At 28.9% G+C, this 128,930-nt stretch overlaps 7 protein-coding genes across 9 annotated transcripts; 2 read left to right on the top strand and 5 right to left on the bottom strand.

The window, feature by feature from the left end:
* The first annotated feature begins 1,357 nt into the window (after positions 1-1,357).
* LOC101256181 (endonuclease 2) lies at positions 1,358-4,622 on the top strand. Of its 2 annotated transcripts, none has more exons than XM_004238886.5 (9): positions 1,358-1,683; positions 2,207-2,381; positions 2,841-2,951; positions 3,048-3,103; positions 3,440-3,523; positions 3,619-3,711; positions 3,964-4,031; positions 4,199-4,272; positions 4,356-4,622. In XM_004238886.5, exons 1-9 carry the CDS (start codon positions 1,570-1,572, stop codon positions 4,448-4,450), a joined length of 870 nt encoding a protein of 289 aa, XP_004238934.1. In that variant the 5' UTR covers positions 1,358-1,569; the 3' UTR covers positions 4,451-4,622. The 2 variants fall into 2 exon arrangements, 1 of the variants encoding a protein (XP_004238934.1); XR_741350.4 differs by having other exon boundaries at positions 1,365-1,683; positions 3,964-4,080.
* An 85-nt stretch (positions 4,623-4,707) lies between these two features.
* On the bottom strand, positions 4,708-7,040 carry LOC104647286 (heavy metal-associated isoprenylated plant protein 8). The gene is made up of 5 exons (XM_010322467.4): positions 7,008-7,040; positions 6,694-6,826; positions 6,031-6,206; positions 5,663-5,750; positions 4,708-5,245 (listed from the first exon to the last, which is right to left on the bottom strand). Exons 2-5 carry the CDS (start codon positions 6,821-6,823, stop codon positions 4,968-4,970), a joined length of 672 nt encoding a protein of 223 aa, XP_010320769.1. The 5' UTR covers positions 6,824-6,826; positions 7,008-7,040; the 3' UTR covers positions 4,708-4,967.
* Positions 7,041-14,211: 7,171 nt separating this feature from the next.
* On the bottom strand, positions 14,212-16,663 carry CRF10 (cytokinin response factor 10). Of its 2 annotated transcripts, none has more exons than XM_004238887.4 (3): positions 16,479-16,663; positions 15,935-16,152; positions 14,212-15,806 (listed from the first exon to the last, which is right to left on the bottom strand). In XM_004238887.4, the coding sequence occupies exon 3, from the start codon at positions 15,608-15,610 to the stop codon at positions 14,585-14,587; it is 1,026 nt and encodes a 341-aa protein (XP_004238935.1). In that variant the 5' UTR covers positions 15,611-15,806; positions 15,935-16,152; positions 16,479-16,663; the 3' UTR covers positions 14,212-14,584. The 2 variants fall into 2 exon arrangements, with proteins under 2 accessions (XP_004238935.1, XP_019069591.1); XM_019214046.3 differs by having other exon boundaries at positions 15,935-16,147; positions 16,479-16,651.
* A 12,491-nt stretch (positions 16,664-29,154) lies between these two features.
* LOC101256971 (alpha-xylosidase 1) lies at positions 29,155-36,897 on the bottom strand. Its single transcript, XM_004238889.4, has 3 exons — positions 36,329-36,897; positions 34,298-34,989; positions 29,155-31,339 (listed from the first exon to the last, which is right to left on the bottom strand). The coding sequence occupies exons 1-3, from the start codon at positions 36,544-36,546 to the stop codon at positions 29,463-29,465; spliced, it is 2,787 nt and encodes a 928-aa protein (XP_004238937.1). The 5' UTR covers positions 36,547-36,897; the 3' UTR covers positions 29,155-29,462.
* Positions 36,898-61,247: 24,350 nt separating this feature from the next.
* Positions 61,248-66,547, bottom strand: LOC101257261 (protein NRT1/ PTR FAMILY 3.1). Its single transcript, XM_004238890.5, has 4 exons — positions 65,668-66,547; positions 65,003-65,220; positions 63,653-64,212; positions 61,248-62,256 (listed from the first exon to the last, which is right to left on the bottom strand). Exons 1-4 carry the CDS (start codon positions 65,741-65,743, stop codon positions 61,389-61,391), a joined length of 1,722 nt encoding a protein of 573 aa, XP_004238938.1. The 5' UTR covers positions 65,744-66,547; the 3' UTR covers positions 61,248-61,388.
* A 28,828-nt stretch (positions 66,548-95,375) lies between these two features.
* LOC138348455 (uncharacterized) lies at positions 95,376-96,719 on the top strand. The gene is made up of 2 exons (XM_069297652.1): positions 95,376-95,383; positions 95,714-96,719. Exons 1-2 carry the CDS (start codon positions 95,376-95,378, stop codon positions 96,717-96,719), a joined length of 1,014 nt encoding a protein of 337 aa, XP_069153753.1.
* A 16,530-nt stretch (positions 96,720-113,249) lies between these two features.
* Positions 113,250-113,947, bottom strand: LOC101257561 (uncharacterized). The gene has a single exon (XM_004238891.5). It carries the CDS (start codon positions 113,857-113,859, stop codon positions 113,332-113,334), a length of 528 nt encoding a protein of 175 aa, XP_004238939.1. The 5' UTR covers positions 113,860-113,947; the 3' UTR covers positions 113,250-113,331.
* Positions 113,948-128,930: the final 14,983 nt, after the last annotated feature.

Consider the following 128,930-nt stretch of genomic DNA (forward strand, 5'->3'; position numbering starts at 1 on the left):
TTCAAGTTTTATCATATTTATACAATTTAAGACTTTATATTACTCAATTATACAGAAACACGCGAATATACAAACGTAGCCACAAATTATATAAATCATTGTCCTCTCTCGCTCGCCTCCCTCCTCCTCTCCTAATGTTGCTTGCCATATATACAAATGCATATGTATAATATTATACAATTATCTAACGGATTATACATATACCATTCACCTCTCTCCCACTCTCTGCCCTCTCTTTTCCAATCTCGATCGCTCCTCTCCTCCATATAACATGTAGCTACAAATTATAGTTATCAAACTATCGTTATGGAGAGTAATTAAGCTATTTTTAAGTGACTATACGTGAAAATTCCTCAATAAATAACAACCCAAATAAGTTCGTATTAGATTGGAATTTTTTACATTCAATTTTTGAATTAATCGGTTTGAATATTTTGAATTTTTGGTTTTGATAACCTACTGCTCATGGCAGGTTATGCTTTCTATATTGAACTTAATACTATAACTATTCTTTTTTTTTTTTTTAATTATTTCTTCATGTCACCATTATCCCTCTCATAGATTCTGTTTTTTCTCTTTTATGAGAATAAAATCAATTAAATAAAAAAAAAAGTACCAAAAAATGGTCATTCCCATTTGAGCCGTTACGCTTTCTCTCAATAAATTGCTTTCCTTTACAAGCACGATTACAAAAATCTTTCAACATTTTTCATTATTTTCTTTCTTTTTAAAGTCTTTCAAAAAGCATCTTTAAGAATTTAAAACAAAAAAGATACTACAATGATAACTTTACGTATCAATTTATATATCATAGTTCAAATTCAAAGAATCAAACCAAGCTGATTAAATTTGATCATAAATTTGGACATTGAATTTTTATATTTGAAAATTAAGAATTACTTACGTCATAATATATAATAATTATTAATTACTATACGTCATAACATTTAACAATTTAATTCTAATGACTAAAATTTGGCCAAAAAAGTAGCCACATGTGAATATAGTTAAAGAGTTCATTTGAATTGACTTAAAAAAGTAACTATTAAGTAAAAAAAACAGTCAAACTAAAATAACTTTTAAGTCAAAAATTGAAAAAATGGAGGAGATCTGATTTTGGTTTCCGACTTGTTTTAATTTTTTTTGACTTATTTTAAGTTATTTTTTACCTTGTCAAGCAACTCGTAACTTATTTTAAGTCATTTTTGACTTTTTTTAAGCTATTTTTTATATTCACCAAACATTCAGAAAAATCAAAAACTGATTTAAAAATAGATTTGATCAACTTTTAAGTCAATCTAAACTCGCTCTAACTTTATTATTTAAGGGAAAAAAAGTAAAAAGGGGGACTCATCATTCCTAAAATTTGAAAGTATTAATAAAAATAGGCAAATGTGAACCAAGATTCATCAAATCATTAATATTTATTATTGCCCCATAAATGTTTTCTTGATTTTTTCCCCATGTATTCATACAGTTCACACTAGTCCCCTTTTTGTCCTAGTTTATTATAAAGACCAAAAAAAATTACTTGTCAATTTGGTGGATTTTAGTTTGAGAGTAGCAAAAATGGAGTTATACAAATTTCATGTATTTTTGGCTATGGTAGCTGTCTTGATTCTTTCTCCAGTAGTTCATGGATGGGGACTTGATGGTCATTACACTGTTTGCAAGATTGCTCAGGTCCTAATTTTATTTTTATTTGTATAAATAGATCTTATATGCGCTTTTATCTGTTTGAATTATTCATGTTATGATCTTCCGCACCATGTATTTATATATTTATGTGAATAACTCATGTTATGATATTTTTATTTTGAACGAATTACTCTACCATTTAATTTAAAACTTGTGTTGTTGCACCATGATTAATTTTTTACAAAGCCCCTTTCTCGGATTTGAACCAATGACTTATGTCTCTAAATATAAATGATGTTATTTGTATAGAAAGATTTTATGTGTTTGTGTCTTTTGAATCGATCATGTTTTACTTTTCTACTTATCGTGTGTTACTCTATAACTGAGTTAAAAGCTATGTTAACAAGACTTTCCTAAACGTTATTGTGCTCATCTCAAATTCTCCAAAAAATAATTATAACATTTTTGAAGAGTCAGTGCAATATAGGTTAAAATGGTCTTTTAAAATTTTGTTTCGTTAAATTTCTTTCATTATATGTGTGACATAATTTTATTTTATTTGTGACAGTCAAGATTGAGTAAAACTGCTGCAGATGCAGTTGAAAATTTGTTACCAAAATCTGCAAATGGTGATTTGGCAAGTGTGTGTATATGGGCAGATCGTGTTAAGTTCCATTATCATTGGTCATCACCTCTTCATTACATTGATACCCCTGATAATCTTTGCAATTATCAATATAAAAGTAAGTACTAACTTCGATACGTCAATAGAAAATATAGAGAACTTCTAGTACTTCTCTTACGTATCTAATATTGGTACAAAAATGTATTTAATATGAACAGTATGAATTCGTATAGTTTTTTTCTAACTTGTTTGAGTCAGAGAAAGGGTGTAATTAAAGATAGGTTAAGGGCGTTCAATTGAATTCCCCTTTACCAGAAAATTACACGGTGCAAATAGAGCAAAAGTGGTAGTGATGAATGACTAATTATTTTGTAACATGTCAATCGTTAGTAAAAAATATATTTAGTACTTTATTTTTATATTGTACAATTTTAGTTATCAAGAGGTTACAAGTTCAAGTTACTGAAACATGATTAGTGAGGATTCGCGTAGCAGACTACCCTTGAAATATGTTTAGTGAGGATTCACGTACCAGACTTGTTTGGTACTAAGGCGTAATCGTTGTTGCTGTATACAGGGGACTGTAAAGATGAAGATGGAGTTGAAGATAGATGTGTAGCTGGAGCAATTTACAATTACACTAATCAGCTTCTAAGTTATAACAAAGGCAAAGATCATGTTTCAACATGTAATGTTTACTTCTTGCTTCATTCTTTTTTTTTTCAATAAAAAATATTGATACTAATAGAATTCTAAACTGTGGTTTTTTTTGAGTAAATATCAGATAATTTGACAGAAGCACTTCTCTTCCTTTCTCACTTTTTTGGGGACATTCATCAGGTAAATAAATGTTAAATTTTAAGAATGTCATATCTGACCTGGCCTCGGCTGATAAGTAAACACTCCTACACTTCCTTACTGTGACACTGACATGGCATAATTAAAACTTTGGAGGTGTCTAGATGATCATTTTGTAAGTTGTAGTTGTTCAACTGAGATAATAGAGACGAGTTGAGGTGTCTTAGGTATACACACTCAGAGTTGGAGTGTTTGAATGTCAGTTGAAATCAAATTTGAGTGTCTGTTTATGTGTTACCTCGGGATTTGGTCCTCGATTTTGACCCAGTTTTTTAGTAGTGTTTATGTATGTTTTTTTTTTTTGGTTCATATATGCAGCCTTTGCATGTTGGATTTACTTCAGACAGAGGAGGCAATACTATAGATGTTCATTGGTACACTAGAAAAACAGTTCTCCATCATGTAAGTGTTTTTTTTTTTAATTGACAAAATCACAAAAACAAACAATTTCCAAATCCAGATTATGTTTTGATGAAACTAATGTTGCTTGTTAATAGGTCTGGGATTCCAACATAATCGAAACTATAGAAGAACGATACGATGATTCTAACGTAGATGAACTAGTCGATGCAATTCAGAAGAACATCACGGTACAAACAATTGTTTTTAGTCCTAAACTATGTTGCTCGTATCCTCCAAAAATGCCTCCAGGTGTATGTCGAATCCTTCAAAAGTTATGAGCTTTTCGAGGATCCTACCAGCATAGCACCTACTGTTATCTTATATTGCTCAGACTTTCTAAAATTACTATTTTAACACGTATGTTGATATTTTTGAAGAGTTTTGATCGACGTTATATATATATGAATTGTCATATTCGTAATGAATTTCGCCTTATACAGACAGGATGGGCTGATCAAGTAAATTCATGGGAAAGCTGCAGTGGCAACAAAACAACCTGCCCTGATATGTATGTTCATTCAACAAAAGCGGATCCAGTATTTGAAGTTTATAAATACGTACATATTCACTAGATTTCTCAAAAATATATTTAGAACCTATAAGTTTCAAATCCTGGGTACGCCTCTGTCTCGTTTGATCATAAAGTACTAATAAAGAATTTGTTGCTTCCTATAGATATGCAAGTGAAGGTATCAAAGCTGCTTGTGACTGGGCATATAAAGGAGTTAGTGAAGACTCAACATTAGAAGGTAAATTACTAATAATTTCTTCAATAATTTTCTTCAATAGCGCGAATTTTAACTCTGTTGAAACTCGTACATATGGAGAACAGATGATTATTTCCTATCGCGATATCAAATAGTTCTATGGCGTTTAGCTCAAGGTGGAGTCCGCTTAGCTGCTACACTAAACCGTATATTCAAATGAACAACGTATTGTAAACAAAACTTTATGATCCATTTTCTAGCATTCCTTGTACAACATTGTTATTTGAACTAAAGCATTGTTGTATTTTAGTAAATCTTTCATCGTATCTAACATTTTGAAGATATTTTTATCGACTATATAAGTCAAATTACGCGATGATTTTTAGTATCAATCTTATGTTGTGCCGCGATTTAAGTCATGTTGCTCAATTTTAATCAATGCAATGTAGCAAGTGTCGTGTTTATTGATGTGAGGTTGATCCAGAAAAGGGGTGGGTGGTTCTAGTTATAATCTCGAAAATTCAAAGTAGGCGGTAAAATAACTGGAAGACAAGTAAAAAGGAACAGTAACAAACGATTATGGCGAGTATGTTATTAAGTTGTAACAATAAAAATATAAACAGACTAATTAAGAAATAATGTTGCACAAAAATAAAATTTAGAATTTGCATTTGGACATCTCTGGTACATGAAATTTGGTATTATAATATTATAAGATATGGTTAAACTTTATTGTTTCACATAATTAAGCAAGAATTAGGATTCTCATCACTAAAAATTTGAGGAGCATATACAAATTGAAGATAATCATGTTGGCAATTACTGCAACCTTTTCTAATATCAAATGAATTTTTATCACATAATGTTTTTTCATTTTTCTCTTTGTCAATTTTCTTTATAATTTCAGCATGTCTTCCTGCTTTTTTGTTGATGAATTCGACTAGTTTTTGTGGATCCATTGATCCTTTCACTTTCACTATATCGTTCTTCATTTCTGGATCAACTGTTTGCACCCCTATTTATACATCATCCACAAAAAAAAATAAAAAAAATTTACTTAGACGGATTTTAAAAAGGCATATAAATATCTGAAATTCGAATTATGAAAAAAAAAATAGAATGTAAGGGATACAAGGTAAAATTATTTACATCATCAGATCAACCATAATCACAAGTAAAATCTATATGGTGTGAGTGTTAATTGGTAACTCTACTCAATGTCGGGATAAGTTATATTGATATTATTTTTTATCGATGATTTAATTTGTGTATCAAAATAACATGCATGTATAGTTTCGAAATAGTACTGAAATAGATTGTACAAAAATTATGCATCTTTAGTATATGCAACTTCGATTCATTAACCAATTTTATTTTATTTTTGCTATTTATGGACATAGTTAATTATGAGAGAATAAAATAAAATATGTACCTGGCATTTTGTGAAGGCATTGCTTGACATCTTTAGCACATCCTTCACAATGTAAATATAGTTTCAAAATCACTTCAATAACCTTAGGCTGCATTCCCCACAAAAAAGATAGATTAGTGAATAATATTTTTTTTTAAAAAAAACTCGATTTACTAAAACTTTTTAATTTGTATTACGGTAGAAGGGCTTGATTACAATCGACAGAGGTGTACGATTATTTAATTCTGTAAGAGACTATTTCTATGATTTGAATCTATGACCTTTTGATCATATGACAATAATTTTATCAACTACGAAAAGTTATCATTTCGTATTAGTCAATGTATTTAGGGGAAAAAAACTATTTGAGTTTAATTATTTAAATATACCTCTTGTTTTTTCTCCTCCTTTTCTTCTTCTTTCTTCTTTGATGGAATTGGAGAAATTAATTCCACATGTTTGCCACTTTTTTTCCTCAGTCTCTCAGCCACATTTAGAGGATCTAATTTCTTCCCTTTCACCATCACTTTGTGATTTTTATCATCAATCTCAACTTCCCCCACCCCTAAATTTGGGAGAGAAAAATTTAAGGAAAAGAAAGAGAGAAATAATGTAAGGGAATATCATCGTCAATAAAATGAGTGAAAATCATCAGAAATTAGAATATATATTTCTACGTAAAACAGAAGATACATAAGTTATTTCTCACTATCTTAAAACTTTTGTCTAGAGTATAGTATATGAGTTCATGTGAACTTATTTCTCACTATCTTAAAACTTTTGTCTAGAGTATAGTATATGAGTTCATATGAACTCAATATCTATTAGCTCAAATTCCTTAAATGCGCAAGAAATTCAGTAAAAAAATTATAATTATTTGACTGTAAACATAATTATCATCGTATCCTTTCATTTTACATGTGATCGTGATAGAAATCTAAAAATTTCAGATGTTGAATTCAACTCCATATCTATATTGATTAGATGTAACAAATATAGATGCACACAAAAATCAATATCCAAAAATTAAATGGGATAGAAAAAAATTATACCATCAAAGCCACGAAGGGATTTAAGTACTTGTTCTTTACATCCTTGACAATGAATATAAACACCCAATATGATAATAATTCCTTTTGAATCACTCTTATTTTCTTCATTTTTACACTCCTTCTCCTTCATTTTCTGCAAAAAAAAATTAATTGCTTATCAAATTCACTAAACAAAATTAACTACAAAATTTCGTCACTAAAAATAGCTCGTAAATGACATATATTTATAGCAATCCATTGCTATTCGTTAACTATTTCTATGTCTAATTAAAAATTGCAAAGGCAATTATATTAAAAAACTTATGTGGTTATACCTTTCCTATTTTCTCTGTATTTTCATGAACAAGATTTTTCAAAAAATTATTTTTAAGTCATATGCATGTGAGTTTGGTTATTTATAATGGCAAATTCACCTCTTGATAGAAAGTTTATTATTTACAAGCCAAATAAAATAAAATAAAATTGCTCCTGATATAGACAATTAGGATTTCTTTTTAAAAAAAATAATGTAATAATACTCCATTTGGTACTTAATTACTGAAATAGAATAATGATAATCATTCGATTAATAAACAGAATTTTCTGGTAAAGGGAATTGTTGAATGCGTAAAAGATATTATTTTATTGTATACAACTTCATTTGGTTTTTGGTTAAAAAATAATATTAAGACAATCAAGGCAAGAAATAATATTACAATGGAAACTCTATGGTTAAATGACAACTTTTATTTTTTTTTTAAATTATAAATTAACCAAACAAGCGTTACAAAGCTTATTATTTCTTAAAAATAAAAACAAACCATAGTGAAACGTCATGTCTAATTAGGTGAATTGTGTTCCAAATATTGTAATGATATCTCTCCATAAACCTCAGTTGATATATTAAATGAAACCATGAAATATCGCTACAACAAAAATAATTTTTAGCGGCAATAAGTATACATATTAATAAAGAGTGCTAAAATTTTTATCGGCATTAGTTAAGTGTTATTAGATTCAAAGTCGTTAAGCATTTAGGGACATATTTAAAGAGTGTTAATTGCCGTTAAAAATATATATTTAGCGGCAATTACTAATTAATTGCTGCTAAAAATCAATTTTGATGTAGGGTATGTTGTGACATAGTTTATCATTTGAAAAGACAAACCAAATTTTTTTACATTCTCAACTAGTGAATAATCAATATGAATGTGACAATATTTTTAAAGAGTCTGAACAACATAGATCTTGACGGACTTATGTGATGACATTCAACATTATTGCTTATAGTGCAAGTTCACTATGCTAAATATTGTATTAGGCTGGACTGTTTTTACCCAAAATCAGCCCAAAAATAAATAGGCTTTATTCATATGACCCAATCATTATATGGACCATCAAACTCAATTTTATGTTTTGTTATATATACACCAAGGTTCCTCTAAACAATTTTTTTTATATATAATATAGTGTGTGTATATATATATATATATAAGTACTGAATTTAAATAGATCATAAGCCAAGGATAAAATGAAAGGATAAAAGTAGATTTGTAATTTTGTAAATAAGACAATCTAACACTATAATGATCTGATTATTAACTTAATACTGAAAATGATGAGTTGATAACATTTTATTATAAGTATTAAACGTGAAACACATTTAATAGAATTCATTTTCTTAATTTGTTTTATAAAGATTATCTCTTATTTTTTAAGCAATTTATCAATTTTAAATTTTTACATAATACATTTAATATTATAAAACTAAAGAACAATTTGATAGACTGATACATTTTATATATTTTTAGTTTATAATCTTTAAAATTGAAAGATTTTCTTTATTTTAATGCATACCAATAAATTAAGATGGAAAATTTATTTCATATTTAGAATTTTTGACGATTTTTTTTTTTTTTAAAAAATCCCATTCTCTGTTGATTCCTTGAGAAAATGTATCCAAGAAACATGACAACATTAATGTTGTTGGAATAAAGGACAATCAACAGCCCAAAATTTGGCCCTACTTAATTTTTACTTTTGCAGAAATCTTTGAAAATATTATTTGAAAAATATAATTTATTTATATTATTTCACCTAAGTTAACGGACTTGAAAATGATGTATAGCCAATAGAGATAAAGTCAGCCTAAGATTGCATTGAAATTTCATTTTTAATTAATACTAATAATTCACACTTTTTAAATTTTGTGATTCGAAATTAAAAAAAATGCATAATATATAAAATATTAATTAATTTTATGATCTAAGAATATTATATGAAAAATTAAAATTAAATAGTTATAAAAATAAATAAAAATATTTTTTTATTTTGAAATAAAAAATTAAGACAAATAAACTGAAAACAAATTACTTTCAAGTCTACGATTAAGGACGACCACATAAATACTATTTATTTATTTTTTTTTAAAAAAAGAAACATTCATTTGATTTGGACATCTTCTAAAATCATTGATGTTTAAAGTAATGTTTTTAAATCATTTTTAATTTTTGAGATGGGACATAGCTAATTAATCCATGTGTTTTTAATGTACTTGGCTCTAATTAATCCACAATCTCATTTCTTTCATTTTTTTTAAATACTAAATTCTTTTTGTATTTTTCCTTGGGTGTATATAGCAATTTTGATTCAACATTTACTAATAAATCATAACTTTATTTCTTGTAATATCTAATTAAGCACTTTAAGTCTTCGATATTAAAGTAATGCACTATTAGTTTTTATGTTTCACAAATCGATCGCATTACCAATCGAAATATGTAATATTTGAGAATGATATAATTTTAAATTTAATCTAATAATATCATGTTTTGTACATAAAAGAAACTAAAAACACATAATTTTTTTTTAATAAAGTTAAATATATTAAGTCATATATTTATGGACCAAATCAGAATTTAACAATAATTAAAGGACTAAAAATGCTATTTTCCCTTTTCTTTTGCTACAAGGCAAAAAATAGAACGGGTCAAAATCATATTTAATGGGCCCAATTTGATCTTTCCTAAAACTACTATCTTGTCTCTATGAGGCCACTTTTCAATTCCCAGCAGGCCATATTTCAAAAGGAAAAAAGAAAAATATAAAGAAAGAAAAAGAAATCCATTATTATTATTTTTTAAAAATAAAACTAAAGAATTTTGTTGATGTGTCCCTTTGACTCAAAGATGATAAGTCGATCATTCTTTATCGAAAAATATAGTGTACGTAAAAAATAAGGTTCCGTATACAAGTTAAAAAAATATTTTATAAATATATACTGAATTTTTGAACATCCTTAGCGAGACTATGCTATATTCAAGGAGGAGGTATCATAATGTAAGTTATAATTACATATGATGGTGTAATATTGAGTGACAAGATACAGGGTGGGTAAAACGTTAGGTTGTTGGTCGAGGTACAGTCTAAAGGTTCTATAACAGAGTGCTTGAAGTGTAAATTCAATGGTGCAATACATGAAACGGATGTGAAAGTGAGAGTTGACATACGAGTCATCCCCAAAAGAGGAAGCTTCAAGTATCTTAGATTGATAATTTAAGAAATTGAGAAATATACAATTATTTTATACATGAGTAAAATAGAGACTCGCATTTATTCGACTAAATTGAATTGTGGCTTTAGCTAGTGGACTAAGCATATTTTTTACTTTCCATATAATTTAATTGTAGTAAACTAAAATTAAGGTAAGAGTATATATGACTTAGTTATAATTTAATAATTAAATATGTATACAAATTAAATATTTTATATTTACTGATTTATGTGGACATAAGTTTTTTGCCCTATTCTTTAGAAATGGGAGACAAATGCATGGCTACACCAAATTTATTTAACTTCCTTTGACGATTTAAAAGGGAAAGAAAAAATAAAAGAAATAACCAAAATTCAAAAATTAGTAGAAATGGCATTAATTATAAAATAAATGACATGATTTATTGCTAAAACTACCATAATATAATGGAATCTTTGTCATGATCATCATGCATAGATACTAGTTTAATTCTTTTGACTATATCTTAATATATTACATCATAATTTATGGAGAAAAACATTAATTTTATTTCTCCTCATATTAGGGGATGAATAATGTATATTCCACTAAAATAAATCTCACAAATCTTAATTAGAGCAGATAGAATAGGATTTAAAATTTGAAAATCCATTGATTTATTCTTCCAAATTCTTAGCACTAAACTTATATAACCAATTTTAATTCATTTATTCTTTCAAATTCTTAGCATTAAACTTATATAACCAATTTTTGTTCGAATGAGTTTATCTAAATTTGTAGCTTATACGTTATAATTTTAAATTTTTAGTTGCATAAAAATAAAACAAACACTAATATGTAGGCATATGCGTCATTTCTTTCGATCCCCGAACGTAGAGTTGATTTTGTTAAAATATATATTATCTTTAACGTGAATTTGAATTAATCGAACTTCAGAATAAATATCGGACAATGAATAGAAAATCAATTTAAGTATATTTTCTAAAAGTAAAGTGAAAAATTAAAAGGAAAAATAGTCCCTAGCCAAAAATAGGTAGGTGGCACTACTAGTTATAGATTCAACTATTAAAAAAAATTATATTACGCGCAAACATTATTTGTGGCAATATTTATATTTATGTATATACAAATATGCCACACCTGGCCTAATTTTTTAAAGAAAATTACAACTTGCAAGACTAATTATGACAGTTCTCCTAGTACTACCAATTTGAGATCGTTTTATTGGAAGACAAAATGTATAGTTTAAATAATAGAGATTCTAATACTAGATTTACTAAAAATAAATCTTATAATTTACTGCATATATTTTTGGTAAATATATAATTCATCATACAAAAAGAAAATATATAGTATACACATATATAATAACAGTAATGTATTATTTCATAAAGTTTTATAAGTAGATTTTTAAGAAAATAAAATATACGTAGACCTTAATTCTTATTTCGTAAAAATGAAATGGTTTTTTGATGAAGTATCTATTCAAACTCAAGTATAATAAATCAAAATAGCAATGAAAAAAAACAATGATAAACATACGATATATAATTGTAAATTTATAATTTTAACCCTACTTTCAACTTATTATTTACCCGATATTAACATAAGTGTACGCAAACGTTGTAGCTACGTGTTCAATTGAACCAATAACTTTAGACAGGGAACATAAATTTGTGCAAAATAGAATTCATAAACTTTAAATGATGGATTCATCTTGATTCTTAAAATTCTCTTTGTGATCTGTCTCATTTTATGTGATTTTTTTTAGTTTATCTAAAAAATAGTCAAATTATCATAATTAGAAGGGGTAATGCACAAGTACCCCCTCAATCTATGCCCGAAATTTCAAAGACACACTTATACTATACTAAGGTCCTATTACCCCCCTGAACTTATTTTACAGGTAATTTTCTATCCCCTTTTAGTGTACGTGGCACTAGTTTGAAAAAAAAAGTCAATCATCGTTGGATCCACAAGATAGTGCCACGTAGGTCGAAAAGGGTTAAAAAATTATTAATAAAATAAGTTAGGGGGGTAATATGACTTTAGTATAGTATAAGTGTGTCTCTGATATTTCGGGCATAGATCGAGGGGTATTTGGGCATTATCCCTAATTAGAAATAATAATAATTAATATAACATGTTAAATTAAATTGTGTCACAACTAAATCACAAATTTATTTATTTTTAAAAAAAATATTGTATCATATCAAATGATGTCACGTCAATTAAGACGAAAGAGTGTATTAATAGTGAGTCCACTATAAATGTTGACCCACTAAGACCTTTTAAATAAAATAATGGACATACTAATTGCGTGGATGAATTATTCATAAATAAGGAATTGCGAGAAATATAAGCAATCAATAAAATTTATTATAAGTAATATGGAAAAATGTCGTCAACAGATGTAACGTTTTAAACTATATATTATGCTCCACCAAGTTCTATTATACTTTTCTTTCATCAAATAATCTTTGAGATGACTAAGCAAACCACAAAGTAGGAAATAATCTTATTTTATCGATGTCCAAATATTTATCAAATACTTAAAAAAAGTAAGATTTAAGAGTAATTTTTAATTAATTAATCGACAGTCGACAAGTTCATTATAATCTCGAGTATGATACATTCAAATTATGATGGAATCATGAATGTCGTTATGTGTTTGTGAGTAATGCAATAAAATAATATAATATGATAATATAATGAATATGTTAGAACAATACAAATATTTAGGAACTATTAGAGTTTAGGTGAACGAGAAAGGTCAAATGAAAGCACGTTATAAACCTTAAATTTTTGGTTATGAACAAATCATGGTCTATTATTTCTCAATTTGACCCGTGATATGTGTGGCCCTACTAGGATGAAGTGCCCTCACCCTTCTTCCCTACTCTAATCAAACAAAAACACTCAATAAGTCCGTGCATCGGTCTCGCGGTCTATAAAATTGATAAAAAATTTGGGAAAATTTCATGATTTAAATACTATCGAAAGCGGTGATTTCTTTTTGATTGTCTTTTTATGAGAGTGCAAAAAGGGTGATTTCTCTTTATTTGTCTTTTCATGATAGTGCAGAGTCACGCGATACTTGTGTTGAAAGCGTGTAACATATACACGAGAAATGCGTACTAAACTGACTCAGACACTACTGTCATATGTTAACAGCGTGTAGCATATACACGAGAAATGCGCACTAAGCTGACTCAGACTCTACTGTCATATGTTGACAGCAAATAGCATACACGAGAAATGCGTACTAAGCTGACTCACACACTACTGTCACATATTTAACGTCGTGTAGCATATACACGAGAAATGCGTGCTAAGCTGACTCAGACACTACTGTCATCAAACAAAAAAGTTGATACAAGTTGATGTATTACCAATCTTGATTATGTCCACTTATGGAGAAACAATCTATATGACCCAAAGGTCAACAAACACAATAATCTCACTTCCACACTTGCTACCAACCATATCACACCCAATGTGTCCAACTAAGATTAAACAAGAACAGTAGCATTTGCAGGACCAATTGACATTTGGGTTTATATAATATAGTTTTTTAGATTGGAATACAGCTGGTATTTCTCAGCTTATAACAAAGCCTAAAAAAAGTGCCCAAATAGATAACATCTCTCATCTACCTTTAGTTTTTGATATCATTTGCTTGGCAAAGCAACTAAAGAAGTACACTACACTACAGTCTATACATCCAATCAAAAAAATATTAGCGCAAACACATCCAGTGAGAGACTTATCATCAAAACATACCATCAAACACACCGTCAATTAGTGATGAAATGATTGAAATCCCTTCACCCTTGACCATCGAAGGGTCCTGCCCGAGGCACGAATCCAAAACATAGGTGAACACAAACGAGTAAATCATTATAGAATTGTTGCAACTTTCAATCCAAAACTATACATATGTATATATCAACTTAGCAATCAACAATGTCAATATCACAAATTAATACCAAATCATAATCAATAGGTAAAATGAAGAGCCAAATATCATATATAAGTTTCATAACATAGCTCATAGCTCATCACAAACAGTAAACAGTCTGAGACTACACCGAAAAATCGAGATTCAATAGGCCTTTGGACGGCTCTAGCAGCACAAGAAAAACCCAAAGGGACTATTGACTCAATCTTCTTCAAAGACATGAACACAACTCAAAGTCTCAAAACTCTCTTAAAACATAATGTAAAGACTACTCAAAACTCACTTGAAAGGACGAAGACCACGGTCTCGAGAAGCTAAGTTTAATGATTCTTGAGACATGAAAACTCTCTATGGATTACTAATAAATAAACTAATATAGTACTAATAAATAATATTGAAACTTCCTATAGCTGCAAAACTTATGGGCATAATGCAATATTGAGGGGTGTTGTTGTTGTTGTTCCATTCATCAATGGAGTAGCTGCTACATCATCCATCCAAGCACAAGCTTCATTGTATCCATCAAAATCAAAGTCGAAATCAAAATCAGGTAAACCAGCAGGCAACTGCTCATCAAGTCCACATATTGGAAGATCCTCGAAATCATTCACAGCAAAGTCATCAAGATTCTGATCAAAATTATCATTCCCAGCAAAGAACATGTCCATCTCCGTATCGAAATCCATTCGTGCACCAATGTCAGCAAGCGATAAACTATCCTCCATCAATCCCATCTTATCAACATCCACTAGCTGCACGACGAGTTTGTCGTTGTTGTTAACCTCAGACACTGCAGCAGAACCAGAAGTCAATGAATCCATTTCAAAAACTGATGCTGGAGATGTGTGTGAAGTATGTGAGACCAAACTCTGAGCAGAGTCATCCTCCTCTGATACACAACCAGCATTGTTGACCTTTCGATGATTCTTGTTGTTGCATTCGTTATTCGAGCTCTTCTCAGACACATCAGTATTCGAATTACTCTTAGCCATCGCTTCGAATTCAAGCCTTTTCATTTCATAAGCATGAGAAGCTTCTTCAGCAGTATTATAAGTACCAAGCCAGACCCTCCTAGATTTAAAAGGATCCCTAATTTCAGCAGCCCATTTACCCCATTTACGCTGACGAACACCTCGGTATTTCGAAGACGAGGGCCTAGGGCCACTCGGGGTTTTAGGGGTTTTAGCTCTCTTTTTGTCACCATTGTTGCTATCTTGACAAGAACTTTCAGTTTCAGGTACTTTTTTCAGGGTAAAAGAGCTAACAACAGGAAGATAAATCTCCCTAACAAATCGTTTGGGTTTCGATACATCAACCCCTTCATCATCAGATGAATCAGTAGCTTCCGGGTCGTCACAAACGATCCGGATTTTCCTCATGGGTCGGGCTGATTCTTCCCTAATCTTCGATTTCTGAGATTGTCTCCGAGACTCGGACATTTTCATGATTTCTTCAAATCTTCAAAACCCCTCGAAATATGCCCAGAAAATTGGTTTTTTCAACAGGAAACACAAATAAAATTGAATTTAATTTGAAAAACTCAGCAAAAATTTTCAAGTAATCGGCCGTCTCAAGAGCAAAATAGGATGTAAAAATCGGTTTATATGAAATCCACCAAAGCAAACAACACCAGAACAAGTCCTGCAAATCAAAAATCAACAAAAACCCATTACAGATCAACATCAAAATCTCCCAAAAACTAACCAAAAAACAAGTCTTTTTCTCTAAAACCACAAAAAGGGTTTAAGGGAAAAAGAAGAAAACAGTACCTTTTGGGCCTCAAACGCATCGAAACAGTTGTGAAAAACAGAGTAATACCCTGCTGCTGATGATCACAGCAGAGGATTTGTTGCATGCAAAGACCAAATATCACCGAAGAAACAGACACCCAGAGCTTCAATGGAGCTCTAATCACAGCCAAACAGAAATTTGCCGACATATATCACAACCCCTTTCTTCCTCCTTCCTCCTCCTCCTTCCTCCTGTTCTTCTCACCAAAAAAAGCAACCAAAAGAGAAACAAAAACTCGGATCAGATACTCCTATTTATCCCCAAAAAACACAACAACCCAAAAAAAATACACAGATTAGGAATCTATGGCCAAGATTTCTCCACCCCAGAATCTGACAAAAGGTAAATTTCGCAACCCTTTAGCCTTTAGCCCCCTCTGTACTCTCTCACTCTGTAAAAATTTCACGTATATAGAGAAACAAAAAACCCCCAAAATTTACCAAGTCCACCAAAAAAACCATTTTTTCACAAATCTCAACAAAAAAAAACAATATTTTATACATTAAATTAAACAAATAGTACCTGTTTTTTATGGTCCTTTTCACTCTGTTTTTTTCTTTACTCTGTTCCACTGCTGCTGTTCTCACTTCACTTTTTCCCAAGTGGTCAAAAAATGCATTAAAGGGAGATGAATGTTATATATATACTAAGTGAAAATAAAAGGACTGTGTGTTTTTAGTGTGTGAGAAAAAAAAGTTAATTTTGGTCATGTAATTAATGAATATTATATATCAAATTTATGCGGAATGTGTTATGAGCTGTCATGTATCATCATACATGTCACATGACTATGCATACATGATCATGATGATTATCTTATTCATGATATGCATGACATGTTTTTATTGTAAATAGACTTGTATTATCTCACGCGCGGGTGGATTGAGTGTTGTGCAATCTCCCGATGTTAATTATAGTTTGTTTGACCAAGTTTTTTGGTTATGCGGAATGTATGATTCGTCCTTTGAGTTTATTAATATGTTTTATTTAGATACTAGAAGAAAGTAATGTTTCAATTGAACACTTCAACTTGTTGAGGGGAGTTCTAATTAAATTCTACTTTCGATTCATATTATGGAATGAAAAAAATTATATTTGTATTTTATTCATTTATTAAAGAGAAAAATACATCAAATCCTTCTTAAACTTGGCATCAAAACTTACTTTGATACTTTAACTATAAGGATGTAAGTTTTTGACGCCCGTGTAGTATTTGATCACAAGAGGTTTTATGACTATTATGACCTTTTTATAATTAGATAGTTAAATTAATCATATAAAAAATATCATCTCCTGTAATATTCTACATCAATCTCAAGTAGACACAATTGAAATTTTAACGTTTATAAAGGCGAAGGTATATAATTAACGAAAATATTATTTTTAAAACACGTTAGTAAGAATTAAGGTGCTCAATTGAACTACAAATTAATTCAGAGTCTTGAAATAAAAAATATTGATAAGTTGCAGGGGTTAAAGATTTATTAATAAGAAATACTTTTAGTTATTCAAAATCTGGTCAAACAAATAATTAATTTGGTTAGTAACAGCGCGTGTAGTTCACGTAGAGAGATAGAGAGTGAGATTATGTAGTGGGTTAGGGAAGTAATTCTGGGAATATGAAACAAGGCGGTTTCTTCGTTAAATTAAAAGGATTACAGCTATATTTTCATTAGACGTAATTGGGTCTATTAAGGTTTGATATTTACGAGGATGCCACTGACAAGTGACAAGGTACTTGGTTCCCAAGGTATCGCCTTAAATTCAAAGTAATACAACCTTTTATTTTATTTTTTAGGATAGACACCGTTTGAATTTCGAGAGTCAAATAGTTTAAATTGATCAAAAAATTAAGTTTGAATTTTGAGAGTCAAATATTATAAGTTGACTGTAAAATTAGGTATGAAATCTTAAAATATAATTAGGATAAAGATTTATATATTTGGAAGTTATGTAAAACTATCATGTATGATAAAATTATGGTCAAAAATATATTTATTTGAGTTAAAAATAAAAAAAAATGTTTTATTTAACATAATTTGGTCATATTTTTTATGGATTTTTTATTTTATTTTTTTTCCTTTTTTCCCTTTACTTAGGACTATAATTTATTTACTTTATTATTATTGTTTTTCCCTTTTAGATTTGATTTTTTATTATTTTGTGTACTTGATTTGTTCCTCATTTGGTACATATTTTTTTCTTATTTACACTTTAAAGTTCAGACATGTCTATTCTTTTGAACAATATTTGGTCAAACGTTTAGTCATTTTCCATATTAAATATAGTCAATTTAATTTATTTTGTTTACTGAGATTTGGGATAGGAAAAAGTCTACAGTTTTTTTATATATCAAATCTAAGAAACTATTTCTTTAATTTTAATTTATGTGATATGATCTTTGCTAATAGAAATTTAATAATATGAGAAGATTTTTTGCAATAGTTTAATATTATTCTTTAAATAAATGTTTAAATAAAAATGATATATTTATGGACTTATCATGAAAATAAGTAGGGATCAAAGTTGATAATATTATTATATAATAAGAAAACACGTTATTTCTATTGACCAATCAAAAATAAAAGTAAATTATATATAAATTGTTACAAAAGAATATTATAATTATGTAGTTTAGTACTCTTCCACCATGGAGTATTACCTATTCTGTTATTCACATTTATATAAATATCCAAATTACTACCTATTTATAGAACATGAAATTAATTATTATTTTTCATATTGTATCCTTAATTTAAGTATTTTTAAAAGAATATATATTATAATGTTTCCAAATAAATCTTCAAATTATTAATGTTAATATTGATAAATCAGACATTTATTTATACATATACATAGAATTAAGTCTATTAGAAAGAGTGGAAGATTTGATAATATAATGCTCCAATTTTTTAAATTTATCATTTAATCTTTAATGAAAATTTAAATATTATGATCTATTTAATTATCGATTTCGAAACATCTTATAGCGAACACAAAATACTGTGCAATATCTGTAGTATATATAATTTTCATGAGTTAATTTTTTTTAAACATCGTATAGAGTCTTAAACGATAAAAAATAGTATCGGAGTAATTTTGTAATATATTAAATATAAGTTGGTGGTGTTTTTAACTAGTTATATTAATTCAATTTCACAAAACTAAAATAAACCATATTAAAAATATGACTCCTAAAAAATAGTCCTATAATAGATGAATTTGATTTGATTCAATCTGAATTGACCAAACTATAATACTCTTATATGAAATGACTCTTTTTGTAACTAAAGAACTTTGTTTTAATATTAAATTAAAGAAAAAATAAGAAGAATCATGTGACATTGGATGCTTACCAAAAAAAGGTTTTATGAATTATTAATAGTATTATTCATAATTATTATATAGTATTTACTAATTATATAAAGGCAAAAAATCGAATCTTGTGCATGGAGGGGTTTGACCTATAATTTAATTTTAAAAGTACTGTTCCCTCGTGCATGAGAGTAGCTATATATATATGCCATATATTCCTACAAATTCCAAAATTATTTATTTTGTGACCTAACATTTTGTAAAATAAAAAAGTCAACTTGTTAAAGAATCTAAAACCTTTCACTTTTTTTTTGTTTGAAAAGTATTCAAACTTGATATTTATGAGGTAGAATCTCCATATTTAACTCTTAACGCAATTGAAAATAGTTCAAACAAACATATATATATATATATATATATTCAGTCTGATATTTATGAAAATTTTATTTTTCGAAATACATGAACATTATGAAATAAAGAAGTTTTTTTATTCATATTCAGTTTTAAAAAATATATTTTACAAAAACATAATTGAAAAGGAAGTGGAAAATGTTGATTTTTTATGATGAATTAGTAAAAACATAGATTTGTTTCATTCTAAATTTCTCTTATAATTGATTAAGAAAAAATACAAATTAAAGTCAAAATGAAAAAACACTAGTTAAACAAACAATAAAGTATGAAAAAAAACTAAAAAGAAAAAAAGAAGTTTGAAAATTGGGCACTTGAGTTATTATTTTAGTCGAATTTTAAAAAATTGAATTTGTCTTCCTACTTATTTATTGTGTACAGAATATTTAACAAATTAAACGATTAAGTTTATTTAAGTCCATGCTACTACCCTGCCACTTTTGTCTACCATAATTTTTTTTTTCACCAGATCCACCTTTCTGCCATCAGTAAATTAAGAAAAACTCCTTATGTCACAAATTAATTAATAAGTATCATATTTTAGTTAAACTATATTAGTAAAAGTTTTTAAAGAGTATAAATGAAGTGAATATTAAAATAATTAGAGAAAATAGGAGAAAAAAATTGTAAAAAGGGTAAAAAAAGCACGTGAGAATGTTGGGAAAGAGAGTAGCAAATCCGCAGTACATGAACGGTCTTAATGCTGACACCCCACCCTATTCCGACTCTTTTTTATTCTCGAATATATTATTTTATGTAATTTATTGATCGAATACATTATCATACGTGATTAAATGAGAGATAGACAATATATTAAAATATTGAGATATGAATTTATAATCAGTGTGTGATGTATCAGAACAGTGAACAATGTATTCAAAAATCGGAATGCAATGTTTGAGACACTTTGAAATGTGCTTCCATTCTATTAAATTGATGAAATTTTTATAATTTGAAAAAGAATAGAGATATAATATAATTAACTTTTACCACTTTGAAATTTGAGTAAAACTTCAGTCTTTTGCATTCGATATTTGATATCCGCATAAGAGTTTGATTGCTTTAGATTTTATTCTACATAAAGCCCCATTGAAGAAAGACCTTTATACCAAGACTTTTTTCCATGTTCAGAATTTGAAATTCAAAATCTTTGATAAAGTAGACTAAATAGGAATATGTAACACAATTTTATTCGTGGATCTAATATTTAATAAATATTAATCGGTGAATAAGATTATGACATGTATATGTCCGTTAGTATAAACAAAATATATGCTTTAATTTTTAGATGGCAAATATAATATCCTAAAAATATTATAAAAATATGATGAAAAATTATATTTATTCTTTTTTCCTAAATTAAAATATATTATATATTGGTAGTTGACCATAATCTCATATGCGTAGTAGTTATGGACTATGACTAGGTTTCTGTTCCTTTTTTATTTCTGTTATACAATAAATATATTCTCTCTAATTAAATTAATGGATTCTTTTGGGCTTCTTTAATAATTTAAAATAAATAAGTTACTCAAAATTTTAGATAAATATATAATTTTTTTTAAATAAAAAATATTATAGGGTTAATTTAAATCTTCATAATTAATACTTATATAAAATAAAAATAAATCAATTTTCTTATAATTAATATCTACATGATAATACTTACATAAATCTAATAAACTACCTAACTACCACTTTAATCTCAAAGAAGATACTGTATTAAATTAAAATTAAGAATTTTTAATTAAAAGTACAGTGCTCTGCATTGTGCACTTTGTCTATATTTATTTTTAAAATATTTTCCCTCTTAGATATTTGTCTATCACGTGACTCCTTACTACGCACAACACATTAAATAAATAAATAAATAATATGTATTTTGAATTTAAAATTATTTTTCTTAGTTTTTTGGTGAAATACATTCTATAGCCCCTACGAGTTAACAAATATAAATACATTTTTTAACTTGATACTATCTTATAATTTTATTTTTTAGTTTTATATGAGTATTATTTTTTTTTACCGTAGATATTTTTTCCACTAAGATACTGGTCTATCACGTGATCCTTCATCTCCCACGACAGAATAAATAAATGTAATAATTATGCTCTTCAATTTTAAAATTATTTTTTATTATTTTATTATTTTTTAATTTATGTATGTATGTTATATTAATGTGCATCATATAGTATACGTAAATATCCATGCACGTGTTTCCGTACTATACCATATTGTTTTGTGGCTTTTTATCAGCCATTTGAATTTAATTCTCTTTTTATTATCTTTATTATATAAAAACCGTTGCTTTTTTATTTCCCTTCTTTTCGTTATTATCAATTAAAAACGGCTTAATTACATATACTATATTTTCTTTATTTTAATTGATGTGATCATGTTAAATTTATCCCATTCATTTTTCTAAGCCTAATTGAGGGTCGTTGGCCTATTATTTTGATAATAGATCTGCCTTTAATTATAACTAAAATAACATTCGTAATGAATAACAAAATAAATTTTCTTTCTTTTGAATCATTCTAAACCAAGCACAATTATATAAGAGAAAAAATAGAAAATAGTAACCGAGTTTTACTCTTTCAACACAAAATACCATTTTATATTTTACACAATTTTGAGTAAATTATGAATAATAGTATTTTATATTGGGAAAGTTATATATAATAGCAAATTAATAACTTAAAATAAATGGATTAGATAGAGTTTGATTTAATTGTGCTTCATATCAAACGTTTGCAAAAAATTGTCGTACGCCTTTCTCCCAAACATCTCGCTCGCCACTATCCCCCCAATTTCTCGCTCGCTTCCGCACTTTTTATACAAACACGAGTGTATAAAAATTATTTCTAATTATATAAGCAGAAAAAATTGTATAAATACATATATTTTTGTTCCCCTCTCTCCCCTCTTCCAGATTTTGCTCGCTACCCTCGCCTTTCTCACTTATACAAACAGAAGCGAAATGTATAAATTGCGTTTCTGTTTGTATAAAGCGTGAGAAATTTTATATACAGATGCAAGTATATACATTTTTGTCCTATACACTTATAATCATACAATAAAAATACTCCCCTGTCCAATTTCTTTTGCCTTTCTCTCTTTCTCGTTTCATACAACTTTCAAATTGTATCTGATTTCTCTCTTTCTCGTTTTATACAATTCGATTCAATTGTATATTCTTTGCCAAGTCTCTTTTGTCTCTCTATTTCTCATTTCATACAAATTTAAATTATATATAATTGTTCTATACACTTATAATAATGCAATTCGTATTATACACTTCATTTTTATACAGTTCTCTGCCCAAGTGTCTTTCTCTTTCTTATTTTATACATTTCGTTTTATACAATCGCTTCAACTATATATGTATAGCAAGTTATACAGTTTCTATGTTTGTTATGGAGCGCAATTATGCAAACTTTGCTATAACATACAAATATAAATTTTTTATTTGCTATATGTAAAAGTTGCCCTTTTATATAAGGGAAAATGTACGGAACCCCTTCAATCCTCTTTTTGGTTTACGTGACACTAACTTGAAAAAAAATTAATTAACATTGGGCCCATAAGATAGTGCCACGAATGCTGAAAAAAAATAAAAAAATTCTTAATAAAATAAATTCACGAGGAAGTGCTTATGCATTATCTCTTTTATTAATAATCATAAATATAAAAAAAATCATTAAATGTAATTTATTCTTTTAATTTTTTTTTTATTGTTGAGTAATAGGAGGAGAAGTGGGGTACGTAAATGTAGATAAGTGGACCGAATGGTTGCTTCGTTTTCCCGCCAAAGTGGGTCCCACATGTCACTAATTTCCCTCCATAATTTTTCCCGCCAATATAATGGGGCGGAAGGCCCAATGTGAAACTTGACACGTGGAATAAAAGCCCAGGCCCAACTTTTGACGTGCTCTATTTTCTCTGTATCTATGTGTATTTACTTTACTTTTTTTTTTTATATATTATATTTTCGTTTTGGTAAAGAGGAACTTTCCTTAACTTCTCTTTATTTTATTTTTTGGGGTTACGAAGAGAAATAAAGGTTAATTTAAGATATTACGAAGAGATAAATAAATAAGATGCGATTAGTGGTGAAGTAATAATTTTTAATACAAAAGTTTAAAATCTGAATAATTCGATACATAAATTAATCGAAGAAAGTCAACCTATATTATATAGATAAACCTTTAACAAAAGGCTGGTTTCGCTCCTAGATGTTCTCTTTTGTAATATATAAGAAAAAGTTTCACTTTATAACGTGTAAAAAAACTTACACTTTATAAAGTGTAATAAATAATCTCATTGCATATTAAAATATACACCTTATGAGACTAATTAGATAAAGTAATTTTTTTTCATTAAATCTATTTTAATTACTTTCTAAAATAATGACTTATTTTGATCACTTTTTTTTTAATTTAGATTTCAAACTCCACGTATTCTTATAAAAATTTAAATCACTTTTTATATGTCATATATCAAAAATACATAATTTATACACACTCTACTCTCAAATCATACAAAATTTCAGAAAATACATTATGTAAAAAGTGATGTGATACAAAAGATATGTGACGTGTAGTGAGTTTTATACGACCACGACTGATACGCTAGATATTGGGTCGGTCCATCATTTAAAATCAAATTAAAATTGATGATTTAAATTTAAAAAAGAAGTTATTAGTTTATTAATAATGACTATTGAGTCATTAATTTAATAATTTATATTTTTTATTATTAAATTATCGACTCTTAACAGTTTGAAATGCTTTCTTAATGCATTAACCTGATGAATTAATAGTAAATTAAATAATTATATTTATATAGTACTTCACTTAAAATTTAAATTTCCTACTTTTAATTCTGACAATCTTAAACATTTTTTTATTCTATCATTTAAAAATGTTTGTTTTTTAATCGGATGCATCTTGTGAACTTGTGTGCATGGGTTCATTTGATTGTTATTTTGTTTTAAGTGAATTTCAATGAATTCTTTTTGTGTCAAATCATAATAATTAAATAAAAAATTAAACGGTAACGATCAATAATCGATAAATCAATATTATAATATTTCAATAACAATTTAACATGTTTACAGAAATAAACTATAAAATCAAAGTGAACCGACCTAAACAAACCCTAATATGGTGTATATGTACACGTTAAATTAGGGATGAATATTATTATTATCATTATTATTATTATTTACTCCCAATTAGGAAAACGTCACCTCAAGAAATCAAAATTGTCTTTCCACTAAGATTTTTCTTTGACGATGTGATCCATGAAATGGTTTTTTTTTCCTTATTAATTCTTCCAAAACAATAGTACAAAAAGGAGGAATGCTTTCCTTGACTTATATCCAAAGTGACTCGTCTTAAAATATATATTTTATTTTAATTAATTCGTCTGATTTTAACTTAACATGAAATTAAATAACTAAATATTTTTGAGTTTTGTAGTCTAATTAAACTAAAGATATAAAAAATAATATATATTGATTTTTGAATGTCGTTTGTCACTATAATAGAATTAACACCTGTTTCAAAAAATTCAACAACTTATATATAACAAAATAAATTCATTTTGTCCTACTCCAAAGTCTGAATTTTTCGACGTAAGAAAATCAGTTGATACCATCAACATAAATTGACTATATCATTATCATGCGATTTTGAATTTCTTTTCCGAGACTTTTACCTTTTATATGTCCGGTTTCTTCGACTAGTTGAAAAAGTACTAACTGCTAATCATGAGTTCTATTAAATCAAAGCAGACAATATCACATCGTATATTAAAGTTATGATAATTATCATCTATTTATAATCTAAAAATGCTATCTTTTCTTTTTTACCAGATTTTGTTGATATTTTTTTTTTGAAGTGTTTCATTAAATACCTAGGGAGAAAATCAACTTATATACACAATTATTGTGTATGGGCAGGCCTTCTTGCACAGAGGTTGTTGTAAATATTAAAAATAAGGTGGCTACATTATTAATATGCTATCTCACTTGTATTCATTACCTTCTTGTTATATTATATAGTTTGTTAGTAATAATGTCACATTATTATATCTCTGTGTCAGCTAACAAGTAGATAAAAATCAAATCGATATAATAAAGTTTTTAGGGTTCAAATGCGTGAAAATATTAATTGTGGAGACCTATATTGATGGAGATTTATTTTTTTGAAAATAAATAAAAATAATAATATTATGCTCCCCTAAAAAGTACATGGTAAATTAAATGTTCCAAAGGGATATTGATGTGCCTAAATTCCTCCTGCATTTACTGTTTGGCTCACTATATATGTGAGTGTCACTCTCATTGAGTAAAAATTCACAATCAGTCGTTGTTATAAAGTTTTAAATTTTTATAAATAGAACGTTTACTTGACTAGAAGGAGAGGATAAATCTAATTTATAGAAACAGATTATTAATTTATTTTCAATCAATATAAGACTTTTATTTGCTTTAATACATCATTTGTATAAACTTACTTGTTTGTATATTTTTAAGCAAAATATATAAACAAGCTAATGAAATATACAAATCATAACCTACATAACTTATAATACTATAGTTACAAAGTGCAATCATCAAAATTATAAATATAAAGCTTTGTTATGTTTGTTATTTTTGTTATTTTTTCCAAAAATAAAAATAAAATGAAAGTGCATGTTGACCAAATGCACAAGTGGGCTGCTCTAGTGGACTGGAGGCGCCTACGTGGAGGCCCACTTCCACTAAAATCAAAGCTTTCAAAATGGGTTGAAAGCCCAATGCAGAAACACACGTACGAATGTTCGATATTCATATTAAATTTCAATTAATATTGAATTATTTAAACTTTAAACTCGCATGACGTTAAATTCATTTGGACGAAATGCTTCGTAACGAATAAAAGTTTTTTTATATTTAAAATATAAAATTAAGACTTCTGATTAAAGCAAAAACATTGTAAACACATTCTTTGGTGGTCAGCTCAATTATTTGACATTATTTTCATTTTCTTTTCTAGGTAAAGCAGTTGCAGTCTTCAGTATCACATTTCGATAATTGTGCTTTTATATTTTAATTTATTTTCTATAAATTTCTGCATCTTTTTTCTTGTTGTTGTGATTTAATTGGATTTTGCAAGCAGCATATTTACAACTCAGCACTTGGTGTAGTGATGAATTGGATTTTATATGTACGTGTCAATTCCATATTATTTTATTATGAAATAATCTAAAATATGTCATGGGTCATAACGAGTTTAAATTTTTATGAAATTATAAAGAAATACGATTTTGTGATTGTTATAAATATAAGTAACAAGAGATGTGTAAAATTAGGCAAAGATCACTCCAAAATGAATCTTGCTATGATATTGTGTTTGAAAAAATAATTGAAATAAAAATCACTTTGTAAATGTTGAAATTGATGAATAAATAAATTGATTTAGTTTTTTATTTATAGAGTTACGTTATTATAAGACCTCTTAAAAGTTACTTGTAAATTTTTTGTTTGAGCTACTTGCGATGTTTTAACTATTTACAATTTGAACACTTGTTTTTTCTAAATATAAATAAGTTATTGTAATTTTTTCGAAAAACAACTTAAATTACTTGCGAATTATCTGTTTAATTGCAATTTCTTTTTGTTTTTTTTTTCAAAAATAATGAAAGTTCTTAAGTGATATACACAATATAATGTCTTCTTTTTCTATTTTTTTTTAAAAATATCTTTTTTTTTTATATTGGGATTCCTCAAATATCTGCAGGTTGACTTAGATATGCACCATTATTGGGCATGGGTGTCCCTCCTTGGATCCTTACACTTAGGTTGGTGCAGCAAGATGCTAACTTCTTGAATTTAAACTTGACGAATTCAATCTTTTTTAATGGATATATATTTATGAAAATAATAATGATAATATAGAATCAAATAAAGAATTGAGCAGATAAAGTTATGATCACTTGTACCGATTCATCTCACACCAAAAAATTTTAGACATAAATATATTAACTCTAACTTATTATATTTGTAAAAATTTATCTAACCCGCTTATTCGACATCCCTGCCTTTTGATGTGTGCTATGCAACAAATCTATGTCATTAGATAGAGACCAAAATAAAGTTGGAAGGGCTCAAACGCGTGAAATTATTAATTATTGGGGCCATAGTGAACAAATAAAAGTATAGTTTGCTCCCTAGAAGGGTACATAAAATGATGTGGTTTTAAGTATGAGAAACAGTGGGAAATGGATCTGACTAAGGACGTGATAGAATGATAAGTATTCCTTCATTTTTAATCAGAATTTTTGGGCAGGGGCGGAGCTATCCTTAGTGAAGGGGTACCCCTTCGAAGGAAAACTATATTATTTATATATGGTTAAAATAAGTTTATATGTATATATAGTAGATGTCTAACCCCCTTCAGCTACCTATTTCTACAAGTTTTGAACTCCCTTATTGAAAATTCTGGCTCCGCCTCTATTCTCGGGTATGAGTTACTCATCTCTGAGCACAGACTCTTCATTCTTAATCAGAAGTCTCGGGTGTGAGCTATTCATCTCTGAATACATACTCACATTTCACAAGAAGTGTTATTACCTTGGATTTTTATCGCAAATTTAAATTTAGTCGATATTCAAAAAGAACAGGGAGAAATGGGCCTAAGATTCATTCTTGATTCATGCGTGAAATGGGCCCACAACGTGGATATCATTTATTGGGCCCATAATTCCCATAATGTATTTTTTACTTTTTTATATTATCAAAATGAACTAAAAATTTTAGAGTTGATGAATGATTAGCACCGGTTTCATTTAGCTAATTACTCCTTCTATTTCAATTTATTTATCTGATTTTAATTTGATACGAAATAAAAAAATGTAAACATAACTTTTGAATCTCATACGTTTTACCAAATATCTTTCAATCTTATGATCTTTACCATATTGAGTGAAAAGTTAGAAATATAAAATTGCTAAAAAGAGAAAAATATAATTTTTTTTTGAGACAGATAAGACAAACTCAAAGTGTTTTTAATACTCATGTTAGTAAATAAATAATATGTACTTCTCCAATATCAATAACGTTCTCACTTAGTTTTCAGCATAACTCGAAGTGTTTTCGATACTCATTTTAGTAAATAAAGTACTCAATAAATGCAAATAAACAAAATAATATGTTTTCTACGTGTTGATCCCTCTTAACATTGCATATCCTTCATTGATAGCTATTAACATGGATAAGGCCCAATAAGTAGTCCAGGCCCATTTCTAATTAATAAGACTTGATCCTATCGAAGTGGAGTCCGAATGATGTATACTTAATTTTTGAGGGACTTTTTTTCGATAGACTCTTAGCTCAAGTAAACCATATTATATAAGGTCAAAAGAAAACACAGTAAAAAGAAGTCACGTTGACAATAATGAAGAAAAGAACAATAACAAATGGTGCTTTAGAGGGAATATTGAGTTATTTATAGTGACCTAAAACATTAGATACAAGACACACCTTCAATGAAATTCCAAACACTTTTACATAAAGCACTTTGATTTCAATTTGTCAACAACAAGAATGAAGTAAAACTCATACAGAAAACATAAATCAATAATACACTTGAATCTCTTTTGTATGAAAAATAGAAAAGGAAATTAAAAGCTTAGTTTAAACTAAAGTCTCCTTTTATTTTTCATCAATAACCTTATAACTAACTTAACTAAAAACATAGGCAATTTTTATCCACACCAAATATAAAACTAAACTTAAATCCCCATTTTCCAAGACATAGCAAAGTTTTTACCAATTGGTAACTCTAATCCTTTAATATCTAGCATCATACTCTTCTTATGACCTCCATCTTCCAATTTGTCTACAAACTTATGCTCTTCTGTTTCAAACTCCAACTTTGAAGTATCTTCAACTTTACTTCCATCAACAAGAATGTCAAATGCACCTCCAATTCCATTCAATCCTAACACAGTAACCTTTTCTATGTACCAACCTTTATCCAACGCGTATTTACTTTCTTGAACTTCAGACCAAATCTTCACTGTACCATTACTAGTTGTCGCGTGGAAATCCATGTATGTTGACTTCCCATTTCCTAGTTTCATCTCAGGAAGCTCATCATCGTCGAGGAAGAGATTTCCTTTAGCTACCCCTTCTGATGCCCCGAGTGGGAAGGCTACAACGATTGTGAAAGGTGTCATCCTTGCTTCTTTGGTTAACATTCCTCCGCGTTGCATTGGTAGTATGGTGTTTTGGTACAAATGCACGTTGACTACGTGCAATGGTGCATCAAGTGATCGGTAATGTGGCTCTTTTGTGACAATGACTTGTGTCATATCGAATAAACTGTACCAAGTACCTGGAGGGAAGAGCGCGTTTACCTTAGTTTTAGCCTTTTCTAGCACTGGAGAGACCATGACATTGCTTCCTACCAAGAATTGAGTGCTTAACTCGTAAAGCTCTGGAATGTTTGGGAAAGTGAAGAAGAGTGGCCTTACAATGGGTGCTCCGGTTATGTGTGCCTCGTAGCTCAATGTGTAGAGATAGGGCAACAATTTGTATCTCATTCCTAAAGCATTACGCGAAGATTTAGTCACACTTTTCCATTGGTAAAGCTCTTGTCTTGGTGAGTAGTAGTTTGCGTGATCCCTTGAGAAGGGATAGAACGCGCCTACTTGAATCCAACGGTTGCATAGCTCCTCCAAAGGAGGAGCCGCGGGGTAAAAACCACATATGTCTGAACCAACCATAGGAACACCAAACATACCAAAGTTCAAGACAGTTGAGATTGAATACTTCAAATCCTCCCAAGTTCCTTTGTTATCCCCTGTCCAATGTGCAGCATAATGTCCTGAACCAACAAACGTGGCACGAGTCAGTATGAAGGGACGTTTCCCCTCTATCGCTTGTAGACCCTTGTGAGTTGCAATAGTCTCAGAGAAACCATAAAGACTATGAGCATCATATTCCCTAACACCATTGTAATGTGTTGCACTCGTAGCAATCGTTTTGTACCCTATTGGAGCTTGAATACCAGAAGCATTAATCTTGTAAGGCGGATCATCCCACTTTGTTTTCGTTACATTCTTGCAGTCCAAACAACATATCCAACCAGGACCTGTCCCATTAGGACATATCCTACCCTCGGGGATCGTGCACAAACCATTACAAAAGTTGGAAACTTCATTCATGTCAATCCATAGTCCATCAATAGGAGCAAGTTCATGGAATCGTCGAATCTCATCACCCCACCACTCAACTGTTTTAGGGTTGAGGAAGTCAGGGAAATGAACAGCACCAGGCCAGACTTGTGCTAGAAATGGTTTACCTTGGTATTTGATGAAAACATCATTGGCTAAACCTCTTTGGTAAGTACCATAACTTTTGTTAACTCCAATTCCAGGATCATTGATCACAATGTAATGCATTCCCTCAGCATGAATTTTCTTTAAGAAAGCTCTCAACTTTGGGCCAGGGTAGTTAACAGGATGAAGGGTGAAGTCTTTTTTCCCATCCATATGATCATCATCATTCCATATAACATCAAGAGGGATTTTTGCTTTCTTGTAATTGGCAATAACATCTTCAATCACAGACAAATTATGGTAACCCCATCTACATTGATGAAAACCTATAGCAATATAAACAAACACATAGTTACAACATTGAATCTTGAAATACAATAGTAGTTTACGTTCAAAGTTTAGTAGTTTTTTGCTATGCTGTTCAAACTCTCCAAAAAAGTTTAGTAGTCAAATACTTTTTAAGGATCTAACACGCATCCGTCAACATTTTTGAAGTCATGCAACATAGGTTATACATATGTTATGAGTCCCACGTTGATTGAGTTATGGATAAACCAGGCTTGAATAATCCTCACCCCTTGATCTATCGTTTGAATTTGAGTTAGGTGTTATAAGGTCAATAGTCTTATTATTTTACCAGATGTTGGATCCTTATCTTATATTGTTCAGTGTTTACACTCGAGATGTTTAAGGAGGTTGGAAAATTTGTATCTTTATATGGTTTTGGATGGACAATACTTATACGATCCGATTTCTTATCATATCTGCTACCTTCTACCAGCAATATCCTAGCATGTACTTTGTTATTTTCTAGACCCCTTATTATAGTTAAATGTTTGAATTCAATAGGGTCCTATTACAACTAATTATACAACTGGAGACAGTAATGCTACTAAAAGGTTTACATCAAATTGGGACCTTAATATAAAAGTGTAACTAAAGTTTAGAAATTGTAATTAAAATTTGATGTGATGGCTCAAATTTACAACTATGTAGGGAAGGTAATACCTACTATGACTACAACATCAAACAAAGATCTTTATGATGCTGTTTTCTTGTATGACACTTGTTTTTTTTTTGCCTGGACCAGCTAATGAAGGACATTGTTGGTTATGAGTAAAAAACAAAGGGATATTCTCTCCGATTTAATTTGTTTGTATTATATTAACTTAGCATGAAGTTTTTTAAAGTAAAGAAGATCTTCTACGTTTTTATGGTCTTACACTAAAGATATACTTAATGTGTCAAAATGTTCTTTACTCTTGTAGTATTAAATATAATATGTCAAAAATTGAAATTAAAGAATCACACACACAAAAAATGAGATATTCTTTTTTAAAGAGGACTTAAAAAAAGAGCAAGACAGATAAATTGAAATAAAAGAAGTAACTTACATCCATACATCGCATAAGCAAATCACTTTATATAATCAAATTACTTATAAAATAATTGGTTAAGACCTCCAGATATAAAAAGTATTCTGTATTCACGTAAGGTCTAGAGATCATTTGTAGGTAAATTGAAAATTTTGTGAGATACATTAGACCATGGTCAATGTTATTAAAACGTTAGATAATAATCAAAAGTTCAAAATCATCCCCGTCATTAAAGAAAACATTGTATTAAATCAAACTATTTTTTTTTCTTTTTGGAGACATATTAAAGGCAAAAATTTCATAGTGCCCTCAAGAAAGGCCCCCCATTAAATTTTATAATAATAAAAAAACTCTAAATGTTTTGCTTTGATGCATACTTTTTATGTGGACCTAGCTAGAAGATATTTTTTGTGTGAGAAAAATAGAGCATGAGAACTCAAAGATTTTTTTTATAGTCAAAATTCAAAAAGTAGTTTCAACTTTTTTCTAGAAATAAAAAGAAACAAAAGGAGAGAACATATAATTACTTACATGTAAAAGATCAAAGAAAAAATTCTAGTCTAATGAAACATGTAATGATGATTAGCCAAAATTAAAAAGGTCATAAAATGTTAAAAATAGTCCACATCATACAAGATTTTTTTCATCTACTCAATCATTTCAAAGTTGCAATCCTTTTCAAGTGTGATTATAAAATAATCATGTTGCTTTCTTTTCCATGAAATTCCATGAGTTGTTATTAATTGGCATCCTAGGTTTTCTTTTATATATATATATATATATATATATATATATATATAATGGTAAAAGTGTTTAATTAGGAGGAGTTCGAGTTAATGTGTCAAACTGAAAAATATCTACGATAAGAGAAAGAGATATACTATTATAGAAGTCATAAATAAATAAATACATGATATATACGTTTATTAGGCATTTTCTTTAATGATAATTATGGTCGATCTACTTACCTATAAATCAACTATCCCACCATCACAAACATCGCACAATTTTTTCAATCAAAACTAAGATAAATAAGAAAAAACTCATAGCTAATAAATTGAGAAAATTATTACTTTGTTGATTAAGCATTTATATATACCTCCAAAACAAATAAATTATACAAGGAACAGCCAAAAACTTATTGAAGGACAAGTCACGGGAATCTAAGCTACTAGCTCAAATGTAAACAAAAAAACAAAAGAGGTAGAATTCACATATGTCTATTTGTTTTATAACCCAATAAAATTAAAGGGTTGAATTAATAGTTAATCAAGAATTAGTATCTCATTAACAATGTACAATTTTCTTTAAGTTGATCTACAATACATCACAATTTATGAAATTTCAATGTATATCATGTATACATTGTATATGAGAAAAAATATATAAGGTTTTAGGTCCAGATCTGCCAAAACACATTAAGCGATTTCTTCTTTTTTATCAAAGTCTTGACGGACAAAAGTCTTTTTACTTTTATGTCTAAACTCGATATCAACACTTTCCATTCTATGATCGAAAATTTTGTCTATGGCCAAACACAACTTTCAAATCTCGAGAATAACGAACCCATCCCTCTACACTTCTTAACTTAATTATTGACCATCTAAGTTTTAGTCACTTCTATTTCAACTATATATCAATGGCAACTTTCAAAACTTGAAAATAATGGACCTGTCTATCTACCCTTCTCAACTTAAATACCGAACATCTAACTTTTTAGTTACTTCAACTTTAAATGCACCCTTTGTTTTCAACTAGTATACATGCAAGCCCCTACCAATACACAACTAAACTAAGTTGAAACCACACCAACCAAAAACTAAATACCAAAAAAGTAACACCAATTAATGCAATTGAATTGAAGAATTAAAGAGATAAGACAAATAGTTTTAAAGATAGGAAACATACCAAAGGACCAATAGGGCATAGGAGCAGGCCTTCCTATAAATTCAGTATATTGATCAACAACAGCAAGAGGTGTGGGCCCAGAGAAGAAGTAAAAGTCCAAAACACCCCCAATCACTTTGTATGTCAATGAATCCCCTCTATAGAACACATCCATACCATTACTATTCATCAACAAAACTGCATGAGCATAAGCTTCACCATTCACATTTCTCAAATCCATATACATTGGATGTGATCCATACAAATCCATATTCAAATTGATTGATGATTGATCTGTTGTGTACAAAGTGTAAGGGTCATTTGGGTAAATTTTAATACCATGAGGTTGTGTATTTTCACCAAGACCATATAATGAAGCATCTTTAGGCAATTTTGTTGATATTTCAAGATATTGATCTTTAAATACCAAATTACTATATGGATCAGAATCTTCACTACTTGAATTGAAAATGGTTTGTCCATTTGATTTTCTTTTAACAGAAAAACTAAAAGGATCACTTGTGTAACTGAACATTAACTCATTTCCTGAGTATTTTTGATTGGACAAAAGTGGAAGTTGGCCTTTTCTTGATTTGCCAATTGTTTGTTTAAGTGATGGAGGTGATTCTCTTGGTAATAAGTTATAAGGAACTTCCCATCTTTGCTTATCTGCATCTGTTATATGAATCCTCAAACGATTATCTGTCTCATGCCTAGAAGAAAAAATTAACAGAGTTTAGCATAAAGATACAGTTTTTATCAAAAATTAGCACATAAAGATTGATATTTTATCAAGAAAATGCAAGTCTAAGACATGGGGTTCTTTTTTTGGTTTAGTAGAGCATAAAGATACAATTTTTATCAAGAATTAGCACATAAAGATTGATTTTTTACCAAGAAAATGCAAGTCTAAGACATGGGGTTCTTTTTTTTTTTTGGTTCAGTAGAGCATAAAGATACAATTTTTATCAAGAATTAGCACATAAGATTGATTTTTTACCAAGAAAATGCAAGTCTAAGACATGGGGTTCTTTTTTTTTTGGTTCAGTAGAGCATAAAGATACAATTTTTATCAAGAATTAGCACATAAAGATTGATTTTTTATCAAGAAAATGCAAGTCTAAGACATGGGGTTCTTTTTTTTGGTTCAGTAGAGCATAAAGATACAATTTTTATCAAGAATTAGCACATAAAGATAGAATTTTTATCAAGAAAATGCAAGTCCAAGAAATGGGGTTCTTTTTTTTTTTTGTGCAATGGAGCATAAAGATTCATTTTTATCAAAGAATTATCATATAAGAGATTGAATTTTTTATATGAAAATGCAAGTTAAGACATGGGGTTCTTTTTCTTCTTCTTTTTTTGTGCAATGGGGCATAAAGATTCATTTTTATGAAAGAATTATCATATAAAAGATTGAACTTTTATCAAGAAAATGAAAGTCCAAGACACGGGGTTCTTTTTTTTTTTTTTTGTCCAATAGAGCATAAACATATATTTTTTTATCAAGAATTAGCTGTATAATATGAAGAATACAAGTCCAAGACACTTTTTTACTTTTTTTGTGTACTTACTTGAGAAAGAGCATCAAGTGAGCAATATCAGGGCACATAAAGGTTCCATTTTTATAAAGAATTAGCACATAAAGAATCAATTTTTATCAAGAATTAACTATATAATAAGAAGAATGCAAGTCCAAAACATGTCTTTTTTATTACTTTCTTGACATAGAGCAGCAATATAGCAATATCAGAGCACATAGAGATACCATTTTTAACAAGATTTAGCACATACAGATTCAATCTTTATCAAGAAAATGGAAGTCCAAGACATGGTTTCATTTTTTCTTCTACTTAACATAGAGCTGCAAATGAGCAACATCAAGGCACAAATAAAGAGTCCATTTTTACCAACAATTAACACATAAAGATTCAATCTTTATCTGTTTTTGTCAAAAATTAGCACAAAAAGATTCAACTTTTATCAAGAAAATGCAAGTTCTAGGACATGGGGTTCTAGTTTTTTTTGTTTTTTTTTTGTGTGTGTACTTACTTGACATAGAGCTGCAAGTTAGGAATATCAGGGCCATAAATTTTGTTTTTCTTCTTAACTTTGAGGTAACCTATGAGTCCACCATCTGGTGACTCTTCAATGGCTATCAAACTATAGCCATTGCCAATCTTAGTTGGAGCTGTGTGAACTAATTTCACACAACCTATTATGCATATTGTTAAGACTAGCAAAAAAGGGAAAGAAAAGGAAAATTTCATGGTGTTTTAGCTATTTTAATAGCTATGGAGAAAAGAATGAAGAAGAATGTAAGGCCTCACTATGGGCACTTGGCAAGAGTAACAGTTAGGGGTTTTGTGCTTTTATAATAGTAGGTGGTGGTAACACTCGAGTCGTGACCATCACCTACTGATCGAGCGAGTTAAGAATCATGAGATCTAAACTTTAAACTAAAATATTAATAAAAAATTTGAATTTTAATGGATAAAATAAGTTTAATATATCAAATTCAGATAACATTATAATCAAATCAATAAATTGTTATTATAGATAATATATAATATAATTGATGAAATATAATTATATTTATTTCTGTACTCTCATAAAAAAAAAAAAAACTTTTCCTCATAATCATACTTTTTCAATAAAATTACTTTTATCATTCAACTTTAAATGAATATTTAATTTTGAACCATCAAAATCTCTTTATTATTTTTTTATGGGACACCTATATGAATATATATTTTTCTCCCAATTTAATTTTCTAGCTTGACTCGATAAATCAAATCTCAATACTCAAACCTTGTAGTTTCTTTTTCATAATATCAATTTATTTTTACAAGACAAATTGTTATTAGAGAGGATAATTATTATAAAGATAAATTTGTATTGGTATTATAAAAGAAAAAATGGTAGTAGGCAAAAGGATTAAGCAATTCATAGAATACATGTGATGTGAATGAAGGAAAATAAATACTTTCTTATTTTTCGAGAGTCAAATAGTTAACTTTGATTGAATATTTGCGTATGAAATATTTAAATTTTTTGAAATCAAATTTATATATTTATAAATTACATAAAAAATTCTATAAGTCACAATAATTAATAATTCTAAATGTTAAAAAATCTATAAAAAATTTACGATTAAAAATAAATTTATTTGAATCTCAAAATATGAAAAATATCGTATAAAATGGGACTGCAAGATATTATCTCACAATTTTTTCTTCTATGGGCATGTGACTTTGTGATGTTCCTTTGGTCCCACTTTTATGAAAATCAATATTTTTTATAATTTTTGCTTTGGTTACACTTCCATCACTGGCGTTAATTGCTGAAAACAGGAATAGCATTGTGTCTCTCTCTTGCAACATGTTATCTGTCGATAAAAGTGTGTGATGGGACGAATATAGCTCTTCTATTTTTAAGTTAGAGATGTCAATTTATGTTTCGAGTAAGAATAAAATTTTAATAAAGCGAGGAAATTTAATTAGCTTTTGATCATAGATTTTAAATTGTAAACTAAAATTTGATAATTTGTTAAGTTTCTAAAATTGGTCCAAACAATTTTTTAGGAGAAATTTATTTTTTCATGTATTGAACAGGAGCTTAGTGAAATTTATATTAAAAATATTTACTAGTTACATGTAAATTAACTATTCAATCTCCTTGACATAAAAATTAAACTATTTCAATAATAAAAGGGGATTAAAAATTATTTTACTCACAAACGAATCAAACAGGAGCTTAATGAAATTTATATTAAAAATATTTTGCTAGATACTCTATATTAACTATTCAATCTTCTTGACATGCAAAAAAAAAAAAAAACTATTTTAATGATAAAAGGAGATTTACAAATGATTTAAGATTGCATATTTAAATTTTAATGCGATAAATAATATTCTTTAATCATTTATAGCAAATTGAAGAAAAAATCTTGCAAAAATGCTTCACCTTTTTGCATTTAGTGAATATATGTCGCATAAATCTAAATTAATTGAATTAATAAATTTCGAAAAGCATAAAACAAACGAAAAAGATGGCACCAAATAACTCTTTTTACACTAAAAAGAAGAGAGAAAAGTATGTTATTTTTCAAGTACCAATAATACTGAAAATGAATGGTCTTTCATGCTGTATAAAGTAAGAAATCTGTGAAGAAATGGGTAGTGGGCACTACTTTGTGTAAACATAGGGAGTTGCAATAGATCCACTAATTTGAGTATGATTTTTTTTGTTGTTGTACATATTTTTTTGATATTATTTTGATTTGATATGTTTTATTTTAGTTGATTGTATATTGAAAATAGTGAGTCTTTTTTTAATCTTTAGAAGAGGAGTATGATTTTTTTTTATTATTATATATTTTTTGATATTATTTGATTTGATATTTTTTATTTTAGTTGATTATATATCGAAAATAGTTAAAAAAAAATTATCTTTAGAAGACGAGTAAGAATGTATATCCACTTCAAACCGTATTTATCAATCTGCACTGAGTTAACTGACGAAAATTATTAGTTTCATCCTTAGGTTATTAGCCTTAAAAATACCTATTTATTTTACTGATGGAACTTAAGTATACTTTGATTTTGCTACATAAATGAAATGCATCTCTAAATTCTCGTCAATTTTAGAGGTGTTTTTAACACTTCTTTCGTTTTTTATTAAAAATTATATACTTTTACAAAAATTTAAGACCACTTATTATATCATGTCGTAGATCAAAAATATATTTAAATTTAATTAATTAAATAAAATATATTTTTAAAACTATCAATAATTTGAAAAGTAAAACTAACAATTCATAGTAAATTCAGAGATACTTCTAATACTTCCCTCTATTATTGTTATTATTGTAATTCAGAGTCAAAGATTCATATTAGTAAAGATGTTTTCTACACTATCTTTTGTCAAATTTTATTTATAAAATATTTCTGAGTATAGTAGTATAAAATTAGTTTAATCAATTAGAAAATTATTCCTCTGACACTGTAAAAAATTGGATTCCCTAGGAATTTTTTAAATATTTTTTTAAATTTAAAAAGGTGATTAACAACGGATTAAACACAATCTTGCATTAATACAAATCATATATACAGTGCAGACAGTAGAATAAAGTAAATAATGTGATCTACTTGATAATTTGTGTCATAACATAAATTAATCCAATCAGTCATATATTCATGCCAAATGTCAATTGACCGGTGATTTAATTAGAAATGCTAATTAATCTTTATAATAATTATGACAATACCAACAACGTCTAAATTCTTTACATTAATAAAATATATTTTTACGTTCAATTTTTTAAAAATACATAGCTTTGTGAGAAATATATATAAGTTAAATCTTTAAAAATATTATTATATTAATATTAAATTCTTCAAAAATATCGTGAAATAGACGTTAATGAACTCCAAATCAACCTCTACTATAATTAATGTTATGCTATGATCAACATCTATATGTACAGTTAAAAGCTAGTTAATACATTATAAATTAAAGTAAATATGGATAGTAACTATAAATTATTTCGTAACCAACGTTTTTTAAAGTACTTAAGTACTAATCCGTCATTAAGTGTAGTCACGTTGTTAGTTAATTTCCAATATAATCAATCGAGCTGTATTTCGTTTTTGATTTTCCATTAAACAGGCAAAATAAATAGCATTATGAAATTCAATAGAGTGCAAATTAATGAACATTAATTATCAAAATCAGTTTCTTTTACCCTAATATATACTCAACATAAGCAAATCAAATACTTGTAGATGGGATAATTCCAACTCGACCCACTAATATAATTAGTAGGATTGAAGAATCAAAATTTATGAAAATAAAAAAAAAACATAGTGAGATATTTATTTTAAAACAAAATGGAATATATAAAACACTATCGAAAATATGATTAATAGTGGCTGCTTAATTGTTGCTAAATCTTGATTTTAGTCCTTTGATGTGATATAGTCTGACTGTTACGATATTATATGTTTTGAATCTAAATTCATACAAAGTTATTCTTACAATTTTAATTCAAAAAATTTGTCGATAATTGATTTTAAATTTTTTCTCGTTTGTAATGTACACCAATTCTTTAGAGGTATGAGTAGACTTATAGCAACAAACTTTTAATTATTATTTTTGTTTGTTTTTTTCCCTTGTTTTCGAGTGAAACGTGAATTTTCCATGATATGTTAATGATTGTATACGCCAAAGTCCCCTCATTTCTTGGGATTTATTATGGCCCCCATTTTTTTTGCACTTGGTCTCATGATTATATTTGTATAAATATAAATTTGTAGCCATGAAATTTATCGATAATATTTTTTAAAATAGTAAAATACAATAAGCTAAGAAGAGGTGATTCAAAGTCTTGATGTCATGTAACATTTTTATAATAAGACTATAATTCTTTAAATTAAAAGAGATTTAAAATAGTAATTAATAATTTAATTGTCACTAAAAACAGTATATTGAGACGTATAAACAATTCAAAATTATAAAGTAAACATTACTTGATTCTCCTTTTCCCCCTCTTTTGTTGCCTCCTGTGAACGCCTCGCTTCTTATAGAATTTTTCATGTGTGATTTGTAATATATACAACCAAGTTTTATTTCTCCCTCTTCTAAACGTATTTTTTTAAAAAAATTTAGAATATTTTAATCAAGTTTTCAAGAGAAAATAAAGGATTCTGGAGAACAACAGAAACTACTTTTAGGAGGTAGAGATAAAACATGTGTGTATATTTTCTTTTCAGATCTTACTTATGAAATGTCATTGGTATGCTATTATTGATGTTACCTTAATGAAAATTGTATATTTGGTCACACCGTTTGGTTATGAACAAGACATCTCGACATTAATTATTTTGGGTAAATCATCCTCGGATATGTCATTCCATCATTTGTATGAGATAACTTATTCTATCACTAATGCATAAATGGTGGGATGAATAATCTCGAGAGTGCCTAATTGTAATACCTCTAACCAAATGCAAGATAAAATAGTCTTGAATTTTATGGTGGAATTATTATACTTTATACCTTATATCAAATGACTCGTCCTCTGAACAATCGAGCAATCCTACCAGTATGATTTCAATACTAACTCCTCAATTAGTTAATCTTCTATTTCGAAGATTTGAGCAGAAAAACTCCATAACAACTGAAAGAACTTAAAAGCCACTTCACTCAAAGAAGTAATTACCTTTCACTATCTAATCAAACTAGATTAGGGCAAACAATGGCATCTGTTCTAATTAAGGTTTTCATTCTTTAATTGTTTTACAACAATTTTCCCTTTCTTATACGTGGAAAATCAACCACACAATGTGGTCCATATTTCTGTCACCACTCAAATTAAGGTAAGCATGATTGAAATCTAACTTGGTCAAGAGAACCATTTATTTGATTAATCAATTACTATAAGATTGATTATTATTTTTCTTTCAAATTCGAGCAATTGAAATTAATGTCTTAGAAATATTTCGATTTTTAATAGAAGGTCAAGATCAGTCTCATAGTTCTTTTATATTTTCGAAGAGATATAATATCACTTTGTCGAAACGTTCTTTAATGAAGTCTTACATAGTCATGATTAAGAAGATATATATTTAGCTTAGTGAATTGAAAATGTACGATAACTGAATTTATTCGATAAACTACTAGAAGACTCATGTAAAGTAATTTCCAACAGTTGAATTTCCCAATTTACGAAAAAGAATAATGATTTTTGGAATATGAAACCAAGTGAATTTATTTGGTCCATAATTTCCCTATCATACATCTCTACATATTCATTTATTTTCATTAAAAAAAAAAAAAAAAACTAAATTTGATACGTTTGTGTAGATTAAAAATTAACTTCAATTAATTATGGGATTCTGTGTCAAACTTCATAACAAAACCAAAACCAATGGACATTGTGTTTTGATTTTGTCCCAACCTTAAATCTTATTTCGAGGCTTCCACCCTCATTAACGTTTTTGTCCCTGTCTTTCCAAACAACCTACGAGAAATATATCTGATCGAATTCAGAATTTTAATTTTAAAAATTATTATTATTAGACTTACTTTACTTTCTAAATTATGAAAGTTTTTTTTATTTAAGAAATAAGTCACTTTAAATAGGGTTATTAATTAAATTCAAGATACAATAATTTAGCATGACTTACTTTATAATTTATCGAAGACATAATATATAAATATATTTTTTGACTTTTGTTTTAATTTACATTTATACCTTCTCATTTTGGATCTACACAAGTAAACATTTAAAATTTGCATTTTATATAGTATCCAACGTGTATCATGCCACCTACAACTCTACTTGTTCAACTTTATACAAATTTAGATATTTACTTACACTGCACACCCAAAATTAGAGTTCATAAATGCGAAATAAAACCAACTTAAAAGGTACGTATTATGCTTTTACCGATATTCAGCCTACTAAGCTAAAAATTCGTAAAATTAAAAAGCATTTTCACATGATAAAAATTCGTAACGAAAATACTAGACTTTCTTTCCATGCTTAATCATAGGACTAAAGTTACACCTACCACTAAAAAAAAAATACAAGATATATATATATATATATATATATATATATATAGTGGTGTATAACATCAATAAAATAAGGACCACTTTTGTTGCTACTAGGCTAATATATTTTCTTGAATGTTTAAACTGTAAAAGAAACAGAATTCTTGAATGGCTCAATTTTGAACATACTACATGACTAATAAAGGGGACTAGTGGACAATGTACATATAGTATGACAAATGCACTATATATAGATCATGACAGCAGATTTTAAAAAGAATAATATGTATAAAGTGTACGTATAGATATTTGGACTATATATTGATAAACTAATTAACTGAATGGTGTATATTGTTAACTTTTTCGTTTTAAAAATCTAAATGCAGACAATTACTCTCAAGTTGGGTTAGTTACTTTAAATTATGACTCACTGTTTAGCTTATTTTAAATAAATTCATCTAATCTTTAGACAAAGTCAGTTTGATTCTTTTTAATCCGTTTAAATTCAACTTATATCTCGATAAATAGGAGGACCATTGTATTAAATGTTATGAATAATAATGTTGGCCCTAGCTAATGTGACTAAAAAACGTGTCTTTGCTTATTGAACATTAGGTAGTTGGACTATCTTTAGAGTAAGATACCCTACACTTCCCCATGAGAAGAACGTTTGATGAAATTATTTTTTAAAGGTTCTTTTTAACAAATCTTGATTGTATTTAGTTTCGAAAATTGAAGATTTATTAATTATTTAAACTTAGTATCATAGTATTTTTAGTCTCACATCAGTTTGTAAATGTATTAATATAGCCTGGACAATCCTTTCCTCACGACTAGTTAGCTTATGATATTGAATCATACACAAGGTCCATTTTCTTATCTCAATTGTGCCTCAAATTATAGTATCCACTCGCCTTGTCATTGGAGATTCTAAATCTAAATCTATGCTCAAAATCTTCAGATAAAAGTTAAAAAACCTCGACTCTTTCACCGAACCCTTTTTTCGTTCAACATTCACTATCGATATCTTATGCAAGATTCATAAATAATCACATTTCAAACATTGTAACTATAATGTCCTGAGGATATTTTATAATAATGTCCTAGAGTTTCACCTTTAAAATTTAGAACTTCACAATAGTAGCCATTTATCAAAGAGGATCTAAAAATGTGGCCCAATGGACTTTGTTTCTTCTTGGTGATTTTTCTTGAGCCGAGTTGGGCCAGGTGTAAAGCCCAATATTTGTATAAATAGTGGCCCAAGTTCATCAACTGGGCTAAGATTGGTTTATTCCAACAACCAAATTGCATAAGAATATTCATCATTTTTATCTTTTCATTTATTAATAATTTCTTCGTACAGAAATTAGTTAGGATTAATTAACAACTATATTTGATGTGAAATACCATCTAACATTACCTAAAAATGTATTAAATAGTTTACTTTTTGTTGTTTCCATAATTTTGTCAACCTTATATCTGAGTCGCTACATCAAGGTTTGTACCAAATTGAGCAAAGGGCTATCACTTGTGATATTATGTCGATTCAAATTTTAAACTACTCAATACTTGTTCTATAATTTTCACCGGAGTGGTAAACTTAATGCAATTTGACCTTAATAACATCGCTAATTTTGTAATAAAAGAGCTCTATTTTCAAATCGATTGATAGCGGGGATCACATGTTTTTTGGTACATTAGCATGGTATAAAATTGTAAATTATTATTGGGCCAAAAATCATATATGGGCCAATGCTAAAACAACTTTTTGGTCCACTTTTAAAAGTTTAGCGACTTTTCGAAAGTATAATTATTTTGTAGTTACAAAGACCCTTGTACCCTTCCCTTCTTTATTTAAAATAAGAACAAATCCCTTTCTTCAATACTCGTCTCACTTAATCCGAGTTAATATCTCAGCTGATCACTCAAATATGCACTCTTCTCTCAAAAAGTCACTCAATTTTTAATTTTTACTCAAAAGTCATTCAACTATGCACTTATTTCTCAGAAAGTCACTCAATTTTGAATTTTAACTAAAAGTCACTCAACTATCCACTCTTTCCTTAGAAAGTCACTCAATCTATTAAATTATTTTTTTAATTAAAATTTGTTGATACTAATAATTTATATAACAAAACCAAAATTTTTAAAAATAGATTAAACCATTTAGAGATCCACCCACCTAATTCGATCCTTTAAAAAATATGATATGACCCATTTTATTTTGTCTTAGTTCAAGGTTTAAAGAGAGAGAATAATTTAGGATTAAAGACAAAATAAAATGGGTCATATCATATTTTTTAGTGGGTCGAGTTAGGTGGGTGGATCTCTAAATGGTTTAATTTATTTTTTAAAAATTTTGGTTTGTTATATAAATAATTAATATCAACAAATTTTAACTCAAAAAATAATTTAATAGATTGAGTGACTTTCTGAGGAAACAGTTGATAGTTGAGTGACTTTTGAGTTAAAATTCAAAATTGAGTGATTTTTTAAGAAAGAAGTGCATAATTGAGTGACTTTGTGAAAATTAAAAATTGAGTGACTTTTGAGAGAAGAGTGCATAGAGTGATCATCTGAGATATTAACTCCACTTAATCATTGACTCTTATATGAATTGTTGGGATTAAACAACTTAAAAGATAAAATTTTAATACAATTTGTATTATTATTTTGGACCAAGTTGTACAATTTTTTCTAACAAATCGACTTCATCTTATAATACGCTTTACGTAACTTTTTCTTTTTCAGCTATTAATTTGGAAAAGAAAAAAATCTTGATCGGTGATTCTTACTTATTTCATGAGCCTTATTCGACACGAATTTGAATTATAAATACCCTAAAAAAATCAGACATATTGAATGAAGTCGATCCGTAAGTAGAATAAATGCTAAGGTGGGCATATTTTAAAGGGGAACAAAAGTACTATGCAAGAATTATTATTTTTCTACTTTCTGAGACTTTAATGATATTTCTGGTTATTATACTTTAATAGTTTATAGCATCATGTTCAATTTTTTTAGTATATTGTTGGTACTCCTTTAATAATTCTTTTGTACCACCATCTCTTGATATTTTTTTTAATATAATTAGAGCTATCGAGTCCGTTTGTATGAATTTGTGATCTGTCATCTTATATTTGTAGTAGTTTCATATAATTTGATTTATCAAGATGAAAATAAAGGGAAATAAATTATGTAATAATTTTTTTTATTTTTAATAAGATTTGAACGAAAATCTCGTTGAAACATGATTCTCAGCTTATTATAACGTCCACTATCGCTTACTGCGTTTGGTTACAAGAAAATGTAGCTATATATAAACTAAAAGAAAATTAGTAAGAAAAATAATTTAGTTTACATCTTTTGTAAGGGGTGAGACTTTTCATATATTAAGGGTAAAAAAATGTTACTATTTTCACAATTATAAAAGCATATTATTAAAGGTAAATGGTAATTTTATAAGTAAGAAGTTCATATTAAATAAAAATTATTTTTAGATAGACTAAGAAAATAAAGGAATAAAATGAGTACCCCAAGTTGATAATCATACTCCATCACTATTTGATTCTAATAATTTATCAATGTCACATGTTGTAGAAACATATAATCAAAATACTCATCAATAAAAACATGACCCATCTAATCTAATTAAGTTTGGACGTATTAATAATTTTTTTAATCATTTATTAAATTAATTTACATTATCCGATTAGTTAAATCTATTTAAACTTTGAATTGATATAATATAGTGTAAATATTCCTTTTATTCATGACTTATTTTAAATTATAAAATTTTTTATTTTTATAAAAAAAAATTTAGTATTAAATCAAATAACATCAGATGAATTAAGACGGAAAAAATATTTATTTGGTAGTTTGATGATTCCTTCATTTGGAACTTGCTTTTGCGTAACGCTTTGGATCGGCCCACACTAAAATAGACAGAGCGTCGGCTGATTTAATTAATTAATTGGATAACAAAAAATTAAAATCATCAAATATAAAGAGAGAAAAATAAATAAAGTAATTAATTTACCTAAAATTTTTCAAATTCCAAAATAAATGCTACATAAATATACGTCTATACTAATAAATACTAGTTCATTTATAGTTGGAATAATTGTTTCGATAACTTGTGAAATTATATAATTGTATTGGAAAAGAATAAAACGAAATATTTAAGTTATTTGAAAATTGTAACAAATAGTCTAATAGTTGTGTTGTTGAAAGGGATATGCTAACTTCGAATCTAACTTGGCCAACCTTCATGTTACTATGTTATTTTCCACCAAAACAATAATTGTTCCAACTTAATTTCAAACACGTCATATTGTTATTGCGTCAGTCAATTCAATTTTTATTAATTTTTAAATTTTTAATTATTTGATTTTCGATTAAATCAATAATTTTCTTTTTCATACAAATCTAACATGATTTCTTCAGTAATTTACGTGATTAAATAATAATGTTACATTACGGAGTGCTCATAAAATAAAAACAATAATAGCAAATATGAAAATAACTCTACAAATGCAACACAAATAAAAGGAATAGGCAAATAACATGAATTGAAGGTTAAAAGACAAACATAGTAACTAATAAGATATTGATATTAATATTTGCTACTAATATTTATATAGGTGTAAAATGTAAATTAGTAAATTACAATTGTCTTAATGAATAACCGATTTATCTAATAACTTAATACTAAAAAAAAGACTAAAATGAAACCAATAACCTAATAATTTTGCTATAAAAGCATTATAGACTCATTTATTTAATAACTCAATAGCAATAACGTAATAACATTAATTCTTTCATTTTAACCTATTGACCGATTCAATTTTTATACATCACTAATATTTGTTACTCTAAAAAAGAAAATATCATTAAACATTATGTAACAAATTGTAAACGTATTTTTCTCTTAATGAGAAGTATTTTACTTTAAATTGAACACGTAAATTTAGACAATAAAAACTATTTTATTTTAAAACATTCTATGTCATGTGAATTAGAATGATGAAAAATATTTTATTTCAAATCAAACTATATCACATGAATTATGATAATGAGAAATATTTTATTTCAAATTAAATTATATCAAGTGAATTAGAACGATAAAAATATTTTATTTTAAATCGAAACGTGTCACCTAAATTAAAACGAAAAGTAATTCAACAGCTTTCATAGTGCTGTCATGTCATCTCACTATCTTTTACCAAATCCACGTAATACGTCTCCCAAGAATAATCTTATGTCATTCAACTACGTCATAAATATACAAAGTATGACGTCACAGCTCTATAATAAAATATCTACATTACTGTAGCACTTACAAACTCAAATTTCCAATTTTTTTTTATTTGTATCCGATCTTTGATATTCATATTAAAAATTTACATAACTTGAATTTAAATTATGTAAAGTGGATTCAATTAAGATTTTTTTCATATCAACATCTCTATCAGGAAAAGAACGTCACTCCAACATATTTTCATACCAAAATCTCTATTAACAAAAGAACAGTCTCATTCACTATACCATATAACTAAATTTTCCAAATTTTATTTTTATGGACATATAAACTCCCACAGCCCCAAGAATGGTCTCATTCATTGCGACACATATCTAAATTTTCAAAAAAAAATTTGTCTATCACATATCAAAATCTCTCGTAAAAAAGGGACGATATGATGTGTATATCACAATTTCTATTAAGCAAATAACAGTCTCATTCACTGAACCACGTACCTAAATTTTTAAAGTTTTATTTGTCCTCGCATATAAATTCTCGCAGACCCAAGAATAATCTCATTCACAACACCACATGCCGAACTTCCCGAAATTTCATTGGTCTGTCACATGTAAATTCTCAAAGTTCTGTCACTTTAGCATATAATTTTATTTCTAAATCGACTTCTTTTAAGTCCCAAGTCTTCTACTACAAAATTTCGTCAATGGAAAGTGAAGGTGAAAAAAGAAAACCAAATAACAACGACGTCGTTTCGACGTCCGCTACGAAGAAGCCGAAGGAGGAAACGGAAGAGTTAACGGAGGAAGTAGCGGAAGGGGAAGTGGAAGAATTCTTCGCGATTCTACGAAGAATACAAGTTGCCGTTAAATATTTCAATAGAGTTGACGGAGCTAGCTCTAGTGGACGGAAAATGACGGAGGAGATTGATCAAAAACTCTCCGATGAAATCATCGGAGATAATGAAGACATGAAAGAGAAAGAAAAAGAAAAAAATGTTGAAGAAAATAGTAAAGGTTTTGATCTTAATATAGAGCCATATAATAATCCTCATGATGATCATGAGAGTAATTCAAGTTAGATTATATATATTTTTTAGGTTTTATCGTCGTGTAATTAATATTGTAATCATTTTTAATAATAACATGTTATTTGAAATTTACTAATTCAATTATATCTATTCTGGATTTTAACTTTGTAGTTCCAACTCAATTAAAAGGGAAGCGCCCTTCGAATTTTTCAATTATCCTTGGAGATGGTAATAAAGATAAGATTTTCATTAAGGCGATTCATCGACTATTGCCTTTATACATATAGCTCTTTTTGTGAATAAAAGTATTTCAATTTATTTGATTGTTGTAGAATTATATGGTGAAATGATGTTGTTAACTACATGTTCTAGCAGAAAAAATGTAGGTGTATAATACTATAATATGAAAACTAACATGAAGTTTTTTTACATTTGATATAATTATAATTTTAAATCTCATTGACTCAGACAACTTTTTAACAAAAGGTTATTTATCTTTCTACTGTTCAAAATTAAAAATCTCTGCTTAAGAGTGAATAACGGACCTCAACTATTTCATCATTTACTAATAATTTTATGAAAATTTCGTATTAGAATATTTTATACATTCTGTTTAACTTGTTATTTAGCAACTTCTATCGACATATTTACCCTGTACACACCCCTTATACCTTAATGGAGAAACGCCAAAACTAAAGTAAGTCTAATATGGGATTGATCAAGATCAATCTCATGTATAATAACTTAATTTTTCACTTTATTATACAAAAGCACTAAATTACTTTTGAAATGAAAAAGGTCATTATATGGATTTACCTAAATTTGGGGGAGTCACTTTTTTTTTAACAATAATTAGTTGTGACAACAAGAAATTTTGATGGTAAGTTGTTGTAGTAATAGATGAATTAATAATTAGCTATATCTTGAATTTTTAAATAATCACTACAAATCCTTTTGATTGCTGGAATATATTAGCATCTAAGTCCATCAAGTATAGGAAGTCTTGGTCATTGGCTCATTGCTAATAATTCTGGTTTACAACAACTAAAAATGAAAGCAAATGTTGGGATCGAAATAATCAAAGCGTCACATGGAAAAGCTAATAAATATAAATTATGGCGGCGATAAATCAAATAACATATAAATACATTCATATAAATTATCAAAAGAAAATCCTTATAATAAATTTTTAATACATAGCATGATTATGTAACAACTCTACTCATTACTATCCTCGTGTATATATATATATATATATATATATAAAATTAATTACCATCGTTCGTCTTCTACTACTTTGATATATAGACATATATACATACATAAATATAGAGTTACACTTAAAATACATGTTCTATTTATGAATTTTTCGCTTAGAATGAGATATTATATGCATTTATACATGTATTGTGCTAATTTTTTTTTTAAAATAAAGTAATTCTACATTTTAAGAATATAGAAAAATCTAGTTTTTTCTCTCTTTCATACTATGGGCTCCACTTTAATATAATTTAATATAAATATTAAATAATATTAACCTTTACCATTTTAGAGAAGAACAAAAATTACTATAATTGAATCGTGTCACACATTCTATTTTTGCACCACCACTAATTTTTCTATAATTGAGTGCCCAAAATCTAAATGAATCTTTTCATTTCAAAATTCAAATGATTATGTAAACTTTTTTTTTTCCATTAAATTATCATAAATGTTAAACACTAATATACACGAATCTTATAAAGTTGTAAAGAGCCAAATTAAATAAAACAATTCATTGAAAATATAACATTTTGTATACACAACTTTGGGGTTTTCTTGTCCACTTTAATCCCTAACCATCAAATATTTTTATGCAAATTGGTAATTTTATAATGCCAACATACTATGGCATATAGAAATAGAACCTTTAATAAAAGACCTTTTGGAGAGTGGAATATTTTCTTAAACAAAACAAAACAAAATGAGGAGACATTAAAACTAGAAACTATATATTAAAGAAAGACCAAACATTGATTAAGATTGGTGATTATTGTCTAATCCTAATGAAATTGTTCCACTCTAATTTATCTCTCATTTAATATTCGATATTCACTGTAAATAAATTTTTTATTAATATAAAAATACGCATAACTTGCACGTCGAATCATTATAATTGTGGTGGATCATGAATCATAAATCTATGGTGAAATTTTTTTATAACACTATTTTGCTTTGATATTTATTTAATTGTTGCATTCAATCCAAGCCTTCAAAAATTTATATACTCTTACTTTTATTTCTTATAAAAATAATGCTCAACAAAATTCAATGATGGTGTTCTTCAATCCACCCAACCTAAAATAGTCACACATAACCTCTCCTAGTTTAAAATTTATATGACCTTTTTTTATTCTTTAATCTGTCACCAAAAAACTGATGTCGTTTATAATTTAATTTTAAAATACTTATTTTATTTTTAATGAGATAATTTGTTTCAGATCACAAAAATTTAATTTTTTTTTTTATAAACTCAATATCTTTTGTTTCTTGTCAAATAACATCATATAAATTGACACCAAAGACATATATAATATAGAAAAGTTGACGTCATATAAATGACGAGAGACAGAAGAATTATTATATGACGTAAATGGAAATTGCAAAAATCACGTTGACTATTTCTATGAAGAAGAATAATAGAAGCTAATTTACTAATATGGTCCCAAAATAAATGGCATTGACTATGATAGTTTTGTTATTTGCAAATCCAATATAAAAGTTCAACAAATTAAATTTAGAATTATGATTTTCCGTAGCGGAAGCTTTATCTCTATGAAACTAATTTGCATGAATATGTTATTCTTATCGTTAATTTTAAATTAGTCAAACTTAAAATAAAACAAAATAAAAAATGTGAATTCTCATTCTATATATCTATCTAGATGAGGGAGTACGCATCATACACATTATATAAACTATCTATTTTTGTAGAATTTTTGTAACAAGAAGTGAGACTTTTCCTTTAGAAAATTTGCATCAATGGAAATATTATTGATTGACCTAATATACAAATGAAAACATATTCTAAACATTTAGTACGATTTTGTGGGAAAATGAACAAGTTAAAATGAATGAAGAGAGTAATATTTACTTTGTTAAATAATTAACAATTCTTTTTTCCCACGTTTGTGATGTGTTTGTACAAATCAGCCATCGAAATAAAGATTATTTTATCTATATATACCTAAAAAGGTAATTCAATGTACTTAACTTTCATTGGATGCAAAACTAAACAAAGGGCAAAGAATATAAGATAGACGAATATTAAAAAGGAATATCAAAAGCTAATTAATTTACTTACTCTTTTTCCCCTTTTATTTCCTTTTGAGATATTAATGATCTGTTTGTGTCACTTGTGATTGTACCTTAACTTTTTAATTTGTACAACTTTAAAATGATGATTTAGCACATCTTTAATGATGCTTAATTATGGTTAAAAAGAGAATTAATAAGAAGTTTTGGTTTAAATTTTTGTCATAGTGATAACCACTTATATAAGAGTAGGGAAAATTGAAAATTATTTACTCAAAATTTCTATATATTACATATGAAACAATTAGCTAGCGTTTGGCCATAGATTTCCAAATATTCTTGGCAAATATTATTTGAGTAAAAATTTGAGTGAAATTTCACCATGTGTCTGGCCATAAAATTTGGAAAATATATTTACCTTTTTAGAAAAATATGATTTATACACACAAGTTTTAAAAACTATCAAAACTAACTAAAAGTTTGTATTACAAGTCAATTGAATGTTCGTTACAACAATAACAAATAGTGTCCATGACACAAAAGAAATGTGATAATTTGGAGTGAGTGCAACAAGAATTATTCCATACATCGTGAAGTAGACAAAACACATGACTTTGTTACCTAGAGCCAATTTTTAATAATTTTCATCAACAATCATATCATTATTTAATATTCACTAAATATTTCATCACTATTTTGATGTTCACGTAAAAAATTATGTAATACAACGCAAACAACTACTAGAGAGAGTGTTTTTGTAAAAGATAAAAGATTGGGGTAAAACTTTAATTTTTAAAATATCTCAAATAATGAGATTTGGCCCAAATACTAGAAAAAACTAGTATTTGGAAATTTGGGATATTTGCCAAAAATATTTGTCAAATAATGGCAAATTGTATGGACAAACATTATTTGCCAAATTTTTCCCAAATATTATTTGGAAAATTTATGGCCAAACGGGTCCTTAAACTAATACATATTTTAGTTTATATTTTCCTAAACGGACTAGAGCCATAAGTCATACTTTGAAAGGTAAAATGTTTTCTATTTAAAACGATTACAATTATTGTTGATCGATTTTATTACCTATGATTAAGAACAAAAAAATATGTGTTATGCTTTATCATAATCTTTGATCTTTTTCTAAAAAAAATTCCAATATATATTTATAGCTATATTCAAATCTGATTAAATTTAGATACGTGCTATTTTTTTATTGGATGTAAAATGCTTCGTGATAGAGGCGAGGCGGCTTAAGTATTTAGATTTTAGACCTTTGGTGTTTAATCAAAAAGAATAATCTAAAATTCAAAGGTTTAATAATTTGACATTTAGTTTCTTGCTAAAGGTTTATATTTAATTATTCATTGTACTTTTGGACATTTTTTTTCCCTTGGATACCTTCTTTGTTGAAAATGACTTGTCACAAATTAAAGAGATTGGAGATATTTTTAGGCTCACTTCTCATATTTTAGGAAATTCCCTAAATTATCTGTCACAACTATTATAGTTCGATATTCGATATTTATTTTATAATATTATTTATTAAATTTTAAACATTAAAGAGTTTTAATTGAGAGTCAATTAAAGTGAATTTTGTTGAAGATAACTTTTATAAAAAAATATTGGATACTTACTATTTTTCCTAAAATAACAGCTTCGTTTTTACTTTTTTTTCTGTGTTTTTTTAAAAAGATGATTTAATAATATTTGACACCCTCTTTGAATTAATTAATTCAGATATGTGTTGTATATAATTTTTTGGAATAATTTTTTTACTATTTTAAAATTTAAATTAGACTTGATTATTAAAAATGGTGACTCCTCAAGACATACGTCATCCATAAGAATATCGGGCGTCATAACGTTAATTTATAAAAACATATTCGAGTTTCTAGTTATAATAGGATTTAGTTAAAAAAGATTGTTTTCAATGAAATTTATTTAATATATATAAATAATTTATTTAGAATTTGATATATTATTTTTTAAAAAAAAAATCAAAATTCGTAAACTTAGAAGTTAAGAATCCGTCTTTACAACTAATTAAGAACTCATTTCTCCATTGACTAACCAAGATACAAATAAGTCTACAATCCAAATGATTAACCTTATTTTATTTAATTTAATAAGTATTATTAAATAAACATTCTTTAGCCTAAACATTCTTTAAATTAATATAATTTAATTTGTGGAGAACGATATCTTCGCACGTATATTATCCTATTATATTCAGATAAAGAAATCGCTTCAGATAAATTTTTAACTTAAAAATATTATACATGTGGTAATTTAATAATAACCAGAATAAACTATATAACCTTAAAAGAAGAACAAATCAAGAAAATAACGTTTTAAAATCAAATATTAAAATATGAAGAACCTTAAAGAAAGACCAACGATAGTATTATATGATAGATTCTTCTAAACAACAAATATGGAACTAGCAAAGTCTACTATTTATATATTGACTAAATAGACTTTTAATATCATACTCAATGACTATTAATATATTTTTATAACTATGTGGAATTCTATATATGCTAATCGATTAAGTTAAAATTTACATTTTATTTTGTATATGCATGTAAATACAAAATTAAGCATATATAATTGGTGATTATCATTTAAAACGGCAATATTAATTTATACAATTTCTTGTCGCGGCCTAATATTTTTTCATAAAATTTGATATCTTACCAACTAATTTTTTGGCATATTACCAATTCAAGATTAAACTTATATAAAAAAATATTATATTAAAAGATCTCAACGTTCACACCACTTTATGGGTAGTCAAAATAATGTTTTACACCACAACATGTGTTTTATCTCATGGGCACATCGACGCTAAGTTTTAAGTTGATGAATATTAAATTCAAAAAACGAGTAATTTATTGAATAAACATGTGTTAAAGTTATCGAGTCTTGAAATTTATAATTGAAATGCTTTATTTTTGAGATAAATTTAAGATTCAAAGTTTATATATACCAATATAAATTCACTTTGCTTACTAAATAAAAAATATATCTAACTTCTTTTTATTTTTCCAAATGTCCAATATAGTTGGAATTTTAAATGTATTAGTTTATATAAGATCAATAAGTTCAACAATTAAATCACCTTGTATACACAGATTTTATGCAAAACTCAATGCAAAACTAACTTTATTATTATTATTATTATTAAGAATTAAAGTTATTAAGTTGTGTTAAATTAATAAGCTTTAACAATAAATTTGCCCTGTGTACACGTGGCACACAAGAAATGCATTTTATTTTATTTTTTTAGAGAAAGTATAAACATATACGCCACCAAATAATGACTCTTATACATGACGAAGAAAACTGATGTCATCTCTACATATTTTATTTTTTCATAAATTAATAGCTTGCCAGAGATAATTAATGAGATTGAGTATGATTTTATATTTATTTCTGAAATTATTGTCATTATTTAATACCTACACCAAATCAATAATTCTTAACATATTATTAAATACTAGTTCCTTTTAAAGAAAAAAATTTAATATTTAGAATTTATTGATTTTTAAAACGATCTCAAAATAATAAATAAGTAGAATTCAAGCAATGATCTATCGAGCTTTCTAAATTTAATTTATACGATTACACAAGATAATTCATGATTGTTTCATTCCATTATTTATAATGAAACGATAATTATTATCTTTTTCAAAAAAAAAAACACTAATCTATAGATATATTTTTACTTATCTCATCTCGTTTACCATATGATATCGTAAAATTGAAATCCCTTAGAAACTGACATTTGTTATGAGATATTTTTGCTTACGACACCTTTAATACATCATCAATACGTTTTACACAGCGTATCACTTTCCAAGAAATTTACTATAAAATTACACATAATACCACACGCCATATATTAATTCTTCAAAATCCCAATTCACAAATTACAAATTATTAACAACTCAATTCTTCTAACATTCGCCGGAAAATTCAAAATTATGGAGGTACATAAACGGAAATATATACACGATGGAGAGATCGAAGCAAAAAAGCAAATGAAAACGGAGGAAATTGATGGAACGGCGGCGGCGGTGGTGGAGGACGACGAAGTGGAGGAGTTTTATGCTATTCTGCGGAGAATACGAGTGGCGGTGAAGTATTTCGAGAAGGGAAACGCCGAGGGCAGTGGCGCCGGGAGAAATCTGACGGCGGCGAAGCCGTGGAGTCCGAATTTCCGGCAGGAGGAATTGAAACGGGCTGTTGACGGCGTTAAAGAGAGAGAAACCGTGGAAGATAATGCGGGTTTGGATCTTAACGCCGACCCGGTTACTGATCCGAGTTCTTCAGAAGCCAATTAATTTAATTTTTTTTTTTTGGCTTAACTATTAGGGGATTTCAAGATAAGTGGGAGTAAAATTATTATAATTCGATAATATGTTTTTCTTTTTCATTTTAATTGGATCGAGTTATTTTTTTTTTTTTTTAAGGTTAATTATTAGGATATTTTGACTCTTAATATGTTTTTCGCCCATTTTAATTGCCTCGGAGGGGCTGTAATTACTGATTATGACTAATTATACACTAAAACTATATTTATATCGTTCTTATTATTGTTACATTTACAAATAATTACTGTATTACTAGTCCAGAACATAATTGTGAATCTGGAACCTAAAGGGTCAAAAATGTTAATAAAAATTTTAAAACGGTATATTAAATTTATTAATCAAAACGGTAAAATCACTCATGAAGTAGCGATTTTGTCCGCTTGAAAAAGTAAAATCGCTGCAATAGAAGCGATTTGTTAAATTTGATTTTTTATTTAAAAAAATTAAACAAAATCGCTCCCAAAGGAGCGATTTCCAAACTAAAATTTTCCTTTTTTTTAATATGTCGCTGCCTCACTTAAGTTTAATTTTTTTTAGTTTAAATAATTTTTTTTTAAAAAAAATCAAATCGCAGCAGTTTTTAATTAATTTTTTTCTTTTTAAATTAAATCGCTAAAATAGATTTTAATTTAAAATCGCCTTGACATCAATTTGATTTTAAAAAACAAAATAAAAAATTTAATTAAAAATCGTTGTGATTTGATTTTTTTTAAAAAAAAATTATTTAAACTTTAAAAAAATAATAATAATAAAAAAAATTTAGAACTCAAGTCGCTGCCTCAGCAGCGACATAACCAAAACATAATAATATATATATATATATATATATATATATATATATATATATATATATACTGAAAATCGTTCCTTCGGGAGCGATTTTGTTTTAAAAAAATATTTTTAAAAAAATCAAATTTAACAATATAATTTTCTACACTACCAATTTATAATTCAAAATCATTCTGAATTTGGAATTTTGATACTTCAACTTTCTGGCTAGTTCAAAACTCATATGTTTAGAAGAAGAAAATAGCGAAAATGGAGATACTTGAATCGATGTGTGGATATATCATGAGAGCAAAAATAAAAGCGAAGATATATGAGGTACAATGAAAGTGATCTCCTTGTTGTATAAGATATGTGAAGTAAGACTTGAAATGAATGGTTTGAACATGTGAAGTCAAACATAGATGTTGCATAATGAGGAAGTGCGAGTGGTTGCAATGTTAGGTCTACGAAAGGTAGAAATAGACCAAGAAAAGTTGAAGAAACGTGATTAAACAAGATATAGCATATATTAGCTCATCGATAATATGATCCTAAATAAGAAGACACACAGGTTGAAAATTATGATAAAACATGAGTAGATAACCAAACAATTTCTCTATTTATATGGGAGAACATGTTGCTAGTTTAGAACACCTTATTTTCTTTAGTATTTTCATTATAGCCTTTTATTTTTTCTCTGTCATATTTTTTCAAACCTATTGTGAAAACACGTTAACAAAACAAAATTTATCGAAAACAACCACTTTACCTTATACAAGATAGAAGTAAAATTTACATATATTTTACTTTCTTCGTATTTCATTCATAAAATTATATTAGATATATTATTATTCTCGTTTGATAGTTCATGATTTTTCTAAAATGAAGTTGTTGTATGTTCCCTTATTGGATGAATAGATTGATTCCACTCTATATGGTTGAAATGCAATTCCTCCTAAAAATACGTTACACAATGAGCTTAAAGTCAAAATTTGGTGGTTGTCAAATTCATTACTAATAAAAGTCCAAAAATCAATGAATTCAAAGTTAGACTTGATATTATGTATATTTGTGGTTAAAAAAATAAATTACTCCCACCGTCCACGTTAATTTGTCAATTACAATAAAAATAGATTTTCATTTTTTTGTTATTCAAATTGAAAAATTAAAAGATAATCATTTACTTAACTCATAATTTATTTTTATTATTAAATCTAGTCATTAATATTTATCTCACAGATATTATTTTACATTCAAAAAATAATATAGAATTATCATTCTATTTATTACTTTTTAACGAACATGTAAATTATTATTAGACAAATAAAAATGAACCACGAGAGTAAAGTCTTTGGAAGTCAATAGTGTCATCAATACCCATATTGACTAGTAGTTACATGAGGAAATTTAAGAACCTATGTTTAAAATTTTTTAGACCTTCAATTGTATTAATATCATTTTTTTTGTTTAAATATTTCCAATTAAATTTTATTTCTTCAGACTCTGATACTATGTAAGATCTTTACTCTATATATGAATACGCGATGTATATAAGTAAATATATAACGAGCAAGTTAGATTTCTATAATTACACAAGTGAAATAACAAAGGTAACCTAACTAAGAGACAAAGAGACTAAAATTCTAGTTGGCCTATATAAACAACAAACTTCATAACGTCATTCGAGTGTGCCTAGATATTAGAGGCAAATTCAAAATTTGTAATATTATTAATTATTATGAATTATAGGATAATAATTTCATATGTTAATAATTGAATACACATTTATTTTATAAATATTATTTAATTTCTTTTAAATAGGTATAATTTGAATTTAAATTATGTACTCAAGATTGATTTGGTAATATGGTTGTAACTAAATGCTATGCGCCGGTTTGCTTATGGTTTCTAGTCATGGGTGTTGGTTTCGCTGTTCTTAGGAATATTTGGTCAGTATTGCATGTTGAAGAAAACCTTGTTGTGCTTGTGAATTTCCTAATCCTAATTATTTGTTTTAAAAATGTCAAATCTCATTTCTTTGTTTCGTGGCATGTGAAAACTCCTCGAGTCCATTTGGGACTTCATTCTTTTCCTCGCCTTTCGGAAGAGCCATAAAGGCTCGGAAGATTCCCATTGAGTCAATCCACCGAAGCGGATGTATGCGGTTCAAATACCTTGAAGATTGAAGAGCTTGAAGAAAAGGATTAAATAGTTCCGTTATTTTGTATTTTGTATTATATTTGTAATGGGCATAAGCCCCCTTGTCATTTTTATTTTCTTTTGTTTTGTATGTTTAGATTAGGACAGGTACGAAAAGAAATGGGTCAAAAACCCAAAAACAGGTGGGTCCAAAACTCGGTCAAGGCGAACAGAACCCGAGTTTGGACCCAAATCTCTCTCTCTCTCTCCCTTACTCTCTCTCTCTTTATTACTTGCCTATGTGTGTGGTCTAAATGACGTTAATCTAAGCTTAGGAACCTCTAAACCCCGCCGAGGCGCTCTTCTACTTTACTAAATTTAAAACTAAGTCCTAAAAACGGTATTTCAAATTCGTGAAGTTTGGTTTAGGTAAAACTTAAAAGAAGTTCAACTTTGAAATAGATTCGCGAAATTGTGAAATAAACAACAAAGATTACAAAACTTGTCAACTTGTTTAAATGAAATAAGCTCAAACTTCGAAATTGTAAAGGTTAAAAAATAAATAGTCAAATAAGTTAATCGCCGGTAAACCGTAAGTTAACGGAGTGTCTTAGGTGCCTTAAACCTTCCTAAGACGCTAATAGGAATCCCGAACCCTTAACAAATATTTTCAAAATGATTTTTTCTGTTAAGTTGTTTTGAGAATGAGTTTTCTTAATTTTCTCAAAATTAAGTGGCGACTCCTAAAAGTCAAAAATCTCTTAAAATAAAACAAACCCTTTTCGAAAATCATTTTTCGATAAAACATACTTTATCATGAGAGTAGATATATTGTATGTACCAAAATGAAAAGGAATGAAATAATTCAAGTAAAAAACAAATGATAAAAGATAAGATTGTGAAAAAAAACAAAAAAAGAGTATAAAAATTGAAACAAGAAATAGATTTTTGAAAATGATGTTTTTAAATCTTTATTTTCAAATTAATATATTTTAAATATATCCATGAAAAGCTAACATTAAGTTGGTTAAGGCCCACAATCTTCAAAATGGGCCTAGTCTTTCATATTGGGCTAACCCAAATTCTTTTCGTCATGGGCTGAACCCAATTTGTAAAATGGGTGTTTGAAATGTACATATACCCAATTTTGGATCATCATTTATACGTGCTATTGATAGTACATAAAATTTTAAAAATTTATCGAATTTTAAATAACATCAGATATACTCTATCTAAAATTAGACACTGTCGTTAAATATTTATTTTTAGCGACAATTAACACTCTTTGTATATGTCCCTTAAAGGCTTTAGCTACATTAGATCTAAAGACACTAAACTAATCCCAAAAAAATTAGTAAGTTTTATTAATGTATCTAATAATTGCCGCTAAAAGTTGTTTTTGTTGTAGCGAGAGAACATGTGATCGACATTATTGAAGTTTAGCCATACCAATCGTTTCTGCTTGACGTTCATACACGTATGAATAATAAACTCCAGTCATTTACCTGAAGTTCATGCACATATAACTTAAATTCGTAATACAAATAGTCAAAGTTTTACTATTCCATCTATTAATAATTATTATTACATAATACATTAAACTATTCATAACCATATTCTTTTCTTTCCTCATAACCTAAAAAAACTATTACATAATACTATAAAACTAAAGTTGCAAAATACAAACTAAACATTGTTTACAAGTTCAATCCCCTCTTTTCTAGTCTCCAACTCCTCTGTTTTGTGCATCTGAATAGGCTTAAAAGTATATAGTCTTGCACAAAACACATAGTAAATCAAATTAACCACTTGTAAAATCGTAATTAACCAGTAAAAATACTCTAATCTCCCCTCATTCAAGTTATTATCAGGCAGCCAATTGGTAAATTTATGAACTAACGAAACCAGAAATGTACTCAAATAGTTCCCAGCTGAAATCGATGTCCAAAATAACGCGGTTGCTGTACTTCTCATACTCTCTGGAGCTTGATCATAGAAAAATTCAAGATGTCCAATTGACATAAATGCCTCAGCTATACCATGTAAACAATACTGTGGCACTAGCCAAAATACTGAAATTGGAACTAGTGATTTAGGTTTATCGACTAGTCCATAAGTCGATGCAACATTTTTTCGTTTAACTTCAATAAATCCAGCTACTAATGTAGCTAGAACAGAAATGAAGAATCCAATTCCCATTCTACTTAGGAATGAGATTCCTCGTTCGAGTCCAGTGAACTTACGTGCAATAGGTACAAATACGCGGTCATAGAAGGCAATGGTGCATAGCATTGTCGTTAATGTGAAGACAGTCATCGAGGCAGCTGGGATTTCGAAGGAGTTTAGTAGGTGTCTGTTCATTGTTTTGGCTTGTTGGACTGAGAATGTGGATTGTTGAGCGTATGCTGTGATCAGGATGATCCCTGATGCCCATATTGGACCCATTCTTATGATCGATTTGAGTTCTTCTACGCGATGAACTGTGTTTAGCCTCCATAGATTCGGAGATTTAGGGTTGTCCTCCTCTGTTACTATTGCTGCTCTGTCCAACAATCTGAAAATTAAACTTTTAAATGAGATGGTCACGTAATAAACGTCTTAGTTAACTCACTCAATAGTCAAAGATATTAGTAACATGTGAGTATGATGGTTGTTTGAAGATTTTTCAAAGACATTAGCATGTTGCATGCCTTTCTTAATCAAGTCTACATGATAATGAAATACGTTTAGTCTAACATTAGGGGTTAGGATCTATCTTGTCGGATCCTCGAAAAAAACACTGTCAAGATATGACATCCAGTCTAACGTAACTCAACCCCAAAAGCTAGCTCATGAGGGGAGGTTTGTCCAAGTCTATATAAGGAGACTGAATTTTCATCCCTCGTCCAATGTGGGACTTTTTAATGAATAAGTACCTGTCGACATTATTAAAGAGTCCGAGCAGGAGAGACTAACTTAAAAGTCATCCAAATTTTGACTAGATTTTTTATACATTTGGGTATAAATTAACTCAAATTTGATAGTATAGTTCCAAAAGATACAACTTTTGGCAGTATTAATCAACTCGTTTTTTGATTTTTAATGGCTTCAGTTCTTGCAACATTATTGAAGCTATGAAAATAATAAAATCAAATTAAATTGGAAATGTGAATAAAATTCAATGAATCTTGATTTTGATGGGGTGTACAGAGACATGAAAATAAAGACAAATAACAGGACAGACAACATTTATTCACATAATGTTTTTGGCCACACAATGAATAGACATACATGTACAAATTGTTTTGAGATAAAAATTTAATAGCAAGACATTTGATTTATCATAAACAAGAGATAAAAACTTATCTCCTTAAAAAAGAAAATTTCTAAATTTAATTAAAGTTAGCATACAGAATATTCTAATATCTTGAGCTCTTAATTTTTTACTGTTATGTGTAATTATATCAATTATTCACACAAGATTCCTCTCCATTATTGTCTTCAATTTAACAAAAAAAAGTTGCAAAACTTATATGTGATGGATTTTCTAAACAAACAAAAAATAATTAACTTATGCACACCGACACTATAAAAGTAATTTATTCTATAAGTATAATTTAATATATTATAACAAGCTACTACTTCCGCTTATTATGAAAAGTTATATATGCACTATCAGTGTATATAACACACTACCAAATATTATTTTATCAATTTTATCGCCATAATCTTTAATGACCATATAAAGAGTTACCTATTGTTGTAAGCTATAGTTCTCGTACTCTTCAAAAAGGTTGATATACTCATGTCAAATTCTCCAAAATACATTCAAAGGATTCAACACGCATGTTACAACATTTTAAAAGAATATGAGCAGCATATATTGCATGCCAATCGTAATTAATAGTCTAAAAGATACACACAATCAGTCAGTGCACGAAACTTAAATTCGGAAGAAGAAAATGACTTACTTCATTTGCTTAGTGTGGACAAGCTTGCCAGCAGTAGAAATATCAGCATCAAGTTCTTGATTTTGATAAAGCAAATTAGTATCATTTACCATATCCAATTTCCTCTTTTTGTAGGCAGCAACACAAACTTGCACTAGCCTAGTAAAAGGGCTACCAGCAGGATCCAAATTTCTATACAAAGGGTATCCAAATATAAAAACAACAATTGATATAAGCATAGCAATTGTTGGGACACCAAATCCAACACCCCATCCAATATTGTCTTGAATATAAACAATTACTGTGACAGCCACAAGCATTGAAAATCCCATACAAAAATAATACCAATTAAAGAATTTCCATGTTTGTGTTTTTTGATTTGGATCATTTTCATCAAATTGGTCAGCCCCAAATGCAACAACACATGGCCTAATTCCACCTGACCCAAAGGCTGTTAAGAGTAATGACACATATAAAATGGCTATTTGACTTGAATTTGCTTCTTTGCAATATTCATCATCTTTGCATGATGGTGGCCTTAGTTGTGGTAGTATTGCTGATAATGTTAATATGATCATGCCCTGAAATTAAAATCAAAAGGGGGTTCGGGATTTTAGTCCTTTCGAGTTATTACGTTCTAAAGTCAACAATTTGAATTCCAGTATACTATACTCTAACTTCGCTCCTGAATTTTGAACTATGATATGTTTGTTGTACATGTTATATAATACTACACTGACGATAGTACTATAAAATAATATCTTTAAACTATCATATCACTCAGATGATTATTATGTGTAACTTTCCATTAAAGTAATGATTGGAAACGAAAAAAATTAAATAAAGTTGATTACTTATAAAAATAAATTATTTATGTTGTCAACATATATATGTAATATTTTATTTAGCTTGAGTTTGAAAAGACAAAGTTAACTATTCACATTTAATATATTTACTGTAAATTCTTTATGAAACCAAACTACCAAGATTTTGCCTATCCAAATTAAGTCATTCTCCATTTATATCCTATCCATTACAGGCTTATCAGAAAAAGATAAATAAGCCATTTAATAAGTATTCAAGGAACTAGTAAAAATATTACAACCCCTCACACTAATAATTTGAGTTTTACTTGATACAACTATTTTATGCATACTATGTAGTATCAAATTATATGTCATATTTATTTTAACATCTAACCTAAAAAAATTAAAAGAAGACAACTTGCATACATAATACAAATACAATGGTCTAAACAAAAGTTAGTAAATTCGTTTAAACTCGTAACTGATACTCTTCCTCTGATCCGTCTTTCATGTCAGCGTATAGAACTTAAACTCGAGAAAAAAAATGTGTGAGAGAGAGACTTACAATTTGGTAGATGATAGAAGCAACAGTTATAGTCCAAAATCTTCCAGCAAAAGTATCAGCAATAAAAGCTCCAAACAATGGTGTCAAACTTGCAGTGCCACCAAAATTTGTTAGTGTATTTGCTGCTTTTGTTAATGGAAGATGGAGTTCATTTGTCAAGTAAATGACCATATTTGTACCAAACCCAACCACTGCCAATTTCTCACATATCTCATTTGCTACACACAAAAAAAGCATATTAAGTTCAATTTCAACTTAGTATTCAAGAAAGAATAGCGTTGGAGCAACGATAAAATTATTTTTCTATGATTTATATGTTACGAGTTCGTTTTCGTGGGGTGCAACCCTTACACATTATGTTTTGTACACCAGATTTTCTTTTATTATTCAAGAAACTATACTTAAGATTCACAAAAGAATTGAGTAAAAAGTTGGAAAACTAAAGCCACGAATTTGAATTGTGAAAAAAGTTATCAATGTTTGTATTAGAATTATGTTATATATATCCCACCTCTTGAGGTGCGATCCTTTCTTGACTTTCAGAACCTGCTACTATAAAATACTTTGTACACCAAAATGTTTTTTTTATTCAACAAATTATGTGTAATTTCAAGATTCTCAAAAAAAAAAAAAAAGCGAAAAGTTGAAAAAAAAAATAAACTAACCAAATATGAAGGGCATAGTGATCATTCCACCCTTCATCCTTCTAGAGGAGTTTTCCTTCTTATTCATCACTTCCATATTTGTATGTAATTGTGTGCTCTAAATGATTCCTAAAGCTCCACTATTTATAGGATATACTAGAGCTTAAATTTTGTATATAACATGTCATGTCACCATGTCATTTTTTAAGTTCCAAAAATACCATTATGACCTAATAAACTATACATCAATATCTAGGAATTAAATTTTTTAAATACTCTTGATGACTTGTGATTGTTTTTTTCTTTTAAAATCATATTTACATGTATGTGTTTGGTTGAATATAAAATTTTACGGAAAAAAACCTTGCGCATATAAAAAAGTGAATTATATTATAATGTGACCTTTTCATGAGGTCCGAGGTTGCTTGAATCAACAATAGTATTAAAAAATAATTTTTAAACGTGTGATCTTAATCATGATATATCATATTAATAGTTATATAAACATATGCCATTAAAAATAAAATGAGAAATTTAATGGTAAAAAAATTTCAAATTAAAAAAAGAGAAAAGAAACGTTCAACCACTTGACAGTAAAAAAAAATTGAAGTTTGGGAGGGGTTAAAATTTTATAAGGAAAAAGTGTCATATATCCATCTTAGAATTAGACAAAGTGGGCATGCAAGATCAAATATAATTGGTTGATTATTAAAACATTGTAACATGAAGTTTATTTAGGGAGTATTATATGCACATATGTGTACAAGTTCATTAGTCTTTTTCTTTTACATTTCCTAGTTTGTATTATTGGGGGAGGTGATTAGGAGGGAAAGTGTTAACTGGCAGCTTCTATTATTTGTAAAAAAAATAAATAATTATTTTATATAGTTTTCATATTTCCAATTTTAGGTTTAAGAATTTTAAGTTATAGACTATGGTATTGCCATAATTAATGTGTACAACATTAATGTAATTTGAATTATTATGGTAGGTCATTTGCTTTTTACCAAACTACCCATAGAAATTTAGAGACTTATTATATGCATAGGTCTTGATATGATCCACTATCCTTCCGGTGGGGTGTATGTACATTCGTTAATTTTGAAAAAATCATATATATATATATATATATATATATATATTGAAAAATTGAAATAATTAAAATATAATTAACTGTGCAACCATAAAAAACATAAAATTATCATTGTGCTACTGCTACAAGCTAGAGGATTCACCGTGAGACATAGATTTGAATCCAGTTAAGTGTTTGTTTTCATTATTTTTATTTTAAATTTATCTTGGAGCTCATATTTATGCTAAAATAATATTGGTACACCCAAATCATTCAAATTCTGAGTTCTCCTAATATTTATCAGAAAGTGTAATAATTTATCGTTAAAAATTGTATCAACTCTAATCATGCTCAATACGTATACTAGATATCGATGAAAATGAAAAAAAATACGTATATATTATGTGTGTGGAAATAATGTAGTTCCTAGCTAGGAGAGAAGGATCATATATGATTCTAATGTGACAAACAAGGTCAAGACAGATGTATACTCTATCTGATTGTACCATTTTATCCTATGCTCATAGACTTTATACCAGAAAGTCCAGCTATTTCATTGCATAATTTGTGATGCACCCTCAGCAATTTTGTACTATACTTTTTCCTACTTTTTAATCTGATATTCGATATTTATAATTAAGTCTGATCAAATATGAATTTACATATCGTAGAGACTATATTGAAACAACATTCACAAAAGAATTTTCTCCATTTTCATTCAAAACCTCTAGTTAAAAAGATTTTTTTTTAACTATTCTTGCACATCAAAAATTGCTGGGTATAAATAAAATAAAAACAAAAATATCATCGTCGATTAACCATGCAAAAGAAGTCTGTTGTCTGAATTTTCTCTCATCATTTTGCCCTAAGTATTTTTATTTGCAGTAATACTTGGTAATTAAAGAAATTCTTTTTTAATTAACCTCAACTTACTTGGTAATTAAAGAATTCTATTTTTAATTGACTAAATACGTACTATTAGTTGTTGTTTTTAACATTTCACGGCTTATAATCTAGGGCAACTTTCACATATAGCAAAAAAAAAATAATTTATATTTGTGTGCCATAGTAAAGTTTGCATGATTGTGCTCCATAGCAAACACAGAACTGTATAATTCGCTATACATATACAGTTGAAGCAAATTGTATAAAATAAAGTGTATAAAACAAGAAAGAGAAAGACACTTGGGTAGAGAACTGTATAAAAACGAAGTGTATAAAACGAATTGTATTATTATAAGTGTATAGAGCGATTATATACAATTTGAATTTGTATAAAATGAGAAAGAGAGAAAGACAAAAGAGACTTGACAAGGAATGTACAATTGAATCAAATTGTATAGAGAAAGAGCGAAATTAGATATAATTTGAAAATTGTATGAAACGAGAAAGAGAGAAAGGCAAAAGAAACTGGGCAGGAGAGTATTTTTATTGTATAATTTCAAGTGTATAGAACAAAAATATATGTACTTGCATGTGTATATACAATTTTATCACGCTTTATACAAATAGAAACACAATTTATATATTTCGCTTCTGTTTGTATAAGTGAGAAAGGCGAGGGTGGCGAGCGAGATTTGGGAGAGTGGTGAGTGAGATCTGGAAGAGGGGAGAGAGAGGAACAAAAATATATGTATTTATACAATCTTCTCTGCTTTATACAATTAAAAACAATTTTTATACACTTGTGTTTGTACAAAAAGTGAGGAAGCGAGTGAGAGATTGGAGGAGAGTGGCGAGCGAGATATTTGGGAGAGATGCTCCTTTGCAAACGTTTGCTATGGAGCACAATTAAATCAAACCCTAACTATTCTATTTATTTTAGGTTATTAATTTGCTATCATATATAATTTCCCATATAATCTATCAATTTGTATTATTAATTATAAAATTATCCGACAAAAGTAACCTTTATCTCTCCTCCAGCATAAAAACTTAAATTAACATATAATTTAATATTTATACTCTAGAAATAATTTACTTTTGTTGATATATTGTCATGAAAACAATATCTTTTCTCGTGATCAATATTTGTTTGTTAGAGAGTGTCCGAATAACTAGATTAGAATATTATTTTTTTTTGGATTTTGAGTGAAAAAATAAAAATAGATAATTAATATAAAAAAAAAACAAGATATACATTGCATCCAAATTTCTTAATAGATAAAGACGACTCGATAATATAAAAATTTCTTTATACTAACAGTACATCATGTATATCTTAAAACTCATAATACAATAACCTTTTGATGAAGTGAAAGAAACTTAACTAATTAGTGCAACTTTTTTAAAAATCGGCGTAAAAACAATCATTATAATATTATTTCATATGAAAACACTGCATGATAAGATTAGGGCAATTATAAGACAGCATTGGCCTTTTTATTTATTTAAGTTATGTTATTTCAATCGTTATAAATTTATTTTTTTGAAAAATTCCTAAAAAAATTGATAAATAATCAAAGAAATTGTCACATAAATCTAATTAACTAAATATTATTAATTATTTTGCTCTTTTAGATGAACTGAATTAAATACCTACACCCACCTACGTAAAAAGAGAGATAAAACATGAGGTGAGATAAGATAATGCCAATCGATAGTATAGAGGTACTTTTTGATTCGAATTCTCAAAACTAGTGAGATGTCTAATTATCTCAACTCTTTATCTATTTTAAGAATTAAGTAAAAGCTTTATTCGATAACTAAATTTAGGAATCTCACTTTATTCTCAAATAGTTAAATTTGGTAATTAGCTCAGTTGATTGACACTCCACTAGTGATTAGGTTCTTGGTAATGTTCTACGACTATGATCAAACCCTAAGACTTATTCTCACCTTCTCGGTGCTTAAGAAATAATTTATGATTTGAATTTTAGAAATTTAAAATTTTAGAATGATATAACAATACCAATAATTATGTTATATGAAAATTAATACTCATATAAATTATTATATTTTTTAATAATATAAGAATTTAAATAAAAATTATTAAATTCAATAAAACTCGTATATCATGCTCTGCGAAGGAAAGGAGGACCATATATTATCAAAGCATGCAAAGAAATAGTAATTTAATTTTAGGAAGATGACAAAGACAACATGATTTGAACCTTAACTTTTTAGGCACTAAAAACTTTCAACTAAAAATATAAAATAGAAATTCAAAACCAACTAAAATAGTACCATTATTATAATATGTAAATTATTTTAAATAATTTCTTGATAATACTTGAAATCTAGATAAGATTCGAAGTGTTCAAACATGTGAATTTTCGCAAAGGATAATGAGTGGCATTATTCATATTTTTGCTTAGGGCTCATGAAATTCGAGATATGATAAAGTTTATTCAATACAATATTTTTAATATAAAATATATATATTTATATTAAATCATAATATTAAAAAATATAAAATATATATATTTATATTAAATCATCATATTGATTTAAATTTTGTACGAGTTTAAATAATTTTAGTTCATAAATTAGATGTTTATCCGTTATTGAGGCTAAAATCAACTAATAAATAGATTATAATTCATCACATTCAATTTTTACTAATTTTTATTTCTTTACTTATTTTTCATAATATTTTAATTGCGTAATAAAACTTAACTTTATTTTTTCATTATTATAACCATATATATTTTTTCATTATTATAACCATATATGTACATATCAAACAAAATTATTTTAACAAAAATCTTATGAGTTAATTTGGGCTAATCTTAACCTTTTTTTTTTTATAGATAAATTGAATTGTACGATTCAAAAGAATTGAGTTAATAATTATGTGAGGACTCTCTTTGGATCGTTGAGCGGATCTTTGCTTTAATGAACTAATCTTTTACCCCGAGTAGTTTACGTGAAAAAACCGTTAATATTTCAAAAATATTAAATTTAAAGCTATGATTATTATAGCATAACAAGTTCAATATTAAAAATTGTAGAGATTAAATTTAAATTCTAAATTTATTATTTTTTTGTTTTTTTGTTTCCTTTTTGGGGGTGGGTTTAGTATGGACAATAAGGATCCGACTCCTTTTCATTTTTCTTTTCTCCGTTTTCCCCAAATTCTAGCTTAGATTGGAGAAACATGTCATAATTGAATTAATGGTTCAGATTTAATTGATTAAAATAAAGTCCTAACCATAGTTATTTACCTTCATATATTAATATCTTTGAAATTTTTTATAATCCAACAATTCTAGATTTATATTATATTTTTAATAAATATATTTTAAAGAAGGCCAAATACATAAAGAGATCCCTAAACTTGTTGAGTTTTTTCGCTTCAGTACCTCAACTACGTCATTTTCCTATTTAATCATTAAACCAACCATAATTTGTTCCTTTAAAACACTGTTGATTGATTTTGATCGGATTTTCTATTGTAAATGCCTTCAATTGTGTTTGAATTGTAATAATTTTGATTGAAGGAATAAATATAAATCCGCATTAATCTCATTTATTTTCTAATATGTTTAAACGACTTAAGTAAAACAGCATTATTCTCAAACATTTTCACTATCAGTTGTACTAATGTGTTCTTGAACAACATAAGCATCCTCTGTCAATACCCCTCACAAATCTGGTTCCACATCAGACAATCATGTTTGTTTAAACAGAACAAATTATGAGTGGTCTAATGATTCAATATGAAAATAACATAGTTAAGGTATCTGAGGGAAAAAATCCGTTAAATTTAGGGGTCTTTTTATGTTTTTGGCCTTAAAAGAATTTCTTTTGTTAATTACTTAAAGTAATATTTTGCTATTTTTTACTTTTAATGAACTCTATAGATTATAATTTTGTATCACCAATTTCTTATATGTCACATTAATAATCATATAAATAAAGGGTTATTAATGGCCACAACTTTTAAATATAATGAAGAAAAGTTCGGTCGACTGAAATTATTTAAAAGCTCAAGAAAAAAATATATTTAACTAAGATTTTTTTTTTAGCTGTGATCACTTAAATGTTTAATATTATTTATATGATGGATTTTTTTTATCAATTCATATAATATGAACCGTTTCATTTTAGGATTTATGTTATTATATTATATTATATAAAAAATTAGCAAAAAATTACTTAAGTAATTAAGAAAAGAAATTTTTTTAAATATATTTCGAAAAAATATAATGTAAATCTAGAATGGTTGGATTGTAAAAATATTTGAGATGCAAATATATAAATATATGGAAGTAAATAATTACGATTAGAATTTTTATTTTAATCAAATAGATCTCAATCATTAAATCTCAACTATCACATGTATCTTCAATCCAAGCTAAAACTTAGAAAAAATGAAAAAAAAGAAATGTAGAGGAGTCCGATCCGAACAATAATTGCTGCCATTGTATGATGTAAAATGCACCGGCATTAATATTTTTGTGGTATATAACTAGCTAAAGACGTAAGAGATGACATAAGTATTGTTCAAGAACTTTTAGACTTATCAAAAAAAATAAATATATTTTGTGGTTTTTGATTTTGTAACAACAATCAATTATTTGTAGTAATGACACGCGTCTAGTTAGCCTAATGAAAATATACTTTCTGTTTGAAGTTTGATAGAAGTGGAGTTGTGGGGTTGGGCTATGTCGAATTTTTCTTTTAACGATAATGAAAATAATTGTAATTGAAATCATGAAGTGATTCAATTTTTAAGAAATTTTATTGTGTAAAAAGTTTTTTTTTTCTATATTATTTGTTTTGGTCCAACAAATAGACTTGTGACTAGCCAAAAATCACAATTAATCAATTATGTATACATTTTATTTTAGGTAGGATTATTTATATGAATCGATCTTATAATTTGACATAAGACTTTTATTATCTAGTTTGATTGAAGTGGGGTGGGGGTTGAATTTGAACGGAACAAAATGAAATGAGTTAGTAAATTAATAATTTATCAATTTACTTTATGAAATTTATTAATTGGATTAAAATAGGTTAGGTCAAGTTAGGCTAAATATATGTCCACAGAAGTTTGATTATGTTTTAATTCCGCTCCTTCCTTTGATATCAAGTCCGCCACCTTGTTATGTTCCCTTCGACTATGATTGATTTACATGCTCCTTATCTTTCAAAGTATTCACTGTATTCAGTTACGATATCAATATATAATTCGTGCTCTCTTATTCATAACCTTCAGAATTTTCAAAGTTTTTAGGTAATCTGAAAGGGAGGAATTAAATTTATTGAGTTAAATAACGATTGAGTGATTAACTCTTTTGATCTTTAATAAATTGAGTAAATCATATTTTCATAGATTAGTTTTGCCGACTTTTAAGTTTTAGGGACCTTTAATTAGGTTAGACTTGGTCCAAGAATGGACTCATAACAAATCACAAACCCCCACTTTAATAAAGTGTAATATATTAAGCTCTGATATAATATAAACCTACTTTAAAAATAATGTATCGATTAATGTTACCTTCATAGAAATTAAAGTTTTAATATTGTATCAAATTTGGAATTACAATTCATATCAAGTCTTTATATTTCTTATTTTTTCTTTTTTTTTTTAATATTTCGCATTGTAAGATTTATTTTTAAAAGTAACCATTCTTTCAACATATTGTTTTTTCATTTATAGACATCTTCACATTTCTTTTAGATAGAGAATAATATGTTACACTCAACATATTATATATTAACACATTCTGCTAGAATAGACATGTTTTGAACTCATGCCAAGGAATAAAGTGGATTTTAATTTATCAAATGATAACGTAACCTAGAATAAAATGTCACTAAAGTTTGTGAACATGCATGTGAGAACTTGTCACTCGTGGCTGTGGGGCAATCCCACTAAGAGATCGATCTTATTGAAAATGAAAGGGCATGTAAGAATTTTGTTATATTCAGAGTTGAATTATAAATTTGAAAATGATATAAGTATTATCAAAAATAAATACACGTTAATTACTATAGTATTATTTAAATATTATTTCATCGAAGATTTATATCAAACACATATTAAAAAACAATGTTGTTTAACAAAGTTCATTGCATGATTTGATGGTTGTGACTTGTGAGCATCACTTTGTACATTAAAATGACGAAAAAATTCATGAAAAATACACATATTTTTAGTAATGGATATCATTTAAAAGAGTGGTATGTGCCTTTACATATCTATTTATTAAAACTTTGCATATCTATTTTTTCTTAGAATAAGACAATTTAAATTATATGTTATGGTCCAGACCCAACAAAATGATTTGAGACATGCTTGCCAAAAAGTTTATTCTTTTATAATGTGAATTCTTCAACTAGAAAGGGACTTTTAAGTTTTTAACTACAATGTAATGTTACAATCAAATAAACTCCTTTTGATCTTGTCTCAGTGATATAATTTGAATTTCAAAAGTTATTTTTTTGAAATTTTGATCATGAATCAGATATCGAGTCTTTGAGCTTTTTGAAAAAAAAACTATATATTTTAAAGCTCGTAAAAATATATATGTAATATATATTACATGTATTGCAATAATAAGCTTTTTTTTGTCTCCAACAATGTATTGACGTTTAGCAATGAAACACATGATCTAATTTGCTTTATATCATAGTATATGTTGAAGAGGTGATCTTTCTTTTCACCTTCGAGGAATGCCTAACTCCATCCCTTTTTGATATTTAGTTTGACACAATAATTAAGTGGAGGAGAAGTGGGGGTGGGTCTACTAGGACCTTTAGGTAGGACTCAGTGACGGAATCAAGGTTTTTTATGAAGATATTTAAAATATAAACAAATAAATATACGAAAAACATTGAAGGAGGTTCAACATTTACTATATTATATATATATATATATATATATAGCTAAGCATAATTTTAATAAATATAATTTTCTGTCGAAAGAGGTTTGAATGAGCCCCTCAACTCACTCTGCCTCTAAGTTGGACTTGGTCCAATAAATATATATTAGCTGAATTTTTCGATCATAAAAAACTTATATCAAATACACGACAAACATAAAAGTAATTTTTTCCACTAAAATCTATTGAAATTGATAAACCTAAAATGTCACTAATGTTGGTGACTATTATGATAACTTGTCACTTGTGGGCTATCCCTATTAAGGTCTATTTATAAAATCTCCAAGAACTTTGCGGATCTTATTTTTCCATTGAGTAAGACAATTTGGTAATTCTAAAATTTTTAAATAATTAAAAGCTATTATATCATATGGTTCATAGCCAATATAATAATCAAAAGGAAGGCCTGCCAGAAAGTTGTTATCTTTTTAAAATGTGAATTATTTATTAGAAAGGGACTTTAGGTTTAATATTAACTTTATTAATATAATGTAAATTTGATATACATTATTTATATTGAAATTTGATTAGATTTAAATTTGCATCAAGAAGTTTATATTAAAGCTAATACACTCTAATAAAAATGACTTATGTTCAGAGACTTGAATTCAAGATATTTAATTAATAATAAAAAAATATTTACTATTAAACATAATGCTTTTTGATATTCTTTTTCTATAAAATTTGTGCAAACGTTATTGAATTTTCAAAACTTCACCTAATATTTTACATTCGTTGTGTTCTATGTGGAACATATTAAACCTTTTAAGGTTGTATTTTTAAATATGTCTTATGCTACGACTTTTATGTACGAATCATTACAATGTTGGAGTAATAAAGTTAAAAAAATGATTACGACTTTGATTAATTAATTAATTAATTTTCAATATTCTTAATTCCAACAAATTAAAGATTGATGTCTTTGTCTGAGCAATTATTAAGGTAAATTAGTTAAATTACAATTTATATTTTTAATAAGAAACTGATAAAAATTTTCTTTACCAAAAATTCAAATCAAGAGAGATTATCGTAATGTCTAAAATCACAAGAGATATCAATATTACGAGATTAAGAGATGCTTTGTGAAAATTCTCAAACTTTATGTCACGACCCAAAACCGAGCCGCGACTGACACCCACACTTACCCTCCTATGTGAGTGAACCAACCAATCTAAACCCCAACATTTCAATATAATATCAACAGAAAGTAACGCGGAAGACTTAAACTCATTAATAGAAACCAATTCAATAACTTCTAAAATTCAACATCTATTATTCCCCAAAATCTGGAAGTCATCATCACAAGAACATCTATCCTCAATTACTAAAACTAAGAGTATCTAAGAAAGCTAAAATAAATAAAAGCTAGTCAATGCCGGAACTTCAAGGCATCAAGACATGAAGAAGAAGATCCAGTCCAAGCTAGAAGCATTAGCTCACCCTGAAATCCGGTGTAATGAAGACTGGCTAGAGTTGCGGTTGTGTTGAAGACGACGGTACGTTTGCTGCACTCCACAAATAACAAAGAAGAAAACATAAGAGTAGGGGGTCAGTACAAACACAAGTACTGAGTAGGTATCATCGGCCAACTCAAAATAGAAAACAGTATATATCAAGTAATATCATAAATCAACTATAATACTCAACATGTAGCAACAACAAGTACTATAACCATTACTAAGTTTTGCCAAGTTCACACATGAGGACTCAAGCCTCAATACCATACTCATTTGGGAATTAGGTTCATTAGATTGAGTATATTAACATCTTTCAAGATTCATTATCTTTATTCCCCTCGTGTCGGTACGTGACACTCCGCTCCATATACTATCCTGGTGTCGGGACGTGGCACTCCGATCCTCATATACTATCCTGGTACTGGAACGTGGCACCCGATCCATATACTATCCTGGTGTCGGAACGTGACACTCCGATCCTCATTCTATCCTGGTACCGGAACGTGGCACCCGATCCATATACTATCCTGGTGTCGGAACGTGACACTCCGATCCTCATTCTATCCTGGTTCCGGAACGTGGCACCCGATCCTCTATTTCTATCCTGGTACCGGAACGTGGCACCCGATCCCCTAATCTCGCTTCTTTCGTTCATCAAGCCTTCTTTTATACCAAGGCATCATCATTAACAAAGTAGATTAGGGTTATCTTTCAAGATTTGGGATTCATAGCTTCATCATGCTTATTTATTCACAATTACATAATCATATTCATGCAAGCATACAATTAAGCATATAGAAGGATTTATAATACTACCAATACATATCATTCGCTATTAAGAGTTTACTACGAATAGCATAAAAATAAGCCATAACCTACCTCCACCGAAGATTAGTGATCAAGCAAGCAATTTCCCAAAGCTTTGTGTTTCTCCTCTTCTTTTCACCTTCTCGTTCGATTCTCCCTCTCTCTCTTTGTTCTTTTTAGTTTTCTTATTCCAACCCTCTTTCTTTTACCCTAATTAGCATATAATTAAGAATAAAAGATGGCAATAATAACCCACTAATTAACTTAAGGTTACCTCTTTTAACCCCCAAGTAATTAGATTTATTAACATTAACCCACTAACTTTATAATTAAAGCAGGAATAGTCAAAAATGTCCCTTAAAACATTTAAAGAAATCCGACCCAGCCTGGGATTATGCAGTCTGTGACGGCCCGTCGTGCCTGCGACGGTCCGTCCTGCTGCTCCGTCGCAGAGTTCAGAGACTCAATTTCCTTGAAGAGTCTGTGACGGTCCGTCGTGCCCACGACGGTCCGTCCTGCCATTCCGTTACGAAGTTTAGAGAGTCGATTTCAGTACCCAATTTTCAGAATTTCTAAGTGTTTTGAGACGAGACCCCCTCGACGGTCCGTCATGCCCATGACGGTTCGTCGTGGGGTCCGTCGTCTCAGCCAGTTTTCCAGAAATAAAATCTGCTGTTCAAAACGACTAAACAGGTCATTACAATAGATACCAATTTATCCATCGTTCATCCTCGAACGATCACAAGAAGAAAAACAAGGGCGAGAAGGGGTACCTGAATCTTTAAACAAGTATGGGTATCTTTCTCGCATATCAGCCTCTTTCTCCCAAGTGGCTTCTTCAACTGGTCGATTCTTCCATTGAACTTTGATGGATGCAATCTCCCTCGACCTCAACTTGCGGACTTCTCTAGCTAAAATAGCAACAGACTCCTCCTCATAAGACAAATTCTCATCAAGCAAAACTGAATCCCAACGGATAATGTAGTTTTCATCCCCATGGTATCTTTTCAACATAGACACATGAAATACCGGATGCACTCCGGACAGCCCTGGAGGCAAGGCTAATTCGTAAGCCACCTCCCCTACTCGCTTAAGTACTTCAAAGGGACCAATATACCTTGGGCTTAGTTTACCTCTTTTACCAAACCGCATCACCCCTTTCATGGGCGAAACCTTCAGTAAGACTTGCTCACCCTCTATAAACTCCAAGTCTCTAACCTTTCAATCCGCATATTCCTTTTGTCTACTTTGAGCCTCTAAAAGCTTTTCCTAAATAGATTTCACCTTCTCTATTGAATCTTTCAACAGATCAGTACCCCAAGGTCTAACCTCAAATGCATCAAACCAACCAATGGGAGACCTACATCTCCTCCCATACAATGCTTCGAATGGAGCCATATCAATAATTGAGTGATAGCTATTATTGTATGAAAACTCTGCTAAGGGTAAGAAGCTATCCCAATGGCCACCAAATTCTATTACACATGCACGAAGCATATCCTCCAATACTTGAATCGTTCGCTCAGACTGACCATCGGTCTGAGGGTGAAATGCGGTACTAAGATCCAACCTAGTACCTAATTCAGCATGCAATGTTTTCCAAAACTTAGAAGTAAACTGCGTACCTCTATCTGATATAATGGAGAGTGGGACTCCATGCAACCGAACCACTTCCGAGATATAGATTTTAGCTAACTTCTCTGCATTGTAAGTCACCTTGACTGGAATGAAATGAGCAGACTTAGTTAACCTATCAACAATCACCCAAATAGAGTCATACTTACCTATTGTCTTTGGAAGACCAACCACAAAATCCATTGCAATTCTCTCCCACTTCCATTCAGGAATGGGCATTCTCTGAAGTGTTCCTCCGGGCCTCTGATGTTCATACTTTACTTGTTGACAGTTTGGACATTTGGCAATAAAATCAACAATATCACGCTTCATTCTACTCCACCAAAAGTGTTGCTTTAGGTCACGGTACATCTTGGTTGCACCCGGATGTATCGAATACCTTGAACTATGAGCCTTTGTCAGAATAGTGTTGATCAACTCATCAACGCGGGGTACACATACCCTTCCCTTAATCCTCAAAACACCTTTCTCATCGATTGTTGCTTCTTTAGCCTCTCCTTGCAATACTTTATCTCGGATATGGATCAATTTCTCATCATGAAACTGCTTTCCCTTAATCTTGTCAAGAAAGGAAGATCTTGCCTCCACACAAGCTAACAATCCTCCCTTCTCATTTACTTCTAACCTCATAAGGTCATTAGCCAGAATCTGAACCTCTCTAGCCAATGGGCGTCTAGAAACTTGCAAGTGAGCTAGACTTCCCATGCTTCCCGCCTTTCTACTTAAAGCATCTGCCACAACATTCGCTTTTCCCGGATGATACAAAATAGTGATGCCGTAGTCCTTCAGTAGTTCCATCCATATTCTCTGTCTCAAGTTCAAATCTTTCTGAGTAAAGACATACTGTAGGCTACGATGATCCGTATAGACCTCACACTTAACCCCATATAGATAGTGCCTCCATTGCTTTAATGCAAACACTATCGCGGCCAATTCCAAATCATGGGTCGGATAGTTACGTTCATGCACCTTTAATTGCCTTGAAGCGTAAGAAATTACACTCTTCTCTTGCATTAGCACTGCACCCAAACCAGAATAGGATGCATCACAATAAACAATGAAGTTCTTACCCTCTACTGGCAAGGTAAGGATATGTGCGGTAGTCAATAAGGTCTTGAGCTTCTGAAAGCTTTCTTCACACTCGTTCGACCATACAAATGGAACATTCTGCTTAGTCAAGTTCGTCAATTGGGAAGCAATGGAAGATAATCACTTGACAAATCGACGGTAGTAGCTAGCTAAACCAACAAAGCTCCTTATTTCTGACACATTAGTGGGTCTCACCCAATTCTTCACTGTCTCAATCTTAGAAGGATCCACCATCACTCCATCCTTAGAAACCACGTGCCCCAAGAAGGACACTGCATCTAGCCAAAACTCACACTTAGAGAACTTGGCGTAAAGCTTTTTCTCCCTCAACATTTCTAATACAATTCTCAAATGTTCCTCATTTTCCTTCTTACTTTTAGAGTATATCAGTATATCATCAATAAATACGATCACAAAGAGATCCAAATATGGCTTAAAAATCCCGTTCATCAAGCTCATGAACGCAGCAGGGGCATTCGCAAGACCAAAAGACATCACTACAAATTCGTAATGCCCATACCTAGTTCGAAAAGCAGTCTTTGGCACATCCGTTGCCCGTATTTTCAATTGATGATAACCGAATCTCAAGTCAATCTTAGAGAAGACACAAACACCTTGTAACTGATCGAACATGTCATCAATGCGAGGAAGAGGATACTTGTTCTTAATAGTTACCTTGTTCAACTGCCGGTAGTCTATGCACATCCAAAAACTTCCATCCTTCTTCTTCACAAACAAAACCGGAGCACCCCAAGGAGATGCACTTGGTCTAATGAAGCCTTTGCTTAACAACTCTTGAAGTTGGGCCTTTAACTCTCTTAACTCCGCGGGAGCCATTCTATAAGGGGGTATAGAAATGGGGCGAGTACCCGGTTCCAGATCGATGCAAAAATCAATATCTCTATCCGGTGGCATACCAGGAAGATCTGTAGGGAACACATCCAAAAACTCATGGACTACCGAAACCGACTCAATCGAAGGTACTTGGGTAGTGTCATCCCTGAGATGTGCCAAGAAAGCTAAACAACCCTTACTAACCATTCTCTTAGCACGAAGAAAGGACACGATACGAATCGGATTGGAAGTGTAGTCGCCCTCCCATACTAACGGGTCTGTCCCAGGCTTGGCTAACGTCACAGTTTTAGCATTACAATCCAAGATCGCAAAATTCGGAGAAAGCCAAGTCATACCCAGAATTACATCAAAGTCAATCATTTCTAAGATAACCAAATCTACATAAGTATTGCTCCCCACAAAATTCACCAAACAAGACCTATATACATTTTCAACTATCACGGACTCACCCACCGGAGTAGAAACACGAATAGGCATATCAAGTAATTCACAATGTAAATTAAGACCATTAGCAAATGAGGAAGATACATAAGAAAATGTGGATCCGGGATCAAACAATACAGAAGCCATGCAATCACAAACCAAAAGATTACTTGTGATGACAGCATCAGATGTCTCCGCTTCAGACCGCCCAGGGAAAGCGTAACAATGGGCCCTATCGCCTGTCTGTCCATTGCCCCTACCATGTTGTGATGTAGTGGCTCCAGTTTGCCCATCACCCCGGCCGTTTTGGTGACCACAATTACCTCGGCCACCACGTCCTCCAGAATGACGACCTCTTCCATAACCACCTCTACCTCTAACCATCGGAGGTCTGTAACTCTGTTTTGGACAATACCTCTTAATGTGTCCAGTCTCCCCACATCCATAACACTCTTTGGATTCAAGCATAGGTCTCTCAGAGAAGTGTTGGCCGGTCTGAGGTGGACCCCCAACTACAGTTTGTAGTGAAGACTGAATTGGTCGAACTGAGTAACCTCCGGAACCCTGTCCTCTAGAGTAAGAACCATTAAACTCACCTCCCTTTTGAAACCCTTTTGATGTCGATGCCATGGTGAAGTCATCTAGCTTCTTTCCTTCCACCTCTATACGAAGTCTACCACTTCTTGGAAGGATTTTGCCGTAGCCGCTACCTGTAAGGCTGAAATCCGCAATTCTGACCTCAACCCCTTCACAAAACGGCGAATCCGCTCTTGTGGACTGAAACAAAGCTGGGTGGCGTATCTGGATAGTGCACGAAACCTAGCCTTATAAGCAGTAACCAACATCCTACCTTGCTCTAGGCTCAAGAACTCATCTCTTTTCCATAAACAAGTTAGAGAATGTTACCCAAGTCATAGGTGGTGCCTCTGTTGGTTGACACTTAACATGTGACCGCCACCACATTTTGGCGTGCCCTTAAAACTGATAAGTCACAAACTCAACACCAAACCGTTCTACTATACCCATCTTGTGTAGTAGCTCATGACAGTCAACCAGAAAATCGTAGGCATCTTCAGATTCAGCACCCTTGAATACTGGAGGTTTCAATTTTAAGAACTTACTGAAAAGTTCATGCTGATCATTTGTCATTATGGGCCCCGTAGTCAGACGAGGAAACGTGCCTATCTCCAATGAGGCATCCATACGGGGAGCCCCAGTAGCGGCATGTCGTACCTCTGAAACCGGAGGTGTTGGTGCAAAAAACACTGGAGGTGCCTTACCCTGATCTAATAACCCGCTAAGATAAGCAAGAACCTGATTGATCATCTCTGGGGTAGGTTGGGGTGGAAATTCCTCATTTTGCACTTGTTCATTCTCTCTTTCCTCACCCTCTCTTACTACTTCCTCAGTCGGTGGAGGAGTCACCGCCCTAGTACCAGATGGGCTAGGTGATTGTCCTCTTCCTCTAGAGGACGTCCTCCCACGACCTCTTCCACAGCCTCTTGCCGCTACTCCTCTTCGAGTTACAGCCCCAGTGGCTGGCTCAGACGTTTCTTGTCTTGCCGGTGTTGGTGTTGGTGCAGTCGTTGCTCTAGTTCTAACCATCTGCGAAATAGAGTGAAGATGGTCAGATACCAATTTGTATCACCTAGATACCAATTGGATTCAAGTAGTAGCACGAAAGAAAGAAAGAAAGAAAGAATGGAATTTTCCTAAAGTCTTATAGCCTCTCAAAGAAAAGTAAAGGCGTCCCCTTACCGTTCCTTAAGACTCTACTAGACTCGTTCTTGTGTGATGAGACCAACGAACCTAATGCTCTGATACCAAGTTTGTCACGACCCAAAACCGAGCCGCGACTGGCACCCACACTTACCCTCTTATGTGAGCGAACCAACCAATCTAAACCCCAACATTTCAATATAATATCAACAGAAAGTAATGCGGAAGACTTAAACTCATTAATAGAAACCAATTCAATAACTTCTAAAATTCAACATCTATTATTCCCCAAAATCTGGAAGTCATCATCACAAGAACATCTATCCTCAACTACTAAAACTAAGAGTATCTAAGAAAGTTAAAATAAATAAAAAGCTAGTCCATGCCGGAACTTCAAGGCATCAAGACATGAAGAAGAAGATCCAGTCCAAGCTAGAAGCATTAGCTCACCCTGAAATCCGGTGTAATGAAGACTGGCTAGAGTTGCAGTTGTGTTGAAGACGACGGTACGTTTGCTGCACTCCACAAATAACAAAGAAGAAAACATACAAGTAGGGGGTCAGTACAAACACAAGTACTGAGTAGGTATCATCGGCCAACTCAAAATAGAAAACAGTATTGTCACGACCCAAAAATGGGCGTGATGGCACTCGTCTTATCCTACCAAGACAAGTCAGCCTAAAACTCAACCATTACAATAAAGTGCGGAAATAAAATATAAGTAACTTAATAAAACCCCCAAAACCTGGTAGTCATGTGTACAAGCCTCTAAAGTATTACAATTGATTCAAAAGAAACAACTCAAGTCTCAAATGAACTTGTTTCTAGAATAGAACAAGATCATAATTAAGGAGAAGAAAGTCTGCTGCGATGGAAACAGCCACCTGACAAATCTCCAAGAAACCTCAGACAAGGAGAAGGGAAATATCACAAGTCCGGGCTAGTAACCTACAAAAAATTTGTAGTAGCAAGGGTTGAGTACCAAACCACACGGTACCCAGCAAGTAAAACGTCTAAACACAAGCTAAGGGGATAAAATACGGGTACTCCTACCACCCCCAACCAAACCTCCACAACTACAACGTGCATTAAAATCAACCCAACCTAACAGCTCACAGTTTACATAGCACGTAGCTCAACAACAACACTTAGACAATTTACATATCCTCAACAACAACACTTCAACAAATTACATATCCGCAATAACAAGATCAATATTGATCAATCACAAGTTCCGCAGAAAGGCAATCAGAAGATCAGCAAAATATGATATCAAGTTCACTAATGATAAGTATGTGCAATGCAATGGAATGCAATGTCAAGTATAATGATGCATGTCTGACCTAGTGATACACACCCGCTGTCTATCAGTCCGGGACCCATGGGGGACATATCTGTCCATGCATCTGTCACGGCGCACGACACGACCCCCGATAATAGTAACCATCGCGGCGCGCGATACGTCCCTCGAAATATAGTATCCATCGCGGCGCGCGATACGTCCCTCGAAATGGTACATCCTCTTGAGTACCCATTCTTTCTCAATGCACATAACACTTGTCACAACCAATGCCCCAGAATAATGCAGATGAAGTTCACACAAATAATGAGGAGATGAACATTTTCATAACATCACACAGTTCACAACCACACAAACATGAAGTTACATCAACAATGATTCAACAAGACTTCAGCCCTTTCTCAACACAACACACATAAACAATTAATCACATTGCCTTTTGTTATCCCCATTCTTTTCATCATTAGAATTAATCAATGTGGGCAAGTCAACCTATCACCAATCCCGTTACTTCCAAACATATACCACAAGGACATACACACATTTCATACACTTAACAAGAGTTTAGAAATCCACTTGCCTCAATTTGTCGAATAATCACTTCGGAACTTTAGCCTTCCTCCTTCGTTGTATTTTCAAATCAATATAATCTATTCAAATCAATAACCACAATCAGACTTCAAAACTTACAACACTCATATTACTCTCTGTTTAACTTTGACCCAAAAATTTATCCAAATTTATAATAAAGTTTCTCAATATTGATTCTAACCAATAAGTCAAATCTCATATTTCTTAAATTTCAAGTCAAGAGTTAAGTCATAATTTATCCAACCACTACAACCCTAATAGTTTTCATATAATATAATATAGTCAATATTTAATTACTTATATCAATATACCAAATTTGAATCTATATGATAACCTCAAAAATAATTTTTAAACCATAAATTAATAAAAGAACCAATAACCTTTTACGATGAACAATAGTACTATTCACGTCTACCATGAAATATACAGAATATAAAATAACTCCTTAAAACATACAGTTAATCTATGACTCAATCATCATGACTTCTCATTCCTAAATTCAATTTTGCCATCATTATTTAATTGTTGACCATTAATAATTTTATAATAATTATACAAAAATCACGTTAAATTATCTCTAATCTTCAACCCAATTCCCTTGTGCTTTGTCCAGCATTAATGATATCAACAATTTTCCTAATCTTTCAATATCTATACTTCATTATATTTAATAATAAGAAAAATGATTCGTACCTTTTTGCGCCTCATCAAAAATTTTCGTCGACTTTTCCTTCTTCTTGTTATATATATATATATATATATTATTGATTTGTTAGTGTGTAATGTTGCTGCTGCGAACAGCAGGAACAACCTTTGACCTATATATATTTTTTTATTGTTATTATTATTATTATTATTATTATTATTATTATTATTATTTTGGGCTTGACCCATTTATCCCAAACTAAATTAATTACTTAAAATTATCTCATTAATTATAAAATTTTAACTAAAATATAGTAATTAAAATTTCTGTTTAAATTTATTTAAAGGGTATTTTGTCAAAGAAATGGCTAATTCTTAATATGAACTTACGGGTCATTACATTATCCACCACTAAAAATCATGTTCGTCCTCGAACATAAAGAAGAAGAATAAAAAAAAAACTAAGTCATGACCTATTAGTCGGTGTTCAACTTTACTAGAGAGCTTCTCTCTAAAACCATTTCATCAAGATCAACTACTAAGAACTGAACTTCCAAATCAAATTTGGTTGATTTATAAATCAATATGGATTATGAAACCACAGGCTTACCCATGAACTCAATCTAAACTGAAACTTAATGGACCATAACACCACCATCAGGGCAAATCTTTTCTCATATAATCATGATAAAATATTTAAACCAACACTAGTTACAACAATAAATGAACAAGAACCAACCATCACACTTCATAATTCATAAACCATCACATTTCTTATCACCATTCTCTTTTCACAATACAACTTTTTTCAAGATCTTAGGTTATAAAAATATTATCTTTATACATTGGGTACTTATCAAAGGAGAATCAAACTTATCTAATTCAAAGAATAACAAGATCAGAAACCCAACAAGTTGTACACTCTAGGTGTCAAAACCTTTAGCAATACTATCGGATAACTGTAACAATCCACGGAAGCTCTTCTATATGTTCTCATAAGAAAGGTTGTGCATGTAGAATCACTAGTATCCTTCAACTATCTCAAACAACATTAAATCATCCTTTACTTAAATGAACAAATCTAATCAAGGATGACATCCTACCTAGAGAAAAATCATGGGATCGGTATACCCGATCCACCACTAGGAACTCACTCATAGAAGTGAAAACACACACAAACGTAGAAAGTTAATCATACTCTAAATCATGTTCAGAAAGAAGTAGTTGGTCACATAAGAATATACCGAAGCAAGGTCGAATAACACAAGAAACTCCTTCCATTAGTCCCATATAAGTTCAATTTCATTCATCTGACTCCATTCCTCAATTTTTTTTAGCTACCCAAACTCAACCAGTCTGATCTCCATTACAATTTAACACATACTCAATTTATCAAACTCTACATATCATCGTAGTACTATAACAAAAAGAGACCATTCTTAATACTAACAAAAAAATCTAACCATACTGTTCATTTCTTCACTCTCAATCCGCTATGAATATCAAAAGTCTTCTTAGAAAACACATTGTCATCAAAAAAATTTCAAACTATGACTCCTCTTTTTATGTAGTCATTTCATGACAGATGAGTGCCTTACGCAAATCTGAGTGTACTTCCCATCGAGCTCAAACTATTGAATCACGTCTAATATCAATTGTACGAATTTTTTTTCCAATCAAGTTCAATTACCATTAGAACCATCATATACTTTAGGTATAAATTTAGAGAAATTCTTGTCACCCCATTAATTTTATATACTATGAGCACATAACCGCTATTTACTATTAAGTGTCTATGTAATGCATCATAATATCGACCTACTTCATATCTCATAGTCATATCTAATCTCATAGGCAAAAAAAAATCCTTCAACTACTAATCAAGAGTTTATACGAGAGGTCTTGTTCCTTTGCCTTTCTTAAAATCTTTCCACGACGGAAATTTCAAATAACTTTAACTCTTCAATACACCATAATTTTTCTCCTTTTTGCTAACTCACTTACCAGTCCTATATATTTTTTTTTTGGCCAACAATATGGGAAACCTTAGGTATAACAATCAAAAGTAACCAAATGTACTACTCAAATTTTAAGTCCTTCTAAATGCTTCATACTCAATGTGATCGATCATTTCTTACCTTACCAATTCATACCTTGACAAGATACACTATCACAAATCTAAACTCGCCATGTAAACTTGAAGTTTTGATCCCAACCATGTAACACAATCCCATTATCTTACAACATTAGCTCATACAAAAAAAAATTACTTAACGTATTTTAGCTTATTGTTGATCGCCTCTTCATTGACCCTACCATATCTTTTTCTAAAAATCTTATCGTACTCCTTACCAAATGAAAACCAAAAAAAGAACTAATCATCATACTCGAATTGAACGTCTGTACACTCCTTATCCAATAGTTTATTTTTTTTAATCAATCTATTGATCTTGTGACACTATATTATATCATAATCTGGAAGAAACAGGTAAAATCACTTGTCTCTGAACCCAATTCTCCAAATTCCTCTGAAGATACATCCTCAACCCTTGCAAACAAAGTAAAATAGCCTAGTTTTATCCTCGCTCTGAAAGTTAAACTATTTACCACTAATTCTTTCCATTATGGCTCTAGCTCCTTTCAATTTTATTCGATCACATCCCAACTCCTTATAAAAACTACCATAAAACCACACTACTTATGAAATAGAAACAACCATAACCTTAGATACTCAAAATTCATCATTACCATAAAAAAATTGTTTTAACCAACACCCGTATCATATAGTTGCATTTCAATCGTAATGCGTCATAAAATCTTATAATCATCATGCTTAGTTCGTCATTTCCCTCACTACGAATTTAGCCTCGCCATTAATATGACAATACAAACCTAGTCTATGCCAACCATCCAAGGTACTTACTCAATTTATATGCACTTTCTTAATAAAATTCTCAATTGCATTCACACAAGTATACTTTTTGAGATTTCCTTTACTTGTAAGTTTATCATCCATATTTCCACTTCCACGGAATTTAAGATGAAATCAACACTCATTTACAATCCACAAAATACATTTTACAACCCGAACATATCAATATCATACCAAGGATCCATTACTAAAAGCTTCCTTATAAATAATGCTTAACACATCAACCCGTACCAACAAGCTAGTTGGGTTCTCAAATATGAGTTCAACACCAAATCTTATCATATGAGCATGTATACCATAGATAACTCCTTAAGTAGTTAATATTTGCACTTAACAATCAACATGTCCGTTTTCATGTACCACTAGTAATACATCGTGAAAATTCATTACATCCACCACTAGGACATATCATATCTATTGAGAAGATCATTTTCAAATAGGTCACACACCTTATCCATCAAATACCTGTAAAATATAACCAGATTAGTTTTGTATCTAACCCAAGCTATATGTATTCTTTCGTAAGCAAGGTCAATAAAAAAAGTAACACACTCCATAATTCTAACCAAGTACCCATCAGTACCATTGTAATAGTCGTATCTTGACCTTCTTTGGTATACACTCAATCTGTGAAACCACAAAAGGGATTCTGACCTGAATTGGTTCAACATCATTTGCTAAGCAACCCATTAATGGTATGACAACTATATCAATTGTATTACACTATTTATTGTCTAGTCAATTCTTCAAACATTTAACTTCTAATTGTCGAACCACTCCATATTTTGCTTATACGAGATAAGTACTATATTTATTATTATTATTTTACAATGATAACTAACCTTACTCAACTCTTTCAAATATGATCACGCATTCGCTTCATAAGTATATCATTTTAACCTTAATACCAGATCTAACATCAAACCAATACACGACATGCCAATGATTCACAAAAGGAACTACGCACGAGTCATCACATAAACGAGAGCGAATAGAGTGAAGCGATAAGAATCAAAATGGCACCAAGTACGCACAATAGTGATCCAAAAAGTGAAGAAATTTCCTAAAAGTCACTATAGCCTCTCGAAGATAGGTACAGACGTCTCCGTACCAATCATTGAGACTCTATTTAGACTCGACTTGTACACACGTGAGACCTATGAACCTGGGGCTCTGATACCATTTTGTCACGACCCAAAAATGGGCGTGATGGCACTCGTCTTATCCCACTAAGACAAGTCAACCTAAAACTCAACCATTACGATAAAGTGTGGAAATAAAATATAAGTAACTTAATAAAACCCCCAAAACCTGGTAGTCATGTGTACAAGCCTCTAAAGTATTACAATTGATTCAAAAGAAACAACTCAAGTCTCAAATGAACTTGTTTCTAGAATAGAACAAGATCATAATTAAGGAGAAGAAAGTCTGCTGCGATGGAAACAGCCACCTGACAAATCTCCAAGAAACCTCAGACAAGGAGAAGGGAAATATCACAAGTCCGGGCTAGTAACCTACAAAAAATTTGTAGTAGCAAGGGTTGAGTACCAAACCACACGGTACCCAGCAAGTAAAACGTCTAAACACAAGCTAAGGGGATAAAATACGGGTACTCCTACCACCCCCAACCAAACCTCCACAACTACAACGTGCATTAAAATCAACCCAACCTAACAGCTCACAGTTTACATAGCACGTAGCTCAACAACAACACTTAGACAATTTACATATCCTCAACAACAACACTTCAACAAATTACATATCCGCAATAACAAGATCAATATTGATCAATCACAAGTTCCGCAGAAAGGCAATCAGAAGATCAGCAAAATATGATATCAAGTTCACTAATGATAAGTATGTGCAATGCAATGGAATGCAATGTCAAGTATAATGATGCATGTCTGACCTAGTGATACACACCCGCTGTCTATCAGTCTGGGACCCATGGGAGACATATCTGTCCATGCATCTGTCGCGGCGCACGACACGACCCTCGATAATAGTAACCATCGCGGCACGCGATACGTCCCTCGAAATATAGTATGCACCGCGGCGCGCGATACGTCCCTCGAAATGGTACATCCTCTTGAGTACCCATTCTTTCTCAATGCACATAACACTTGTCACAACCAATGCCCTAGAATAATGCAGATGACAAGTTCACACAAATAATGAGGAGATGACCATTTTCATAACATCACACAGTTCACAACCACACAAACATGAAGTTACATCAACAATGATTCAACAAGACTTCAGCCCTTTCTCAACACAACACACATAAACAATTAATCACATTGCCTTTTGTTATCCCCATTCTTTTCATCATTAGAATTACTCAATGTGGGCAAGTCAACCTATCACCAATCCCGTTACTTCCAAACATATACCACAAGGACATACACACATTTCATACACTTAACAAGAGTTTAGAAATCCACTTGCCTTAATTTGTCGAATAATCACTTCGGAACTTTAGCCTTCCTCCTTCGTTGTACTTTCAAATCAATACAATCTATTCAAATCAATAACCACAATCAGACTTCAAAACTTACAACACTCATATTACTCTCTGTTTAACTTTGACCCAAAAATTTATCCAAATTTATAATAAAGTTTCTCAATATTGATTCTAACCAATAAGTCAAATATCATATTTCTTAAATTTCAAGTCAAGAGTTAAGTCATAATTTATCCAACCACTACAACCCTAATAGTTTTCATATAATATAATATAGTCAATATTTAATTACTTATATCAATATACCAAATTTGAATCTATATGATAACCTCAAAAATAATTTTTAAACCATAAATTAATAAAAGAACCAATAACCTTTTACGATGAACAATAGTACTATTCACGTCTACCATGAAATATAAAGAATATAAAATAACTCCTTAAAACATACAGTTTTCCTATGACTCAATCATCATGACTTCTCATTCCTAAATTCAATTTTGCCATCATTATTTAATTGTTGACCATTAATAATTTTATAATAAATATTGAAAAATCACGTTAAATTATCTCTAATCTTCAACCCAATTCCCTTGTGCTTTGTCCAGCATTAATGATATCAACAATTTTCCTAATCTTTCAATATCTATACTTCATTATATTTAATAATAAGAAAAATAATTCGTACCTTTTTGCGCCTCATCAAAAAATTTCGTCGACTTTTCCTTCTTCTTGTTATATATATATATATATATATATATATACATATATATATATATATATATATTTTATTGATTTATTAGTGTGTAATGTTGCTGCTGCGAACAGCAGGAACAACCTTTGACCTATATATATGTTATTATTATTATTATTATTATTATTATTATTATTATTATTATTATTATTATTTTGGGCTTGACCAATTTATCCCATACTAAATTAATTACTTAAAATTACCTCATTAATTATAAAATTTTAACTAAAATATAGTAATTAAAATTTCTGTTTAAATTTATTTAAAGGGTATTTTGTCAAAGAAATGGCTAATTCTTAATATGAACTTACGGGTCATTACAAGTATATATCAAGTAATATCATAAATCAACTATAATACTCAACATGTAGCAACAACAAGTACTATAACCATTACTAAGTTCTTCCATGTTCACACATGAGGACTCAAGCCTCAATACAATACTCATTTGGGAATTAGGTTCATTAGATTGAGTATATTAACATCTTTCAAGATTCATTATCTTTATTCCCCTCGTGTCGGTACGTGACACTCCGCTCCATATACTATCCTGGTGTCGAAACGTGACACTCTGATCCTCATATATTATCTTGGTACCGGAACGTGGCACCCGATCCATATACTATCCTGGTGTCGGAACGTGACACTCCGATCCTCATTCTATCCTGGTACCGGAACGTGGCACCCGATCCATATACTATCCTGGTGTCGAAACGTGACACTCCGATCCTCATTCTATCCTGGTACCGAAACGTGGCACCCGATCCTCTATTTCTATCCTGGTACCGGAACGTGGCACCCGATCCCCTAATCTCGCTTCTTTCGTTCATCAAGCCTTCTTTTATACCAAGGCATCATCATTAACAAAGTAGATTAGGGTTATCTTTCAAGATTTGGGATTCATAGCTTCATCATGCTTATTTATTCACAATTACATAATCATATTCGTGCAAGCATACAATTAAGCATATAGAAGGATTTATAATACTACCAATACATATCATTCGCTATTAAGAGTTTACTACGAATAACATAAAAATAAGCCATAACCTACCTCCACCGAAGATTAGTGATCAAGCAAGCAATTTTCCAAAGCTGTGTTTCTCCTCTTCTTTTCACCTTCTCGTTCGATTCTCCCTCTCTCTCTCTTTGTTCTTTTTAGTTTTCTTATTCCAACCCTCTTTCTTTTACCCTAATTAGCATATAATTAAGAATAAAATATGACAATAATAACCCACTAATTAACTTAAGGTTACCTCTTTTAACCCCCAAGTAATTAGATTTATTAACATTAACCCACTAACTTTATAATTAAAGCAGGAATAGTCAAAAATGTCCCTTAAAACATTTAAAGAAATCCGATCCAGCCTGGGATTACGCAGTCTGTGACAGCCCGTCGTGCCTGCGACGGTCCGTCCTGCTGCTCCGTCGCAGAGTTCAGAGACTCAATTTTCTTGAAGAGTCTGTGACGGTCCGTCGTGCCCACGACGGTCCGTCCTGCCATTCCGTTACGAAGTTTAGAGAGTCGATTTCAGTACCCAATTTTCAGAATGTCTAAGTGTTTTGAGACGAGACCCCCTCGACAGTCCGTCGTGCCCATGACGGTCCGTCGTGGGGTCCGTCGTCTCAGCCAGTTTTCCAGAAATAAAATCTGCTGCTCAAAACGACTAAACAGGTCGTTACACTTTATCTTTGGAACACTCTAATGTAAACTTGTTTGATTGAATCATTTATAACTCAAATGGTTTGTATTTGTTTTTACCTTAACTTTAATGTAAATTCTAAAGTGTTTGTGCCTAATACATTTTTATTTAACAATAAAAACACAATCAAACAATTCATGCTTAAGATTAATGTTAGTATGAAAACTAATGTTTATCTATAGGTACTAAAGAATCATATTTAGAGGATTACTGATATTAGTTTTGACTAATATGAAATGCTTTTTTGGTACATATTGAGAATGTAATAGGCAGAACGACATAAATATTTATTTTCTAAAGTTATATAAATATTTTTTATTCCACTACATATTAAATGAAAAACTATATTAGTATCCCTAAAATATAAAGAGATATTTATAATTTTTTTAATAGGACCTTATTATAGTTGTAATTGGCTATTTATGAAATAGATTTGTCCTATTATAAAAAGAGAAGGAAAAAAACTCTAGCTACTTCTAATATTAGCTTGTTATTGTTGGGTTTTAAAAAGATGTGAATGGAAAATGAAGAGTTATGATTTTTTTGAAGAGTTGTGATTTTTATGAGATGTTGTAAATTTTAATAAAAGTTGCGACTTTTATGAAAAATTGTGAAATTTATGGAAAATTGTGACTTTTATAAAAGGTTTGTGACCTTTCCGGTAAGACACAATAAGAACCTTTTTGCACCACCCTTTGTTTTTATAAATTGAAGGATTTCCTCTCATTTTAAAAAAAGAATTCATGGACTTCTTCTTCAACTACTAAATCTAGTTTTCTAAGTGTAATTTACTGTCGTTGAGTGGTTCGCAGACACCAGAGTTTTTGGTATCTATACTCTGGTGATTGAGATCATTTTACCCTGGGAGGTCATATTCCAAATCAAACCTCGGATGCTAGAGAGGAATAATTTCCTTAAGGTGACACTGTGGGTTCAGTGGACTTGATCTTTTTCCTATTAAAATTTTCTAAATTCTGGTACGTGTTTTTACAAATTTATTTGTGAATCAATTCCAATTCTTCTATTCTTTTGTTCTTCATTGGTTTATTAAACTTGGTAACTTCGTGTTTCTGTAAAGTTTGTTGGAATCAATAAGATTCTCTAGACACATATTAACAACAATTCTTTTTTAAGAAAAATATTTCGTATATTTTTTTAAAAATATTTTTGATTCTAGTTTCACTACTAGTTTTAATTTTCTAGTTGTGAATTCTTAAACTTTGTTATCTTACAAAGATGTTCAAAGTTATGTTCTAAGTATGTTTTGAATACAAGATGAACAACAGTTATACCATTCATTAGAATAAATTATCCAAAATATATCGATTTGACTATTCATTAATTTTACCTTTATCGACACTTTGCTTATTAATTAATTTTCATCTAAAAAAAGAAGAAGAGAAGATCAAGCCCACGGCCCAATTATGTCAAACCAAAATTTTCTTATATTTTGTAATCAAACAAGCCCACGGCCCAATACTCATCCTCGCTTTCTTTTTAATTGTTATATATACTTTATACTATAACAAAAAAATAGATTTTGAATTACGAATAAAAGAAAGAACTTAAATTTTATACTATAACAAAATAGCAATTTTGATTTAAGTTTTTGTTGTTGGAAAAGCTCGAAATTTTTTGTCAAATATCCATAACTATATAATTTCCCCTCTTTTTTATTTTGTTACAATATTTTGTTCAATTTTAGAAGTGTTCCAATAAAGTTTTTATTTGTATTGATTTGATTTATGTGGCAATGGGTTAATGCTCATTTACTTCTTGTTTCTCTTTTTGCCAATATATATATATTTTATTAATCTAGAAAAGTTATAATTTTGTGAAAAGAGAATAAAAAAGGAAAAATATTAACTCTTTTAAGAACATATTTACTCTTTTTCCTTATATGAAATTAGTAAATATGATAAACTTTCAACCAAATACATTTTTGTTGATTTCATTAATAACATTTTTGAATTTTTTCTATAAATGAAATTAGTAAATATTTAATAATTATTTAAAGTATATTACACTTTAGTAAAAAAAAATTCTGACTAGGTGAACTTTTTCCAAAATATTAAGCACTCATGATTCTTATATAATTGCTTCCGTTAAAGAATTTTTCGAATCGAATATAATTGCTTTCCGAAAATAAATATTTTTGATCTATTAAACCAAACAATCAACTAAATATGTTTTTGTTGATTTCATTAGTGACAATATTCACTTTTTTTTTATAGATGAAATTAGTAAATATGATAAACCAAACAATGAACCAATTTCATTAATAACATTTTTGACTTTTTTCTATATAAATGAAATTAGTAAATATGGTAAGCCAAACTATCAACCAAATACAAATTTATTGATTTCATTAATGACATTTTTGACTCTTTTCTCTATAGATGAAATTAATAAATTTGATTTATTTATGTAAGTTTTCTTTTTAAAAAAATGGATTTGTATTACATAAACTATTTTGGATTATTACATTTAATGTATATATACATGTAGTTTTGGTATAAATACCCGTCCAATTCTATATTCATCTCCACCCATAAAAAGCCTCTACTTCATTCATCCTCCGATTAACGTCGTAACTCCACCATCTAACTATAAAAAAGCAAAGGTGTGTTTGATTTTATTCATATCTCATCTCATTTGCTTTTCAATTTTTTGTGTGTTGGTGGAATTAGTATGGTTTTTTCTGAAGAATCAACAAGAGAGATTCTAGTGAGTTTGCCTGTGAAATCGTTGCTAAGATTCAAATGTGTGTGCAAAAATTGAGGCAGTCTTATCAGTAACCCTAGCTTCACTGTAGACCACTGTAAGAAGAAGAAACCTTTGCAACACTTGATTTATGATTATGGTGCGGCCGATGATGCTCCTAATATCACTTTGGTTTCTGATAAGGATATAGATGAACAAAAAAGTTTCCACAGGTTTGCTGGAGATCGTATTAATAACTTGTTAGGTTCTATCGATGGCGTGTTTTTCATAGAAGGAGAAATTGGTGATGACATTTTGTGTGCATTATGGAATCCAGCTAATAGAGAGGTGAGATACCTCCCTGGCGCACCAATTAGCTTTGAATGGTTTGCACTTGGTCGTCATTTGGTGTTCGGATTAGAGCCTATAACCAAGGATTATAAAGTGCTTTATTATAATGAATGTGAAGAATATGCAGCGATCTACTCATGTTCTATGGATTCATGGAAATTCTTCAAACATAACACATACGTATTTGAAAATACTAGTAGGTGTGAACAAAACATGTATAATACTGCTGATTATTTGAATGGATGTTATTATTGGTTGTTAAACGAGAGGAATAATAAATATAGAATTCTTTCGTTTGACTTTGGAAATGAGGCGTTTGCAAAGATGGAAGGTCCACCACGTGGTAACGAGGATTATACTTGGTCGGGAACTCTGATGTTGCTTGGTGACTCCCTTGGCATCTTGAACTTTGTTGAGGGTTGTATTAATGATGTATGGGTAATGATACAACCTGGCGTTTGGAACAAATTCCTGACCTTTCATCTCACTACGCGTACTAAGTCATTTTATGACAATTGTTTTATTTGTGTAACTAAAAGTTCACGACTGGCCTCCTATAATGTTGTGACAAACAAGACGAGGCTCCTTGAATATCGTCATCCGGGCCTGAAGTCAAATCCGGCGTGTGGTGGATGTGGGGTTTACTATTATAAAGAGAGTTTAGTAAAAATTAAACGACAAGGGAATAGTGAGCTTCATCTCAATCGTTGTTTCACAAAAATGTCGAACAAACATTAAATTTCAATAGGGTTGTTGATTTATGGTTCCTTCTAGCTAGCTTTCATTAGGTGCAATATGATATTATAGTGTCTTCTAAGTTGTTGGTTATTGTGAACATCTTACTATTATTATTTTTTATCAAAGTAAAGTGAATTTTAATTCATGTTGGATCTGTTATTGGCATTGTTAGACATAAAATATTTTCCTTTAACACTCTTGCATTGTTCATGCGAAAGACAATAGTCAAGATATTAGTAAATAATGATTCTTTGTACATTTTTCACAGACAAACATTTGGACCAGTGTAAGTGTTTCCTCTTCCATTTATAATTAAAATGGTTTACCTATATATCTATATTTTTTATGTTAATACTTTAGTGTTTATGCATAATTCATTTTTATAATTAACACAATCAAACATTGCATGCTTAACATTGGTACTATACTATTTGTTTATAATACCAAATAAATTCTAAAGTGTGTGGTTTTAGTATTATAAAGAGAGCTTCGTAATAATTAAATGGGTATGGCGACTCCCCAACTTCTTCAATATTAATTAACTAGTAGTGTACAAACATTTATTCAAATATTATTTTTTTGGGACATTTCTAATGATTTATTTCCTTCTCTTTAGAGTTAATTCTTTTTCTTTTTTTTCAATCTACATGACTAAAATGTAGAATACAACTGAGTATTAATAAAATTAAAGGACTACAATTGAAAATGACATATTTTTCATTCATTTATTAATTTTTTTTATTTGAGATTGTATTGATAAGGACAGCCATGATATATAATGACAGGTATTTTTCTAAAAGAGAAAGTTTTACTCAGATTGTCAATAAAGTTATACAACATAACTTAGAGGTTGATCTCTAGATAATTAATTAATTACAAAAAATAAGTTATATCTGAATAAAATTAAATTATACATTCATCTTTAGCCCATCCATTCTATTATCTATATATTCAAATCTTTCATTCTCACAGAAGGGATCATCTCTAATGAATGTAGTGATGCTTCCGATTGACCCTGCAATTAAAAACTCAAATATATATATAATGAAAATGAAGTAACGTAATGATAATGATACTATTATTATTAACGATCAACTATATATTATCATATAATATTGTTTTAAAAGCTAGCTAGCTAGGAACATAGATTTATAGATATTAGTCTTTGATCCGATCCGATCCTTAAGCTGCTAATTAATTAAGAAAAGAAAAGAAAAAAAATGAATATTTGAATGAATTGGTAAGGGAGTGTATATATAATATTTTAGGTACGTACCTTAGCTTTTTGGAAATAGGATATCGTTTCCTGTACCACAGCCTCTTGTGAGAAAACTTTTTGGGCAAGATATTATTGTTTTGTCGTGAATTTGTTTTAAATAGAAGCGATCACCCCGCTTCTCACATGAGATGTAAACATGAATATTTTTATCCTTCTTCAGAGATAAATTTCTTCATATTCGCTACGGTGTAAGTAATATTATTATCCGGAATTATTCGTACACTAAGCATATTTTTCACTTGTCTCGCAAATACTATTGCCCCATTAAAATATTCAACATCTGGGACGATTTGTGATGTGCAATACCCATGCTTCTCCCACTCATGTATCCATAACTTTTCGTCTGTAGACACCAAAGAAGGCCAATAGAACCCCAATGCGCTCCTGTCATTTAACCACTGTATAGTATAGTATTAGAAATCATACATATATTTAATTTGCGTACCACTTTTTTGACCGTAGTTGGATTTGGAGGAACGTTACACGTAAAAGGAGTGTGACCTGTAGCATTCCCTGGCCAAAGGCCATGTATAGGGAATTCCAACATTATTACGGAGCGCTTGCAAGGTTTATTTGGCCTCCCACAAAAGGTTGGAGGCCATTGCATTAGCATCTGCATATGATGATAATTACTACTTACTGGTGGTTGAGTTTTTGGATCACAAGATGCACTACTCACAATCATTATTAATGTTATAACAATACCAAACATATTGGATGAATTATAAATATACTCATTACTATCTCTATCACCCTCCCCTATTTATATGATTATCTTAAACACAACTACCAGTCACAACATTAATTCTTCTATTCAAAATGAATACGTCAACAATTTGCAATGCACATCATTTTTACTTACATATCAATTTACTGCTATACCACATTATATTATATTCAGTTTTCTTTTTTTTTTTTAAGAAAAAAAAACATATGTTGATTAGTTATGCATGTTTTGAACAAATACTTTTTTTCTTTAATTTCATTTGGTATAGTATATTTATATTTACTATCAAATACTTTCTTTTCCTTGTACTTTAAGATAATTACTCATCTTTTTTTCTATAATACCCCTTCTTACTGCTCCATCAGTAGGAAGCAATTGATAAATATATCGATTCAGACCAAATGCATGAATTTATGATATATTGGCCCAAGTATATCTGATCGAAAGTTTTGGGCTTATCTGCTTCTATTTGGTAGGAGAATTAATGGTCTATGATACGCAAATAATAGTAATTTTCTATCAAACATAGATACAAAGAATTGTTTAATACAAAATTGTCATCATTTATTGATGTATATCACTTGTGGCTCATGTCACGTCTAGTCCTCCTTTTGTGTTAATACAACAACATAACTTAGAGCTTTATCTAGTTAAATTAATTATTAAAAAATTATATTTTACAAGAATTATGTCTCGATGAGATTAAATCATTTGGTACTAAATTGCAACAACGTCCAAAACTAAGATTGTAATTGTCTCTATTTAGTGTTGGAAATACAATTTTGTGATGCATCTGATTGCAGAACTAAAATGGACAATAATAATCTTCCTTATTAACGAAATAAATACTACTCAAATCATGTCCATTGCGCGCAAATCCCTCGTGACTCATCTATTAAGTTGTATGTGAAGAATGTTATTAAAATGTAATAACCCTAAAATTGGAATTTTGATGACTAGTTGTTGACTAGATATATTTGGTTAATGAGTAAATGACTTTGTTGTTTTCACTTTTCTATCTAAACAAAAATTTCTACCATAACTTAATACATTATTTTATACATGAATAAGATACAAGTTATACCATAACCAAACGGCCCCTTAACACACCATACATATTGCACCTAATGAAAGCTAGCTAAAAGGAACCATAAATAAATAACCTAATATGCTTAAAGCTCTTATTGAAATTTAATATTTGTTCAACATTTTTGTCAAACAACGATTCAAATGAAGCTCACTATTCCCTTGTCCTTTAATTTTTACTAAACTCTCTTTATAATAGTAAACACCGACCAAGTATAATCCTCGTTACCACGTGGTGGTCCTTCCATCTTTGCAAACACCTCATTCCCAAAGTCAAATGAAAGAATTTCTATATTTATTATTCTTCTCGCTTAACAACCAATAATAACATCCATTCAAATAATCAGCAGATTTATACATGTTTTGTTTACACCTACTAGTATTTTCAAGTACGTTTGAAGAATTTCCATGAATCCATAAGTATACTACTTCAAGTAGGACAATAGTGTCATTCATAATTTCTTCTTTATTAAGGAATTATAATTAATGTCACTATTCAATCCATAAGAAAAATAGCATCATTCACAATTTTTTCTTTATTAAGGAATCAATTAATGTCGCTAAGCAATCCATAAAGAGTCCATTTCAAATGCTCATGTATCCTACATGATTTACTAAGTAAGGGGAAATGGGTGAAATATATTCAAATTTTAATCAAGTTGTTAATGATCAGAAGAGTCAATCACTCAATCGTTATTTAATTCAATAAATTTGATTCTTCCCGTTCAGATTATCTAGAAACTTTGTAAATTCTGGAGATTATGAGTAAGGGACACGAATCATATATTGATATCGTAACTGAATACATTGAATACTTTGAAAGATGAGGAGCATGCAAACCAATCATAGTTGAAGGGAACATAACAAGGTGGCGGACTTGCTATCAAAAGAAGGATCACAATTAAAACATAATCAAACTTTTGGTGGAAATGTAAGACGTCATAGTATTTCGGATAGTCTTTTTGTTAACTCTAAGCTAGCAAGTAACGAACTAGTATTATTCCGGCCATCGATCTTGTATAGTGAAGCTAGAGTTATTGATAAGACTGTTCCAATTTTTACTAAAGTATAATATACTCTAAATAATTATTAAATATTTACTAATTTCATTTGTAGAAAAAATTCAAAAAAAGTTATTAATGAAATCAATAAAAATGTATTTGGTTGAAAGTTTTATCATATTTACTAATTTTTCATATATAGAAAAAAGAGTAAATATTGTCATTGATGAAATTAACAAGAATATATTAGTTGATTGTTTGGTTTGATAGACTAGAAATATCTTTTTTTCTAAATAAAAATTAATAATTTTTCTTTTCAAGTACCTTTTTTAAAATAATATTATTTTAATTAAAAAAGGGAAAATGGTATATAATAGCAACCTAATAACCTAAATTAAATGGAATAGCTAGGGTTTGATTTAATTGTGCTCCATAGCAAACATTAGCTTAAATTTGCCAGCGTCTCTCTCCCAAAAATCTCGCTCGCCACTCTCCTTTCTCGATCGCCTCTCTCGCTTTATACAAAGAAGTGTATATATATTAAACTACACCTAATTTAAGTTGTATGTATCTATTATGTGTAACCGAGACATATTTTCAGTATATCTGGAATAATAATAATAATAACAATAATAATAATAATATATATATATATATATATATATATATATATATATATATATATAACCTTTAAAACTAAATAATTTAATTAATTAATGGAAAAGTAATATATATTAAAGACAATAGCCGAGTAACAATAAGGGCAACTTTCACATATAGCAAACAAAAAATTCATATTTGTAAGCTATAGCAAACTTTGCATAATTGCGCTCATAGCAAACATAAAACTGTATAATTTGCTATACATATACAATTGTATAGTTCGCTGGTCTAAATTGTTTAATTCGCTGGCCTAAATTGTATAATTCGCTGGCCTATTTCGCTGCAATTGTATAATTTGTTTTGCATACAGTTGAATCGAATTAAAATGTATGTATATTGCATAATTATAAGTGTATAGCAAGAAGATATATGTTTTTCTCGCTTTATACAAAAACAGAAACACAATATATACACTTCTGTTGTATAAAGCTAGAGAAAATTGTATTTCACAGCAATTGTATAATTCGCAATTGTATAATTCGTTGGCCTTTTTCTCTGCAATATTTGAAGTAAAATGTTTGTAAATTGTATAATTAAGTGTATAACACGAAGATATACATTTTTGCATGTGTATATACAATTTTCTCTCGCTTTATACAAAACAGAAACAGAATTATACACTTCTGTGTATAAAGCGAGAGAGGCGAGCGAGAATGGAGAGTAGCGAGCGAGATTTTTGGGAGAGAGACACTGACAAATTTTAGCTAATGTTTGATATGGAGCACAATTAAATCAAACCCTAGTTATTCCATTTAATTTAGGTTATTAGTTTGCTATTATATATAATTTTCCCTAACAATAATCGCCACAATGCAATGAATTAATAAATTGAATTTTCAAATTGTTGTCCTTCTTCTCTTCTTTTAATAAAGAAACAGAAGTGATAAAATTATTGAATTGTCAATCGAATTGGATTACATAATTTATTCTAAAAGAATGGTATATAACTATAACAAGTTAATATTAAAAGTAGCTAGAATTTTCTTTTCTTTTTTTCTCTTTTCATTGTCAAGACAAAAAATGGTATAACTATAAAAACTTTTCTGAATTAATTTTTAAAAAAAAATAGACAAAGAGAAATGAGGAGTAAATGAGCAACTTCATCTACGTAGACAAAATGTATTATAAGATCTTATTTAAAAACTTATAAACATTTTTCTCTTTGGAGCTATTACTATAGTTTTCCACTTTATATGAAGTGGGATACAAAATATTTATATCTTTTAGGAAATAAATATTTAAATGTCATCTTCTAGTTATATTTGAAATATATGTCCAAATAAGTCTATTTTGATAATGTCGTTTTTGCCATACTTTTGATTCTTACTTCAAAAATAACTCTACCACCTCTCTTTCAATCATAAATTTCTTAAATTCACTCTTAGTAATACATGAGGAAAAACCTCTAAATTTAGGAGTCTCCATTAACGGTCAATAATAAGATTCATTCAAATAATTAGTAGTGATAAATAAGCTTTCTTGAGAATCGATTTCATCTTATGTTTGAATATTTTCAATGAATCCCTAAAACATGAGTAATAATATTCAAATATTAAAGTATTTACATAAGAAAATAGGTAAAGAGAAATCCAAACCATTTGAGTGATAAAAGAGATATATAATTGCACATGTAAACTTGAATGCATGCTATATAGAGTATGATAGTATATGTATTGAAGTTAGTTGGTTAAGCTAACACTTATGTGATAATTAGTTGTTATATGTAGTTAATGGGAATAATAAGTCGGTTAGATTAGTAACTAATTCTGATGCTAAAGTGTCCAATTGTGATAATCATTTTAATCACACTATAAGTACTCTTGTATAGGCCTTCACAGAATGTATTCAACGTGAAATAAAAAACTTCTATCTTCTATCTTCTCTCAAGATGCTTTCGCCATTAATATTAAAATACTCACAATCACCACAACTTAGAGTATACAAACAAAATACTCACGATAATCTCATATTGCACCTAATTAAATAGGTTACAAGCTAGAATGAACGATCAATAAATATTACAAAACTTGTGTAAATGTTATCCCATATGCTCTAAGCTCTTATTGAAATTTAATATTCGACGTATACTTTTGTTATACAACGATTAAGATTGAGCTCACTATTTCCTTGTCGTTTAATTGTTATTAAGCTCTCTTTATAATAGTAAATCCCACAACCACCACATTCTGGATCGAAATACAGGCCCGGATAACGGAATCCAGAAAACCTCGACTTATTTGTCCTAACATTATATGAGACCAGCTGGGAACTTGTAGTTACCAAAATGACTGAGTTATCATAACATGACTTAATACATGCATTTAGATGAATGGTGGCAAGTTTGTTCCAAAAACAGGCCATCGATAGAACCTAACAAGTTATTAATACGATCTCTAGCAATCCTCTTATCGGAAATCAAAGTGATATTAAGAGCATAATCGGCTGAACTATAATCATAAATCAAGTGTTGCAGAGGCTTCTTCTTCTTACAGTGGTCTATAGTGAAGCTAGGGTTATTGATTAGACTGCCCCAGTTTTTGCACACACATTTGAATCGTAACAACGATTTCACAGGTAAACTCACTAGAATCTCTCTTGTTGATTCTTCAGAAAAAACCCTACTATAAGTCATACTAATATACACAGAGTGAGATGAGATATCAACAAAATCAAACACACGTTTGCTTTAGATTATGAATTCAACAGATCTGTTAGCCCACAAATCGTTGAGTGATAAAAAAACTTTTTTGTAGTTAGGTGGTGGTTAAACGGTGGTAATCAAAGAATGAATGAAATAGAGCTTTTTATGCATCTAGTTGATAGTTTACTGATTTCATTTATAGAAAAAAGTTTAAAATGTCATTGATGAAATCAACAAAAATGTATTTAGTTGGTTTATCATATTTACTGATTTCATCTATAGAAAAATAGTCATAAATATATTATTAATGAAATTACCAAAAATGTATTTTAGTTGATTGTATGGTTTTATAATAATAAAATTAGCAAAAATGTATTTAGTTGATATGAATGGTTTTTGATTGATCACATAAATATCTTTTTTTTCTAAATAAAATATAATGGTTTTTTTTTCTTTCCAAAAATATCTTTTTGTACTACTTCAAACAGGACAAAAGTGTCACTCATAATTTCTTCTTTATTAAGGTATTATAATTAATGTCACTAATTTTACAAATCAAAATAGAAAATGTAAGGCTTCAATCCATAAGAAAAATAGTATCACTCATAATTTCTTCTTTATTAAGGAATTAATTAATGTCATATCCTCCATGATTCATTTATTAAGGGGGAAAAGTTAGTCCAAATTTTGATCGAAACTTTTATAATAATTTTAAATATTGGACAGACTTATTACTTCTATGCATTATTTAATGATGCATTTTGAAGATATATAGATGTCTACGTGAAAATTATAAATAGTACATCAATATGAATAGTATCTTGTTTATATGATATTTATATATTTTTAAAATACAATATTAAGTAGAGCGAGGGACTGATAAGTCTTCTAACATCTGACATATTAGTAATTACATTCACCTTATTACATTCAAACAGTAAATAACTCCTTAATTAATTCCTTTATTTGTGAATAAGTCTTGGAATACTATTAAGTTAAGCAGTCTTGTTTGTTAGGATCGAATTCACGTACACACACTAGATGAATGAAGAACACAAGAACTTTCAAGAGAAAGAGATGAGAGATCTAGAGAGAGAAAGAGAAAACTCAATATTTTGTGGTAACACCCCGTAAGTAAACCCCGCCTTCGGATGGGGGATCCCACCCCCCATAACTCCCCGGTAACCTCACCGCGAAGGTTAAACCGCGTAAACAGTTATATATATTAATCAGGCTCCACTATCTAACATTGTTCTCAATAATATTGTGAAGATTATTTCTAGCATTGTAATAAGCAATAACACGATTAAAAAAAAGGATTAAATGATATTGAAAATAGTGTTTTTATTATAACCTCTCTGCATGGTAGATAGTTAGAAAACAAAGACCAAAATATAATTTTATCAATAGTATATATGACATATATAAATAAGATGCCTTTTAAAATATCCTCTTTTAATGACATAATTACAAGGCTCAATATCAACTCACAAAATGATAGGTTGTAGGATTTCACATAATGACACTAACGTATCATGTGAAGCAGTTATGGAGCATCAACAAATTTAGTTACCTCCACCATATAGACAAAAATTTAAAAATACTTCTCTTTATATTTGGGGCTACTACTATAGTTTTCCACTTAATATCAAGTGGTATACTGTCACAATCCAAATCGGGCCGCGACTGGCACCCACACTTACCCTCTTATGTGAGCGAACCAATCAATCTAAACCTTAACATTTCAATATAATATCAACAGAAAGTAATGCGGAAGACTTAAACTCATTAATAAAACCAATTCAATAACTTCTAAAAACTCAACAACTATTATTATTCCCAAAATCTGGAAGTCATCATCACAAGAACATCTACTTCAAATTACTAGAGCTAAGAGTATCTAAGAAGCTAAAATACATAAAAAGCTAGTCCATGCCGGAACTTCAAGGCATCAAGACATGAAGAGGAAGATCCAGTCCAAGCTAGAAGCATTAGCTCACCCTGAAATCCGGAGTGATGAAGACTGGCTAGAGTTGCGGTTGAGTTGAAGACGATGGCACGTTTGCTGCACTCCACAAATAACAAAGAAGAAAACATAAAGTAGGGGGTCAGTACAAACACAAGTACTGAGTGGGTATCATCGGCCAACTCAAAATAGAAAACAGTATATATCAGATAACATCATAAAATCAACTAATATCCTTAGCATGCAGCATTTACAATTACCATAACCCTTGGTTACAACACCAAAGCTCATCAATGAGGACTCACGCCTCCTCATCATACTCATTTGGGAATTAGGTTCATTAGATTGAATATATTAACATTTTTGAAGATTCATTATCTTTATTCCTCTCGTGTCGGTACGTGACACTCCGCTCCTCAATATACTATCCTGGTGTCGGAATGTGACACTCCGATCCTCATTCTATCCTGATGTCGGAACGTGACACCCGATCCATATTCTATCCTGGTACCGGAACGTGGCACCCGATCCATATACTATCCTGGTGTCGGAACGTGACACTCCGATCCTCATTCTATCCTGGTGTCGGAACGTGACACCCGATCCATATTCTATCCTGGTACCGGAACGTGGCACCCGATCCATATACTATCCTGGTGTCGGAACGTGACACCCGATCCATATACTATCCTGGTGTCGGAACGTGACACTCCGATCCTCATTCTATCCTGATGTCGAAACGTGACACCCGATCCATATTCTATCCTGGTACTGGAACGTGGCACCCGATCCATATACTATCCTGGTGTCGGAACGTGACACTCCGATCCTCATTCTATCCTGGTACCGGAACGTGACACTCCGATCCTCATTCTATCCTGGTACCGGAACGTGGCACCCGATCCCCTAATCTCACTACTTTCGTTCGTCAAGCCTTCTTTTATACTAAGGCATCATCATTAACAAAGTAGATTAGGGTTTCTTTTTCAAGATTTAGAATTCAATAGCTTCATCATGCTTATCTCATCACAATTATATAATCACAACATGCAAACAAACAATTAAGCATATAGAAGGGTTTACAACACTACCCAATACATATCATTCGCTATTAAGAGTTTACTACGAATAGTGTAAAAACCATAACCTACCTCCACCGAAGATTCGTGATCAAGCAAGCAATTTTTCTCAAGGCTTTGTTTTCTCTTCGTTTTTCTCTTGTCTCGATCGATCCTCTCTCTCTCTCTTCTTGTTCTTTCTATTTTTCTTTATTCAAACCCTCTTTCTTTTACCCTAATTAGCATATAATTAAGAATAAAAGATGGCAATAATAACCCAATAATTTACTCAAGGTTACCTCTTTTAGCCCCCAAGTAATTAGACTTACTAACATTAACCCACTAACTTTATAATTAAAGCAGGAATAGTCAAAAGCGTCCCTTAAAACATTAAAGAAATCCGACTCCGCCTGGGATTACGCAGCCTGTGACGGGCCGTCGTGCCTGCGACGGTCCGTCCTGCTGCTCTGTCACAGAGTTCAGAGACTCAATTCTTTGAAGAGTCTGTGACGGTCCGTCCTGCCATTCCGTTACGAAGTTCACAGAGTCGATTTCAGTACCCATTTTTCAGAATTTCTAAGTGTTTCGAAACGAGACCCCTCGACGGTCCGTCGTGGGTTCCGTCGTCTCAACCTGTTTTTTCAGAAATAAAACCTGCTGCTCAAAACGACTAAACAGGTCGTTACATATACAAAATATTTATATTCTTCGGAAAATATAAAGTTAAGTCGTCATTTACCTATTTTAATCTCAAATATATATGTACCAATAAAGTAACTTTCTTTGATTACAAGTAGGGGTGTCAATTTCAGCCCATTGTAGTGAAATGAAGTTATTTTGTTCATATTAAATTGAATGGATCACTCATATTTTATCGGGAAAATCGTATATAATAGCAAACTGATAACCTAAAATAAATGGAGTAGTTAGGGTTTGATTTAATTGTGCTCCATAGCAAACGTTTGCAAAAAATTGTCAGGTGTCTCTCTCCCAAATATCTCGCTCGCCACTCTCCTCCAATCTCTCGCTCGCTTCCTCACTTTTTATACAAACACAAGTGTATAAAAATTGTTTCTAATTGTATAAAGCAGAGAAAATTGTATAAATGCATATATTTTTGTTCCCCTCTTCCAGATATCGCTCGCCTTTCTCACTTATATAAACAGAAGCGAAATGTATAAATTGTGTTTCTGTTTGTATAAAGCGTGAGAAAATTGTATATACACATGCAAGTACATATATTTTCGTCCTATACACTTATAATTATACAATAAAAATACTACACTGCCCAGTTTCTTTTGTCTTTCTCTCTTTCTCGTTTTATACAATTTTCAAATTGTATCTAATTTCTCTCTTTCTCGTTTTATACAATTCGATTCAATTGTATATTCCTTGTCAAGTCTCTTTTGTCTTTCTCTCCTTCTCATTTCATACAAATTCAAATTGTATATAAATACACTTATAATAATAAAATTCATTTTATACACTTCGTTTTTATACAGTTCTCTGCCCAAGTGTCTTTCTCTTTCTTGTTTTATACACTTCGTTTTATACAATTTGCTTCAACTGTATATGTATGGCGGATTATACAGTTTCTATGTTTACTATGGAGCGCAATTATGCAAACTTTGTTATAGCATACAAATATGAATTTTTTATTTGCTATATGTGAAAGTTGCCCTATTTTATTTCATGTTCTTAAATGGGTTAATATGGTCTTCAACCTATTTAAGCTCATACAAATATGGACAAAATGGGTTAACATGAGAATTCATATTCAGTCCATATGAGTGAGAAATGAAATAGTTTTTTTATTTATTTTTGGAAAACAAAAAAATTAAGAGTCGGTTGGTGGAAGATGGAGGGGTGTTGGGGAGTGCGGTGGCCGGCTAGAGGGCGGGAGGGGTAAAAAAATCTTTTTTTAAAAAAGAAAAATTGATTTTTTTTTATTTTTTGAAAACAAAAAGAAATTGAGGATAGGTTAGTGGAAGGCCGGGAGAGGGGGTAAATTTTATTTTATTTTTTTGAAAAAACAGATTTTTTTTTATTTTTCAAAAATAAAATTATTTTAGAGGTAGGTTGGTGGAAGGAGAGGGGGGGTGAGGCTGGAGAGGGGGTAATTTTTTAAAAAAAAAACATATTTGTTTTGTATTTCGAAAACAAAGTTTTTGTAGGGATAGATTGGTGGAAAGTCGGGGTCCGGAGGGGGGGGAGTGTGCCCGGGAGAGGGGGTAAATTTTTTTTAAAAAAAAACATTTCTTTTTGTATTCGAAAACAATTTTTTTGGTGGGTGGGGGTGGGCGCAGGAGAGGGTAAATTTTATTTTGTTTTTTGTTTTTCGAAAATAAAAATTTTTGAGGGGTAGATTAGTGAAAGGCCGGTGGAAAGGGGGGGACTGTAGAGAGGGGTAAATCGTCATCTTCTAGTTAATTTGAAATATGTACCCAAATAAGTCTGTTATGAAAATGTCGTTTAATCATACTTTTTATTCTTACTTCAAAAATAACTAAAATTATTGAGTAAGCTACCACCTATCTTTCAATCATAAATCCCTTAAACTCACTCTTAATAGTACATAAGGAATTTACTCGTTTATACATTATTTCATTTCATCATTAGGTCTCGAATTTACCATTAGAGTCATGTAGCATCATTGTTGTTTTTAAAATTTGATTTAGGTCCCAAATTTAACATTGGAGTAATGTAGCACCGTTATTGTTTTTAGAATTTGATTACCTAAATGGTGTAACATGTTAATTTAGTACACATTTCCCTTTTAACTTAGCTTTTATAAATTTCTTGGCTTGTCAATAATGTTGCAAGTGAGGCCTTTATAAATCAGAAACACAAAATTCAAAAAGATGCAACTTTTGCAAGTGCACTATCAGATTTCTCAATCCAGGTTTTACTATGTTTTACCTTAGAAAGGTGGTCATGTGTACTGTTGTAGCGCAAATGTTAATTAGTTAGGAATTACTGTGGTAAGGGGTTAGTATATTGAAACGATTAACAAGCTTTGATAGAACGTACTATGGAGTCAAGAGTGGTGAGGTGGAAGAAGTAAGAGTGTGTTGTAAGGGGTTGGTCGAGTTGGTAGTAGTTATATCTGAACCTTCTCTAATAGATAGAATGATTAAGTTATGATCAAGAACGTAGCAAGTAAGGGGTTAGAGTCAAGTGTACTAGTATATGTTAAAAGTATTTGGGAACGGTAAGGACATGAAGATCCAAATGTGGAGGAAGGAACGGTTTCATTGCATGTTTCCTGCTAGTCAATTTTTTATATTATGTGGTGGCTATCGAGTTGACTGATGATGTCTGTACTGATACTGCTCTTTGTTGTGTGTTTTTGGCATAGTCTAGTTGCAGGGTTAGTAATGTTTCATAGATTAAGACGAAGACAATCTCCAACGACTTCTATTTTTTCCCGTGTGGGGGGAGTTGCGTCAATTATTAATTATGTATACCTTGTCATCTTAGTAGCTCTTGTACCTGTTTAGACTAGATCCTTAGGAAAATTAATTACTTTACAGGTTAACGTAAATCTTTTAAAACGCTTTATTTTATGAGATCTTCATGTTCCTTTATCTATAGTTTTCTTAATTTTCCACGCTTCTAAAATATTTAGAAATCAAGATTTCTCCTATTTAGGTGTTAAAATAAGATAATCATGATCGCATGTATTAAAAGATCCAAACCCAAGCTAGATTCGACAATGTACACAACATAATTAAATAATTCATAGCATATTTACTAATATTAACTACAGAAAAAAGATCAAAATTGTCTTTTAAAATATGTTAAATGAACAAAAATGTAACCCTTTGATAGTTTAGTCCATAAATATTCTTATTGTTAATAGTTTACTATGTTATTATGATGTATAAGGTATAATAAAACACGATAAGAAAGTAGATTATTTTATCTCACGTTTGGTCGAAGATATTAGATAGACAAGTTTTTAGATTTATTGACGTCATGTTTGAATATTTTTTATGAATTCCTAGAACATAAGTAGATCGTTGCATATTTAATCTTTGTGATAAACAATATTTTTATTTTCACCGATGTCATATTTGAATATTTTTCATGAATCTCTAGAACATAAGTAGATCGCTGCATATTTATCTCTGTGATAAATAATATTTTTATTTTTATTTTTATTTTCATCGACATCCTGTTGAATATTTTTCATGAATTTATAGAACATAAGTAAATAACTGCATATTTAGCTTTTTGATTATAGTAATCGTTTTGTAATCTTTAGTCCTGCGATCTAATTTGAACCCATATGTCGTCATTTTGATATAGATAAGAGTGCACCAATATTCGTAATTTTGAGTGAATTGAGAAGCGATGAATCTAAAACCACCTTTGAATTGATCCGGAGTTATATAGCATGAATTTTATGATTTATTTTTATTAAATTGATTTAAAAATAAATGTTCAATCATACTTATAAAAAATTTTAAAAGCACATATAATAAGTCTATCTAAACAACTTATTTAGAAAAAGAAATTCCATGTTTATCTTAATTAATTTCTACCCATACTATGTGCATTGTGGAATCCTGCTACTAGGGAGGTGAGAGACCTTCCCTGTACAGTCAGAATCAAGTTCGAATTATTTTTTAGTTATACTCATTTTTTTGGGTTTGGATTAAACCCTTGACTAACGACTATAAAGTTGTTTATTATAATTACAAGAATGAAAATGAAGTTGTGTATTAATGTTCTAGAGATTCATGGAGAATCTTGTCTACGACAATCAAAATGTTACAATGTGTGAATACCTTTTATGGTTGTACTACTTAAGCACATGTATGATCGTACTTCACACATTTTTGTATTAAGTTTAAGTGAAACTCTTTTCAAAAACAATAATATCTTCATCCAGTTTTAGTAAAATGATTCTACTTAATGATAAAAAAAAAAAAGATTGAAAAAAACTTTAATTTTTTTTTAAATGGAGTTAAATTAGAAATGTTAGGAGTTAAACTCTGATTAGTGACACAAAAAGTGGCCGTTTCACTGAACTTTGATAAGGCCTGTGGAGGAAAATTGGAAAAAAGACTTGAATTGTCTTTTTTTTTCTTTTTCAATTCTATTAGAGTATATGATAAAATAATACAAACTTTTATCATTAGTTGTCATTCAAAATGGTTATTTAATTTATAATTTTTATTTAAAAATATTATAGAGTGTTTTCAATTTTAAAAAAATGACTTAGAGTGATAAATGTCAAAAATTGCATCATTATAGCACACTTTTCCAGTTCATGTCATGGTTGGCAAAATTATTACTTAGTTATTTTTGTATTAAGAAGAGCTAATCTTTTATGGCCATTTAAATTTTAAATAGAAGGAAATCATTTATTTACTATTTTCAAATCTCTTACCTAAGAAAATTAAAAAAAATCAATTAAACATGTTCAAATTGAATTTAAAGTTTTGTCTTATACACGAACTTTAATCTTCCCATGAATTTAATTTTGGAGTTCAAAAATATCAAGATAATTTTTATACTTAAATAGTTGAGTTATATTACATGGAACATTCATATTTTCTCAGTCTCATATCAAATGATCACTTTTTACACGTATATTAAAAAATCATAATTAAAAAAATAATTTTAGTAATTAATCTTTTAAAACATCTTGACAACTTAAAAAACAATTGTAACATTTTCAAAAAAATATTAGTTACAAGTATTCTCTCCGTCCGATATTGATTCTCATGTTATGTTTTTTGAAAGTCAATTTAATTAATTATTAAAGTTAAATTAGATTATATTAATTTGATATATCAAACAAAAAAATTAAATATTTTAAAATTATATGAAAAGTACTATAAATTACAATTTTCTGCATATTAACATGATAAAAAAATACATCTTAAAATATTAATCAAAGTTATTATAGTTTGATTTTAAAAATAAATCATAACAAATTATACCGAATGAAAGAGAATTTTTGAGTGGCAATTTTTTTTTTAACATTGTACATTAACTTTTTATATTATTGAATCAACTAACACTTAAAAATAAAATAAGAAGTCGTTGATGTTAGTTAACATTTTCAAAGGAATGAAAATATATAATTTGTTCTACCTTTTTGTTTTTCAATCAAATAATAGTATATTAAAAAAAACAAAAATTATAAAAATCTTTACAATATCTTTCCCTAAACTAAATTATTGAGCGGGTAAAGTTTCTGGTCTCCATAGAAAATCACCCGACCCATACCCGATATCCGAATGATCGAATAAACCATCTAACCCGACATATTCACCCATATTGATATTATTACCGCTAAAATGATCCGATTCAACAATACCCAAATCAAACGGGTCATAACTTGGTATCTGGTCCTCCAATCCCCAAAACTCGTTACTGAGTGAATCAGTACAAACTCGGACTGACTCAGGCTCCGCCTCGATAGGCGGAGGTAGTCCGAGTTCATCATCAGAAGCTTCTAGAAGATATCCTAACTCCGGCTGAGATTCGCCGGATTCCGACGAAACTCCGGCGGTCTCTGAAGCTGTAATTTCATTTTCGAAGCTCTTCATGAAGGAATCTAGATCGTGATTCGGAGTGCAAAACTCCGAATCGTATAAATCGTCTAAGAGATCTTCCCGGAGTCTTTTTACCTCCGGGGAATTGATCTGTAATTCTATTGAGTCGTCATATACGCGTTTTCTCGAAATCAATTGATTATCCATTTGTGATATGATATGAAATAAAATGTAAAAATGCAAATTGTGCAAACAAAAATGGGAGATGAGTTTGAGGGAAAATAAATAACAGAAGGGTTATATAGTGGGCGGGACAAAGGTGGGGGAGAGTTGAGTAATAATGATGATGTAAGCATGTTAGTGGGACCCATTAGGACATGGGTGTATAATTTATTTTTTTAAAAAAAATACTATTTATTTATTTTAAGTTGTTGATATTTGTGTTGCAAGAAAATGAGATCTCTATTTCTATTTTTTCTATTTTCAAATTGAATAAAAAAAATAATATTTGTAATATGTAGAACTATGTGAAATTAAGTCTTAAGTTTAATTCATTCGTCAAGAGTTGGTCTAAATAGAGGATTGTCAAATCATATAAGGAGTCCATTTATTTCATTAACCATCGATGAGGGACTTCCGTCATTCTTTAATACTCCATCTCACGCCCAATATTTAACATCTGGTGTGGGTAATTTTAATTCGGGGGTACAACATCGGATGAAACTAGTCGTACTTTGATATAATGTGAAATTAGGTATAAAGCCTAACTTACACCTCAGAAGTTAGCTCAAAAGAAAGAAGAATTGTTCAAGTATTATAAGGAATTCACTCATTTCATTAATCTTCAATATAAGACTTTTATCATTCTTTAACAAATTCAAATTAATATTAGCGTTTGTGTTTGGTGTTTGATTTGTTACGGACGTCTTATCTTGACATCAAATAGAATTAATTATTTTTTAAATTATTTTAAATATTTGAATTTGAGATTACTAATTAAGAATCGAAACGGAGCGGGAGGGTATTCTAAGTTTTATTGCTATGACCTTCAATTTTATATTTATATTTTATTGCTTGCTTAAACGTGTCCATGATGTGTTATTGTGTTTTTCTATAAGTATGGATTCTAGAATTTTCTTTTACTTTTTTTTTTCTTCCCAAAGTGGTGTGAATTTAATGATTAAAGTATTGTATGGGTTAAGTGGTTTTGATTTTCAGATTTGGAGTCCGAAGTAGGGCCTCACACAAGACAAGATATTGATTCAATTATTGTCTCTAGTTCGCGGAGACGAAATTAAAATTTTAATTTTACAGATTTAAAATTTAATAATAATAATTTTAAAATATTAATAATTATATTTTAAATTTAATATTAATAATATAATAGAAAAAATAATGTTTAAATAAAAATTACTAAATTTATATGAATTTCTAACTTTGCTCCTGCTAATTTATTTCTGACGGCAAAATGCAAATAAAGGCAATTATTATAATTGACAACTCGAGAGAATGTCGTGTTCATTTTACTAGAATTTGTGATTACGATGAAAATATTGAAGAACGATTGAAATGTATGCTTTCATTTGTAATAAAATTTTATTGATATTTGATATGTAAGTCAAATTTTATTTAATAAATAAATAAGCATATTATTAATGAAGGCGAGAAAAGTTTATACGACGTTTTTATTAATTTAATGAAAATATTAAACTTTTACCATCTATTATATTTGTGCTAAAGTGAAAACATTACTTTCCAAGCATTGTTCATTTGATTATTACCAACCATTTACTATTTCAAAAAGGGAAAAAAATCTTCTTTTCTTCTTTTTGGGGTTATGGATGTTTTTGCTTTTGGTGCCTATTTGATTTGATGAGAACATTGTTGAGTGGTTGAGAGATTTGTCTATAGTTTGTGTTAAAAGTAAAAACATTATCTTCTATCATATTCGATATTTCTTATTTAATTGATTCAGATTCTTATCACGTAATTAAAAAAGATATTATATTTTCTTTAAAAAGAAAAAAAATATATTTTTAAGATTAAACTCAAGACATTACTAGTTAATGATGAAAAAAAAAACTTTTCATCTATTCAAGTGTTTGATATTTATGCAAGTGTGTAATTACGTACATAAATAACAAGCATGGTATATAATTAATAGTTATATATAAATTAGTTCAAATACCATAATTATCGAAAAGTGTCTTTCGATGGTAAAATATATATATCTAATGCATTGGTAAATTGATATGTACCAACCATTAATGTCTTTATGGTAAAACTTTATGGTTAGTTAGGTTTTACGTATTTATCTTGAAGTTGATATCACATAAAGTTGATTGTTAATCATAATCCACTATTTAAAATATATTCTATAGTAAAGCTAAATATACCTTTCCTTAGTTGTACAACACCACATGTAATGAATTTCGTAAGTATATATTATGAAAAGAGTAGAATGTACAGATGTATAATTTATAATCTTATGAAAATAGAGAGATTATTATTGAAAATTCTTGATATAGCTGCGACAAATTAAAATAGTTATAGAAATGATAATAAATAAAAGAATATAATTTTCCATTTAAATGAAATGAAAGAAAAGTTATATACAAGATATTGATTCTAAGTACTTCAATTATATGATTCTTTATGTTTAATATTTTTTTCTAAATAATAGTGGAAAAAACAGAGAAATTTCGAAATATAAAATATATATTTTGAAGTGGTGGAGGAAATTATAGATTCAAGACAGCTAATAAATTCCTCTAGTATATTATTATGCTTTTTGGAAATAATGATAAGTTCCAAATATTAATAGGCGTGGAAGAACATAAAGGTACAGTCTTTTTCAACAGTTTAAAGACAAAAAAAATATTATAAACTCTTTTTAGAAAAAGAAAATATAAAATTGGGAACTTTTGACAAATTGGATTTATACACTAGACATGTTCATAAATTCAAGTCGGTGCGTATAAAAATATGAATTATTTTTGAGACATAACATTCATATATATCGGTGAATTCCTTGAGTCGAGATTTATCGAAAAATTATTTTACTATTTCATAAAAATAGAATTTAGATCTGTTCAATTTATATATTTTAAATATCATTTATGAGAATATATATATCGTGTGTTTTGACATTATTATTGTCGTATTTATATATATGCATATGATTTATTCAAAGTTTGTCATTTTTAACATTTTATAGAAAACGGTTAGTTTCTACATATTATTTATTCTAAAAGATTCGAATTTAACATTCTAATGCATCATAAACAAAATATTTTGAATTTATCATCGATAAATATTAACCATCATAATATTTGGTGAATCTCAAAAATAAAGAAAACGAATTTAACATAAATATACATTCACACGCAAAATCAAAGATATAATAAAAACGACAAGCTAACAAAACTCAATAACTAACTTTAATACAAATCTTGTATACAAATCTTATATATATATATATAACTTATAAATTAAAATGAACACATCTAGGCCGGTGCATTATACTACTATATATTAGTAATAAATTTGTGCACGTTGTGTGGTGTAAATGTGTAGTGGTTAAGTAAATTGAAGAGACGAATTCACAAATTAAAGTTTATAATATTTATTATTTCAACTTGTTATTTTATAACGAACTTCATTTCTAACCAAGAGACTAATTTATCACTAGATTCTTAATAAATATTTTTATACATTTAATAATGTTTATTATAAATGTTAAGTTAACACGAAAGTTATTACAATTAAAAATACACATTTCAAACCATAGATCCGCCTACTCACGAGAACGTGACAAATTCAATTTGTTCACCTATACATATTTAGCTAATTAATGAGTTAATTAAATAATCTATATTAATTTATTTAATTTAATGGCCAACTAATTTCATTGTTATTGAAGAAGCAAATTTGTTTAAGTAATTGGCTGTTACTTGTTTGGTTTGTAAACGACATGAATCAGACTGCAATTTTAAAATTATTTTAAAAAAATAAAAACAAAAACATTTTTTTCCCTTAAAATATACAGTTAGATCTGATCTGGTTTCTTGTTTTTTAAATTTTAAATAAAAATCTCATTTCCTATATTTGTCTATTTATTATTACCGTATAAATTGGATCTTTATGTGACTTGTACAATTTATTGTTAGGTTGCTTATATAGTTAATGTATACTTAAATTTAGTAATTAATTTAATCTATATATTAAAAAAGTTAAGTAGGATGCTATAGTTTTGCCGTCTAAGTTAGGTGTTATGTCAAAGACGTACCTATTTATTTTATTTTTTTTAATTTTTCTCGTTAGAGGATAAATATCACTCGCCGAAGAGAATATTTTCTAACAAAGAAAATTTCAAAATATCATATATATCGAGTTCATGATGGATTAGAGTTCAAATTACATTTAACAAAAGAAGATAATTTTGCATAAATTATATACTTATATCGTAAAGAAATTGTTTTAAAATTTAATAATAAGCAGTTCTAAAAAGAAATTATTTTTAGACTAATATTTTGGGAGTAATTTTTTTAGAAAAAAAACTAAAACATTATTTATTTTAAAATAAAGTAATTTATTGCTTTCGACGGTTCTTTATAGAATGACTGTCTATATTTGAGTAGTTGATGTTTTTATAATTAAGATTAATAAAAGTTGGCTGACTAATGCACTACAATAAATATAATTATTAGTGATATTTAATTTTTAATTATCGTTAATATATAATTTTTAGTAATAATTATCATTTTTTATATATATTTTTAAAGTCTTTAGAAATATTAATTTTAATGACACTTGATTAATATCCATAAAAATTTTAGCAGTATTTATTAGTTTCATTTGATTGGCGTTAATGGCATGCAACTACACATCTTCATTTTGGGTAGATTTATTCAACTATTAATCTATTGCATTTAACAATTTTATATATGTTTGACCATAAAGAAATATTCATTTTTTAAGATAACTTCTTATTACATTTAAAAATTTATATCTAGTAATAAAAGTTATAAAATTAACTTAAAATTGAATCCAAATTTAAAAAATAGATTATAATTTAAATTCTAACTTTATCTTCAATTTCGATTTCAAATGTTTACCAAGTTTAAAAAAAAAAATAGTTATATAATAGTGCTAAAATGAAATGCAAGTTGCTTTGGTATTATTTATGACAAAAAAAATACGTGCAGCACCGTTTGGACAAATTGATTTTTCAAGTGTCGGTTTGGACGTACAATTATATGCCTCATCTGTGTAGGTTAGTCGTCTATATTATTAAAAAATAATTATTATTTTTAGTTAAAATTTAAAATAAAATTAATAAGTTATGTACTTTTGCTCCCGTAATTATCCTTTTTTAAATGTAAATAAGTTTATAAAATTTCAAAAAACTCTTTTTAGGAATAAATTAGTAAAATTATTTTTCTTATTTGTTAGTATATATTTCTTAAAAGTGGAAACAAATATTTTTTTCTCAATTAATATGATACATTTTATTTCTTCTTTCGTATAACAAAAAATGTTATATATATTATTTTTTATTTAATAAACATTTAATGACACGATTAATATTTTACTTGTATTGAATTCCACTTATAAATCTACAAAGATGTACTACTTTTTTTAAGGATGTGAAAAAAAGTCACATTTCATAAATTTTGTATCTAATAAAATTATATGATAGTAAATTAAAACGACGAAAGTATAATATTAAAAATGAAGAAAATAGCATCAATTAATTAATTTTTTATTTCTAAAGGAATCCATGAGTTTTGGTCAGAACCCACTAGACACGCCGGTCCACGTTCCATGTTTTCGATTAAAGTTTTCTTATTTGAAATTTGTAAATCGATCGAGTTAAGTTATGACTCATTAAAAATATTAGAGTAAAGTTTAATTAAGAAAAATATATTGAGTAGGGTTGAACGAGATGTATGTCGAAATATTTTATAACGTTTCAAAATAATATCATGAAGTACCTAATTGTTTGTCCCGGACGAAATTCATTGCATGTCTTATTCGATTTGACCTAACATACTTCATGAATATTTTAATTTGTAATAATATTGAGTCACATTTCTCTCTCATTTTAATAAAATATAAAAATTCATTCAATTTTTTTCTGAGAAATTTGCCTAACGAGCATACACATCTTACGATTCTTCTCTTTTGATCTGTCTATGACGATCCACCTCTATCATAAACGTCACACCACTTGTCTTCTAGTCAAGTCCATTAATTATGCTTATTAAAAAGTGATTTCCTCAATGCTTCATACAGACGCTCAATGTATTGCCATTGTTAAAATTTAATTATCAAAAGACGTCCTTCGATAATCCTCATTGAATTATTAAAATCCTTTTATAAAATAATATATGTTTAATTTATTTACCATATCTAACTTCATTAGACTTTCCTAAAAGGAATTTGAAATCATAGCAAATAAAGGTACTCTTATTGCTCAACGAAGGTAAAATTTAGAAAAGAAAAGTTTGAATTGCAATGGCACCATATTATGGTTGTTGACAATAGTAATTGCATTTGCAACTACCTACTTTTTTATTATCATCCACTAATTTTAATATTTATTTTAAAATACTAATTAATTTAGAGTTGTATATAGTATAAGATTTTATTAAAGAGAGATCTGTTTTATCATATGTAGTTTTTGTTTCTTTTTTACTTTTTTGACCTAAATTTTAATTAAAAATAAAAATTTATCTTTATTAAATTAGAACTTTTGGTGGTGCTATTCTAATTACAATTACCCATTTTTGACAAGTGACAATTATTTAAGTTTCCACCTCTTAATTTTCTCTTTTCTTCTTTTTCCTTTCTCTTTTCCCCCTTTTTCTTTATCTTTTTTTTTTATTTCCTTTAATCTTTTATCCCTTAATAAGTTTTCTTGGATTTCCATGTGATGAAACTAGCAAAGCATAAACTCAATTCCTAAAATTCTATTTTTAAATTTATAATTAATATAAGTCCATTTGAGATACAGATCAATTGACCTTATGATTGTGCAATTCATATTTAAAATTTTAATACTCCTACAAAAATACAATAATAATTTCAATATAGTCCATATAAAATGGAAAAAATAGATATATGCTCGTCTTTTATCTATGTCTTTTTATGCACGATTACGATAACGATAGATTTTTGATTCATTTTTTACATTCACAAAAATACAATAATATATTTAATATAATCTCATGAGTTTGATCCAGATAGAATAAAATACACATATCTTATTCCTACTTTATGTAACATAGAGAAATTATTTATAAAAAACTCTTGACTCAAATGCAAAAAATTAAAATAACGAAGAAATACTAGTGAAAAAACATAGTCATTATTAATAAAGAAATTAAGCAGTAAAACCATTCAGAAAAAGACTAGTAAATTATATAACAAACAAAAATATCGTGATAATCAAAATAAAATGAATAATATATAGTAACTAATAGTAAAAGTAAGATATTACGATAAATACGACACTTTTAGATCACACTAGCTAAATTTAATCTCATAAAAAAGCAAGTTAACACATAATACTTTAATAACCTCCTGCTCTAATCGCGATGATCGTACCTTTCTATCTAAGATATAAATCTATTCCACAAAAATATCAGTTCAATTATTTATGATTGAAATTTAAAAGATTCTAGGGTAGATATTTTTAAGTTATGTCTTGGTCAAAAGATTATTGAGATCCTTCTTGTACTCATCTGACAGATCCAATAGTAATATGAATTTCAATTATTTTTCCTAATTATTTTATTTTTTGAAAAAAAAAATATTCTGTCTCCTTGACTTTTTTGGTCCTCAAATTCTCATGTTGTGCTTTTAATTTAAGGACACATAATATAATTTGGTTACACTATTGTCTATTAAGTACTAAGAAATAATTAACTTATATTAACTAAAATATTTTATTTTGTAGTGAATAAACCAAAGCCTAATGTTAGGTGTCAATATAATTATTGGGGTGTGGATGTCTCGTATTTGGTGGATACAATTAAATGATAGAACGAAAATACGCCGCAGTTGATAATTATAATTTATTCGAGAAATTTAGGTGATAAAATGAATTGTTTTAACGTGTAGTATTTACTAAAACTAATTAAATTAAAAAATATTGCTTCAATCGGATATTTGAGATAAAAGTTATGACCGTTTGTTTGAAGTTTCTCAAATTTGATGAGTTATACTTTTTAATTTGGTGAAACTTCAAGTGATCATTACTTTTGCCTAGAATATTCGTTTGAGGCGATTTTTTTTCAATCTGATTATTTTTTGAGATTTACGTGGTAAACTCAATTCCTTTATTTAATTTGTTTTTTTTAATCTTATTATAATTTTACTTATATATGGTCACACAAAGATGAAAGTAAAACTATAAACCCTATCCAGTGTGTGGTGTTTGTTCACGTAGATCTCGAAAAAGCAACCAAATTGAAAAAAACGCCTCAATCGATTATCCGAGGCAAAAGTTATGACCCTTTAAAGTTTATTCTTTTGAGTTACACTCTTTAATTTGGTGAAATTTCAAATGATCGTAACTTTTGTCTCGAGTGACTGATTGAGATAATTTTTTTGAGTTCAATTATTCTTTCGAGATTTTCAATTATACATCACCTTCTTTTAAACACCATATCCATGTTTAAAAAAAAATGTATATTTCAATTCTATTAAATTATTTTATTTCATTATTCTCCATTTTCTAAATCTAAGAACCCATAATTTGATGAATCTTTCACTAACAATCTTTTTTCTTGAATTGATACGAAGAAAAATAATAAACTATATTCATTTGTATAGTCTATTTATCATGTTGGGTATGGAAATTATTATTCTAGAAATTGTTAATTCTTGACTTTTCATGTACTCCAGAAGGCTTCCTTAATTTGTGTCAATTAGGAAATTGCCTTTTTATTTGATTGGTTTTCCAATTTAGTATAAGTCAAATTAAATTTAAATGTGTCCAAAAATTTTGATGGGTTAATCAATTTTTTGATGAAAAGGACTCCCCGCCTCTTTTAATCAAAAATAAAAAAATATTTATCACTTTATCGTAATTTTTGTCGGTGAAATTGCTTAGCTCAGATTCTTTTTCTAGTGTTCTCTATTTTTATTTTTTATTTTCCCATTTCTTCCTTGGCCCCTACTACTATTAAAATAAATAAAAATAAAAGAAGCTGCCTCTCTTTTATTTAGGTGGGCCAGGTTGATGTTGTGGATCACTGTGCCAACTGCCCCTCACTTTTTATTAAAAAAATTATAATCTTTGGGAAAAATATAAAATTGGTGTTGTGTGTGAAAATAATTTTTTTTTTAAAAAAATAAATTTGTTAAAAATGAAGAAATAATTTTGTAATAATTAAAAAAAGTTCATAAATGATATTTTAAATTTATTGTATTTATCATAAATAATTCAGCTACATGAAATGATTGAGAGCCCATTCACTCTATACTCTTATCTCTATAAGATTTTTGTTAGATTAGGTATCTTGAATTATCTTCTTCTTTTTTTTATTTTTTTTTATATAAATAATCGATATTTCATATCGCGATAATAGAGATTCGCATGATATAGAACCTATTGAAAGAAAAAATATTTTCTAATAAGCTATTTGCTTAGATAATCATAGTGAATAAATATTTTTCCGTGTATCTTAATTAATTTGATAGTTTTTTTTTAAAATATCCTTATTACGAATTTCAAGTAATCTTATTTATCAAAAGCTCGTAGATAAGAAGAGATCACTTGATAAAATATTTATATTGATACTCAATTAAATTATTTACACATATAATAAACTATTATATCACTATCCTTAAAATATGATTCCTTTGTGATTTATTATATATGAAATATTTTATATATCGAAATAAGTTTTTATATTCCACCCAAAAATAAAATAAATTGGATGCACTTATTTTCTGGTGAATCATGCCAGATACCCACTTTTTTCAGACATTTCTAGGTCAAAAATAATTTATGCGCACCCATTAAAGAAAATTAAAAAGAATAGAATACAGTACCAAAACTACTAATCATGTCACCCACTTAATATTATTTTAAAAAATTAGTTATATACTTAATACTATGAAGCACTCAAGTACATAGTTTGTGGATACATAAAACAAGATGCTCCATTTAATTTTAGAAAAGATATATTTATAATATCGAATTATAAATAATGATTAAAAAGCATTATAAGTTTCTCCGAAATGAAAGTAAATATGCGATACTCACGACTTACATCATCAATTTATGAGGATTTTCTCAAAAATAGATAAACTTATGTATATATTTTACTGTCTAGATATCCTTTAATATATGTAACAGATTTTTCTCTATAGTAAATCTTAACATCATATTAATATGAGAAATTGTCTTTAAATTCTTCGGACACTCATAATAATATATTTGTATGTTATATGGTATGGTTAATTTAAAACTAAGAAAAAAAATTAATGACTAGTGAATTAATTTCAATATCTTTTGTACCAAATATACCCTTAAATCAATCTACTTTATTAAAACCTCACCATATCATGTCACACACTTTTCTTGTTATTAAAAAAAAATAAAAAAATTGGCAGTGGATGAAAGTAGAAATGATGGATTGGAGCACATAATTAGTGGCCTAATGGGAATTTTAAAATTAGGATACCTGTTTTACTCATGTCTATTTATTTAATATTATTAATCAACAAAACAAGGGGTTCCATAAATGAATAAATAAAAAATAATAATAATTCGATGGGTCAGTATTGTCCACCATTCATTTGGTCATAGTCTTTTTATTTATTCAGATAAGGTTTCGAGATGATAAAATCAATTCATAAAATTATAATTTATTTAATTAATTTAGATTTGAACAGGTTAAAGTTTTTTATTTTTATTAATTTGATGTATTTTGATCAATTTAATTTAATCTACGAAAAACTTTATTTAAATATTTTTTTATTTACTTGATATGTTATATATAGTCTTTGAATTAGATACTAAAATAAATTATAATAACCAAATAAAGAATTTAAAACTTTAATAAAAATTAACGGATCAAAATCGTTAACTCAATTATTTGAGGCCCCTAAAATTCTTGTACAACATTTTTAGGTTATGGATTTGATTTGACGTAGGAATTGTCCTTTTGCCTCATTGATGAATATTTAAATATATATCTTGCAATATCTTTTTAAAATATTCACAAGAATTTGGCCACCTAGAATAATCAACATCATGAACAATTGTATTAAAATTTTGTGTAGATGATAAGAACAATTTTGACTAATTTAATACTTATAGATTCGTTAATGAACAACCAAGAAATTAAAAAAAAAAATAATGTAGGAGGACAAAGATGGTGTTCATGTGTGACCACCTCAATACGTTGGCTAGTTTATAATTTTGTAGGCTATCAGAAATTTCGATTTTAAAGTTGAAAGATCTAATTTTTAATAAGAAAATTTTTTAATCTCTGTTGTTGATTTACAAACAAAAATTCATATCGATTGAGTGAATAAAGTTTGAAATATTTTGGATTAGCAAATGAAAAATATATAACTTAATTTTGAGAAAATATATCAGTACTCCTTCAATCTATGCTCGAAATTCCAGAGACACACTTAACTATATTAAGATTCTATTGACCCCCGAATTTATTTTATAAGTAATTTTCTACCCTTTTTCAGCCTGCATGACACTAGTTTGAGAAAAAAAAAGTCAACCAACGTTGGACTCACAAAATAGTGCCACGTAGGCCGAAAGGGAAAGAAAATTATTAATAAAATAAGTTCAGGAGGTAATAGAACCTTAATATAGTATAACTGTATATCTGAAATTTCAGACATAGGTTGAGATGGTATTTGTGCGCTCTTTAATTTTTGTTCTATATTGAATTTCAAACTTTAATTTTGTGAAAGTCCACAATTAATTTGTCAATTTTATTTATTTTTTTAAAAAAGAAGTGAGTCAACTTTATCTAGCCAAGGAGTGTTTAACAAATATATATGTATTGTATCAAAATCTTGAACAAACTAGTATATCTAGATAAGATCAACACTATATTATCTATTTTTAAATCTCCTAATTATTTTTTTCTTGTTAAAAATTTAAAGTAGCTAATATTCCTTATATAGTATTTATTTTAGTCAAAGTTAAACAACCTTCCATCATAGAATTTTCCTCATTTTGTAGCTAACATAATTTTCCTCATTATGTTATCGTAAGTGTTTGTTTTTGACATTTCTAGATTTAGATACCAAAAAATATTAAAAAGTCAAATTCATAAAAATTATATTTTGATTTTGTATGTGAACTAGTAATAGTAATAATAGAATCGAAGGTGAGGGCGGTCGGCGGTGTGAATAGAGGCTACAAGGGTGAAGGTAAAAAAAATGAGGTGAATCGAAATGAAAAAAATACAATTAACGAGAAATGTCATTTGAAAATTGTATTCTTTACGTCCATCGAAAAAGTTATAGGGCTACTTTTATAAATTAAAAGACTAAGAGGACGATCTTATAATATTCCAAAACTTAAAAGAGTTCACATAGAAGAAGCAATTATACGTAGTACGTACTATACGATTTGACCCCTCAATAATGTTTTGTTTTTCTTTGTCTCCAACTCGATATTCAATATTATTTTGAAATTCGATAAATTCAAATTAGTTTTCGTAAAGCTAATTCGAGAAGAATAAATTATTATCAAAATTTAATAATTGTAAAATTTAAACTTAAAATATCTTAACAAAATAAAAAAATCTTATTTATCTGACTATATAACCCTCGAATAGAAACCTCAATCATATTGTATAAACATAATGAATGCGCAATAAACTAAAATAATGTTATCCCTTTCGAGTTACAATATTCCAAAAGATTATAATCTAAAAAGTAATCATGTATATGTTTGTAACTTGTGAGAAAATATTCCAATTCCTTTAAATAGATGGGACAATTATTTAAGTCCAATCTTTATCTTTATCTTCAACATGATAGAATAATTCAAAAATTATTTTAAAAAAATAAAAAAGCCATCAAATAACTTCAACAATGTGACTTCCCATTTTAAACATTTTTTATTCGTTTTTTCATAATTGTTTTTAGTGAGGTAGACATGTGAATAGTACAAGACGTGACATTAATGGATATGCCAATAATTCTTTTTTTATAATAATCGTTGAGAACTTTTTAATATATAAAATTAATTATGTAAGTTTTTTAGAGAAAAAATTTACACAAAAAGTATGTGTATATTAATGGTTGTTTTGAGGTGGAAATTGAAATTATACGAGCAAAGTTTTAAGAAAACAAACTACATGATTATTTTTTAAAAAATATATATTTATCATTAAGTTGAATTGATTTGTAAAAAGTATTTTAAATTTTTATTTTGCTTTGTTTTCTAGTAACTCAAAAATTAAAAAATATTGTATATATTTAAATATGATAGGATGGTGACAATTTTGCTTAGTGGGCCATTTTTTGTCTCTTTTTTTTTACAAGTACAAAAATACAAAATACAATAGAATCACGCAATTTCTTGGAAAAGATTTTTCAATTTTTTCCAAAACAAAACCCATTCCTTATTCCACTTTTGTCGATTACTCATTTTTATTTATACGCTATATATTAAAAAAATAAAAAATATCTATTGAATTTAAAATATATTTAAAAAATTATCATATTATATCTAGTAAAACTTTATTGTTAATATTATCTATATTTAATATTTAAATATATTATAATAAATAAAAATAATTTTTAATATTAAATATGAACTAGTAAAGATAAATAGTGAGAGTAATTCTTTACGCAACTTGCTTGGACTAAATTACAAAATATTCAACACCTTTTCCTTTTTTATATACATAAAAAAAAATAGTTAAGATTATAGCCTTAGAGTGACGTGGTAGAATAAATAAGATTTTTTTATTAATGAACCGAAGGATTTCGTCATTTCGGATTTGAATTAGTGGTGGATGCAGTCTTTTAATATCAGGTTCATTTGAATTCAACTATTTCGTAGTAACTAACAGATTTATATATAAAAATTTATTAAAATTTAAATTTCATAATCATAAAAATAATATAAAAGATCTTGATGAAAACATTTAACCTGATCAATAAATTTCAAATTTCAAAAGATCTACATGATTCTTTGACTTGCTCTAGTGATAGTCAATATATAAAAGCTAACACAAGCTCATGAAGAATAGGTGGCTTATCTTTAAATGTATATATAAATTAAATTTTCCAGTCCAATAATAGAGTTGAAAAGTTGGGTCTAATTATCTAAAATAGGTGAGTTTTGAATTAAGTTTTATTTTTTAATTTTTGAAAATTCCTTAACCACCTTTCTATTTCTTCTAAACTACTCCAAAGACTTGAAATGCGGAGTCAGAATTTAAGGTTTATATATTATAAAATATTTTTAAAAAAATATTAAATTAATAATTTATAATGATGTTTTTTTAGATAAATATAAAATTGAATCAAAACTAGTGATTTTGACTGAACTTGTAATCTATAAGGAGAGTCCGGAGTCTAAAGGGTGAAAGGTGTTAACAAAAATTTTAAAACAGTATATGAAATTTCTTTTTAATAAAAACAGTAAAATCGCTCACGAAGTAGTGATTTTGTCCATCGAAAAAAGAAAAATCATTGCTGTTGCAGCAATTTGTTAAATTTGATTTTTTTCTAAAAAAAAAATTAAAACAAAATCGCTCCTTTGGGAGCGATTTTCAAAATAATTTTTTTAACATGAGACAGCGACTTACGTTTTAATTTTTTTTTTATTATTTCTTGCTTCTTTTTTTTTAAAAAAAATTTAAATCAATTTTTTTTAAAAAATCAAATAGCTGACAAGGCAACGATTTTTTATTAAAAAATTTTATTTATTTTTTAAAGTCAAATCACTGCCAAAGCAGCGATTTTAAATCAATTTTTTTTAGCAATTTGATTTTAAAAATTTAATTAAAAATTGCTGCCTTGGCAGCAATTTAATTTTTTAAAAAATATTTTTTAATTTAAACTTTTTTTAATAAAGAAGCAAAAATTAATTTAAAAAATTTAAACTTAAGTCGTTGCATAAGCAGCGACATACTAAAAAAGTTTTTAAAAAAAATTATATTGAAAATCGCTCTTTTATTTTTAAAAAAATAATCAAATTTAACAAATCGCTGTTATAGCAGCGATTTTATTTTCTCCGACGAACAAAATCACAATTTCATGAAAATTTT

Source organism: Solanum lycopersicum, chromosome 5 (genome assembly GCF_036512215.1).
Source record: "Solanum lycopersicum chromosome 5, SLM_r2.1".
In the NCBI taxonomy this organism is placed as follows: Eukaryota; Viridiplantae; Streptophyta; class Magnoliopsida; order Solanales; family Solanaceae; genus Solanum; species Solanum lycopersicum.

What these genes read in the sequence shown, in the direction of transcription:
- LOC101256181 (XM_004238886.5), top strand. Translation starts at nt 1,570, where the DNA reads ATGGAGTTATACAAATTTCATGTATTTTTGGCTATGGTAGCTGTCTTG. An exon ending in CTGTTTGCAAGATTGCTCAG is followed by an intron (nt 1,684 to 2,206) that starts GTCCTAATTTTA and finishes TATTTGTGACAG; the next exon opens with TCAAGATTGAGTAAAACTGC. An exon ending in GAAAAACAGTTCTCCATCAT is followed by an intron (nt 3,524 to 3,618) that starts GTAAGTGTTTTT and finishes GCTTGTTAATAG; the next exon opens with GTCTGGGATTCCAACATAAT.
- LOC101257261 (XM_004238890.5), bottom strand. Translation starts at nt 65,743, where the DNA reads ATGGAAGTGATGAATAAGAAGGAAAACTCCTCTAGAAGGATGAAGGGT. An exon ending in CTTCTATCATCTACCAAATT is followed by an intron (nt 64,213 to 65,002) that starts GTAAGTCTCTCT and finishes TTTTAATTTCAG; the next exon opens with GGCATGATCATATTAACATT. An exon ending in GTCCACACTAAGCAAATGAA is followed by an intron (nt 62,257 to 63,652) that starts GTAAGTCATTTT and finishes TTTAATTTTCAG; the next exon opens with ATTGTTGGACAGAGCAGCAA.
- CRF10 (XM_004238887.4), bottom strand. Translation starts at nt 15,610, where the DNA reads ATGAAAATGTCCGAGTCTCGGAGACAATCTCAGAAATCGAAGATTAGG.
- LOC104647286 (XM_010322467.4), bottom strand. Translation starts at nt 6,823, where the DNA reads ATGAAGGAGAAGGAGTGTAAAAATGAAGAAAATAAGAGTGATTCAAAA. An exon ending in ATCCCTTCGTGGCTTTGATG is followed by an intron (nt 6,207 to 6,693) that starts GTATAATTTTTT and finishes TCCCAAATTTAG; the next exon opens with GGGTGGGGGAAGTTGAGATT. An exon ending in ATGCCTTCACAAAATGCCAG is followed by an intron (nt 5,246 to 5,662) that starts GTACATATTTTA and finishes ATGTATAAATAG; the next exon opens with GGGTGCAAACAGTTGATCCA.
- LOC101256971 (XM_004238889.4), bottom strand. Translation starts at nt 36,546, where the DNA reads ATGAAATTTTCCTTTTCTTTCCCTTTTTTGCTAGTCTTAACAATATGC. An exon ending in AACTTGCAGCTCTATGTCAA is followed by an intron (nt 34,990 to 36,328) that starts GTAAGTACACAC and finishes TTTTTCTTCTAG; the next exon opens with GCATGAGACAGATAATCGTT. An exon ending in TATGCCCTATTGGTCCTTTG is followed by an intron (nt 31,340 to 34,297) that starts GTATGTTTCCTA and finishes ATATTGCTATAG; the next exon opens with GTTTTCATCAATGTAGATGG.
- LOC101257561 (XM_004238891.5), bottom strand. Translation starts at nt 113,859, where the DNA reads ATGGATAATCAATTGATTTCGAGAAAACGCGTATATGACGACTCAATA.